General features: G+C 38.1%; 1 protein-coding gene across 6 annotated transcripts; it reads right to left on the reverse strand.

Moving 5' to 3' along the window:
- Nucleotides 1-879: 879 nt before the first annotated feature.
- Nucleotides 880-112,749, reverse strand: TSPAN12 (tetraspanin 12). 6 transcript variants are annotated; one of them, XM_070616397.1, is made up of 12 exons: nucleotides 112,621-112,744; nucleotides 95,607-95,729; nucleotides 93,518-93,601; nucleotides 93,061-93,191; nucleotides 67,283-67,453; nucleotides 66,195-66,330; nucleotides 52,606-52,688; nucleotides 51,371-51,506; nucleotides 29,607-29,681; nucleotides 24,545-24,652; nucleotides 20,444-20,587; nucleotides 880-2,480 (listed from the first exon to the last, which is right to left on the reverse strand). In XM_070616397.1, exons 6-12 carry the CDS (start codon nucleotides 66,258-66,260, stop codon nucleotides 2,175-2,177), a joined length of 918 nt encoding a protein of 305 aa, XP_070472498.1. In that variant the 5' UTR covers nucleotides 66,261-66,330; nucleotides 67,283-67,453; nucleotides 93,061-93,191; nucleotides 93,518-93,601; nucleotides 95,607-95,729; nucleotides 112,621-112,744; the 3' UTR covers nucleotides 880-2,174. The 6 variants fall into 6 exon arrangements, with proteins under 6 accessions (XP_070472498.1, XP_070472499.1, XP_070472500.1 ...); XM_070616398.1 differs by lacking the exon at nucleotides 93,518-93,601 and having other exon boundaries at nucleotides 112,621-112,724; XM_070616399.1 differs by lacking the exons at nucleotides 93,061-93,191; nucleotides 93,518-93,601; nucleotides 95,607-95,729 and having other exon boundaries at nucleotides 112,621-112,749.
- Nucleotides 112,750-116,386: the final 3,637 nt, after the last annotated feature.

Here is a 116,386-nt window from a genome sequence, read left to right on the forward strand (position 1 = left end):
TCAGCTCTACCATATTAAATACACTTTTTTTAAACTCCCTTGCAGTTTTATTATTCCAGGTGCACTGCTACCATAAGAGGCCTCTGTAGACCACTGCTATAAATGTCACTTGTTCCCATTAAGTGTATAAGTTTATAAGATGACTGTCTAAATTTATGTTGACTATTCTAAAGAGTATTAAGTCAGGGAATATATCAAAATATCTGAAGTCTGTAAATATAGATATCAACTTTAATTTATAATTTGAAGATTTTTTTAACTGATATATATTTGTTCCACACAATATATATTTGTTCTTTCTATGACTGTGAGACACATCAAAAGAGAAACAGCCAAGTTTGACCATTATCCACATAATTCATATAATCCTCAAAGCTGTCTCAATTACTTGAGCATTTTAGGTGAAATTATGGGAAGTTGGGGTGTTGAGGAAATTATACAAAAGGGATGCTTTTGGCTCTGATTGAGCAAGTGATTTTCTGACTGACTTGGTTCTGACTGAGCAGTTTTCATTTAAGTCTATGCAAGATATGGAATGTGGCTGCTGATTTCAAATATTGTATTCCTTGACTCATTTTCTTTTGAAAATTATTTTTTTAATGGGATATGAAAACATTAAGATAAATTAACATGAATGGGCATATTTTTATATTTTATCAAACAACTATATTATTTATCATTTAGCTCAAAAACAAACTTGAAAAGTAAGTAGGCATTTTTTTCTCCTCTCTCAGTGAAGATAAACGCTCTTAAAGATAAGTTCCAGAGTTTGAAATTTACTATTATTACTTTATTTAATCATTTCTTCTCATATTTTTTCTTGTTAATCTTCTCAAGTGGTAAAAGTGCTTATAATGTACAAGAATTAGACATAGACAAATTATTACTCTCTAGAAAATATTTATTGACACATTTCAATTTCCATTTTCTGAGAAATAAACATAATACACAAAATACAGTAAAATGCACTTTTCCCATTTCAAATAAATATATTTTACTCTTGTAAAAAATTTAATAATCTGTGTAATTCACCATAGTATCTTAATCAGTGAAATAAAGCAAAGAAAATCTCTAAACTGTCACTTATTTTAATGATTCTCACAAGGTTTTGCTGGAGAAAAGGGACCTTATTACCTGTAGAATTATATTCAGACTTGGAAACTGTTGTTTCTTTTTTGGAGAAGGGAAAGATAAGCTCCTTTAAAAAAGTGTTTAGTGTCAAAAAGAGTCTTAGTTTGGGAGAAAGATAGCATCCAAGTCTTTGCCGAATGAATGAGGTTATGTGTAAGCTTTCTTGTTAAAACTGCCTAGAGACCAGACTACATTCTGACTTACTATGATTCCTGTGTATTACACTGGTAATTTTTCAAAATTAGTGGTTAAGTACTTAAATTAACAGTTGCATATGTAATATAAACCCAGGACAGAATTTTAAAGCTCTATTAAGAGGAAAGGTTAAAAATAATGGTGCTATACAGGATAAATTTATCCTTTTCACAATTGTTATTCTTAACATTATAAGAACTGAAATCTACTGAATTATACAGACTTAACACAGACTCTTATATACACATAGATCCCTGATCAGTTAAAGACAATGTGTTAGTTTGCTCTTCTAAGTAGTAGCAATATTTTAATAACCAGCAAAAATCACATTTAGGTAGTCACCAATCTTCAGAGTTTTCTTATGTATAATCTATCCACCCTCAAAAGAATATCTCACCAAGGAATAAAAGTCATTAGTACTGTCTAACTTCCTATGTTAGCCGTTAATTGGTACTTCATATACTAGCAAGCTTATGGAAGTAAATCAGACTTTACTGTAGCTCCAATCCCACCATAGCATGGCGTGTTTTCATGGATGCAGAAATGCTGGTCAAACTGCCAAGGCATAAACCCCAGAGCATAACTGTGTTTAGCAAAAAATCTTACATAGGCTATAAAGTGGGTATTGGATCTTTCCTCAGCATTATAAAGGGCATCAACTATTGTCTAGGTGGTGTCTTATAACACAGAACTTTTCCCTCTTCATTTTAAAGGATATAAAATTATATGCTTAGGCATCCTTTTATGGCAACATTTTTACTTTTACACATTTCTGAAACAGATAAGTATGTGCTCAAAAATTCACAAGTCCAATAAAATAAATTTGTAGCCTCCTTCTTTGACATTCTCTATAATTCCTCCATCTCAAAGTGTGTGTTAAAGCTGTTTGCCATGGATGTGTGTTCAAAGATCCTCGACAGGCTTGGTTTCAACAGTTCTACTGAGTGACATGACAAGTGCTGAGTGGTGTCGTTCTTCAAGGACATCATCTGGTCTGTTCCAGGTTCCCTTCTATCATAATAGAGAGCCCAGAGCAGAGTAATGGTGAGAATCATGGCCAGGATTTGTGTCACTCCAATGGAGATTCCCAGAAACCTTAGCACCTGCAGTTGTTTGGTTCCTCTCAAAAAGGAATACATTTTCTTCCCGCAACCCTGTAAAAAAATAACACAGTCAATATTACTTTGGATGTGTTACAAATGGTCAAAATAAGGAAAACAAAGGTCTGTACCAGTTAATGGAACTAAACTTTGTGAATCATAAGGTTTAAGACAGTGACTCTCAACAGGGAACGCCCATGAGAAGCTGGAGGAGAGACAGACGTGTGTACTTTTTGAAAAGCCTGCCCAAGGTGATTCTGATGGACGTGCCCCTTTTTCTGTCTTTCTCACAACCTGAAATTAAGAACCACTGACAGAAAAACATAACATTTAGAGCAAGGGTTGGCAAACATTTTTTGTAAACGGACAGATAGTATATCTTTTAGGCTTTGTGAGCCATATAGTTGTATTGCAACTACTCATCTCTGCCACTGTAACACGAAAGCAGCCATAGACAGTGTGTAAATGAATGGATGTGTCTATGTTCCAATGAAACTTCATGTACAAAAAAAAGGCAGTAGGCCAGATTTGGGGCACAGACCATACAGATTGCTGACCCCTGATACAGACTGATCCAAAATATTTAAAAATAATGTTTTATTATAATATTATTATTTGTATTCACTGTTAGATTATAGGTCATTTGGTCAAAGACTTTTCCCCAAGGACCAGGAATGTTTCCCTAGTCTGCTGCTGAAACATGCTGGTGGGTGGAACTCAACCTGTTCCCTTCCCCCTACCCCCCACATGCACACACACCTGTGTCCACTGCTTATACCAGAAATACACATGGGCTGACTTCCCCCATTACAGCAACTTCTAGTTCTACCAGGTAAGGGTTTGAAGGGTATCTTTAGCTCCTCTACAGGCCGGAGATATCTAATCTAAAAAGATTATTTAAGTTTTTGTTTCTGTCTAGTTTTAAGTACAAAAGGCTAAGGAGTGCCTATGGTAGATATAGAAGAGAATTTTGAAAGAAGAGAGAGGAGGAAAAAACGTAAAAGAAAGAGAAGCCATGACCAAGGAAAATGGGGGGTGGGGTGGGGTGGCACTGGGGAAAGGGGGAAAAGGAGGTAGAAAGTAACTAACAATTGTCATGTCATCTCTCAGGTGACCAAAGCATAGGCTAGCTGCCATGTCTCTAGTGAATGCACAGCACAGAAACAATAATTCATTCTTCTGAAGGGAGGCTGATTTTAAATTAAGGAGAAAACCTAGAAGGAAGTTTACAACTATAACAAATTTCATGAATTTTGAAGATTCTGAGATTTCACTCTACTTGGAAGCTAACGATTAGCCTGCCACAGTTTCATGGATGCTGGCAGAAGACAGAGACAAAGGGTTTTATTACTTATAGCAATAGAAATAGCCAGAGTTGTGTCCATTCCTCGAGTCCCAAGCGCAAGAAATGACAAAGGCCAGATGACACCTGCCCACACCACGGGATGCATTCTGGGAGGGGAATCCCAAGTTTAGCGAACCCTAATCTTTTCTAACGGGCAGTAAGCATACCTATCTTTTGCAATGGAGATATTATCTTTATTATACTATCTTATACTTTATTATACTATATTATACTTTATTATACTATATTATACTTTATTATATCTATATTATACCAGACAGTAAACAAACCTGTTGTGAAGGCGGACACTATCTCTATCTTCAAGGCTGTTTTCTATGCAAACATCCTTGAAAATATAGTCCAGAACAAACGCACCAGTGCCTCTGCTGTCAAGACAGGCAGAAGTGCATAAGACCCAGAGGAAATTATCTCCTAACAAGAACTTGACTTTTCAAAGCCTTTATTTTGAGTTTGAGGTAAAAGTGACTCAGGGCTTACCCTATTAAGGCAGTCACTTGAATAAAAAGAAATTAACTATTTAAATAACCTCCTCCTTGTTTCTTCTCCAGATTCTACAAAGAACACAACTAGATCAAGGAAAGCAAGATGACTGAATCAGTTGTTAATTTATACATTATATTTGAGAGGAGGAATGAATAATACATAATTCCTAGATTTCCAAAGATATTGATCAGTAACTGTACCCTAGTAAGGCATTATCCTCAACAAATAAAAATTAAAAATTATATAAAACTAGCCATAGACAATTTGAATAACTACCTTTTTCTGGTACACCATGTGATGCAAATTAACAGCAAAAGGTCAGCAAATGTTCATCAATTTCACCAAAAGTGAATTAAAATATTTATAACTTAATACTACTTAACATTGGTTTAATAAAATCTATGGCCATCTTACCTATTTAACACACACACAAATACACACACACACACACACACACAGTAGGAAATCAAAATAGACATCACAAAGACAATTTACCAAAGTTCAGATACTTTTCAAAGAGTTCCACTCAGGTAGTCTATCAGAGCCCATTTACTATTACGTTTACACATAATTCTATGCATTTTGGATGTTGAGAAAATTAAATGAACAAACACATTTAAACACTTAGAATAGGATCTAATACATGGTAAGCACTCAGCAGGTGTCAGCTCTTATCCGGTCTGTCAGCCCTCAGAAGATTAGAAAGCTCACATTAAAATAGATGGAAAATCTATGAAAAGCAAGTATTAATGGACAAGTATGAGGTACAGCACTTTTTTTTAAGATTGGAACCTGAGCTAACATCTGTTGCCAATCTTCTTTTTTTTTTTCTTTTTCTCCCCAAAGCCCCCCAGCACATAGTTGCATATTCCAGCTGCAGGTCCTTCTGATTGACAACACTTTTTAAGAGTATGAAAACACCAAAAACACAGTACTGTGTCGCCTCTGAGTGTTGTCGAAACACCCCTTGCCCACAAGGGCCAAGGTGGTTGTGACTGCTTTTCCAGGACAGTGAGGTAACAATCCAAAATGATTATATGACCCTGGGACGTTAGATCACGAGCCTCCTCATTAAGCAGAGAAATATTAAACATAGTTTGAAAAGAGACACATCAAAAATAGTTAAATTGAGAAGGTTTAGCTTCAGACATTTGGAAAATTAATTTATATGGACATATCATTTAACATCATTGCCAAGTAATGTAACACAAGGTCATCATATCTATCTGTAAAGAAATTGATATAAAATGGCTTTGCATTATGTTAGTTGATTCCTTATCTAGGTTTTCAGTAATTATAAACATGTATCTTTAATAAATAAAGAATTAGCATGGGCCTATCAATATTTTGGGAATAATAACTGCAGTAAATTTCAGAATTAAATGTAAATCATTCAAGAAATACATATGCTCATGATTCAACACTGTGAAATGCTATTTGCCAATTATCATTTCATTTTTACATTTTTAGTACTCTTTGGTGCTTAAATTTTACCTTTTTGGTTCTTCCTATTGGTATAAGATCTCCCATCCCTTTAGACTACTTCATTCTAAACTGAAAAACTGCAGGAAAGGTAATATTTCTTTTTTAAATCTGTGAATAAGAGACTGATAACTAAGCTACAGTCTATTGTGTTTCATATTTTCACACTGGAATCACATCTATAAAAAAGGTACAGTAAATTATATCATCTAGGTTGGTGTGGGAATGTAATATATTAGTTAACATTAAATTTTCTAGAGTGGGAGAAGACCTTGGAAGTCAATGAGTTCAACTTTTTATCTTTTAAAAATACGGCTAAAGCCCTTCTAGAGTGACATCAATAAAATTGGCAGAGAACGGACCTCTGAATAATCTCTCCTCCATATAAACAATGAAATACTAGCAAAAATTGTCAGAATCAACTTTCTTAGAACTCTGAAAATTAACCAAAGGCTTGCAGCAACCTGAGGAGAATGTATCCAAGACAGGCACCTGAATTGCAGTAAGAACAGCAAGCTTTGTGGAATTTTAATTTACCCTATTCCCATCCTTTCTCCCCAGCTCTGCAGTCAGCCTGGAAAACCAACAGCGCACAATCATGGTGAAAACCAGCAGCCTGGCTACCAGAGGCAACAGAATAGGGTTGGATCTGCTTCAAAACCCCATTCCCAGAGAATTGTCATTATTTGTCCTATTTGCTGGTTCCCCAGAAGACCTCTTGAAAGGCTGTTTTTATTTGACCTGACTAGAAGCTCAACCACGGAAATAGCATTTTCCCCCTAGCCTGGAGGTGTTTGTCGAAAGCAGTCAGAGGTAACTCTTGAACACTGAGGCTGCCTAAAGTAGTAGATAACAGTGGCACACACTGGGCTAGTCAAAAAGCTTAAAAAGGAGAAGCAGGAGGATGTGAAGTCCATAGTGGGTTAGGCAAAGCTCTAACATATTTGTGGGGATCTAGAAAGTTATATACATAAGTAGGGCGGTGCTCCTGCCCAGGGCTATGCACCTAAGAAAGCTCTCAGATCTCACCTCTGCCTAACCTTGAGGCTCTGCACACCCTTGGCAAAGGCTGGGAGACTTATTGGTTCCAGGCACTTAAGGAAATCTCTGTTCACTCATTAGCTAACTGAGCAGAGACTTTAGTGGCCACATAAACATAAAGAATACAGACTTTACAGAATTAGTTCAGAAAAGTCACTAATGAAAAAACAACAACAAACTGAAGGGAGGGGGGAGATTCTGATTTCCAGAGGTGCCAGTTATATTACTTAAAATGTCCAGTTCCCAACAAAAAAAACTATAAGGTGTGGAAAGAAATGAGAAAGTGTGGCTCAAATACACACCAAAAGAGCCATCAAAGAAAATTCACTTCTAATGAGAGAGACTCCTTGCCTCACCAGACAGCCTTGTCCACACAGCCTTGGAACTTGTCTTCTTAATGAGATGCATTGGTCCTAGTTCTGCTCTCAGACAATCTGTTTTCCATAAGGTAGAGAGTCATACTGGAAGAGTCATTGTTTTCCCTCTAACCATTCTCTTCTCCAGACTAAATATTCCCAATTCCCTTAAGTTTTCCAAATATATACACTTCATCATCCTGATGATCTCTTTCTGAATTGTGCTGATTTTGTCAATGTTTCTTTGAAAATATCACTGATTTTTAACTTTAAAAAACTAGAAAATGCAATAAACTATTAAGACAACCAAGGCTGTTGTGAATAGGTTTGGATCCCATGAAGAAAGTTTTCAGGTCCTCCAGGGAAAAGGACATGGGATTGGATCATATGGCACATAGTCAGGACCTGGCCTCCTTCTGGATCACTGGGCCCTGAAGATTATCTCCATGTCATAGAGGGCAAGGGTGGTTTATTCAAAGAAAAGGTCCTAGGTAGACTCCTCAATTTTTATAACAATATGTCAGTCTTATCACTTCCCCATTTAGTATACAAAGCACATAGATAACCCCTCAAACAAGACAGAATTTTAGTACTTAAGTTTGTCATCGAAATTTGTTAAATTATATTTTTATGCTTCTCTATCAAGAACCTCTCAAAAAGAGGTGTTATCTGCAGATTATTTAAAACAAATGAAATCAACTGACATCTCTAGGTACTTTCAATGTCCAAGCATCAAATCAGACACCAAAATCTGCCACGTTGGAATATATGAGCCTGTGCCCTTGCTATTATTCTCCACTGAGGAGTATTTTAATGACATGGATTGAAGAACACCATAAGAAATTGCTCTATAAAGTTTGTGAAAAATAGTATTGAAGATATTTTCCTAGGTACCTTAGAGTAGTAGATATAAAATCCCACTTGAAACAAATACTTTAGAATTTTGCTCCCTTTGAAACACTAGAATATTTGATGTCCTAACATTAAAGTCATGGAGATGATTATGTCTCCTTTTCACCTGGGCTGTGAGAAAGCTCAGAGGCAAATATGAAACTCGACAACAGCAACCCTGCTTGCCTTCATGTTAAGTATATCTACTTAGCTCTGACTTTCCAATTCTATTTATATTTTATTATTAATTCATTGCATATTTTTGTTGTATGCTGCATTAAATCCTTTATTTAATAAAAACGATACAGGGTGTAACTATATAAATAAAAGCACAAATCCCTCTATACTGTACACAATTTAGTATTTCTCTCAAGACTCAGAAGGCATTGTAGAAACCTGGAGCACATTAGATGTCATGCTGAGCATCAGTGACTTCTTTACACAATTACTTAAAGTTAAGGATTAACTTTCCAAAAGAATATTCCTCTTCTTGAGAAGACAGTCAATATTTTTCCAGATTTCTGTATATAAAATAACCGTTCTCCTCAGCCACTCTCTAAATTCTGCATCAGAACAGCTCCAGGGTTTACAATCCATTCGGCTCATCCTCACTGAAGTAATTCAGTCTGAACACAAGTTGTGAGTTTATTCTGAGCCAGTCAAATAATCATGCATAATGTTTACACTTCTCAGGGTAAACTTGGACACTTTTGTTGAAAAGCAAGACACCAAGTCTAGAGAAGAAAAAAATATAGATGTGTTTCTATATAATCTATTGTCCTATTCATAGACATTTAGTTGCATAAACAAACATTTCTGTTGAGTGAGTCAAAAGAGGAAATAGAAATTTTAGAGTTCAAAACTGCATTCTATTTCACAAAGGGTGTTTTATTCAGAATAGGAAAGAACCGAATTGCATTTATTTGCTTGTCTCAAAATAAAATGCCCTGAGTTGATTTACCTGGAATACATTTTCTTTCTTAAATAAAGCTATGCTAGCCCTACATGAATAACGTCAGATAATTCAAAGGTATGAGTAAGACATATTGGCTGACCTACTTTATTTGCTGCAATATTAAAATTCTGGTCAACTATTAACTGTAAATAACGATACTACCTTTTTATCAGAGAAAAATCATTAATCCCTACATTTCCTGGAATCTATTTGAAGTCATGTCAGGATGGCTCATTTCACTTGAGGAAATTATACACTTGAAATTATTCTCTGATCTATCTTGAAAATGAGTTTCTAAAATTGGAAGAACCCCCATGGCTTTTCAGTACTCAATATTCACAGGCCACATCAAAAAATTAGGCAGACTTTGAACGTGCTCATGAAGATAAAGTATAAATAAAATCTAGGTGCCAATACACGCCAGTATTGATATTTTTGTAATCGATCTTTGGTAATAAACATGACTCCCCACTTTTAAATGACTGTTAATTATCAGGTTCAAATATATAATCTTCAGCCTACTTCTTTTACAGGTGAAAAATTGAATGACAGCAGTTCATGAGTTCAAGAGCTTTAAGTGGGTTAGATGAAAAGTTCTCCACTGATAATCATAAGCTCTGCAGGGAAATAAATGCCTCCTTAAAAAAAATTAAACAGCAAGTAATAAAATTCACCACAGGACTTTCTGTTCTCTGAAGAGTAAGGTTAACCAAACCCCTGCTGAGGAAACCCAGCAGAAAAAGTCTGCTAATTTCTTAAGAATGGCAGGCCCTCATATCTCAGGTGATCCTCAGAATATCCCCATTAGGCAGGCAGAGTCATCAAGTTTAAAAGACTACATTTACTGAACATTTTTCATTCTTACCAAAAAAATGCAGTTATAAAGATACTACAGTCAGGAAACCCAGAAGGTGCCGCTCTCCCTAGGGAGGCCCGTTCCAGCAGCCGGCCTTCCCTGCCTGACGGAGCAGAACATTGACAAACTGCTCATTCAATCGCTGTCTCTCATCGGGCCCTTCTGTCCACCTAAATGTTCATCTCTATGAAATGGGAAGGTGTTAAAACAAGCAAAGTGGGAAACCACACGAAGTCCCCGCAAACCTTGCCCTGAAAATCTACCTTCAGCCAGCACAAATATATGCAACCAGAAAATGCACTTTCCTGTTGTTACTAGAAAAACTAGAGGTGATGTGGCTAGTTAAAAATCTAATTATAAATCGCTAATTTCTCTATTTACTGTAATAGCTATGCTAATGAATTATTGTTATTATTGCCATAGCTACCATCATGCAATGAAGATTTGTGTTTATGTCCCAAGTGGGTTGCTACAGGTTTCTCAGTAAGTAGCTCAATTTATCTCGGTAATACCATAATGAGGTAGATACTATTATTATCTCATTTAATAGATAAGGAAATTGAAGTTTAGAAGTGAAAAAAATCTACAAACACTCAGCTTGCTCCTCACCACATATTCCACATCTCAAAATTTTAGTATCTAAAAGTATGGGTTTTGGAATCAAAGAGAGCTGAGTTCAGTCACTGGCTAGCTCTGTGAAACTGGGCCCCATTGCTTAGCCTCTTTGTGCCTTGCTCTTCCCATCTGTAAAATGGAGATAAGAATCCTGTACCTTCATAGAAATGTCTTAGGGCTTACATGAGGGAATGCATGTAAAACACCTGCTGAGAGAGCTGTGTAAATGTGTATCCTATGTGAAAAATCTAATGTGTACTTTTCAGTCCCTAATTTACTTTAACTCTCAGTTATTACTGCTGGTAAACACTGCAAACAGCACTGTTCTAAGGGTTTCAACTATGCTAATTCACTCTCCAAACAACCCTGAGATGGGTACTCTGGTTATCCTCATTTTAAAGGTAAGAAAAATGAAGCACAGAGAGGTTAAAAATTTGCTCCTGCTCACACAGCTAGTAAGGAGCAGAGTGAAGATTTAACCCAAAGAGTCTGGCTTCAGAGCCTAGCCTTAACCTCTGAACCATGCTTCCTCACTAAGAAAAACTCACTTCGAAAAACCTCTCCTTTCTTGACTTCCAAGACACTGCTTTCCATTTCTTCTCTGCCTTCAATAGGTGTCTCCTCCTCTGCCCTTAAGTGTTGCCATTCCCTTCTGTCCTCCACATACACTACCCCATCTCTTTGTGTGGGCTTACCTCCTCCCACGCATTCAGTGCCTCACAGACACTGAGAACACCTGTAAACTGTTAGTCCCCACACCTGCCCCTTCTGTTCTCCACTTCTTCATTGTAATTAACGTCTTCTATGGGAACACAGCCTCCTAGCCAGAGACCACATTTCCCAGCCTCCCTTGCGGCTTAGCACAGCCATGTAAGCCCACGCCAAAGGAATATGAGCAGAAGTGGCGAGTATAGAGCTTAACCCACTGGATGTTCTCCCTCCCACTTCCTCCTCCCCACTGACTGGAACTGGAGAAAAACAAGGGCAACTCTAGAAGACAGGTATTAAAAGAGATGAAGTTGTCTCACCATGCTGGGCTCCTGGATGAACCCGTGCAGCAGAGCTGCCTGGCAGCCTGGACCACCTCAGTGGTGGAGATGAAAGAAACAGACTCCCACCTTATTCAAGCCATTGTATCTGGAGTTAGCTCTTCCCCTAGTTAGTACACACAAAATTCATATCTCTGGCTGAGTTCTGCCCCCTGATCTTCATATTCCTACTGGGTTTCTGCACATGGAGTACCTGACAGGAACCTGAAACCCAGCATTTCCAAAATGGAACTCATCAAGCCCAACCACTCCCCTCAATCAATGGCGTCTTCATCCATCCAAGGGCCAAGTCCAACGTCCTTGTCGCTTCCCTATCACTCATTCCCCATAGCCAATCCATCGTGCTGTTCATTCTCCCTCAATACCCTTCACAGGCATCCTCTCCTCTCCATCTTCACCAGCACAACCTGAATTCCAGCCTTACAAATCACTCACGTGAATTACCTGCAACAATTTCCTACCTGATTTCCCTGCCTTAAGAGCCAACCCTCACCTCAAATCATTCTCCACAAGGCCGACATAATGTATTGAGGCACATATCTAAAATTGTTCCTTTGTGAGGTACTTTCTTAGGTCCAAATATTCCAATGGCTTTCATATCAGTAAATTCTAAAGGCAAAATGTGCAAGTCTCCACTCATTAAGCACAAGAGGAAAAATCGTTTGAAAAGTAAATAGGTAACAGGAACCTCACAACTGAACTGTGTCAGAAAGAGAGTGAAAGAAAAGAAGAACGCATTTGTATACCTGAAGTAAAACTGACCGAATAGTTCAAGTTCCGATTAGATCAAGCAAAGCCCGAAGATAAAAAGCCCCACCAAGCCCAAACTGGTCCTACCAGGTTTTGAATGATAAAACAGATATCACCCCAAGTCAGAGTCAACCCGATCCCTGCCGGCAGTTGCTGAGGAGATAATGAAGTCAGCAGAGAGCCAGGAGGGAGTGTCTATGACTTTATAGAAAAGAACCCTGAGAATGGAACTTCTTGGGGGATATTCCATCTAAATAACCATGGAGCTTGAAAGCTGTCTGCCGTTTACTATCTGGGCAAGACATCCTATGTGTGTTTATCTGAGAATGGAGCTTCATTAATAATAAATCAGAGTCCCACAACTCCTCCATCCTCAGCCTTCCTTTCATAATACAGTAGTCCCCCCTTTTCCGTGGGGGATACATTCCAAGACTCCCAGTGGATGCCTGAAGCCGCAGATAGTACCAAACTCTTCATACACTATACAAACATACCTATGATAAAGGCTAGTTTATAAATTAGGCACAGTAAGAAATTAACAACAGTAACTGATAATGGATAGACCAATTATAATTATATCATAACAAGATACTGATAACCAAGATGGCTCCTAAGTGACTAACGGGCGGGCAGCAATATACTACATGGATACCCTAGGCAAAGCGATGATTCACCACCCGGGTGGGATGGAGCGGGAGATTTCATCACACTACTCAAAAGGGTACATAATTTAAAACTTATGAATTGTTTATTTCTGGAATTTTCTATTTAATATTTTTTGGACTGAGGTTGACCGTGGGTAACTGAAACTGTGAAAAGCAAAACCATGGATAAGGAGGGCCTACTGTAACACTTCAAATTTGTGAACACGTTTGCCTTTTTATTTGGCAACTATTGGCAGACTTCAGTATAAAATGCATGTGTTAGCAGGACAGACAGGGATCTTCAACATCCAACACCTGCTCGGTCCAGCCCCTCAACATGGTCCTCCTCACACCCCATGTTCCAGCTGCGCTGTCTTGCTTCTGACTTAACTTTGCACTATTACATCTTTGCTTGGAATGCCCGTTTTTGGCCCCATGCCACCCAAATATTTTCTGCACCTGGCTAACACCTGTTTCTCTTTTAAGATTGGAAGCCTAATAAATACTACCGCCTCCATGCGCTCCCATGGCATGCCTCAAACATAAACACAACGACAATTAAGGACTGCCAATTCAAGGTCATCTAATCTCCACCTTTTATTCTAGCCACTGATGTGAGGATCGTTTCTACGCAGACCTGACTAACTTTACATTAGCACCAACCGGCCAGTAGCTGGCCAGGGGCCTAAGCTGTTACCTCTTGCTTCCTCCCTTGGACTTCTCTTTCACCACTTGCCCCTAATTTTGTTTGTTTCCAATATAGCAATTTACTTGGTCCTAAGAAGAATCCCACTAGTAACTTCAGAGTAGGATTACTTGGGAGAAAAATAACCAATCCCACGACTACGTAGAGCTTGCCAGAAGGCCACACTCCATTACCTACCACGTCCTTTTGTATCCACAACACTCTGTCGTGTCTCTACTTCTGGCTCAGAAGTGCTGAGGAAATATTTATGCATTTAGGATGTTGTGTGTGAAAATTACAAAATAAAAGTTCTTTCTATTAGTCAAAACAGACATATAATATTGACTCACCTTTCTACTTGGTCAAAGACATTAACTGGAGAAGAGTGTTAACAAAATATGTTGAGGGCTGAAATACTGCCCATAAAAAAAAAAAAAACTGGACACAGATTATAATACAAACACCATTTTTCAAGGACAGCAGAGTCCAAAGGACATGTGTAGGGACAGGACCTCCATTCAGGGCGAGGGCTGAGAGCGTGAATTCACGACTCTCAGCTCACAGAGCAGATAACACACAACTGAGAGAATAAAAACCTCAAACAACCCATCTCACTTGCTTCACCAGGAGCTGCCCCCGCCTCCAACCTGGGGGAGCACCCCTACATGTCCATTTACCTTCTGCAAGCGCCAGAGACCTATACTTACTTGTCATCGTCTGGGTTCTTTGTCCTGCAAGGCAAGACTCAGAGAGAAAGATCACATCCCTTCACACCCACACCCCTGCCCTTCCCCATCTCCGTGTTTGTAGACGCTTTCTGTTACTTGGAGAAGAAATAAACACTCATCTAAAGAGGCAGGAATGGTTTGGGGCAAAATTATTTGTCACAAAGAAAATTATTACAAATATTTTATATTTAAACCCAACACCACATGAACATATAAAAGCTAAGGTCTAAAGGAAAAATATCCCAAAGACACACAGCTGTGTGGAACCCATCTCTCTGTCCAGCCCTTACATAAATCTCTGTGAACACTGTTTTTCTGATGAAGCAGTAAATACCTTTTAACAGCGGTCTTTCTCCTAACTACAAAACAAAGAAATGTGTCTTCAGGGGTACATTTGACTTGACTCTCTGTCCTCCTTTGCTTTATATTTTGAGCTGGTCCACTTGAAGCAGGGCCTGTTGTGGGCCTGTTTACTTCCATTTACTTTCCTTGAGGTGGCATACAGAGAGGGCAAACGGCCTTTCAGTCTCTTTGAGGAGAGGTTCATGCTTCATTTCTTATCTGAGATAGAAACCACTGCAGCTATTCTCTAAAAGCATGGTTCTACACACTTTTAAGGATGGAACCCCAAGAAAAGTTTAGGCAAACTATGGATCCTAGTCACCGAAAAAATGCGTACAAAATATCAAAAACAATTTCAGCCGTATCACTCCTCCCCTGTAGCCCACCCAAGAAGAGAACAAGTCCATGGGCAGGAGGTTGGGAGTCCTTGCACTACAAAGACTTTTTCTCTGCCAGCTTTCCTTTCTTTTTTTGGAGGAAGATTAGCCCTGAGCTAACATCTGTTGCAACCCTCCAATCCTCCTCTTTTTTTGCCGAGGAAGACTGGCCCTGAGATAACATCCGTGCCCATCTTCCTCCATTTTATATGTGGGGACCTGCCACAGCACGGCCTGACAAGTGGTGCATAGGTCCACACCCGGGATCCAAACCGGCAAACCTCGGGCTGCCAAAGCAGAATGTGTGAACTTAACTGCTGTGCCACCATGCTGGCCCCTCTGCCAGCTTTCCTTCTGCTTTTTTCTCTCTGTTTTTCTTCTCCAGATCAAGTGTAGACACAGAACTTTAGTAACTAATATGGGGGGAAACCCAGCAGGTGAGAGAAGGAGGAGATGCACCCTAGTCCTATATTTCACCAACTGATGTTTTGCTGAGGCCAAGTCTCACACCTAGGATTTACACAGCGTGCTTACACAAACAATCCCAAAGAACAGGGAGGTAAGCAGTCAGTAATCATTGGTCCAGGCCACCTGCAGGTGGGCCTTTGCATTTGTAGCTCCTCGGCCAAAAAAGCCCTCTTCAACAGATCTTCACATGGCTGGATTGATCTCAGTCCAGATGTCACCTTCTAAGTGACTCTACTCCTAACCATCCTATCTTAAGTAGATCCTTGACCAATAAAGCCATTTTCCAGTATATTACCTATTCAGAGTCTTTAAAGTGCTTACCATCACCTGAAATTATTTTTTATTGCTGTTTTTCCCTTGTTAAACGTCTATATCCCTAACTAGAGTATAAGTTACACAAGAGGAGATATTTTTCTTTGTAACATTCTCCACGATATCCTCAGCATTTACAACAGCACCCAGAACCCAGTAGGGACTCATAGAATGTTTTGAATGAATGAATGTGATGGAACCAAATTGACGATCAGAGATATTTTCATCTGTGATTTAATCAGAGATATTTTCATCTGTGACTTTTTTTTAAAGATTTTATTTTTTTTCCTTTTTCTCCCCAAAGCCCCCTGGAACATAGTTGTATATTCTTCGTTGTGGGTCCTTCTAGTTGTGGCATGTGGGACGCTGCCTCAGCGTGGTTTGATGAGCAGTGCCGTATCTGCGCCCAGGATTCGAAACAACGAAACACTGGGCCGCCTGCAGCGGAGCGCGGGAACTTAACCACTCGGCCATGGGGCCAGCCCCAATTCATCTGTGACTTTTAAATCCATACTTTTATACAAGTGTGTAGCTCACTATGTATATTTGAGGAGTTGTGTGCCAAATCCAACAATACCTCTGATGGGAATGTTTCTAAAATGTGCAATTGTTGCTATATTTCTCTTCAGCATTTTTCACAGGTTTCAAATGCATCATAAAATATTATTGGGTCAGGGATCATGCAGGCCACCAGATGGTTGAGAATGATTTATTTCCTTGATTTCAGACTACTGAAGAAAGACTGCAGGAAGAAAGTCAGTTCTTATCTCTGAGCTTACAGAATATGAAAGATAAAAGGGACCTTGAAGATCATCTAGTCCAGATTCACTCAATTTAAAAACCCATTCTGCCCACCAATGACATAGTTATCCGACCTTGACTTTAATATTTTTAGTGATGAAACACATATTTTACAAGAGAGCCTGTATCATAATTGGACGGATTTTGATGAGCAAGGTCTTCCTTCTATTGATTCAAAATTTTCTTCCTGTAACTTCTGGCCCTTGGAGCAACAATGAGTAAGTCCAGTTCCTGTTCTCAGCGATGAACTTTGAAATATTTGAAGTCATCTAAAATATCTCCCCTTGGTAACTGCTACATGAGAATAAATATCCCAAATACCTCCAGTCGCCCCTCACTTGTTCCTCCTTCTAGATCCCTTATCTTCCAGGTGGGTGATCCCTGGGCACACTGCTGTTAGGAAACATATGCTCTGCAGGGCAGAGTGGAATTAAATCTTATTTTTAATGATGGATTTAATTGTACTTGTGCCATAAACTACTAAGTGATCCACTTTTGTAAGTCAACTATGCGTATAATTATGCACTATATCATTACCAGTATCAGCATCTGTTATTAACAGTAAAATGCAAAAGCAGATTACTCTGATATAAAGAACCTGCATTTCTGCTGGAAGTCTGTCTAAAGAACGGCTCATAATTGACAATGCCAGCTTGCTATACAAAGTCTTTTGATGAAAATATGAAAAAACTTTAAAAATAATCTGGGCCATCAATTTGCACATGCATAATAGTGTGGCTTCCTTCGATCTTAAAATTCATGGGACAAGCAATTATAGACATCCTGAAAGTAAAGCATCCCATTATAAATACTACTAGAGGACATAATCTAAGACAAACTAGTAAAAATGAATTGTATTTTTACAACAAGAAATTTTATTAAATGTTTAATTGAATGCTTTTCAACTAAATAAAGTTGAAGTGAATTTGTCCATATTCAGACTTCGTGGAAAGATCTAGTAAATTGACTCATGTCTTGCCATTCTCATGATCAATATTGGTTAGAATGCTGTTATTAATATTAATCACCAAAGAAGGTAAAAATTATTATACATGGTGTGTAGCCCAATAATTTCCCATATTGACTTGCCACTCTTAACTAACAAATGGATTAAGTTCACACTAGGAAAGTTGATAGGTTTCAATTCACTTGTCTACACTTTATATTATAATCATCTGTTTTTTTAAGACCTAGTGGTGAGTTAGAATGTATATGAATATCCACAATTATGTCTGCATTTAATATTATCTTAGAAATATTATGCACTGTTTTCTATTTTATGGAATGAACAGGACTTTGTTGAACTTGTTAGTTGACCAGCCCTGCTGCAGACATCAGCCAATATTCAGCTTTCACCCAGAAACAAAGATGTAGCATGATCACTGAGAAACTCAGACACCTTGACCCAATAAGTCTTTGTTCAATAGACAATACCTTGGATATTCCTTTTCATTCAAAGCCAGAATCTTATTAATCATATGCTTAAAATGTTATCATCCAAACACAATGCTTCTCAGTACTGTGAGGCACAACTACAAGTATTTTGATTCTTTTTTAAAATAAACAACCTGAGTTATTCAATTGTGTCAACAATACTTGTAATGAGTCAAACTGTGTCCCCTCAAATGCATACGCTGAGGTCCTAATCCCCAGGACCTCAAAATGTGGTCTTATTTGGAAACAGAGTTGTGGCAGACCTAATTCATTAAGAAGAGGTTGTACTGTAGAAGGCTGGGTACATCGTGCAACATGACCAGTGTTCTTACGAAAAGGGGAAATTGGGAGATAGATGGAAGCAGACAGAATGCCACGTGAAAACGAAGGCAGAGGTCGGGGTGAGGCTTCTACAAGCCAATGAGCACCGATGACTGCCAGCAACCACGAGAAGCTGTGGGAGAGCATAGAACAGATTCTCCCATACACCTCTCAGAAGGAACCAACCTTGATCTCAGATCCACAGCTTCAGAACTGTGAGACAATAATTATCTGTCGTTTAAGCCACCTACTTTGTGGTAGTTTCTTACAGCAGCCCTAGGAAACTAATACAATACTTTATCTCTTAAAAAAGACTTGCCACTCTTCTTTGTGGCAGGCCTTCAGAGCCCAAAGTGCTTTATTTCGGATATCCTTAAATGTGACATAGTCTTGTCCTCTGAGATGAATTTTTCTTTTTCATGTGTGAGGAAGATTGGCCCTGAGCTAACATCTGTTGCCAGTCTTCCTCTTTTTGCTTGAGGAAGCTTGTCAAAGAGCTAACATCTGTGGCAATCCTCTTCTATTTTATGTGGAATGCTGCCACAGCATGGGTTGATGAGCAGTGCTAGGTCCACACCCAGGATCCAAACCTGCAAACCCCAGGCCGCCAAAGGGGAGCATGCGAACTTAACCACTACACCACCAGGCTAGACACTGAGATGAATTTTTTTAACAGCCAAAACGTCACTCAGATCTAAGACGTGAATACAATGAATCATTTGTGTAGGTAATCCAGCATCTTTTTCAAATTAGTTAATTTACATTATAAATTAATAAAACTGATTTTTGTGCACCTCTATAACTGATTTTGGCAGACAGCCTAAAAGATGTTTTCAAAAAGAATAGCATTTCTAGAGAAAGATGTATGAGCTCCTAATGGAACCATCTTGAAATTTATATCTTGAAATATATAAAAATGCATGTTTTCTCGATGTGTTTTGTTTCCAAGTGTCTTTCTTTATGGCCATACTATATATGTGTATGTGTGTGTATGTTATATTATGAATAGCGTAAGTTGTTACTTTATGTTAAGCCAGAGGTTTGCAACAGCACTTTATGGTACCCGAGTACTTGACGGGGGATGTATTTGGGAAATGATCCCAGGCCCTCAGCCTGAGCAGCTTCCCTTCCATCTGATTTACATCTTGAGCTTCCATTCTAGATTAAGACTTCCTGTAATGATGGAAATGTCTTATGTCTGCGTTGTCCAATACGGGAGCTCTTAGTTCCAAGCGGCTGTTGAGCATTTAAAAAATGGCTGGTGCAACTGAGGAAATGAAATTTTTATTTTATTTAATTTTAATTTAAATAGCCACATGCTGCTATTGGCTATTGTACTGGATGATGTCGTTCTAGATTTTAATTTGAAAATAGGATTCCACTGCTAACAAAGTTTGAAAATCAGTACTAACAATGAAGCAAGAGGAAAACTTCTGCTAACAAAGGAGTAACATGATTCTGATAAATTCTCCCGGAAAACACAAAGGCGCAACTTTCTTGGGCACATGAGGATTGATTTGAATTCCAGTGAGCACCTAACTTCATGAAATCAGCTAACTAAAACTAACATCACTGATCATTAGCCAGCAGGGGGAACTGAAGAGTAGAGGACAGCATTTTCTCTGAAGAGTGGGATTTTCTTTTTTTCCTATACATATTTTACTCTATCTGGAGGCCCTGAAATAACACATTCTGCTCAGGAACTCCCAACCTTGTCTTCCCAAATATCCAGAGTTAGGTATACATTCCACACGTGTCCGTTTTTAAAGGATTCCTTGGATGTGGCAACACCTTGGTTCTAGATAATACAGTTTAAATTTAAAATCCAATTAATTCTAAAACCTAGTCTTTCTCAATTTCCTTTGTCAAAATTTGATTAAGGTTCAGATTATTATATTTATTTTTAGCTTAACCTATTTCTTCATATATCAGAGGAAAATTTTAAGGGTCTTTATATTTAGACAGAAGAGGAAAATTTCATCAGCATGTTGTTGATTCTTTACTTAAAAGTCATTATAACAAAACTTTTATCCATGATAAGTTAGCCACATATGGCCTTACCTCTTGATAAAGGTCACTGAGATCTTCCTGGTGGGCCTGTTTGGAACATCCTGGGAATTCCCTGACACAGCAGGAATCTGGGGGCCAGTCCATCTCTGTCATTTCCAACCAGTCAGTGAAATATACCACTCCACAGCACTTAAACTGCAAAAGAACGACTCATCAGGCTCAGAAACTACAAAAATATTTTCTTAACTTACAGGAGATTAAACGTTAGATTTCTTAAATTTTTGTACCCAGAGCTAAACTCACTTCTGTCATCACCTAATGATATATGTACATTCTATGTTGATGACAGAAATGTAGTAAAGGACTCCATAATGGAACAATTCTGAATAAAAATGTCCATAACACATAAAAACAGATCAGGCATGACTGGGTCCCACTCTCCAGCCGTAAGATCCTCTACAAGTGATCATATGGCAGCAGGATTAGTAAACAAACTCACAAAACAAACAAATGAAATCTTATATTTATCATTAAAGCTTTAGTCACTAAAGAAGAGTTGATCAACCTATTTGTATATTGCCTAGTTACCAATTAACTGCTTAACAAATTCAAATTATAAAAGTTTCCATAATCGCTATAGAAAGATTTGTTCACCAAAAGCCAACATCACAAAGATTACTCAACTTGAACCCATTAACCAGTAAGTTTCCAAAAATGTTTGAAATATAAACATAGGTTTGCCAACAAATTTTTATTCAACTGAGTGAAAGTCTTGAAATAAACTATCACATTCTATCACCATAATCTCAGAAGAAAGGATGTGCCTTTAACTTGAATAAAGTTGGATTTAAAAAAAAACAATATGGCTTTTTTTTCTTTTTTGTCTTATTTCAACAAGGATTAGCAAAAACTTTCTCTGGACAGGTTTAGAAACACTGCTTAAGGACATATGCAGACTAGATTCAGAAAATTAATCATGAAAATTTTCTACCCTTGGGGAGAAGGCAGTTACTCTCCCATACAGTCAAAAACAAGGACTATGGGGAGTCACTGAGCAGAACTTGGCTAAGAATGCCTGGCTCTGCAAATTATGTACCCAACAGATCAACCTGTGTCCAGATAAACACTGTATCATAAAATACCACAACCTACCATTTAAAAATTCAACTAAAATCAGCTTTGAAGAGTACTGAACTTCTCATGTAGAGTAAAACAAGGAAAATACTAAAAACAATTTTATATTTTTTCATTTGCTTAAATATCTAACTTCAAAAGAGAAAAAAGTCATCTTAAGGGTACTATAAAAGACAAGTTATTGATGTCATGAGTAATACTAAAATTTCCTGAAAAACTTTTTTTATATTTTTAGTATTTGCCTTTTATAAACTTGTTCTAAAAGCCATGAATATACCATAAACAATTAATTATAGATTAATTACAATTAATTAATTAATTACAATTAAATACCATCACAATTAAGTCAGATAATTTGACATCATGTTTTCCATGTCATTGAATATTCATAAAAAACATACGTAGTAAAAAAGACTCTACTTTCTAAAAATCATGAACTACTACATTTCCAAGTCCATCTTTTTAAATCCTCGTACTCAGGGAAAACCTCCTTCTCTCATTTCCTAATGACATGTGTTTTTCTATGTTGATGACAGAAAGACAGTTCTTGGAACACTCTTACCCCATCCACAATAGAGCATCCCATTTATCCGGCCTTGTCAGGAAATGGGGTGCTTCACAGAAATGACTTTTCCAAATAACTTAAGCATATCATGTTCAGTGCCAAACATTTTTTTATTTTAATAAGTCTCTGAGATATTTTCTCTTTTCACATAGTTGTTTTTCTTCGTCAACAGAAGATACCAAGTTGGTTCTGAAATTCTTCCTGAAAACTCCCTTAAGCAAACTCATTCTTACGCCACACCTCACCGTGGTCTACATCTCTTTGTAGTTTCCCTGCCGCCTTTAAAATTGCCTTGTGAGATGGGGCCACTCTTGCTAACACTGTGGCAAACTAGAAATACCACCGCCATTTTACACATGAAGAAACTGAGGCTCTGATGGGTCAAGTAACTTGCCAAGATCACAGGCCAGTGCACGGCAGAGCATATGGTACTCCAGCCACTATGTTAAAATAAATAAATAAATAAATTTTTTCAAGTCAGTTTTTTTTAAAGGTATTAAATAAACATCACTAGGGCTCAAGCGAGAGTCCACTAAAGTGAGGTACACGTAGAGAACTGCACTGAACGGGCAGCCAGGAAAATTGGGGCCAGACAAGGTCACTTTCAGCTCTACCATTGATTTTGAGAGAGGGGTGTTATAGGCTAAATTGTGTCACCCCCCACCCCTAAAATTCATGTTGAAGTTCTAACCCCTAGAATGTGACCATATTTGCAGATAGGGTCTTTACAGAGGTAAATAGATTAAAATAAGTTCATAAGAGTCCTTATTTTATGCCACATACAGCCTAATGCCGTATAACTGATGTCATAAGAAGAGGAAATTTAAACACAGACACAAACAAAGGGAAGATGACGTGACAACACAGAGAAGACGGCCATTCACAAGCCCATGACAGAGGCCTCAGAAGAAAGCAACCCTGCTGGCATCTTGATCTTAGATTTCCAGCCTCCAGAACTGTGAGACAATAAATTTCTGTTGTTTAAGGCACCCAGGCCATGGTATTTTATTATGCACGCAACCCTAGCAAACTAATAAAAGGGGTTTTTAAAAACTCTTTCAGGTCCCCAGAGGTCTCCACCACCTCCTTTTGGGGGAAATAGGCCTATGATATGGAGGACAGAACTTACTGTGCAATCTACAAATGCATGTGCCATTATTTGCAATGCTTGTACATAGTCTAGGTGGAGCCCCTCTTGGACCATTAGAAAACAACTCACTTTGTTTTTTAGCCTGGATTATCATGGTCTACATCACAAATCCCAGAAAATAAAGAGCTCTGGGCAGCTTCTCCCCGGGACAGTAGCTGAACACAGCTTTTATAAATTCCCTAATGCTTCACTTATTTTCCCTTCATGTTGTTTTTAGTACAAATGAACAGTAAACAAACAAAGTCAGGAAGCATTTCAATAAACAGGAAATCTGTGTTACAATGATAATTTTCACCATCCCAACAACTGTAACAAAAAGAACCAGATTTGGAGATTATCCTGGACTTGAACCGTTGCCCATTTGTATCCAAGGCAAACTAACTGAGCACAGAGCTGGATATTGATGGTGTAAGACACTGATCCTCACATGCTTTGTGGCCCAGCTCTAAATGAAATTAAAGGAAATGGATACCCTTGGTCATATGGGGATGTAACCCCAATCACATGTAAACTGCTTGAGAGAAGAGCTTGGTTTGAAGCAAGATCAATGGTTAACCTCCAGTAACCAGATTTTAAATATCTAAAGATAATCGCTGTTTGAGAAGATGATTGGATATCGTGCTATATTGAAGTTAGGTAAGAAAAGCTAAAAGCACTTCTATTTTGTAACATTATTGTTAATAAGCAGAAGCTAAATGAGACCAAACTTATGATCCCATTTAATCTTCTCAACAACCTGATGACCTAAGTACTTTTATTATTCCCATTTTACAGGTGAGGAGACTGAGGCTTAAGGAAATTAAATAAATTATAGCAGCTCATGTAATATTAAGCAGCAGAGCCAGAATTTGAACCAAGGTCTTTCTGCCTAGAAAGCTCATGCTTTTAATGATAGATTGACTCTTAATTTCCAAATGAGAACCATTATTTTAACATTTTAACTGATGCTTAAAATACAGATAGCTCTAAAAGTCATGAAAAATTATCTATTCAAATAGAACTTCGATATTTATCAAGGAATTCTCATAAAAGGGAAACTTCACAGTAGCTTAGCTAAATGGCTTTTAAGAAATTTTAAAACATATGTGAATCGTGAAATGAAGGGGAAATGGTAGACATGGGAAGAAAAGCAGGACACGGAGTGACTTAAGGCAATTCTCAATAAACAATTACACCAGTGGTAACTGAATCATAAGCTTAACTTTCAGCACAGAGAAGATGACCAAAGCCAAAACTTTGAACACTTGTTTTGAAAGTGTGCCATTTATTCCATACCCTCTTTCTCAGAAAATGCAGCACTTACTTCTCTCTGAAAAAAATTCCAAGCATGAGTAAGCCACCGGTACCTAGGTAAGCCATAGTTTGTCATTCTGGCTTTCAAAGTGACCATGTCTGACCACTGTACTGGAACCTGGAGATAAAAAATAAAGTATCAACAGCTGGAATACACAAACACACACAGTCAGACACAAATACGTTCACATGTTCACAAACACAATCACTCATAGACCCATACACATACTCACACAGACTCGGAATGTATTGCAATCGACAAATACTATTTTAAATTTATATTTGTGGCCTAAATTAAGCTCAAGGTTACTAAACACTTAATGAACAATCTCTATGTGTATATTTTCATACTAAATGAGGGGGTACTTCATATCAAGCAAAAAATGCAAAATCATTTAATGTCAATATCAGGCTCAAAAAAATCACAAAACAAGTGGTTTACGTCTCTCTCTCTCTCTCGCTCGCTCGCTCTCTCTCTCTCTCTTAGATACACCTGAACTGCTCTTCGTACCAAATGATCCTGCAGAGAAATGCCCCTTGATTTGATGTCATAATGCTATGAAGTTGTTCTTTGAAGTGACTGCAGATTATGGTACTAAAATAAAGGGAAAAGAATTAAGAAGGGAAAGAGTTCAGCTCAAATCAAGCCTCACTCTAGAACAAATTTGTAAATACCTTTTCAAAATTGGATTTTGGAGACATGCTAGAATTTTAGAGAGAATAGTTCTCTAATAAAAGCGTTTTTTCTGCTTCTATTCTCAAGTCACCTAGCATCATCTCCCTTAATGAACAGTTTAGTCATGACAGCGCCTCAGGTACACAACGCAACGGTTGGCCAGAAATCCTGTCAGCATTATCACGCGGTGTTTTATCTACAGTGCCACGGGAGAACTTGAGGCATACAAATCCTAGTCCCACCACTTATGTGGTATTACCTTTGGAATACGTAAGTGGGAAACTGGACAGACATCCACATTTGATCTATGAAGTAACACAGACCAGACTCAGTTGAGCAAGCTTGATGCTGACTCAAGATTAGAATTATTTTGAAATCTTATTTATTTATTTTTTTGTGTGAGAAAGACTGGCCCTGAGCTAACATCTGTTGCCAATCTTCCTCTATTTTATGTGGGATCCTGCCACCGCATGGTTTGATGAGCAGTGCTAGGTCTGTGCCCAGGATCCGAACCTGCGAATGCCAGGCTGCCGAAGCAGAGCATGTGAACTTAACCACAATATTGCCAGGCTGGCCCCTGAAATCTTATTTTTAGAACTAGTAATAGCAATAGAAGTAGTTTAAAAGTTCCTGACCACAGAAATTCTTCATTTTTTTCCTTTGTTAATTTTCTTTTTTGTTACTTGGAAATGCACAATATAAAAGAAAGCACCCCAACACTTGGGCACACAACTTTTTTTCCAAATAATGAGCTGATTGGGTATAGTTTGTGTTCATATGATTTCAACAAAGTTCAGGGAACTAATTGAAGTTCAAGCTACTCACCATAAATTATTAGCTCATACCCTTTTGAGCATAAAATAAATGGAAGTGAAATAAATTCTCTAGAAATATATAGTCTGAAACAATATTATTGACAGATTGCATCTAGAGAAGGACTAACAAATAGGAGGTGAACATGTATAAACAACAGAAACAGCAAAGAAATAGACTGTCAGTGTCAAATCTCTTGATTTGGTTATTAGAACAGTCTTATTTTTAATTTTATTTTCCAAAATAAACAAAAATTGTTTCTCCCTTATGGCCACAATCAATGTGAGACCAAATATGGCAAGAAATAGAGGAGATCACTGAGGTTCTGGCACAAAATACTGCGATCTGGCGATAAAGAAAAACACACATTTACTGGCTCCTTGCATGGAACAGCTAAGAGCACAAAGCCCATTCTATGTGAAGGCCGGGGTCTGCAAAATTTGGCAGATAATAAACTTTAATGGCACTTTTCATTCACACTGCTATTAGTGCAAGAGCAATAAAAAAACTTCTGACAAACTTTTTTTCTAAAGGACTACTTTCCGCATTTCACTTTTAAACAGTCCTTGTTCTATCCTGGCGACTTAATGGAGAAGATTTACACAAGCAAAACAGTGATGTCTGCCCTCAACTGAAATGTCAGTGTGCACCCATCTAGTACCACTGGGATACTAAGAAGATATTTGCAGTTCACACCTTAACAGAACAGAAGAAAGTGTCTAAACAAGTATAAATTCCATTCCATTTGCTCAAGTTTCTTCCAATTATATTAGAATCCACGCATTCCCTTTCAAATACCTTAAGTTAATTCATTTTGAACTTGCTATAACCTAGGAGATTTATCAAATATTGGTATGACAGAGCACTATACAAACCATTGAAAAAATCTACAGAGGGGCTGGCCCCATGGCCTGGTGGTTAAGTTCAGCATGCTCCACTCTAGTGGCCCGGGTTCGGTTCCCAGTGCAGACCTATACCACTCATCAGCAGCCACCCTGTGGTGGTGACCCACATACAAAACAGAGCAAGACTGGCACAAATGTTAGCTCAGAGAAAATCTTCCTCAGCAAAAAAAAAAAGAAAGAAAGAAAGAAAGAAAACAAAAAAATGCTTCTTAAAAAAAAAATCTACAGAAATTAAACTCATATCTAAAAAACCTTTAATTATCAAAAAGAGGAATATCAAAAGCTGAGGGGAGGGGATCAAGAATTAATTACACAATCTACTATCTAATGCTTCAATGTCAAGGAGATATGCGTATTTTTTGAAAACAGAAAAAATTAAGAGAGACTATCTCTTTATAAATAAAACAGAAACTGAGTCCCAGGAACCAATTACTTTTTCTCTCCCCTTAATAAACAAAATTTCTAAGGATGGAGTGAAAATATGATTCTCAAAGACAGCAAGAGAATTTCTATTTTATTGGGAAATTTAGTTTTAAAGAAAATTCTATTTTTTTTTTTTTTTTGAGGAAGACTAGCCCTGAGCTAACTACTGTCAGTTCTCCACTTTTTGCTGAGGAAGCCTGGCACCTAGCTAACATCATGCCCATCTTCCTCTACTTTATATGTGGGACGCCTACCACAGCATGGTGTGCCAAGCGGTGCCATGTCCACACCCGGGATCTGAACCAGTGAACCCCGGGCCGCCAAGAAGCGGAACCTGTGAACTTAACCGCTGCGCCACTGGGCCGGCCCCAGAAATTCTTAACTTTATATTAAACTAGTTAAAACCTGCTCTGACTTTTCAATTTTTAATAGAGAAAAAAATAATCATAAAGTCTGTCTTCTTCCTGAGAGTTGTCATGCATTGGAAGCATGAGTGTTTTCAGAAGCATTCAGATGCGTGGCAGTCCCAAAGTGCCGTTTCCATGCAAATTGCAGTCAGCAGAGTACTCACTAGTCTGCAATTACCACTTCATATTCAAGGCAGTCTCACAGTACAGTGGCAGATTCACCACAGAATCTGTAATAACTGCATCGGTACCAGAAACGACTTCAATTTTCTTACAAAACTGCCGAAATGCCTCTCTGAGACAAATACAAAATAATCTTCTTCTCTTCTGAAGAGCTTTTAAATTTTAAAATGTTGAAGACTCACCTGAGAAATATGTCACAAGTACAAATGCTCAGGCCCCACCCCTCTCCCTCTGTCTCTCCCTCTATTCTGATTTAGTAGATCTGGCCTAGAACCCTACCATGTATTTTTTGTGTGGTTTTCTTTGGTGAGGAAGATTGTCACTGAGCTAACATCTGTAGCAACCTTCCTCTATTTTGTATGCAGGATGCTGCCACAGCGTGGCTTGACAAGCAGTGCATAGGTCCACGTCCAGGATCTGAACCCGTGAACTCCAGGTCCCTGAAATGGAGCATGCGAACTTAACAGCTATGCCACCAGGTTGACCCCTAAAATGTGCGTTTTTAATATTCACCCTGGGTGACTCCTGCTGTAGACAATCCAAGGACTACATGTTGAAACACACCATCTTCCTGAAACAGAGTCATTTTGTGACACTTACGGTGGAAAAATCTGCCTGGCACCATGAAAATGGCCAGCAATCACAGACACATGACTGTGCTTGACCTCATTAGTGATAAATGCACCAATTTGCACCAGTGAAGTTAGTAAGCATTAAATGAGTAATAATGCCCAGTGCGAGCAAAGGTGAAGCACAAGTGGTAAACCGATCCTGACCGGTCTTATCTTAAGACTGAGAAACTCTGATCCTTATTCGTTCCAACATAGCTATAAAAGTTGTTCCAGCAGTTTCAATTGATAAAATGAATGAGGAAAATGCTGAAGAGCTGTTTTCATGAAGCCAAGTCTCAAACTCTGAGAGTATTTCTAGACTGAGGTAAACACACGGCAACTCTTCAAATACACTTCTTAAACTGAAAGACAGGGGCCGGCCCCATGACCGAGCGGTTAAATTCGCGCGCTCTGCTTTGGTGGCCCAGGGTTTCGCTGGTTTGGGATCCTGGGTGCGGACATGGCACCACTCATCAAGCCATGCTGAGGTGGCGTCCCACATGCCACAACTAGAAGGACCCACAACTAAAAATATACAGCTAGGTACCAGGGGGCTTTGGGGAGAAAAGGGAAAAATAAAAATCTTAAAAAAAAGTGGAAGGTGGTTCAGCAGGTCACAAACAGGAGATGCTCACTTCCCAGTCCTCAGTGGACAGCTGCCGGGAGCAGTTTAGAAGGCTATCATGTCGATTTTCAAGCTTTCTCAGATCCTGTTGCAAATGCGAATCTTTTTTATTATATACTCCGAAGTTGGTAAAATTATTTTAGAGCATATATTATTTTCAGTCTATTATATTTCTGTTTAAGCAATCTGTGGAATTAAAGATATATAGTATACCAAATGAAATATTACAAATTATGGTTTGGAATTATGCTTTAGACGGAAAAAAAATATTACTTTTCAGAAGTATTGGGATTATTCTCTATTATCATACAGTATAAACATTCAAATTAACACTCATGTGCCTAAATCCAAATAGTATCCAAAGTATCTGATTTAAAGGCTGGACTGGATATTGTTTCAGATTGGGATTATATCCCATTTTGAACTCACCATTACTTCCTGCTCATACGTCCAAACACCACAAGCCAGCTCTACACAGAAAATGACAAGCAAACTTCCAAAGTACTGTAGAAGAACAGAAAATGAATGCTGTTAGGATAGAGTCAAAGTAAAATATGCTCATCAGAGACAAGCCAAATACCATTCAGTGTTGTTTATCTGATGGACAAGAAAACAGAGGCACATAATCAAGAAGCTCCCTCGGGAGGAGAGGGGAAGAATTGGAGTAAATTTAGAGACAGCTGCAGACAACATTCAATACTCACCTAAGTGGGCCATTTGGATAGTGCTCTATTTATTGAGTACTTTCATAATTAACTCATTCAAGAACCTTGGGAAATGGATAGAACTACTTCATTTTACAAATGAGAAAATTAATGCAAAAAATACACAAAGTGATTTGCTCAAGAATGTGCATGGTAAATTCTGGAGAGCCGGACCATTGTGGCCATGTGCCAGGTGTTATATCTTGACACCTCCAGTTGTGGGGGTAGCTTTACAGAAACAAGTAGTAAAAGTTTGGGAAAGAACGAGCTCTCTCAAAGTTTTCTTCACTAATTCCAGCAGAAAAACACAGCACCACTGCTTTCATGGATCTTCCACTCTGTTTATGGTGCCAGGTCAGAGTTGGTGTATTGGGTAGTGATTATTGATTATCGATTATTCTTTTCACTGGAATGACTGCTCCAGTAAGGCAGGAAATTTCTTGTGTTCCTTATCACAGAGTAGTTGCTCAATAAATACATGCTACATAAAAGAATAAATGAAAACAAAGCAGAGTGATATGACAGTAAGAGACCGGGAGCTGCCTTGGACTGAGGAAAGGCTTCTTATGAAGGTGATCTTTAAGATGAGTCAGTAGTGACAAGGAGAAGGCAATGCTGATAAGACTTGTGGAAAAGCAATCCAGGAAGAGGAAATGTCAAGTGCAAGGCCACTTGTCTGGGTGAGCTAGTTAAGAACTCAGTGGAGCACAGAACTAACCGCAGCACAGAAGCAGGTGGGATGCTTACAGGGAGCACAAGCAGAGGATGCTGAGAGGTGCAGAGAGCCAGAGCTTCCTGGGCCATAGAGAGGGTTTTGGGTTTTATTCCAAGTGTAATCGAAATCCATTAGCAGGTGACATGTTGTGACATGCATTATAAAAACATAATTCTGGGTGTTTTGTGAAAAATGATTTGTAGGGAAGCAAGTGTATGATCAGAGGAACTAAATAAAAGATTGCTGAACTAGGACGTTAGCAAGGAAAGGGGAAAAAGCAGACCAATTTACAGTTGTGAGCCATCAAGACTTGAACGTTGAGTTTCTTTGCTCTTAATTTTTGTCAGAAAAGGGGAAGGGGAAATACAAGATATAGAAAATTGAGCTGATTTTCTACTACTTCCATGATATTTCCCTTATGATTTAAAAATATAAATCACGGGACCAGCCCCATGGCTGAGTGGTTGAGTTCGCGCACTCTGCTTTGGTGGCCCAGGGTTTTGCCGCTTCAGATCCTGGGCATGGACCTAGCACCACTCATCAAGCCACGCTGAGGTGGCATCCCACAAAGCAGAGCCAGAAGGATCTACAATTAGAACATACAACTATGTACTGAGGGGCTTTGGAGTGAAGAAGAAAAACAAAAAAGAAGATTGGCAACAGATGTTAGCTCAGGTGCCAATCTTTAAAAAAAATATATACATATATCAATCACCACCATTAGTTTTCATTTGTCTCTTTCATATAAAAAACAAACAATACATAGCTGCATAATCTCTTAGACAATAACATGGCGTAAAAATAATAATTGGTTCAAAAGATCAAGTAATATTTTCTTAAGGGGATCCCATTGTTCAAGCACTTTTATTTTCAGTATAAGTAGTTCTCTTGGTCAGCTTCACTCTACTCAGATATTATGTGCAAGTGTTGCCTTACTTTAAAGATTTTAGCCTTGACATGATGATTAGAAGAGATTTTGTGAACACGGGACTCCATGTCAGTTTTTATCCAAACACTCTTTAATGTTTAAGATGATTTTTAGACATGAACGATACTATATTTTCACCTTACATGACAAAGAAACCAAATGTTCAATAATTATATGCTCAATCAATTTCCTTTTCCTTAATAAGATCCTACAAAAGAATGAGACTCCAGAGAAAAATTACACTATGGGATATTTTTGCTTTCTCAGATCCCTAACCTAAATTCTTTGCAAAATTGATGTCTACTTACAATGAAAACCAAAACAGCCCCTGAAAGGTCAAGATTCCGCCAAGACAAAACATGGACATGAACAAGAATTATGTGTGCTGTTGCTGGAAAGAAAATAGGAGATACCCTGACTTTGCCCTGGGGATAAATAACCATGCAGATTTCTGGATTGATTTCATACCCTTTTAAATCCCACTTGAGTCATCTCTCTTGTTTCTTTGCCTCCTGGAGTCACCGACCAGTTTATGGTCTGTGCTGCACCAGCAGAAAGGCCCCCAACACAGGGCCACGGGCAAGTGCCCGGATATATGCAATACACGCAATACCTGAGTATGTCTGCCAGACCTATGGAGCCAAACCACAGAGCAATAACTACAGGCATGACATCACCTCTGACCTTGTAAGTGAGCTCCACAATGGGCTAGCATTTCCATAACTTAAGCATCCCCAGGAATGCATATATACAGCACATACAGCTGAAACAATCTCTCATTACAAACTCAAAACTGCAATTACCAATATGGGAAGGAGGGGGTCCCTATGCGCTGGACACTCTCTTAACTCTGGAAAAACTCTAAAATGATTGTATCTTTCAGATTTCCAAAGGTCTCATTTGATGCTAGTTCTCTCATATAAAACAATTCCTCTGTCTTTATTCCACTTACATTCAGGAGCACAGATTTACTTGACTTTCAGATTGAAAATCCAAGTTTCATCAGCATTATAAAACACTGCTGGAACAAACTAAATCTAAAACTTAATTCAAATAAAATTTTTTTTACAAATGATGCTGGAGTTCATGGTCAGCTGTCGTTGCTTTGTTGTCATTGCATGAGCCTGACAAACTCAGTCTTCGAATTCCAAGGAAAACTTTAAATGTCAAATCCACCCTCAATACAACATACATAGATCAACCCCATTTACCCCTATGTTTTCTTTTTCAGTGAGCTCTGAGTCCTGGATAAAGTTATCCTCATATTGATTATTGCAGAGTCACTCTGCCACTACTTAGTCTAAGGGCTAGATCTGAGTGAGGCATCTATAAAACATGGTGTCAATCCATAGTTTCAAAAGAACAAAACTAGCAAACAATTAAGCAACAGCTCCCACTGAACTTGGTTATGGTATGAAGCGTACCTACATATCCCATTTCACTACAGAACTGTCTGTTGTCTTTAACATTACTGGAAACATTTATATATCTCCCCTAATGGTGTCAGCATGTGTCTCTCATGCTCTGACTTTCCCAGTGCACGCGGTTTGATGAGATGGTCTGTCCCAATCTTGTTTGCAGAGCAACTTGCCGCTCTCTTTTCCTCAAGTGCTGTCCTTCCAAAACGGTGGAAAGAGCTCTGAATGTGGAGTTGGAAGATTACAGTTCAAACCCCGCTCTGAAACACACTCTGTGATCTTTGGCAAATCCTTAAACTGCCCTGGCTTAAGTCTGCTCATCTGTATAATGAAGATAAAAATAAAGCCTCCTTTCCTGTTATCGTCAAGGTTGATTTGATACAACCTTTGAAAACTTTTAAGTTTTAAATTTGTCAAGTATTATACAAATGCCATTCTGAAGTAGTTGGTGAAATACATCCAGCATCGACTTGTCCTTTCTCCCTGTACATAGCCTTCATTACCTGCAACGGGCCACAGTTTCTTCTTCATCATTGTTTTACAGTATTTCATCTCTTTACCCCTTTTACTTTTCTCCTTCCCTCTGTGTATCAAAGCTTCCTTCTCTGCTGTACATCAGGCCCCAGAGGCTTCAACTTTTAAACCAGTTGGTGGCCTCACCTACAAGTCACAATGCTCGCTTAACTGCCAGACCATTGGTTCTGGCTGGCAGGGATCTTGTCCTTAAACAGTATTTTATCCCCAGTGCCTAAGCAGTACCTGTCACACAGCAAGTATTCAATAAATGTCAGTGGAAATAATGATCAGCTTCCCAACCAAAGACCAATTTCAGATTTCCTAGAGATTCTCTGACTAATTTAACCCTGAGTTTCTTGTTAATGTTGGACTCCCCTTGACTTCTGCTGACACATTTCTATTTTAAATATTGCCTCTCTGTATTACCATTGTCTTTCTGGTGGATTATTCTATGATAATCCAGTGTGCCTTTAAACATTTAAGACAATTTACCCTGCTAAAGAAAAGGAACAATATGCAGACTCTCCCCATCTTTCTGAGCTACTAACTACTAAACATTTTAAATAAACAAAGAATGGTAAAGAGTATGTTTATACAAGGAAATTAGAATGAAATTATTTGCATAACAAACTATTTTATTTGCTTTAAAAATTATTCAGTGCAGAGTTCCCTAAAATAGCTAAGCTCCTCTAATGCAATTAAACTAAAATTGGTGTCTATGAATACATTTTATCCCTAAACGTATGTTCATGAAAAAATTGCATCAAGTAAAGCAAGGTGGTGATAGGATACACCTCCAAATGATGCAATTAATTAGTGATTTTTTTCAGAAAATCTCTCAAGCTAAGAATAATTACCTTTCACTTCAAGAATGAGTGCCCTCAGTGGGTTAGATAAAAGCAGATTAGATAAAACCTTGTAAGTGAAATTGCTTTGCTGACTGGTTTTCTTTGAAACCATACAGATGGGAAGAACCCAGGCTTTGAAATAAAACGGACCTGGCTTCAGATTCTGGCTCCTTTACATACCAGTTGGATGACCTTGGGCAAACCAGTAAGGCTCAGTTTCCTCATTCACAAAATGAGAATGCTAAAATTACCTTGCAGCGTTTTGCTAAGGATTCAATCACGTAAAGGGCTGTCACAGAGTAAGCACTACCTACATGGTAGCCATTATTAACCACACCATAGTATCTACTAGAATATAAACTCCGTGAGGACCAGAGGTATCATTCAATTCTAAACACTTAACATGCTGCCTGGGATAGAGCACTTACTCACTGCATATTTCTTGACTACCTGTAACTAGGATTGGAGGAGGACAGCGAGTAAAACTGTTCGCCTCATCCTAAAACTATCAGGGTCGCTCTCAGTCAAGGACATCTAATCTCACAAGCTATTTGATTAAATCTTTAGTAAAATCCCTGTCCAGTGAGAATATAGCTGGTATTTTTCAAAACATCTTTATTAGGAAACTGAAGCAGGAAGTGTGGGGAGGGTGGGGAATCTAACTTCTTTTTAAAAAATGCTGAAATCAATTCGTCTGTTATTCCAGACAAAGGTTGGCCACAGAATGGCAAGAATGGCATAGGTTCCTAGTCCCTTTGTCCACTGGAAGTATTCGAGGAGGAAGGGAAGGGCGTGAAATCTCACCTTCCTATTTAAGTCCTTGGTGACTTGTAGACAAATGCATCCCTCAATAGAAATAAAGGGGATTCATTCCCCCTATTAAAGGTTATTTCATCTCATTGTATGTACACAGACAAAACAGTAAAATCTCAAGGAGGTTCTTTCTTAAAGAAACACTATAAAAATGATCTGGCTCCCTGACACCCACACCCCCAAGATTTCCCCCTAAAGAAAGCAGATTAAACACATTCATTTATCCCTTCTCCCTTTTGAAACTTCACTAAAACAACAACAAAGAGATAGTTTAAAAGGCATAAATAAACCCAGAGATAAAGAAAAAGGAAAAGGAGACAACAGTAAATATATTTTGGAAGTTGCAAAGAAGATGAGTGGCAAATTTCCTAGCAGTCCCCCAAAAGCTGAAGGGTTGACAGTGGTGGGGAAAGCCGGAAACACCCTGCCTCACACTGCAGAGGCCCCAAAATACTCAGGTATTGGCAGCCCTGGAAACTTCTGGAAGTGTATGAAGATAGGGATAAAAATAGGACAAGTTGCTGAAAACTCGTTCAGGAAGAAGTTAGAGCCCTCAGCTCACCTTCCCCACACTGTGTAGCTGGATGACTACCCATGCCCACTAATATAGAAGTTGGCAGGCTTATTCTGTGGGGAAAGTAAAACAGAGTCTCGGGCCTGGGGACACTTGGTACAGTGGAGGATAAAGTACAGTACTGGAAATAGAGAAGTGAAGTTCAAATTTACATACCTTTTCCATAAAGGTTCAAAACTCAATTCAAATCAAAATTGCATTGGATTTCTCCGTAGAATACTGGAAGCTAGAGGACAGTGGAAGAGTGTCTTCAAAATTCTGAGGGAAAAGTGATTGCCAACCTACAATTCTATAGCCATCAAAATTAACATGTAAGGGTATATAAAGCCATTTTTACGCATGCAAGCTTTTTAAAAAAGGTATCACCTCTGTACACTTTTGCAGGAAACTACTGGAAGATGTACTCCCTAGAATGAGAGACTAAACAGAGAAGGACAATGACTCGGACTGCAGGAAACAAGGGAGACAAAGGAAATCCCAGAATGGTAGTAAAGGGATATCCCATGACGGCAACAGCTTCAGCAGGTCTAGACTAGAGCGGGGCTAGAATGCTCTAAGAGAATTCTTTTAAAAAAAAATCATCAGTAGGATGCCCAAAATATTTAAATACATAAAGAGAAAACTTACACTGGGGGGAGTTAGAGTTGAATTAGACAGAAATACACAGAAAACGGAGTATTAATTTCAAGAAAAACAAAGTACTATTCCAGAAAGAAGTAAATCCAGCATTTATGTGGCCCAGCTGCGAACAGCATTTACCTCGTGACGATCAGGTAAACACTGACCTAACCAACATTATGATACATCCGCAATGAGTGCCATAGGAAGCATGCATGGGTGGGGGGGCCTGAGGCAGGGAAGGGTGCCAGTTCTGCATCTTCCATAAGGAGTCAATGGATAGTGCTTAAAACGGAAAACTGAAAGAATGAGAAGAGTTACAAAAACATGAGATTTAGAGATGTGGAAGTAAATTCCAACGGAATCTGCTAAAACAAAATTGAAAGCGGCTGCCTCTTAGGAATGGAAAACAGTAGGGATAAAGAACTACTATTTTTCATAATAAGCCTTTTAGAATGAAATTACCTCTGTGAATCACGTTAATAAAAGTAAAAACAAAATTAAAACAAACAATAGCCCCCCTGAAGCCTTGATACCAAGGAGAAAAAGGTTGATAGCTGAAGGATTTTACATAGGTTTAATGTGGAAATAGTTACTCAAAAAAGGCTGAAAATTGTAAGTAGACCAATTATACTTCTTGGTTATTGGGACAAAACGGGTGGGTGACTTTATCCTGAGATACCATCATTCTTCTGCTAAATGTTCCTTCAGTAGTTCAAAATAGGAGTGCTATAAAAGATACAAAAAATGTATATACTTAAATGTGATTTATAGACCCCACCCAGAGGTCTCTTTCACTAGACTCTGTTTGGAAATTTGGATCTCTCCTGCAACTTTGCTTATTAAAACCACACATACAGTCTGCTCAAATCAGTATGAGATGGATTATTTTCCATAATAGTTCATTTTAGTCACAAAATTATAAAGCTTAGAATTCCAAGTTATGGGCAATTTCATTCAATGAGAAGGCCTGGATTTACTTTATTTGCAGAAGTGATATACATATATATATATATGTGTGTATGTATATATAATCAAGTATTGTGAGTATATAAAATTAAAATTATATAAAAACTATGGAAAAAATCAAATATACTTATATGTATATATGTATATACACAAACATGTGTTTAAGAGTGAATACACACACAGGTGTGAATGCACAAAACATTTATTTTGCCAGAGATTTACATACATTATATCATTTACTTCTCAAAAATATTACAAAAAATATCATTATCTCTATTTTTTAAAAATAGAAAATGGAGCTAGCTACATTCATCCATGATTGAGAGGCAATGAACACTAACTCTTTCAAAGCACAGGTTCTGGAGCCAAGCTGGATTCAGACCCCAGCTCTACCATGTAATAGTTGGGCAAATCACTTAACCTTTCTGTGTTTCAGTGCCCTCATCTGGAAAATGGGCACAACAATAGTGCCAGCCTCATAGCATAGTTGGGCGAATTGAATGAGTCAATACACGTAAAGCACATGTAATAGCGGCTGCCACATAGTACGTATTACATTAGGGATGTTGTTAGTGGTGTTAGCAATGCCTCATGATCCATCCACTATAGATCTCCAGCTTCTGAACACCATGCACACAAGTACATGTTCACACAAGTACATATAAAACCTTTCTTGTCTTTGAACTAAGGAGGAATGACCAAAAACCCCTATCTTCCCATTTTTTACGTTTTCCAGCAGAAGAAAAGAAGACCACCAATAATATCAAAATTTTAAGGATGGCAAAAAATTCCTTTTTCCTTCCACTTAACATGGCTAGTTAAAGGCACACATGCTGCTTTAATTGCTATGGCAAAATCCTTGACAAATTATATCAACAATTCCATCTCCTCCATACTTGGTTGAACTTATATTAAGTCAGCCAGATCGGCTTCTTTTAAAACATTAAAATTAATTTTTGTTCTTATTCACATTTTACAATTTTTATAATGAAGTATGGTGCTGTATAGCCAATGAGCGCTTAACAGTTCATTAAAGGGAACTTTTAGAAAAGCACTAATAAATGAAAGTGATTTATTTTTTTACATATTTATTTCTTTACTGTTAATCACAGATATTAAAATTTCTAAGAAAGTAATATTAGCTTTTGTATAAAATATTCAAATAATTTTCACTTTGGGCAGAATAGATTTATGTTTAATTTTTGATTTCTAACTTTTATTACTGTAATAAAAACAAAAAGCAATCGGCCCTAACAAAGCCAATCAATTTATTGAGTGCTTACCTTTACTGAGAATATTAAACTTTACAAGCAGTTGAGAAATACAGGAAAAGAGAACTTTTATAGAACATATATTCTATTAATATTAAACCTATCTTCATTCTATCCAGCTTTATAGAGAAAAGACTCTGAGATAGATACTATCTAAAGGAAACAAAAATTCCATATCCAGCCTACCACAAATAGACAAAGCAGTTATTTTCCAATCTGTTTTTCTATATAAACGCCAAGTGGAAAAGAATTTTTACATTAAAACAAAATTGTAATGTCTTCCTTGAACACTTTTATACAAGTCTCTCTGTGCAAGCAAGCAGATAATCAATCTAGTATCACAGAACCTCCTCAGGAAGAATATATTCCACTGAGAGAAAAGGAAAAATTATAAACACTGTAAAAGTTATTTTAACCTGCTACTCTCTTAACTTATAACTAAAAACTCAGATTGTTTTTTCCTAAGTAACATTCAACATAAATTGAAACCACAAAAGTCAGATTTGCTTAGGAAAATTAATACAACCTGAGATTCGCCTCCCCAAAATAAAAACCGATTCAAAATATAACATACTTTACTGGACATTTTAATATTTTAAACATGGTGCCTTTTGACTCCTATCTACATGCTACATAACCAACACTTTCAATAAACAAGAAGTTTGATTAAAGGCCTGCGTTCACTAAATGATAAATGATAAACTCCAGTCCCCACCCTGTCAAATACTAAACTCTGCAAGTTTTCAGTGCTAAGTATCTCTATGGCAGTTGTTTATTTTTCCTTTCCCGGTGATTGGAGGTTTAAAAATATTATATTACTTATAGTTAGTAAATAAGAGAATTCCAGTGCCAAATATTTGTACAAGATAATGGAACAGCCGACATTCTGTTAAGAATCCACTGGGACTGAACTACTAACAGTCCAAGAGCACTTGCTGCTTAAAACACACATCCCCAGAAAGCCTGTGCTGTAACCTGGTCTCAGAGCGAAGTCATAGCAGACATAGGCTTGGTACTTTCCGGAGGCCAATTATTCACCATGTTCTATGTCTGTCTATAAATTTTTCAATGAAAAGGCATTAAATTAAATTAATTACCATTAAATATCCTTTCTTTTAAGAATCATAAATGGAATGAGCTCAGTCTAACTTAGAAAAAGCTAGAACTATAAACCAGTCTTTGAAGAAACAAAGTGTGTAACTCCTGAGCCCATGCAGAAATTCAAGCTAAAGGAAGAAAGTATTGGTATGCTGTGGTCCTTTGTTCATGCGCCCATTTGAACAAATATACAAGAATATTTCAAATAATGTATCTTAATTTACTCCCCTTTTGAATTTTATTTACACTGTAATTGCTGAGCTAACTTCTTTATCAAAGATGTAGGTGAATTACTAAGTGTCAAATTAGTAAGTGTTTGCTTCATGTGCTGTTCCAACTATTACACAGAATTGTGTTACACCAGCATCTGAGGGATTTAGTCAAGGGCTATGAGTTCCCAGGGTCAATGATCTATATCATGAGAGGTAAAGCATTAAGGGCACGGCAATAAAGTAGCTGGACAAGCTAGACAGGCCACCATGTATATAGTTTCTGTTGCTTTGCAAGCTAGGTCAGCTAAAGTCTGCATGCTCAGCCACATCTCAAAAGATTTACAGGGTGTTACTGGTCTCTGAAGGGGCTGTCTCTACATATCATTGGGCCATTCTTCAGAATTCGAGACAGGAGCCCCCATCACCAGAACCTGCACGGAAAGTACAAAGAAGGAGCCTTAGAAATATCCTAAGAAACACAGCCAAAATAACACCAGACTCAATTCTCCAGATTGAAGCCCTCACTCAGACCCAACCAAATGTGGCCAGATCCCTTCCAAAGACAAGAAGGGCATGAGTTCATTATTGCAGGCACCTTTATGACAAGACCCTTTATAAGACAACAGGTTAGGAAATTGAATACTTTTAAAGATGATGTTTTATTAGGTAGAAAGGGAACTCCTACTTCAATATCTGCCAATAACTTTTGAACCTATCTATAACTCTGTCTGTGAAAGTTGTTTCTTCTAAATCACGTTCTTTTCACTGTTTTATCTTTTTTTAGACAAGATAGACACTTTAACTTATTTTTGTATATTCTCCAGAATAACCACAAACATATCTCTTTTAAGAGTACTAAACGAAAATTTTCCTTTAAGTTTTACAAATCCACTGACACAAATATTACAAGTGGAGAGGTTTGTTTGTTTTCTCTTTTTTTGATAAGTCTATTCAAGCAAAAACACTTCCTTCCTGAACCAAAAATATATTTTCTTCCTTAAAAAAAGAAAGTATAAGAACATAACCCGATTCACAGTCATGCTTAATGTTCAGGGAAAGAAAACCACGTGTGATTCATGATAAAATCGTTAAATTCTCACCAAAGTTGCCCAAACATCAGTAATACGGTCTAATTGACAGAAGGAACATTTTGAATTAAACAGCATGAATCATAGAACAATTTTAAAGAAATGCACTTTTGTTATAATAAATATTTGAGCTATAAACAATATTGAAAAGCCAAGATCCTTGAAGACCTCCTTTTATAAACAGATCAACCATGGTTTGAAAGGAGCATATCCATTATCTGTAGGTAAAGGCTTCTAACAGGCTTGAAAAGTTTGTTCTCAAACAAGTTAAGCAGTTCTACCACAGTCCTCTGATAGCAGTCAATTGTTTATGGAACTTTTTTCCCCGGAGGCTGGAAAATGGCTGCAGCATTCCAAAGACCTCCTGTTCTAACCATCCACAACAGTCCTGGACGCTGGCTTGTCTCCCTAAGGGCATCTTAGCCTGGCACCCTGTGCCTGTTTAGCTTGACAACTATAATTTTGCTACTAAACCTGAACTAAACATCCAGATTAGCAGAATTTGTTTATAATGTACATCCGGAAAAAAAATTCTAAAACATTAGATAGACTTCTCCCACCTGAAGACTTTTATTCCTGCATCCGTAAAGGCACATCATTAGAATAAAAGTAGTGTGTCTTCCATTCTCTCTTCCACCATTGAAAAGGTTCTCTAAATGTGAAGCCCCCTTAGCCCAGAGTGGCAAGACCAGTAGCTATTTTCTCCCAGGTAAATGAGCAAAAAGGCCCAGAAGAAAGCAAGAAGAGACACTGCTACCAGGGTGATGCAGCAGAAGAGAGATCAGATCACATCACTCTTCAGCTCATGAAACTTCAAGCTGCAAAGTACATAGGCACGATATTCAAGACTCTTCATAATCTGGTCCTAGGTCACCCTGGCAACTCTCAGCCCTGCATACCTGGTACACATCTACCCTATAGTTCCAGAGAGTTCTTTTAAAGTACCTTTAATAACGCAAAGAGAGAACTTTAAAATTAAAATATTTTAATTACAAAAGGCAATCCTCTCATGATCTCATTAAAAGTTATCAGTCCATGTCTTCAACTCAGCTGTGCAAACCCAGCACAGAACTTGAAATTTCAAAATATCTTAAATGTTTGTTTCATAGGAGAGACACTGCAAAAATTCATATTTTTACTTGATAGAAACAATTCTTACATTGGCAACTATCAACTAACAAAATTCCTATCTTCTTTAAGACAATGTTTTTAAAATGTCTTCATGGTTGCAATCATTTTGAGGAAATTTGTAGCTTCCAAATTCTAAAGTTTTAAAGCTAAAATAATGGTAATGTAAGGAAACTCAGGAATGACTACTTATTTTCGAATAATTCAAATGTATTGCTTAGCAGGAATACTAAATGATACGAGCACAGTGTTTACACATTTTAAATAAAATTTAAATTAGTGTTTCTGTCATGTGAGCTGAGAAGATTCATCCTAATCTGAGCATATAACCAGGTCCTGTTATCACCCTTTATCTGAAAAAGGGGAAAGACGTATGAATGATGATTCTGAAACAATAAGTTTTTTAAATTTATGAAATTTCATGAAAAAAGCATAACTTCAATTCATAAGCTATTATTTAGTCATCAAGTTCATTAGACATTGCAAATAAAGTAAATATTGAACATCATTTTTCTACAAAGTTTATCTGAAAGCTACTTTCCCCATCGGCTTAAACGACTTAATTCTGTCATCATTTACATGTGTTATTTGCATCTTATTTTCACTCTCTGTAAACTTAGGGACACTGTTTCCTGAGTCATCTAGACAGCTATATGATTTTTTTATTTGTCTTTAATTTTTTATTATATAGTATTTCACACAAACAAAATATATACACACACACACATTATAAGGTGTACAGAATAATAAAATAAACAGCCTCCTCTTCACCATCCACCTTAAGAAACAGTACGTTACCAATTAGATAGTTATATGAGTTTAAATGCATACTTACCATTTTATGTTTGCCAAAGGAAGTCCAATAGACTGACAGGGTGGGAGCAGAGGAGAAAGCAAAAACACTTCACAGTTACTGAATTTACCTCAAGGTAGCATTTGCCGAACTGGTGGCCAGTATTCACAGCTGGAGCAAGCCTTTCAAAAGCATATGCTGCCAGAGAAACACCTGGCTTTGAACTCAGCACAGAGTAAGGACATTCATCAAATCAATGGATATAGAGTTATATGGCTTATTTTTAACGACAGTTATCTCAAATGTCTATATTAAGAAACAGAACATAATAAAGTTTACAATGCTTACTAATCACAGAGGACACCTAAATTATGCAAAGAACAAAAATACAAATACTTGGCCCATTGATACTTCAAACTCTGAAGTAAGCGAAAAGTCCAATGAGTGCTCAAAATCCTGTCACAGAGACCCAACACTAAGGCCATGAATCTCACACAACTGTCCTGGTCCCTAGTCCCCAATGTGACATTTACTTTTAAAGACATCTGCTCACATGCTTTTACAGGGAACAGGTAGAGGCAGTCAAACCAACATCACTTAAGAAACAGAAGCGGTCACGGAGTTCTGTCCTGGGCTCCCGTGCACACAAAAACTAGATGTGCAAACCGAGCCTCTGGCTCCAGAAATGCCTAAATCATCTTCAGTTCGCTTGAGGTTTTTGTGAATTTAACAAGTAAATGTAAAAACAACAGCTTTTAAAAAATTCTCATTAATATGTCAAAATAAATGCATGTATTGAAGGGATATGTTTCTACTGTATGAAAAATGCATAAATGTTGAATAATAAACCATTTCCTGATGTCAATCAAGTAATACAAACATTACTATCAGGTGCAATTCTTTATCCATTATTCTATCTCAGCAAGGTCTACTGAATTCAGCCGCCATTCTCCAGTTCCAAAGTCTTAGTTCAGACCCCACCCAAGGCTTCTGAGGACTGTAGGTAACCATTAACAGGGCTTCCTAGTGCCACCAGCCCTAAATGTTCTCATTTCATCCCATGCTAGAAACACCCATTGGCTCTCGACAGCAAGAGGGATAACATCAGACTCTCCTACAAAGACCTTCCCAATTGGACGACTCCATGCTCTTCTCATTGCCATAGCCACCCTGAATTTCTAAGTTTTGCTAAACTGCCATGTTCCTTCACTCCTCCATGTCTTTGCATACACGCTTCATGTTGCTCTAAGGCCCGTCCCTCCCTTCTTCCACCAGAAAACTCTCACATTTTCAATATCTAGATCAAAGGAAGACTCTCCTATGAAACCTGTCAGAAGTCTCCAACCGCTCCTTATTCTGCGTTGCCACAGTAATTTATTTATAACTTTAATACTGTATTTTGCTTTGCTATTTTCTTTGTATTGTCCCCTTTCATCTTTGCATTTCAAGTGTCTGTCACAGACTGGGTACTCAATATATGTTTAAGGAGGAACAAGGAAAGAAAAGGAGAACAGGAAGGAAGGAAAGGAGAAACAGTTTGATTCTTTGACAGGATAAGAGAGAACTATGGCAGAATTTTGAGTTCCTTTTATAATAAGGACATTAAAAGATTATATTTCTAAAAGTTAAATGACTACTGAATGCCTTGGAATTATAAAGGAAGCACATTTAAGTCTTATAGAAATAATGCCAGTAATTAATTAAGTGTACTGCAATAGTGGTGTGGCGGAGTGAAACAGCATGGGCTTTGAGCAAATACAGTCAGATTTGAATGTTAATGACAGCAAGTAGCAGCTGCGTATCTTTGGGACCCCTGCTTCTCCCCATCTGTAAATAAGTCTAACCATATAAAGTTGCTGTATTTTCTAAGAAATCAGAGTAAAACACTGGGAAGATGCTGAACATGCGTCAATGATATGATGGATTTTGATTTAGAAATAAAGTTGTTAGGCTATCTCAATCAAAACTATAAACAGAAAATAGTAAAGATATATAACTTCATAGTTTAATTTTAACTTATTGGCTTATGGCTAGCTAATAATGATAAAATTTATAACTACTTAAAAGAAGGCCTTAAACAGAGTCTGAAGAAAATTAATTACTACTTAAAGATAGTCCAGTTTTACACTATGATTTTAAACAACAAAAAACCGAGGATGATCAATAATTCCTTCATGGCCATTAAAAATTTACTTGATTTCCATTAAGAGAATCATTTCAAATCTGGTTCCATCACTGTATATTTTAAGAAAGCTTTAAAAAAGTGCTTCCGTACAATCATAAGCCATATGAAAATTCTCTGGAATAATAAAATTGAAAAAAAAGAAAACTTCCCTTTTAAACCCAAGGCTCTGGTCTCAAACATGGGAGGGGTAGCCAACCTAATTTCTGACCAGCACTTGACTAGCTATGCTTTGCTGGCAGTTGAGCATATATTAGCATCACACTGACAAACGACCTTCTCCTGATGGTGACATTCCGCTTTTGTCGATATTGTAAACATGTCTGTTCAATCTGTTTACGTTCCCCCTGAGCTGGCACCACTTTCTTAATGCCTATGTTAATAGCAAGGTAGAATTGCAATAACAAATGAATTTCATTTAGTCTACAGCTAAAAGCCTTGGGAAGTACCCATCTAAGGCTTAAAACCAATTTCCATTTAGCTTCAATTTCTCTGTTAAGGAGAGAAGGAATTTCTACTACTGAAATTACTTTGAAAGTCATGGCATATTCGAGTTTATTTTCCTAGTCATTTTTGGCATGTTTTCTCAATATAATCAGAACTTAATTATTCTTGATGTCCGCATATAAATATATAGAAGTTTCTGTTCTATGACAGTTCCATATTTATTAAGAACAAATCTAGTTGGAGTAGGGTTGCCAGATTCAGCAAATAAAAATACAGAATGCCCATTTAACTTTGAGCTTCAAATAAACAATGTATAATGTTTTAGTACATGTATATCCTAAATACTGCATGGAACATACTAAAATATTATTCATTGTTTATCTGAAATCCAAATTTAATTGGATGTCCTGTATTTTATTTGGGAAACTTAAATTAGGGTGTTTTAACAACTTGCATCAATAAGTCAATAGAAGGGTCAAATTCATGACCAAGGTTCACCAGAAATGTTTTCCTATGGATGGCCTCTTAGCCTGCAGAGTTGGTTTCTTGGGGGGTTGGGGTTGGGGTGGAAGGGCAAGTTGGTTATAAAGACCTGTTTTGAGGCTTTTTCACTTTTATTTTTTTTTTTTTTTGAGAAAGATTAGCCCTGAACTGAGCTAACATCTGCTGCCAATCCTCCTCTTTTTGCTGAGGAAGACTGGCCCTGAGCTAACATCCGTGCCCACCTTCCTCCACTTTATACGTGGGACGTCTGCCACAGCATGGCTTGACAAGCAGTGCGTAGGTCCACACCCAGGATCCGAACTGGCGAACCCAGGGCTGCCGAAGCAGAACATGCGAACTTAACTGCTGTGCTACCGGGCTGGCCCCCTTTCTCACTTTTTCTTGATCAGTCTGATGAATAAGGCCATTTTGACTGTTGCTTGAGCAGCACCATAGCCCAGCTGCCAGTTCGTCTTTTAGTAATCATTCAAGAGATATGGCAGCTCTAAGATACTGGTTGTCTTAAAAAAAAAAAAGCTTCTGGTTTACAGGTATTAAAAGTGAAAAAAGACTTTGAATCCAGGGAACTCGAGAAGTCGGACTGAATACATTGAGCTTGTTTAAATATTTACATCCAAAATAAAAGTAAGGAACTTCTTTAAAAAGAAATTTTTAATTAGGATAAAAAGCTAAAGGACACAAAGGAAGAAACCATGAGAGTTGCCTTGTAAATATTTGCCAGAGACCTAATATCATGTCGTATTTTGCATTAGTTCCCACCCCCACTCCCCAACTCAACAAGCCATTCCCTTGTAGTCTAAACCTATTCAACAGCCAGGATCCTCCTTTAAAATCTCACTATCTCATTATCAGCACATCTGCTGGCCGGTACTACTCACACTGTTCTAGTTTCCCGTCCATTATTCAACTTAATAAAATTGATTAAAGCAATAGACAAGGTGAATGTTCATATTATCAAGTTGTTTGTAGTCTGGTAGTTTGGGCTAGTCATGAAAAAACGAAATTTAATAAATACCATATGACCCAGTTATCTCTCTACTGGGTATTTATCCAAAGAACTGGAAATAAACCATTCAAAGAGACTTATGCACTCCTATGTTCATTGCAGCATTATTCACAACAGCCAGATGTGGAACCAACCCAAGTGCCCATCGACTGATGAATGGATAAAGAAGGAGTGGTGTATAGAGACAATGGAATACTACTCGGCCATAAAAAAAAACCAAAATCGTCCCATTTGCAACAACATGGATGGACATCAAGGGTATTATGTTAAGCAAAATAAGCCAGACAGAAAAACACTGTACGATTTCACCCATATGTGGAAAATAAACAAACACATGGACAAAGAGAAAAGATTAGTGGTTATAAGAGGGGAAGGGGGTTGGGGGTGGGCATAAGGGGTAAAGGGGCACATATATATGGTGACTGACAAATAATAATGTACAACTGAAATTTCACAATGTGATAAACTATTATGACTTCAATAAAATTTGTTAAAAACCCAAAACCCTCAATTCTAGAGTGGTCATGACCCAATTAAAAAAAACAAAAAGGAAATTTATAACAAGAGAAATGCACTGGAGTTCAAAGCTTGAGAAGCCTCTATTAGAGACATCAGTAAAGGCCCAATGAGAGTGGGCTTGGCAGTAGGAAATGCTGAGGTCTGAATTAAAGCTCTATCTGTTAGTGCTGAGTGACTTTGGACATCTTACTGAACCTCTCTGAACCTCACTTATAATTATCTATCTTGGATGATTATTGTCAGGTTTAACATGAAAGATCATAGGAAAAATTTTTTATACAATGTGAGATATGTTTATAAGCATTTAGGAAAAGGCAGCAATTATAGAGTAAAATAGTGAAGTTGCTACAAATAATCTTGTTGGAACTAGATTGCCATGGTCTGAATACCAGATTCTCCATTTACTAGCTATGAAAACTTAGGCAAATCACTTAGCCAATCTGTGCCTCATTTCCTCATCTATTATGGGAATTATAATACTCTTGATCTCAGAATTGTGGAGAGGACAAAATTAATTCTTGTAAAAATCTTCATTAAAAAAATTCATGTAAATCTCTACAGCATAAGTACCTGAGAAATGTTAACCAGTTTGATTATCATCATCACCTTTGTCATTATTATGATTTCAGGAGGTAGTATTTCAGACAAGCCTTAACAGGTTGGTAGTATCAAAACAAAAGTATTAAGAAGAAATTCCCAGCTACGGGGACAGCAAGAGTAAGAGCAGGGAAAAACAGAGCAACAAAAGCTTGTCCAAGGGTCAGAAAATACACTTTGACCAGAGAATAATGAAGCATGTTAGAAAGCTAAAAATGATAGATGAAGCCTTGATTGTAGAAAAGCTTGATGCAAGATTGAGGCTTCTCTAAATACTTCACTACCCAACCAGGGGTCTTTCGAGTTTTCAGAACAGAGGAGTCATGTGATCATCGTTGCAGTCTATTAACATAGCAGCATTGGTTTTGCATAAGTTAGAAGGAGACAACAGAGGCAGGAAGTTTAGTTAAGGGGCTCTGCACTGTTTCCGCAAGAAGTCAGGAAAGCCTGAACCTGAGCATTCCAAATAAGAGTCGAAAAGAGAGGACCGGCTCCTGAGAACATACAGGACTTTGCAACTGTTTGGAGAAGGCCATGGAAAGCAAGCCAGAGACGCAGATCAGGTGCAGCTTGGTTATGACTGACAGGTAATTGGGAGTTGAGACCCACAGATCATTCTTTAGCAAGGGAAAAGCTGTCAAAGGCTGCTTTGTGAAAAAGACCACATCCAACAAGCAAAGGTGGGGAGCGGCAGGAATAAAGCCGCTGCATCAATCTATGCTCATCATTTTCCTAGAGGAGGTGCTGACCCCTTAGGGCTGAGTTTGGAGCTCCTCCTCTCTGACCTCAGAGCATCCAGTGTAAACTATATTAGAGGTCTTATGAGGGAGTAATGGAATTATCTGTCTATCATACACACTGGTCTGATGGCAAAAACCGGTAGTGCCTATATCCTCAATAGTATTTGAAGAATGAATGAATGAACAAGTTAGCTGCCCTTAGAACCTCAGTCCTCCAAGTCACCTTTGCATCATAAGGCTCTTTCCAGCCTCACAGACTAGCGTCTCACGCACTAGTTTCTATGACTCATCCTGCCTCGAGTAGAAACCAAACTACTTTGTTCTTTGTCAATCTACTTTACCAGCATTCAAGTAGCCTAATGGGATGCATAAATGGTTTTCAAAATATGTTTCTAAAAGTCTTTGAGGTTCCATGAAATATGCTCTCCCACCCTACCCCATCCCACAGTCCAGGGACCATCCAGAGTCATACAAGCTGGGAGGGTTAGCGGGGAGAGAACAGCAGCCATACTTAAATTGGTTGTATAAATGGGACATCACTGTAAGACTGCGATTTTAGAAAAGGATTCTGAGATTTTTTTTTAAGTTTAAAATACTTTATCCACCCTTTCAATTATAAGTTTCACATAAAGTAAATCCTTGGGGCCAGCCCTGTGACGCAGCCGTTAAGTATGCACGTTCCACTTCGGCAGGCCAGGGTTCGCCAGTTCGGATCCCGGTGCCGACATGGCACAGCATGGCAAGCCATGCTGTGGTAGGAGTCCCATATATAAAGTAGAGGAAGATGGGCACAGATGTTAGCTCAGGGCCAGTCTTCCTCAGCAAAAAGAGGAGGATTGGCAGCAGTTAGCTCACGGCTAATCTTCCTCAAAAAACAAAAAAAAGCAAATCCTTTAGTTTATCTTTAAATTATTGTCCAAATATCTTAAATTGCAAAATAAGAGCCCAATCCCTTCCATCATTCTCCTTCTCGCTGTATATATACCAAAATGGAGAGAAGCAAGACAGTGGGCCTGTTCCCCTTCTCTGAGTGTGGTTTATTTTCTGTTTTCCAGCCGTGGTCCTTCTGAAGAGTTATCTTCCAAGAAGCCAAGTAATACATTAACACAGGATGTTCCAGTGCAAGTCTTCCTCACAAACAAAAAGAAAGAAAGAAACTGAGAAGACTTCTCAGCTTCACGCTAAGACTGTTTTAGTTGGCTTGGGATGGGAGCCAATCAATCACTGGTGTGCAGGAGCTGGCTCCTGAGAGCCAGTTTGAGCTCATCTCTCCCAACTCTGCAATCAATGATGCCACGTTGGTAGCCCGACACTGACCACGCTGGGAGTATTTACCCCACAGAAATCTTCAAATGCTACAAATCGGGGCTTTTTTCCTTGCAGATATCCAGCGTATCAGCACACTGTTAAAATTTTGTTTTCGAGTTCCCTACAAGAAATTAATGCACAGCTAGCGTTGAGAACCACTGCAAAGAAAGAACATACTCAATGAATTAATTTTTTAGGAGTCTGATATGTCTGCAATTACGTGTTAGCAGCCTTACTACCTGGTACCATTAACATGCAATATTTTATACACTCAATGTGCTGCAAAAAGTCTATATATAAGCTGTATTTTTAATTGGCTCAAATTTTCAATGTTAAAGAGAGCTTACTAATTTTTTAATTAAAAGTCTAATCATAGATTTTGGAATCGAAGAATTTGAGTGCTAAAGGGAATTTAAGAAGTAATCTAGTCCAACTCTTTCAGAATGAAAAGAAAAACCCACTAAGTTATAGAAAGTGAGACTTATATCCATTAAACTATGTAAAACAGTGCCAGGATCGTAAGGCCTGTCTGCTACCTCACCAACTGAATTTCTATATGGTGGGTTTGTTTAAAAAACGAAGAGCCAGCCTGATGGCATAGTGGTTAAGTTCATGCGCTCTGCTTCAGGGCCCAGGGTTTGCCGGTTTGGATCCCAGGTGCAGATGTATACCCCGCCTATGAAGCCATGCTGTGGCAGGCGTCCTACACATAAAATAGAGGAAGATGGGCACAGATGTTAGTTCAGGGCTGATCTCCCTCAGCAAAAAGAGGAGGATTGGCAGCGGATGTCAGCTCAGGGCTAATCTTCCTCATAAAAAAAAAAAAGAAGAAGAGAGAAAAAGAAACAGTTCCACTATGACCTTTTAGTTCTTGTCCCGAAGAACCTAAGTAGTAATAAGGTCCCTGACCCTAGAAAAACTCGAACTTTCAAATAAAAGTGTCAACACACAGCCTAAGGGAAATAATTAAATAGCATACCTATTTGCATACCTCATGTTTGAGTACAGCAAATACTTGTATTGAAATCATCTCTCATGGAAAGAACGCTTCCCTTCTCACAGGATGTTGAACAATTAGCACAGATTAGAGCACTGCTCTCACAGTTCCCTACGCACGTAACCTTGTGCACTGATGAAAAAATAATACACTACTGGTTGGTCACTTAACCATAATAAAGAGGAGATATAAACACATACCCACGCGAGAAGCAACAGGTTTCTTTTCACTGTTCCACAGTATCCTAACATGCCCACTATGATAAGGAAACAGCAAACGGCGATCATGACCGGATGAACCACAGGAAAGTAAGTCAGGATGACAGCCTCCTCCACCCTGAAAGAAGAACGACAGTGTCATATTATAAACAAAATACAGTCGAGATGCACCCAAGACATAGGAAGACACAATCGTGATTTGAGTTAACGATCCTTTAAATCATCATGCCTCAAAACTGATGACTGTATTCCTATTCTCAAAAGCACCAATGGGCTTGCTTGTTTTATTTTGTTTAGTTTTTTATACAAGTGGTAGCATTCCTACCTCAACTCATTTAAAATATATTTTAAGAGAGGAGTCCTCAATAAGAAGTCGATCTACAATTAGCTCCGAAGCCTTAGCCTGAGGAAACCCCACGGGACCCTTCGCTATCTTCCAGCTGAGAAGAATCTCCCTCTTCTCGGATCCGGGACTCCAAGTGCAGCTCTTTCTTTCTCCCTCACTACTGACCCTTCCCCAAAATGTGAAAGACTGCTATGTAATGGGAAATTGGTCTGTATTAAAAGAAAGAGGAAGGGAGAGAGATGATTTTCGTTAGAAAACTATGAAAAAATCGTTAACTAGAACTATAATAGTAAGGATAATAATAATTATATCAAAAATTACCATTGCTAAGCTCCATTGCGTTAAGGATTTTACAAAAACGTATCTCAGTTAATCCTTACGACATTTCAGAGTGATACACATATATTACAATCCCCATTGAGAGATGAAGAAACTCAGGGTGGGAGAAGTTAAGTAATTTGCCCCTTGCGATGTCAGTGGTTCAACTTTTGAAATTTGAGAAGAAAATGGCGTTGCTGGGTTTGGTTTTCACTAACTCAGGAATACAAAGGTAAGAAGGTTGGCAGTGATTTTCTTAGAGAAAAGTAGCTATGCTGTCCTTTCTATGTAAATATGACATAACTGACATACTGTCAGGAGGACAGGCGACTGGTATTACCATACCCAGAAATGTTCTCTAAGACCAGTGGCACACCTTAATGAGAATGCTAGAAAATGCAAGTGTCTGCAACAGAGGCTGCCATGGGCAGGAAACACTTTCCAAATGATCACGGAAGAGCACCACCGTCTAATCAGCTGAGAGCAATGGTAACAGAAACTAGCATCTGAGGAAACCCGGTGAAAGAAATCAATCATTAACTGTAACGCCTACCTTGTTTCTGCAGTTAAAGTCAGAACATTATTTAGGTAGTCCCTCATCCAAGCAGAAACTGCCAACACACTGATGGACATTAACTGGGAGAAAAACAAATACAAATTGGTTACCAAGGATTTACGCAACATTCTCTGTAGGATTAACAATAAAAAAGTATGGATTTTCATTACATAATCATGACGCTTTCTCCTAAGTACCATTTACCTCCTGTTGCAATTTACTATTACTATAAATATCTGCCATTCCGTTGTGTAATCATGTCATAGCCACTAAATAAAACGTCACCTGATAGGATACGGATAGCTAAACTATTAAATAGCTAATCCCAGGTTCAGGACAGGAATTGGACAAGATGAGGAGGCAACAGAACAACTAAATTATCAAACATATAAGATGAGCCCAAAACATGCTGTCATACTTAAAAGCAAGGAAGCTATCAAGTACTACTGACGTTGTCAACAAAAGTCAGAGGAGCCAACTTGAAAAGTCTTCCATTGGCTAATGAATGTTAGTTAGACAATTTAAGCATCAAAATAATAGTAATAATAATAATGCAATGGTTTGAAACATATTAAATATGCTAAAATCTATGAACTTATAATAATACCTAAACAAAACTCACTGGTCACCTTTGTAGGATGTTGGATAGTCAACTCACTCTTCAGAAAACTGATAAGAATCCACTATTCATTCTACCTTTCCTATACAAACCAAAGAGAGAACCAAAGACTTAATGAAAGTTTTTACAGAAGAAGTGCCGCTAATGTGTGCAGAAAGTATGATAGAATATGACTATTTAAGAACCCTTTCTGAAATAATAGACCTCTAGGCAAAGATCCCCAGTGGCTGCCAAAATTAGCAGGTCAGTGGTGCTCAGTCCTGTCTGTAGACCAGAATCACCTAGGACTCAAAAAATTACTCAGGCCAGGTCCACCCTGGATCAATTCTCGGGAGCAGGGCCTGGGCATCAGAAATGTGTGAAGGTTCCTCAGATGTTCTAATGAGTAGTTGGGGCTGAGAACTACCGCATTACATGGATGGCTGATGGGGACTTTAGAACGGAGAAGACCAGGCTGATGGAAAATACCAGACCTCGCTGATCAATTTCAGTATCACAAAAAGAGAAAATCAGATACAATGTGTCCCCCAGTGTGACACAATCGGAAGTGCACAGAGATACCCTTGAAGTATTTTCACAAAAAGTCAAATCTGAATCTAATCAAGCCTCCAGCTCTATCAGTTTATAGGAAATATAGAAAATAGATTTAAACTTGTTAAATGCCCCCAAAGGGACGCAATCAGCAAAATCGAGAATATGAGAAAGTTTACAGGACAAATGATCTCGTTTCTTCAACTAAAAAGACTGGCAAGTGGGGAAAAAAAGAAGGAAGGAGAAACTGTTACAAATTTTTAAAGATTTAAGAGATTACCCAATGCAAAATGTGTACCTGATTTGGATCCTGATTCAAAAAAATCAGTCACAAAGGGACAATTTATGAGATAACTGGGGATCTTTTAACATAACTGGATATTTGAAAATATTAAGAAATTATTGTTTATTATTTTAGATATGACAGTGATATCACGGTTAATTTTTAAAGGATCCTTATCGTTTAGAGATATATGCTGAAGTAATCATGAATAAAATATAAGGTGACTGGGATTTGGCTTAATCAATAGTCATGATACGTGCGGTTAGGTGGGAAGTGGAGCCTACACTGATAATTGTTGAAACTGGGTAATGGGTAACTGGGGATTAATTATACTGTGCTTCCTACTTTCGTATATGTTTTAAATTTTCCATAATTCAAAACCATTTTTAAAAAAAGAAACTAGGGGCCAGCCCTGTGGCATAGTGGTTAAGTTCCTGCACTCCACTTCGATGGCCCGGGGTTCACAGGTTCGGATCCTGGGCACAGACCTAGCACCATTCATCAAGCCATGCTATGGTGGCATCCCAGATATAATAGAGGAAGATTGGCAACAGATATTAACTCAGGGCCAATCTTCCTCAAAGAAAGAAAGAGAGAAAGAGAGGAAGAAAGAGAGAGAGAAAGGGAGGGAGGAAGGAAGGAAGGAAGAAAGAAAGTAACTAGAACATGTTCAAAAAGAGTCTATCAGGGAAGCTTTTCTAAAAGCTGAAAGTTAACCTAAGTTCTGACAGTTTTTCTTATTTTGATGGAACTCTTTCTCAAATGTGCCTTATACTTATCTTCTTAAGCACAACATAGTGAAATTCAACTAACTTGATTTTTAGTAATTTCTGTCATCTTAATGAACATCAGTTCTCATTGCGTCTTACAGATTTAGCTGTAAACGTTGATATAATGAATAAAGGTAGGAATGAATCTGTTCTGACTCAAGCAATGGCCATGAAACATGCTTTCTGGATAACAGCTCCACAGTAAGCCGATCACCTAGAGCTCTACGACCGCTTGTAACATGAAGTATGGCTGCCTGCTTGGAAAACAAGCCAATTCACTTGTCCACCATTAGATTGCAAATATATGCTTAACACCTACTATCTGCCTTGTACTGTCTGTATGAGACTCAGAGACTCAACAATGAATAAAAGAAGCAAAATCCCAGCCTTGGTGGAGCTTCTTGAGGGACACAGGGAATAAATACATAAAGCAGATAATTACAGACTATAAAAAAGTACCATCAAGCACGGAAAAGTGAAGTAACCTCTTCAAAGTCTCACAGATCCTAAGTGGCAGAGCTGGGATTCAAACCCAGGCCCTCGGGCTTTGGAGAGCAAGGTTTAGTCACTAACTGCCTTCCACGTTTAGAAACAAGCATGATAAGTTCCAGAGATGGTGAGGAGTCTAGCCTGCATAGCGTTCAGCGTTCCTTTAAAAAAAAGGAGGCAGTGCCAGGTGGTCTGTAGCAGTCAGGCTCAGTCTGAATATCTGAACCATATTCTTTGGTGAATGGGGGTTCAGGGGTCAATGGCCTAAGTCAGGTTAAGAACCCTGGGACAACAGTTCAGAGAAGAATTCGGCCAGTTATTATCCTCATTTCTGCTGGGAATGAAGAACAGATTGTAAATCTAATAAAAGTTACCCAGTGGGTCGGCCACAGTGTATTAGCCATGCTTCGAGCTTCTGTAAACTTGAGGCTTTAACATCTTTTCTACAGGCATATGCTGGAAACACCTTGGTCTAGAGAAACTAATAATATGCCTGAGTCACCCTGCCTTGGCTTCCTGCCTTCCTGGTTGTCCGCCTTCCACCCACCCTGAAGAGGAGTCCTTCTCCCTGGGACGGGACACACTTCTGATTTTCAAATACAAACCAACCAATCCAAAGCCCACACCCTCAACCAACTTCTTTATGGAGCTCTCTTATTCCAGGCCACTCTATATTGGCCCTAATCAACCCAAGGTTCAGGTGCCAGACAACTAGGGACAGCCCCTGTACTCCAGAGCCTGCTGAAAGTACTCAAACTAGCCAATCCTACACTTAGTGACCCTGGCTTGCCCATTCCTTCTCAAGGAAACCACAATGAAAACACTTGCCCAGTCCCCATCTCTCTCTCGGCCTTGTAACCAGTGATTCCTCTCTTGCCCGCCCCCTGTGATGAGCATAACACACTATCTTCTCAATGGCAGTCGTCTCTCATTCTTTTGACCTAAATAATGACACCTAGATAATAATAGAAGCTATTAAAACACAGGGCTAGCAGAAGACCATGGACTACTTGATTAAATCTGAGGCTATATATTCTCTACTTGGCTATACGTGTCTTTAAATACCTTGTAAGTTTCATGAGGGACAGGAAAGTCCATTAACGTGCTATTTTATTTAATTACCTCATTATTTTGCAGCTATCAATAATTCTCTTCTCTCTTTATCACTCTTCAAAGTAATAGCTGATCTTGGTTTCTCCACCCTCTAATTTCTTACAGGCTGTTTAGCCAATTTTCAATATCATAGCTCTGAGAGGTATCAATATTATCAGATCCTTCATTTTGTATATTGTACTGTGTATTGACCAGCTGCTCTCTGCCAGGTGCTATGGTATGTGCTGGAGATACACTGATGGGCAGTAACAGACACCATCTCTCTTTTATGGTAAAATTAACTAAGTGGACACACGCTAATCAACTCATCAGAGATTCAAATGTATAACTGCAAACTGTAATAAGTATTGAAAAGAAATAATACAAATTGTTATGAGAACTCTTTTTGGGGCACCTGACCTATTCCACGGGGCCAAAGGGACTTCTATAAGAGAGCTGAGAACTGAAGGGTAATTATCAAATTAATTAGGGAGAGGGAAGTTGAAAAGAACATTCCAGTGAGAAAGAACAGCAAAGGTCCCAGGGTGGAAGGCAGCATGATATGTTCAAGGGAAATTGGCTGGTGGTGAGAATGGAAAGTCAGGCAGGGGACAGATCACACAGAGTCTTCAAGGTCATTTTAAGGCTTAGGGTCTTGACCATGATGATAACGGGAAGCCATTGGATTAAGAAGCCTTGTTTTGAATTCCAGCTCTGCTCCTTTTTGGCTATATGACTTTGGGCACGTCATTTAATCTTTCCTAAGCCTCAGTTGCCTCACATATAAAATGTTATAATAGTAAGTCCTACTTTGTAGAGGCTTTACATGACAAAAATACGCAGTAAGAGTCTTATTTATGTTACCTATATCATCTCTAGTCACTTCTGACCTCAGGGCTTCCTTTTCATCTTTCTCAGTCAGTTCAACAGACTAGACAACTCCTAAATCATCTCAGAAATGGAATCTTCAGACATCAAAGGTCTACCAAATGGATGAGGGAGGAAGCTCTGTGATGTGGCTACCTATTGGACTTCCACGGCCATTCTCAATTTGAACCTCTCTAAAACTGAATTCATCTCCACTCCTCTGGAAGCCTGTGTGTCCCTTGCAGTTTTTCCTATCTTGGTAAATGGAATAATCAAGGCTTCAATCACATAAACTGGCAACTTGGCAGGCAGCCTGAGCCTCTCCCTCTTCCTCTGTCCTACATCTAATTACTTTCAAGTCCTACAGATTGTTCCTGCAACACATCTGGTGAATTCCTCCCCCTTTCCTGCCACTTCGGGCTGGTTCAGGCCCTCACTCTCTTGCCAGGCAATTATAGCCACCTTATCACAGAACTCTCCAGCTCACAGACTCCACCTCAAAGTCACCCTTCACTTAGCTTGATAAATCACAGATCAAGTTCTTCTGCTTAGAAAGCTCTAATAGCTGCCCCTTATGGCTCCTCCCCAGCTCTCACTTCCATTTCCCCTGACTCTCTCCTAGAGAATAGAGTTTAAACTCTTTAGTAGGACACACCAGGCCCTCTTCAGTCACCCATTAACTTGTCTCTTCAACCTGCTTCCTGCCAGCTCCTTCACATACACATTCTGTACTCAGACGACAAAAATCCGCTTGGACTTCTCCAAAATGCACCATGAGATCTCCCGAAGCCTTTGTCTTTACCCATGCCGTTCCCTCTCCCTAGAATGCTATCCTGCTCCAGCCTTTCTATCCTCATGAACAGAGCAACCTTATCCTTAAAGACCAGCTCAAATACCAGCCAGAGTGTAAAGATTTTCTCCCAACTCCCTCCTCACCCACAGCCAATGCTCTTATGCAGACCTCACAGAGCAGCCGTCTACTGTTTCCTATTTGACCCCCCCATCTCACTCCACTGGAGGGTACAGACACTATTTAGAACCCCACCACACAGCAGAGTACCAGGCCCAGTAATGAGGCCTAGTATTTATTAGATGAATGAATGAGGAAATAATTAAACTAAAGGGAGATGATTTCAACTTGCTAGATAAGCTAACCATCAGAGATCTTTACCAAAAATTAGGTGATGCTTTAACTAAGCTTTCTATACTGGAAGTTTTCCACTAGAGAGATGCTTACTGAATCACAAAATCTAAGATTTATATATCGGGTCAGAAGCTGGCTTAAGTGTTCTAAAAAGTCCTTTAAACTACACATTTTGCTCCACTTGGCCCTACTGGTTTACTGGTTTTTTCACAGGAGTTACCCAAGCATCATAGCTGTCCACAGAACGTTAGTCAAAATAAAGAATATCAGTACAAAGCTTTCTCTTACAGTAAACAAGCAACTCTGGGAATAAACATCTTTTTAGTATGACATGAATTCCAGCTGCATTAAATGTGTGAGAACAGTTGCATTCTCAAAGTGCCATTTTACTCACTGAGATTGAGAAAATAATAACAGAATCAACAAATATGCTGCATGCTATAGCAAGAAACTAAGCTAAAATGAGGCAAGGTCACCTCAATAACTGAACCTGATGTCAGTAAATCTAGAAGCACAAATGCAAGCCAATTCAAGACTCCTTACTAATAATGGTATTTTCTGCTAACTTTCCAAATTAAAATAAAATAATTCTTCAACTGTCAGTCATGACGATTAAATCATTAGCAACATTGTAGTTATCATATGTAACTAGGAGTATAGCTCCTTACATTTTCTCCAATATTGTAAAATATTATTTGTACTTCAAGGAAATATTTAGAAAATAACACAAGTATTACTTTATAGAAATATATTTAACGTACAACTTAGCAGGACAGTTGTCAGATTCTGTCTTGCAAAACACTTAGAAAATGCAAGCTCTCCACAAATATTTATAAATATGAAATTTACAGTGCTGGAGATATATTCTGGTTTTGCTTGCGTCCAATTAAGTAAAAATAAGTATTAAATCAAGTTGCTTTCTAAATCAGAATTTTATGAGTAGGCACATTCCCTAAATTTATTATGAAATGCATACCTATAGTATCCATCAAAGAGCAAGGTCACAGTCAAAAGCAGACTTTTAAATCCTTCAACTCTCTGCCATACACGCCATACATGATATACAGTCTCATAGAAGGTGACAGTGACACAAGCATTCCTGTTCAAGGCTGACAGATGTCTAAAACCACACACCTGAACTTTCCTTTGTATGTCAAATCTGTTAGTAAAGAGCAGAATGCAGAGATCACAATGTTAGTTACAGTTCTGTCTGTACAGACAACCAGGACAAGTAATTCAAACTCTCAGAACCTCTGTTTTCTCATCTTAGAAATGGAGAAATTTGGGGCTGGCCTGGTGGTGCAGCAGTTAAGTTCACACATCTACTTCGGCAGCCCAGGGTTCACCGGTTCGGATCCCGGGTACGGACACGGCACCGCTTGTCAAGCCACGCTTTGGCAGGCATCTCACATATAAAGTAGAGGAAGATGGGCACAGATGTTAGCTCAGGGCCAGTCTTCCTCAGCAAAAAGAGGAGGATTGGCAGCAGATATTAGCTCAGGGCTAATCTTCCTCAAAAACAAAAGAAAAAAATTGGAGAAATTGGACTAGGTGCTTTTAAAATTCCCTTTATTCTTAAAAAACAAAAAAGGATTCAAATTGTGATTATTTATTGAAAGTAAAGGTAAATCAATTCTTGATTGTTTGGAGGCTGGCAGCCCAGGGTCAGTACTTCTCAGTAACATGTGTATTTCATGTTCCCATGCCTGCTCCCCTCTGCCTTTTGGTCAGTTCATGCCTCACCAGCTTCCCTTCTACCAAGGGACGAGCAGCAGAAAAGAGAGCAGACAGCTAACACTATTCACGAATGCTGTGAAAGAACAGGCAACGTAAGAGATGGCTGAAATGAGTTCCGGAGATGACTCATGGGCATCATTTACGCATGAACATCTATTAATTAGAGCTGAATAAATCAATAGCACCCTGGAGCTGTTCTGACTAATGGTTTTTATAGATCATCACGCTGCCCTGTAGACAGGGAGACCATACATCCTGCTCTGACCGGAGAATCTGCTTTGAGCCTGCGTTGTTGTGGTATAATTATTAGTAGACATCCTCTGCACTTCACTCCCACAAGTGTCCTGATTTCCATGACAAATTATCTGGTCACCTTGTAAGCACTGCAGGTAAAAGGAGGGTAAAATGGGTCCCTCGACAGAGCAGTTTCTGTGCAGTCCGGCAGCAAACTCCAATTCCACTTCCCCAGCGCCCCAGCTTGCGACTGCTCTGAGTGGGGAAGTATGAGTGAGGAATCTGCTGCTCCAGTCTGCAGCAGGGTTGTGCTCCAAAGAACTCTCCATGCCTTTCTCCTCAAAAAGCATTCTTTACGAAGCATGCAGTGGCCCCTTTGCACAGCTGACCCACACTATATTAAAAAAGTGAATCAGCTTTGCCCAGAGACTAAAGTTTACTTTAAAAAAGCACTAACATTCAGGGGCTGGCCTGGTGGCACAGTGGTTAAGTTTGCACACTCTGCTTCAGCAGCCTGAAGTTCTCGGGTTCAGATCCTGGGCACAGACCTACACACTGCTCATCAAGCCATGCTGTGACAGCATCCCACATACAAAAAAGAGGAAGATTGGCACAGATGTAGCTCAGGGACAATCTTCCTCAAGCAAAAAGAGGAAGACAGGCACAGATGTTAGCTCAGGGACAACCTTCCTCACCAAAAAAAAAAAAAAGTACTAACATTTGTTGGAGCATTCTCTATGATTCCACAGGAAAAGTTAAGGAAAACTTGAATGTCTTTCATGGTATAAAGTTGGGGGGCATCAATTTAAAAAGTAGTATTTTAATATGACATTATAAATGCCATGTGAATGCAAATATCCACTTGTCAAGAATCTTCTTAGAGTATGCTGGGTCAAACACCTAAAGTTCACTACAGACGGCCAGAGAAAAAGAAACACTGAGCCTTCTGTTTGTTTTGTCTACCTTGCATATATCCCCAAAGCACAAACTAAATTTCCTGTCCACTTTTTAGGTTTTCTTTTCATATTTAATAATATGTTTAATATTTAATAATAAGTTTCTTTGAATAATATTTAATAATAGTTTTCTTTTCATATTTAATCAGGGCAGTCCCTCTCTATTGCTGCTGTCTTTAGCAATGGTAAGTGAGAAACAATGGCTCCTATCTGTTGGTGAGAAGTAGGAGTTTAAAACACAGACAGAATATTATATTTTCAGAAAATAATAAACAAACATTTTGATGAATGTTAAGTGTTCGACAATAACAGGAATGTCCAAAAAGAACCATATTTATCCATACTTCCAATAGCAGAAAATTACTGTCTAAAGAAGGCAAAAGTCTGAAATGGAGGAAGGTTTCATTTATTTAGATAGTATGCTATTTAAATAGTAAAAGTGTGATAAATTTGAAATAAAAATAACCCATTTCCTCACTCCATCATGGCCCAAATGTGAATCATGGTCTCCGAAGAGGTCTCAGGGCAGTTTACTCACATGCACGGTGTTCCATTACCAACCATGTCACTCATGACAAACCTAGAAGGCCCAGTGCTGCCTGCCAACCCAGTACAGCTCCCGGGGATCAGGGTTCTTCACAACATGGACGAGCCACTCAGATGGCAAACCTAGGTGACTGGACCCATAGCAAAGAAGAGAATGCAGTGCATTTGTGATCTTGAATGTGCTGTGGATTGTTTCCTCTTACACATGTCTATGTCTCACATTTAAAAAAAAAAAAAAGCAAGATGTATTTTTTCAATTAAAAAAAATATCCCCCAGTTTGATTTTCAACTCCCAGAACAGCAAAACATAAATCCATAGGTCTTCAGTGCTTTCCCAATTAAGATTTTTTTTTCCTTTCCCTAAAATCCTTGTGGAGCAGAGAAGAGGAGAGGGGACCCGTATGGTAGAAATAGACAGGACAAAGTTCTCTTTAAAATGTCAAGTGAAGAGTAAACGGCTACAGCTCTTGATCTCAGAGATTAGGAGGGCAGGTTTCTCAGTCCTGCAAAACCAGAGACAGGAACAATCTGCCTCTCCACGCTAAGGATGTGAAGTCTGGTTTAAGTGAGGTCCATATGCCACACTGGTTCATTCTGCTCCTAATTTCAACGAGAACTAAAACCAAGGGCTGAAGCCTTGCTCCTCAAGGTGAAGCATGCCGACCAGCAGCAGCAGCATCACAGAGGAGCTTTTCAGAAATGCAGATGCCCAGGCCCAACCCCAGACATACTGAATCAGAACCTGCATTGTAATGAGATGCCCAGGTGACTCCTTTGCACATGGAGGTTTGAAAAGCACCGCTCCAGAGGACTTGGAATGAGCAGGTGAACAGCTAATCCCTTTCTACTGAGGATGTTTACTTCTCCACAAATAAATTCACCACCCTTTCCAGTAGCACAACTTCCACCATACCTGGAGGAAAAAAATTAGACTTTGAATCCCTGTTCTAGTCCTTGCTAGCAAGTTACTGAACTTCTCTGAGTAACTTCTCTTTACCTAAAAAACAAGCGCTATTTTCCAGGGCTCTTAGGAGAATGAGATGAGAGAGTAGTGTAAGAATGCCCAGGCATGCGCCTAGCACAAGGCTGAAAACTGCTTCTGACTCACAAGGAAATATAGGATCTGCAAACATTGCTTTAACACTGAAAAAACAACATCAATTTTCCCAAAGTTAGCATGTACATTTCATACAAATCCAACAAAAATCCCGATGGATATCTGTAATTGTATAAAATAATGTTAAAGTCCATACAGAAAAAGAAACTTTAACCAAGACAAGAAAGGTAGGTACATTAAAAGAACAGAAGAATGTAAAATAATATATAAAATTCTAGAGAAAAATTCTATTAAAAACAACATATAAAAATGTGTTTATTACATAGCAACTGATAAATAAAATCAACAGACAAGAGGGCAAACCTAAATGGTAAATATGAAATATTTAATGAATATGAACTATGCAAAGAAATGATATATATGAAAATATGTAAAGTGACGCTCATGTCCAATGGTAGTGGAGGAAGTAAAAAGTAAAGTAACAGTGACATAATGCTTTAAACCCTTCAGACTGGCAAAAGTTAAAAAGTGCCATAACGCCAACAACATGGCAGCAAATATTTGTGTACAGGTGATGGGGGTGTACTGGTGCTTTTATTTCTAGAGGACAAATTCCCAGGACAGGATTGCTGGGTCAAAGAAACGTAGCAGTGGCAGTGGTAGGAGCAGTATTAATCACAAAAACAATTACTACTATAAGGATTCCTTTGATTCAGCAATCCACCTCCTGGTAATCTACATGAGCGTAATTATTGTAGTACTAGTAGTAACAGCTGCAAGTACTACTATGTGCTACTATTGCTTCTACTACTACTCCATACACAGCATTTCTTTTTTTTAAAGATTAGCACCTGAGCTAACATCTGTTCCCAATCTTCTTTTTTTTCCTTCTTCTCCCCAAAGCCCTCCAGTACATAGTTGTATATTCTAGTTGTGAGTGCCTCTGGCTGTGCTATGTGGGACGCCACCTCAGCATGGCCTGATGAGCGGTGCCATGTCCACACCCAGGATCTGAACTGGCAAAACCCTGGGTCACTGAAGCGAAGCGCAGGAACCTAACCACTTGGCCACGGGGCAGGCCCCTAGACAGCACTTCTTAAGTGCCACTGTTCAAGCGCTTTACAGACATCTAATCCTCACAACAACTCTAAAAAACAGGAGCTATCACTCTGATTTTACAGACTAGGAAACTGGGGCACTACATGTGCCTGGCAAACATAAGAAGAACTCTATAAATGTTAGCTGTTTTCTTGTTGTCCTTGTTACATACTCTCTGACACAGCAATCCCACTCCTGTGACTCTAACCCAGTGACAAAAACAATTTAACAAAAAATATTGTGAGTGTACATATGAACGCACATAAATGGGTATACACGCACAGGTATGGGTAAATAGATCTTTGTACGAAATAAAAATACAGAGGGATGCTACTTAGACAGCTAACATGGATTATTCTGTTGGAGGGGATGCGATACTGGGAAAAGAGGAGGGCTGGAGAGACGGAGAAGCAATCTCAATATACAAACAAATGAGAACACACACACAGAAAGTAAGTTGAAGTACAGGGTGACAACAAAGAAAGAACACTTTACATTCTTTGGGGACACAAAGAGCCCTGAAAGAGTTTGAGGAATAGGTGTTCTTAAGCAAATTTCATTACTCGAAAGAGCAATATTTTTGTTAAAATATTTGGATTCCCCCCCCACACATAATACAGATTATTAAGACATTCTCCAAAGCATTATTCTCTGTTGAACAACAAAAAATCCTAGTAATTCCAAGGTTCAAAACTCAGTAATCATCCATGTAAAGGCACTATTTAGAGGTGACAAAGCTTGAGTTCTGCTCCTGGCACTGTCATCATTGGGCTATTTGACCTCTGGCAAGTCACTAACCTACACTTAGTTTTCTCCTCCACAAAGTAAGGGAAGTTCAACCAAGTCATCTTTAAATCCCCTTTCAGTTATAAAAATGTTATGATTCTACAATTTAAAAACATGAAGTAGAAAAGTGAAACCTAAGTAAATAGGAGTGATAATTATTACACATTTTAAAGAAACCAAGTCTGAAATCTTAATACTTTCTAGCTAAGCAGGTAATTTAATGAGCCACTTAAAAATGTTCATTTTTAGAATTAAAAACGGCAATAAGACCAATTAGTGATTTCACATTTCCAAGTGGTGAACTGAACTACTCAATGCTTTAATTTTCATCTTGAGAAAAAAATGTTGCCAATTTCAATATCTTTCAGATTGCTCACTGAAGTAAAGCTTAATCTGTCACCTTAAAATGGAGGCATCCATAAGGAGTAACTCAACCAAAATATCATCCTCCAGAGACCGTATGTAATGAAAAAGAGCTGTGAAAAAGCCTAGGCAATGCCAGCCAGTCAGCCAAATAAATTTATTATGCATTGAAATTTCTAACAGAATATTTTAAATGTAAATTATTAGAACACAAAATTGCAAAACAAAATTGTCGGCTTAAGCATGACAGCTTCCTGAAGCGACATTCAAAATTTTAATTTTTACATTTTCCTCATAAGTTTCATAAAGAATAACGTGATTATTAATAACACTTAATGAAAATTTATGCCTGAGTGCAAAGCATAAAAAGTCACTAGCTCATAGGGCATAAAGATTTCCATGAGCTTGTTAAATTTTATGTATTTTATTTCCTTAAATGGTTATGGGATTTTCCAAAAGCATACACAAAATTCCTTAAAACCTTGCCAACTTAGAAATACTTACATGAAAACCACCTTTTTAGACTGTATGGAATCTCCTGGAAAAATCTACCCAGTCTTTTGATAGGCTATCTGGGTATGAATTCCTACAAAAACATAATAAGACTGCTTGCCCCTACCAGGTTTTATAGACTAGGATGATGTAAGGAAACAATTTATGGCTCACATGGTTATCTGAAATTCCTCAAAACAAGCAGTTCCCTGACTAGTATGTCATAATTTTCTTATCTACAAGCACCAGCACGTGCATTTATTTATATCCCTAGATTAACTTCAAGTCTAATTTTACTGCCACTAGTATCCAGGGGTGGATTTCTTTTTTCTAATTACAAATGGAACTTGAGCTAGATCAAAGACATTTTAAGGTCAAAATTTACTTCTCTGAAAAATAGAGGGTGTGATCCTACGTAATTAATTAATGCTTAGCCATGCCCTTTGGCGTATTATGTGGCGGCCGTAGCAAACCGAGGCCAGCCGTCCCCACCTGTTGGTGCAGTGCAACTGTTTGACTTACCCAAAAGAGCAGATTGAGCGCGTAGAGCAGGCAGCGCAGGCACTTCACAGAATCTTCTCTGGCCATTGTGAGCCCCGGGAGGGAGAAGCTCCATCCTTTTACCACATCCTACCCCCAAGGGCAAAGCAGCAGCGATCTACAAGGGGCAGGGGACAGAAGGGGACTTATGACCGCGCTCCCCACCCCTAGCCCATCCCTCCAGTGCCAGCTCTCAGCTGGATCCAGAGTCTGGTCCAAAGCCGAGTTCATTCGAGACATCGCTTCATCGAAATCATTTGTTAAGGTTATAATAGTAACCTAAACTCCCAGAAGTTCCAAACCGGCTTCGGATAACACCTGCTGGGAAGAGAAAAGATTGACTCCCCTGATGAATGAAGGCGCACAGTAAACTCCGGTTCTCAGGGGACACGCGGCGGTGTCCTCTGCATTCTGATGAGACGCTCTTTAAACCTCCCTCAGTCCACGCTTCTCCTTGGGGACAGCTCTGCTCGGAACTGTCCCGAAGGTTAGAAACCCCACTACCAGCCCCCCACCCCGGACGTCACAGGCGCCGCCGGCGAGTCCGAGGATGCGAGTGTCGCTCCCATTAGGACAGTTCCCGGGCCCCCCAACTCCGCAACCCCAACCCCATCCCGCAGCTCGGGTTGAGCGCGGGGCACTGGAGGGGGCGCAGCGCTGAGCTGGGATTCCGCCCGGCGACTAGGGTTTCTTTGGGAGAACGTGAGAAATGATGTTTCGGCCCCGGAATGATGGATTAGCCTGGGGCGGGGGGGTGGGGAGGGGCGCAGGGGAATTAGGGCCGGTGCAGCTGTGCAGACGCCGGGTTAGTCATTCGCGTCCCCCTCCCCCGGCCCCGGCCGCCGCCGCGACCTCGCGCTCCGCGCTGCCCGAGGAGCACAAAGCCGAGCGCGGTCACCGGCCCCGCCGCCGCGCCGCGCCGCGCGCCCCCGGCAGGGCGCGGGGGGAAGCGCCGGCGGCGGCAGCTCCGAAGCCAGCCTCGGAGCAGCTCAGCACACAGCGCCCAGGGCAGCCGCCGGCGGGCTGGCGGGACAGCGGGCAGGAAAGGCGACAGACGCGCGGCCACTCACCGTCGGCGCTGGGCTCCGCGCCCCAATCCCGCCGGGGGACAGTCGGCGACGCACGGCGGGGGCTCATCGGGGCAGGGACGTTCCTCCCTGAGAGCCGAAGGGCTGCATAGACTCAAACTGGAGACGCTTCCTTCTCTTCCTCCGCCCCCCCGCCGCCGCCGTCGCCGCCTCCTGGGAAAAAGAAAAAATAAAAAAAGAGTCCTGGGCAGCAGTTGCTGGAAAGTCTCTGCTAAGCCACCTCCCAGCGCCGCTGTCCCTCCCAAGTCCTCGCCAAGTCCGGACGAGGCAGCGGCAGCAGCCAGGGCCAGCTGCACAAACTCTCAGCGCATGCTCCGGCCGCTGGCTGCCGGGTTGGAGCCTAACGGGTGTTTCTTGTCCCCTCACCCGGCGTGAATCCCCAAAGGGACGCCTCACCTCTACAAGGTCCCGAAAGGCATGAAGCCTAGGAACTTTGGAAAAGTCCGCGCAGTAAACCCTGTAAAATGGTGGTGTCGAAGGAGGGGAGGCTGGGTTATAGCCATGGGGAAACAGGCTTTTATTATATGAAAATATTTGTGTTTGAGAAGGGGGGCGAAGGAGTGGCCCAACCCAATTCCTGCAATGAGAAACCAGTTTTCACAACCTTTCTGGAGCCACCTCCTGTGATTTGTCGCTAACATAGTGCCCTGTGAACCTTCTTATTGCTTTGTTGCCCTCCCTGATTTTTAAAAGAACAGTTGTTACCCACTTTCCATAGTGCACTAATAGCATTTAGGTAAACACCAGAGTAAACGTGTCCAGATCTGACATCCAGAATAGGAAGAACATTTTTAACTCTTTTACAAGCAACCCAGAGTTTCCAAAATTTTCTCCTAATAGAATTAGTTTGTGTTTTAGCTGAGTGATTTATCTTGAACTGTGTACATATTAATGAGTTTTGATTTTTTTTTTGAAACTAGAAGTATTAAAGTAATAATAGGAGACTATCCTTCCAAAAGTACCTTCCCTTGGAAGTAAAATTTTACACTTAAAAATCACTCATTCATTTTTTCCATATGAAATTTTGATGTTTTATGCCTCATGACAGTCCACATTTCTATGATTACTTTTGTGTGCCTTGTATGGCAGATAAAACTTCACTAAAAAATATGAATTACCTGAAATACAAGCAACATCTTTGAGAAAATCTAATAATGGGAGTTCTCCTTAAATTTCCTTTGAGGGAAAAAGAAAATTGGGAGTCCTGTGTCCATCATCACCTGTCTAGGGTCAGTTGCTGCATGACCAGAGTGACAATGAGACACACACACTCATGTGGGTAGAAGTAAAATGAAGACCGAAAAAGAACCTGAGTGTTCTGGATTAGGGTAGAAAAATTCTTGGTAAGTCTCTAAGCCATACATAAGGCAGCAAGCCCGAAAGAGCGCAAGGGTTGCCATCCACACAAAATACCAGGAAAAATGTTCGGTCATCCATCAGATGACTCTATCTCTGGCAACAAAGTATCTTCTGGAACATGGAGAAGCGCAAAGAAACCCAGTTTTATCTTCAATCAGTTTCTGCTCAAATGACACCGGTTCTAGGCAGAGGATTGCCAAAGCAACCAGCCATCAGATTGCCATTGGTGCCCGAAGTTCCTCTGAGTTATGGAAACATCCCCCCACATGGAGCTGCGTCTATGACTGCCATTAAAACTGACAAAAATGGTGCAAATAAATCCCATATCTCTGAACAGAGATCCTCTTCTACTTCTAGAACGCAGTTACCTGTCTTTTAATCATAAACCTTTAAGGACCCTAGAATAATAAAATTTTAGAGGAACCTGCTTTAGAAGCATGTACACCCTCCTTCCTTTTAGTAAATAAGGAATATGGAACCTAGAGAAGTTAAAGGAGTTGCTCAAAGTTACATATCTAGTTAAATCAGATTCTGAACTAAAATCCAGAATCATGCTCTCTAACTAGTATTCTAGTTCAGTGATTCTCAAAATTGTTATATATTAGAATCACTGCGGGAGTTTTGAAAAAACCCTAATGCTCAGGCAGTACCCCACCAATTAAGTTGGAATCTACAGATATGGTCTGGACATCCAGACTTTTCAAAGTTTGCAAAGTAATTCTAATCTGCAGCACAGTTTGCAAACCTCTGCAACCAGCACTTGAGAGACGCCTGAAAACGAGAAAACGAGTCTCTTCAGGTTTCGCTGGGTCAAATTCCTCATCTGTGAGGTGAAAAATTGGGATTAATATCCCCATTTTACAAGTTAAGACAAAAGCAGAGCTGCAGTTACTGCTGTCACGGTCCTGATAAATGGTCACCAGAGCCTGTGAATCGGCATTTCAGTGGAGGAGCCCTCGCCGTATTTGAGGCATTGCAGTTCTAGACAGTTGTGCTGCTTACACCTGACCCTGCTTCGCTTTAACTTCTACCTTCAACTCGAGTCCTGCCTTTTGGAGTCCACAGCATGAACGATCCTTCTCCCATCTCATGGCGCTTCAACTCCTTGAGGGCAGCTGCTCTTCCCTCCCTCTCCAATTCTTCTCTTCTCCAGGATTACAGAAGCCTGGCAAGACTTGACATCACAGCTGTCATTCTATGGGCTCTATATTTTTCTCTGTGAGAATAACTGTTTTGTGCACCAAGGTAAGATAGAAAAATCCCAAAATGGACATGACAGTTTGAGTGTAGAATAACACATTAAGAAGATTGTATGGTCTATTTATTGCCCATGAAATAGGAACCCAATTCTATGGCCATAGATGCTTCGTTAAGTACCTTTTGAGTGTGTGGCAACTACCATGTCACTTGGAGAAAAGGCAAAACTAATCTTTTCAGTTTAGAAAATAGTAACAGCCACTGTTTACAAGAAATCTCATGTGTCGCTCCCAGAGTCAGGAGTAAACTCCAGCTGGCTATGCAACAAGGTAATACATGTTCCTCAAACCGCAAACCAACTCATTTGTCCATATCTTATTCCACTCATTCTGCTTAAGTTGTGCAGAGAGAAGGAGCTGCATAGGTGTTTGGTAGGAGGAATGAGTTTCTTTTGCTTCTTAGTATAATACCCCTACAATACACTTAAGACAGTTCTTCACAGTCAACACAGGAAAGAGATCTACTATATTTTGAGCAAGTCACGTGTGCCTGACATAATAGGAGCTTCTCATAATGTATGTTATTAGTTCCTCATAACTACACAGCGTGTTACTGAGACTCAGACAGTTCATTCCTCCAGGGCCATACTGGTGGTAAGTAAAGCAACTGAGATTCTAAGATTTGTCTGACTCTTTCCACTGTTAATCTGCCTTACAATGATATTTCACAGCTGGGTGGGGATTCATTGATGAGCCTCAAGAGGAAAAATATTCTAGGCATTTTTTATTAGTTCTTGAGAATAGGAAGCTGAATTTCAAATATGTATACTCAAACTATGTCTGGTAAATCTACTTCACCTTTTATTTCTGAAAGAGTATGCCCAACAGGACCTGAGAAAAGCCCTTTATCATCAAATTAGGTAGATTTCTCTCAAATACAAGCTTAAGGTTGGTAAATAAAATATAGAATTCCCAGTTAGATTTGAATTTCAGATAAACAGCCAACAATTTTTTTGGTATTACAAGGATGCCCCAAATATTGCATGGGACAAATATCACATTGGGCATCCATATACTCAAAAATTATTTATTGTTTATCTGAAATTCAAGTTGAACTGCACATCCTATGGTTTTATTTTCTATTTCTGGCAACCCTATGCAAATAGGAAATTCAACTTCAAGTGCCACAACAATAAGGATATAACTAAATATGTTATTTCACATAACAATATAGCCCAAAATAGCAGCTCATCCACTGAGCAATGACTTCAAGGAATCAGTTATTTTTCTACCTTACTTTTCTGATATACACAATGTGTCAGCTAATGTCCTTGGGCCACCTCCTCTCATGATCACAGGATGGCTGTGCAAATCCAGGCATTGCATACAATTACTAGTTCCTCTACAGGAGGAAGAAACTATTCCTCCTATGGACCTCTCTTAGGATGAAGGAAACCTCTCCCAGAAGTTTTGCAGCAGGTTATTCTTCACAATTAATTAGCTAGAATCCCATCACATTCTCATGGATGCGCCAATTATTGTGCAAGGAGTGTGGGTCTGCTGTGACTGGTTTAAAACAGTCAGGATGCGTTCCCTGTGCCTGGAGCAGCTCTTCTCTGAAGCACATGGCCAAACAGAGGAGGATAAAGACTGAACACAGTCAGATCTTGTTTGAACTGAGGGGTGGAGAAAGGAGCGGATGCTTTGCTCATCTCTCCTAGTCGCTGCTAAAACAACCCAGCTTTCAGCCAACTATTTCTGTAGCGCTACTCAGCGAAGCCCCTTAAACTGAGAGAACCACTGAAGCAAGAACCTACTGGCAACAGCAAAAGACCCTAAGAAAACTCAAATCACATCATTTCCCTCCCATGACATAAGCTTCTATCCTGCACCCACAGTTGCGTTTGTATACCGTACTATCGATTAAAACACTGCCCAAATCGGAACCCTCAGAAAAACCCCCAGAAGACTTTCCTCTTAAAGTTTATCCAAACCCAGCCTCTGTACAAAGTTCAGAGACTTGGACTCATTTCACCAGCTGACATCGGTACAAATAATCCAGTCCTATTCAATAAATATTTATTGAATGGTTACTACAAACTCAGAACTGTGCTGGGAGATACCAAAAGTTCAAACATAATTTCGACTCTCAAAGAATTTATAACTCTATTAGCATATTTCCTCTTCACAAAGTGAGACTTATAAAACTTATGAAGTCTTTCCCTTTGTAAGAAGTCTTAATTTACAGTTCTTTGAGACAAACTGTAAAGAAAAGGAAGGAATACAGGCTCCATTTACAAACAGCTGCCAAACTCTACTTTTCTTAGAAAGATCCCTCAGGAATTATTCCATTATACCACCACATCAGCTTCCTGTCATGCTTACAATACAACAACTGGGAGAAAGATAAACACGTAGTTACCATGAATATGAGACATGTGTCTTCATCTGCTGCTCCATCAATTCACTTGCTGTGTTTTAAAACTTTCAGATTACTCCAACATTGAATTAATAAAACATTTCTTTATTTACAGTAGATAAAGATATTTAATTTTTAGAATTATTTTCAGTTAGCTAATCCAAACTCACAAGTATCCTCATCCTACCAGGTATAAACCACCCATTTTTTGTAGCATGAACTGTGATTTTGTGATTATAATTCAGCCTTTACAAAAGTTTTATCATGGAAACTCAGACTTTCTATTCCTATACTATTACTCGTATGCATGTGTATTAGCCATAGCCATGTATGGCGAACTAGAGATGTGAATTTTCCTTTCATATTTCATAGTGTGAATACATAAGTGATTGATGGATAAGGAAGAAAGCTAGTGTCCTTGCTTTCTTTTAGTGATAGTCTCACGTTCTTTTTCATTGCAAAGAACTAACAATTGCCATTATGTTTTACAATCTTTGTATTGTAAGTATTCTTTCTCAGAAAGAAGTATTAAGTGATTACTATTCACAGTAATAAAGGAAGAGATATTATGTCAGGGACATAAGATATCCATATACAACTCATACAGTTAATTTTAATAACTTACAAACATTTGTATTATTTTACTACCTTTTTTAGCTTTATCAGTAATGTTACTCACTGTGGCTGACTAGAGAACAGGACTCGGGATATAATATGTTTGGTTTAGAGAACATATAAATATATTTTTCAAAATGACTAGTAGGAATTAAATGGTGTGTGTTTTATATTGACAGTGTTTTACGAGTCATCGTCCCCTTAGCACTGGATCACAGAGAGAAATGTTTCCAAGTCTGCCAATGCGGAGATGAGCTGGTTCTTACTTCAAGGGGAAGGTGGCCTAAAATGTGGCAGCAGCCAGCTTGGGGTACAAGGCTGACCATATGTTAACTTATTTACTAGGTCCCAACAGCTATTCCTTACATCGGACACAAAAACCAAGAATATAGCAGTAGAAAATTTACGCTACATAGATGTACTCTCTTTCTTGATCTTTTCTTTATTTTACTGTCCCCAACTTGCACATATACTGATGACATTATAAGTCATTTCCCATCTTGCCTCCCTTCCACAACCTTCACTGTCTTCAGGCCAGTATTGCCAACTATCCCATGAACTTATCACGTTTGCGATACATCCAAAGTTTCACAGACGTGCCTCGTTCAGTTATGGGAGCAGGCGGGGATGGCCAGAACCTAAAAACTAGACCAATCCATTAGGGTGTGACTGGAACGCGAGTGAAGACCCATCAAAAGGCACTGTAAATTCAGGCAGTGGAGCGGAACCAAGTATGAGGGGAATGTGTTGGCAAGCCCGAGGTGGAAAGCTCAGCAGGAAGACAGATGGCAGCATCAGAGAGGCCCAGCAAATGGTAGCAGGCAGGTGCCCTGGCAGATGGACAGAACTCAGTGGCACAGGAGTTGGGCAGCAAAAACATAAAAAGGTTCACAAACGTGAAGAAACACCCCCTTAGTGTCAAGGTGATTTGGTCACTCTCTGCCAAGGCCCAGTTGGTGAGGTTGGCCCAGGGAGACAAACACAGGTCTCCAGAAAAGCAAGATTCAAGAACAAGAACCACAGTCCCAGAGAAATTCTTCTAGTCCCTAGTTTTAAGAGTCATAATGTTTAGGTTAGAAAAGTTTATGGTTTCCAGATTAAGGGAGATCTTAAATGCTGGGCTGAGGAATTTGAGCTTCATTCAGAGGCGATGGCAGCCACTGAAGGGTTTGATGTGAGCAGAAGAATAACATAAGAAGCAACAGTAGGGGTTTGGAAGTCAGACCTGGATTTGAACGCTGGCTTCATCACTTACCAGTAATGTGATAATGAGCAAGTGACCTCACCTCCATAAGCCTCAGTTTCCTTATCTGTATACTTACCTCCTAAAGTGGTCATGAGTATTATGCAATATGGTGAGTGGTCTAAATTTAGCTGGGGTCACACTGTCCTTTGAGGTTTAAATAGAATAGGCTGAGCCTCTTTTCCGCAAGCAGTGGGTGAACTTGTTTTCCCCTTGTAATCTCTCTGGAGATTCTTGGGATGGGAAAGAAGGGGAAACACTGCCTCCAGAGTTCTGAATCAATTTGTGGAGCATCTGACCATCTTGTGCATGCTGTTCTTTTCTCTAAAGAGATTCCTTCCCTCTCAACATATCGCCCAGCGTAAGCCCACATTGGTAGCCGCCTTTGACTGAAGTCTCAGAAAATCTGAAGGCATTTCTATAGCAGCCCCACATACAACTCAAAAACAAATATTAGAACTCCTGTGGCTGCCCTAGTACTACTTCTTACTTTCTTTCTTTTTTTTTTTTTTTGGAAGATTGGCCCTGAGCTAACATCTGATGCCAAGCTTCCTCTTTTTTTTTTTCTTTTCTCGCCAAAGCCCCAGCACATAGTTGGATATCCTAGTTGTAAGTCCTTCCAGTTCTTCTACATGGGATGCCTCCACAGCATGGCTTGATGAACGGTGCTAGGTCCGCACCCAGGATCCAAACCAGCAAACCGCAGGCTGCAGAAGTGGAGCACGCAAACTTAACCACTACGTGGATGGGCTAGCCTCCTACTTATTTCTTCCTGGTTGTCTTTCTCTCAAGTTTCCATGTTGACTGAGTTCCTTCCTCTCACTTCTTCTCTTTCACTGTCTACACTCTACACTCAAATTCCTGGTAACTTCTCATGCAGACAACATAGCTATTTTTTTTGTTTTATAGTCTTCTTTCACACTATGCCCTAGAGATCTCAGCTTTCACACAATTCTCTCTCTAAGAGAAATCTTGGTGCAAGGCAACCGAGAAGAGATCTTTGGATCTAAAGAAGATGCAGCCTAGACCATAGACTAGTTTCCAGAAGAGAACCTGAGATTAAGACAGCTGGGAGGAGTCATGCTGGGATCAGAACAAATATCAAATACTGTCCTCAAACACTATTCCTTCCAAGGAGCCACATTTTGATTGGATCAGTTTGTGGAGGAATATATACCCAAGGGCATTGTTGAGAACTACACAAGAATCGGCAGGTAATTAGCTGAGTTCACCAGCAGGCTGTGGTCAAGGAAAGAGTGGAAGAGGGCCCTTGCAGTACCACTGTTACCCTAGTATGGCTGTGGCATACCCAAAACTGTACCTCCCCGAGGAACGACACCAGAGGCTTAACACCATGGGGAGAAATAGAGTCACTACAATAATCCAGCCAACCACTAAACAAATAAACACGCAAATAGCAATAACAAGCCCCAGAGGGGCAGGGGGTACCAGTACCTAGAGTTGCTACAATGTGTTACCTAAAATGTCTCGTTTGCAACAAAAAGTTTTGAGGAGTGAAAAGAAAAAAAGCAGACCACAGAAACTGACTGTGACAGTGACCTGATGTTGGATCCAACAGAAAAAGATTTCAACGTAGCCATCGTATATATGTTCACAACACAAAAGGAAGTGTGACTAAAGAAGTAGAGAAAGGTGTGAGAGCAATGTCACAGCCTATAGATAATATCAGTAGACAGATACAAATTATAAAAAAAGAATCAATGGTTCTACATGTTCTAGACCAAACAGTACATTTTATATTTATACATATAAATACATTTTATAAAATAACAAAAATATGTGTGTGTAAATGTATACATATACATATACATATATAATGTATCGTTGGGCTTATGGCATATAGAAATGTAATATCATTGTAATATATTGGCCAATTTGCTTGGAATTTTCTTGATGTTGTGCCCCCCACACACACGTTAGTTTTCATTGGTTGGTTTGTTATTTTTGCTGGTCACAGTGTGCTTGCTCTTCCCTTCCCTATACCCTGCTCTTTCCTGGCAAAAGCAAAGGAAAAACTCTTTTCTGGGCAGAAAATCAGGAGACCAAGATGATAGAACAGAACTCAAAATCAGAGGAAATATGCTCTAATGAGAATCTAGACAAATCCAGGAACTTTATTGTAAGGATTTTACGATGTTTGTTTTTGCACAAGGATCTAATGTAAGGATTATGTGTGTGCGTGTGCATGTGTGTGTTTTTTCACTCATCTATGTTCTGGGTAAAGTTGTAAGATCAGTGGCCTCTGATCATGAAAGTATTACTGAACTAACCTTTTGGAAAAAAAAAGAAAATTTAAGGGGAATTTTACTTTTAGTAGATCATAATATTTCCAAGTCTAAATTTGCATCTGAGCTACTTCAAACCTATATAGTGAGTGAAATGACCAATGAACTGGGAAGTAGAAATCTGAAGTTCTAATCCAGATTTTCCTGAGCTAGAAAACCTAGAGTTGTTTAATGGCTCTTCATCTGGAGAGACAAGAAAGGGGTTTTTTTTATCCCTAACATTCTATTAACTTCCTTAACTTTAACATTATAGTTCCAGTTTTGAGCAATTCAATCTCACATTTAAAATTCTGTCCTGGGGCCAGCCCAATGGCCTAGTGGTTAAGTTCAGCACCCTCCACTTTGGCAGCCCAGATTTGGTTCCCAGGCATGGACTTACACCACTCATCAGCCACCATGCCTTGGTTGCAACTCACATGCAAAATAGAGGAAGATTGGTACAGATGTTAGTTCAGGGTGAATCTTCCTCAAGGAAAAAGAGGAAGATTGGCAACACATGTTAGCTCAGGGCCAATCTTCCTCAGCAAAAAAAAAAAAAAAAAAAAAAATCTCTGTCCTATCTAGTTTGACAAAAATCACTACCCATAATAAGTTTTTCAGAGGTGAAATATTCAGCACCTAACATCCTTTTCTTATATCTAAACACTAAGTGCTGATATGGGGAATATCTTTCAATTCTATTGATAACAATTGTTCAGTGTTTTGATATTGTTATGACAAATAGCATCTCAATTATTAAGGTTAAAGTTAGGTTTACAATATCAGTTTACATGTTATCTATGGTTTAAAAAGCAAAAGACAATCTCCTGTTTCTAAGAGAGCTTTAGAAATGGTCCTTGTTTTACATAAATCAAATACTCATGTCTCCTCCAGGTGTGTCTTGGCATGACCAGTGTTAAATTTGCTTTCTTTCTTATTCTTCTTTTATCTTTCAAGTTTGAAGATGGTTGTGATTAAAACATGCAATTATATTATGCATTCATGTTCATACTTAGTCTTGCAATTGTTGTACATTGGACATTCATAGAAGTCATAACTGTACTTCATTAACCTGTGCTAACTGATAGCTCCTAATCTCCTCTGTTCATTCAGATTCAAGACCATAAATCAGGATGCATTTAACCAATGATTCTTTCATTTACAAGATAAAAATAATATTGCATGATTTTTATGACTTGACAGTCATCACAAAATAATTAGTACACTAGTAATCAACAATAGCTCAGTACAAGCACATTTGAGATTCTCAATTGAATAGAAAGAAGGAAAGTTGTGATTTTCAAAAGATATGTTTTCTGCTAAAACTAACGGTAGTGCCAAATGTCTTAGAAATTTTTGCAAAGCAGATAGTAAAACTGAAATGAATTGGACGAGAAATATCAAACTCATTTCAATATCTGGCTCATTCTCAAGTCACAGTCCCCACTTTGCACTGTGCATTCTCAACATGAATACTGAACAAGAAGCACTTAACACGCCCTGATGAATGCAACAATTAGAACACAAAAGAAATCATTAATGCATCAGAACAGAAGAGGATGGTCTGTTAGTGTCTAATTAGGCTTTTGCTGTAATTATCCTCCATTTGAGAAATTTACTTAATGTAAAAATGATAAAACAAATCATGAGTATTCACTTAGTTTAATTAGTTAGCAGCACTAAGGCACATTTACTTTAATCTGTACCCTTTTTATATACTTTGTTCTAATAATTTTAACTATAGAAAAGCTGAGTAATTCACCACTTAAACCTTTTACAATACCAACATCATAAAATCTTTCTTATACACCCTTATCTCCTATCCCCACAAAGCTCCCTCAGACAAATTTCCAACATTGTGCTTGGTTATTTGTGCTGAAGGATTAAAAGAAGATGGATAGGATCGAAGACATAACGTGTGACTGGAGTTAGGGCAGAAAGGGAATGACGGAGGAAATGCACCAAGGGAGGGGCAGGGAGGAGAGGAAGAGATATTGAGAGAGGAAGGAAGAGAAGAGAAGGAGAAGGGAGGAGACAGGAGGGTATGAGCAGGGGAGTGGAGGAGGGGAGGGAGGGAAAGAGATCAAAGTACAGAAGAAGAAAGGAGGAATCAGAAAAGGAAGAGTTAAAGAGATGGCTGAACTAGAGAGAAGCAGGACACGGAGATTGTCTTGCACACATATCACTCACTGGGGATGGAAGCCTGATGCTTAAAAGTTCTCTCTCTCTCTTTCTCTCTCTATCTATTCACCTATCTATCTATGTGCCTGGTAGCAGATTTTTTTTTTTTTTTCAATCATCCTTTTTCTGGGGAAAAAGTATATGCGAAGAGGACTAAATTCTGCCCATAATTCTCTAAAATAGAAAATTTCCAAAGTTCCCTAATAATTTTTTCTCCCCTCCTTCCATAACCAAGGAAACTCTGGGCCACCCAATTGGACTGACAGTCAGTTTCTCAGGATCACAAGTTCTTGCTGCCCCTGGAAATTGCCCCTTATTCAACAGAGGGCTCGTAGGAGGGGAGGAACAAACCACCTGGGCACTGGAAAGCAAGTTAACGTGCACACTCTACTTTGGATGGTCAGGTCATCCACTCCATTTAGACATGCTGGCAGAATTGAGTTGTATCCAGGTCAGTTTTTACCCATTTGCATCAATGGCAAAAACAAAACAAAAAACAATCTTTCCTATTAGTAATTTTTTTGTAATTTATGATTGGCAAAGCTTATTTGCTATTCTGATTACCTTTTTAAAAATCATGCTTGGAAATGCTGTGCTAAATGAGTTCTTTCAAAATCTTTATGTAGAAAGGTTCTGAGATATTTCAAATGCACGTATACGCTAAAATGTACTTTCAATACATGAATGAAATCTTGATTTGGACCTATAAAACCCATTTGATAATAATTCAATTTTGATTAAAGATCTGAAGTATAAAAAAAGTTTCAAAATAAGTAGTTCTAAAATCCTTTCTATCACCAAAATTAATGTTTAGTAAAATAAGTACTTGATGAACATGAAATCATGCTCAGATTCACTGATTCAACTAAAACATAAAAAAAGTAAGCTGCGCACCATTGATTTAAGCTTTCAAGAGGGTGGGAACATTTGGGAACTGTTATCTAACTTCATCAGAGTTTATATCCATCTGGCAAGCATTGATATGGCCATACTAGTCCTTAAAATATTAAACGCTTCTAAACGACTTGGTAAATAGCTGCTGCTCTGAGCTTTTCACTCCCCAGCCACATGGTTTACTCTCCCACAATCTTTGCACTACCTAGAAAATAAAGCATTAGGATTGAGGCAACACGTGTCCTCCAGGATCTGTTCCAAGGCTTTGGAACATCCATTCTAATTTGTCGTTGTCTGGACCATAATGGTATTAAGTATTTTAAGTACCATCTCTGAATGGAATACATGTTGCCAGTTTTCATCAACATGAGAGAATATGTTTGCAGGGGAAAGCGATGATATAACAGCTATAGTCTTTTGTTTGTTTCTTTTTAAACTGCAAAGCTGTTATACCCTTCTTCCCTTCAACAGGGTCCAGCCTTTCTCACCCAGTCTCCGGATATCATTAGAACTTTGTTCTATACACACAGGTGCCAATATAGTGACTCAACTTCCATTGCCATTGTTGATCCATTTCACTAGCCTGTTACTCCTGGTGATGTAGGCAAATCACAGCATGACTGCATTGTCATTATGCTTCTGTCTTCCTAAGGTCTTTTCCACTCCTCCTCTGGTTGAATAGGAAGGATGTGCATGAGGGGGAGTGAGCCGATCTCCTCTAGCAGTATAACAGTTCTTTCAGTACGTTCATGGTCAGTGGTTTGAGACCCCAGTATTTTCCTGTACAAATTTTTCCTGTGGGTTCTTGATTGAGCTTCCTGGGGCAAGCTTCCTTTGGAGCTGGGTTGAAGGTACCACAATTAACAGAAGTCAACTCTCCTTACTAATAATTACATTCATGGGTCTAAAATGAAACATTTTTACTGTCCCCTTTTCAAATTGAGTTCCATGGGACCAGAACCAGTGTTGAGAGAAATCCTTCTCTGCTCCAGAGGCTCATCCCAAAAGCCTGTTTCAGTTCTAGCTTGTCCAGACATCACATCTCTTCCAGGAAGTAAATAATGCCTTCAGGGGACATCTAAGTGTGAGATGATGTTCAGGAGGTGAAAAGCCATTTTGATCTCCACCGCATACACACCATGGGGTGGGCTACAAGAATGTACCTCCTTTCCCAATCTACCTTACTACATTTAGCATCTTCTTTTTAGTTATTATCTTTAACTGTTCCAACATACTCAAAAACATATCCAAAATAATTGTGTGAGTCTCTATTTTACATGAAAAAGTACACAGGTGCTGAATAAAATAGCACCATCTCTTTCTGAATTTTATGAGAAAAAAAAATTTGTTGATGAAAACTTCCTCATTTGAAATTCATTATTTTATTTTCTCCCTCTTCTCTGAGTTAAAAGGGCTTTGGATGAGAAATGATTGAACACTGATGTGTCACATGAAACTTTCCCTTTTCCATTCAACACTAATAAAAATATTTGCCTTCTACTTAACTAACAGGTCTTTTCTTTAAAACTTGCTGAACTTGTTTTTTAACTTAGTAACTTCAGTGCAGACCATAACAGGGATGCTTTAGATTTTCATCTCTTTCATTCCTTAGGAAAAAAAGAAAGAAAGAAAGCTGAGCTTACAGGCTGAATAAGGAGAATGAAGAAAAGTTTCTTAGGTCCTAAAATAATCATTTTAAAACTCTCATTGGCTTATAAATTATTGCTTTCCATTAAATACCAACCAAAAAATCACAGACAGAATATATGTAAATTGACAGTAAAATTTTATTTTATTTAATAACAATACAGAAAGCTCACACAGAAATGATCACTCACCATTAACAGGTATTTAGTGCTTTAGAACTTTAACAGTAATATTTGCTCGTTGGGCTAACTCAGACTGAACACGTGGCATATCCAAGTTTTTTTATACCCTAAAAACATCTCAATTCTACCTGGAAATGCCCTTCTGTAAATCTACCTATGCAACTAAAAAAAAGCATTGGTAAGATATAAAGGTATATATAATCAGCAAAGGAATATTTTAAACCGTTTCATCTACTCAACAAAATTATTCCACTGAAGCTAAATAAATAGTCATCAAATTACTACCCAGAAGAATCAGCAGCTGCTTCTATTTAAGGCTTTCATATATGTCTTTACTGTCCCCTCCCTACTCCGCCAAATTAACCAGGAAAGAGACAGCGGGATTAATTTCAAGAGCTCTTTCTCCCTTCAGGGCACTCGGAGCTGACGGAATGGGGAGCAGCTGCATTTCCTGAGCCATTCTGGCCCTCCTAGCTATTTTTCTTCCTTTCCTGTTCCTCCACAGTGTCTCCCTTCCCCTATACAGTCTTAATTAGTTCTCAAGCATTAAATTACATCTATATCTTGACGATTCCTATAAGCACATCTCTAGCCCAGATTCCCTCTACTGGGAACTCCAGATTCTAGTATCCCACCAGCTACAGGGTATTTCAAGCTTTAAGTATGCAAAATGTTGCTCTCAGCAATGGATGCCACACCACTTCTCAATAAGTAGTAAGTAGAATCACCATTCATTCATTTTCCAACCAGAAACCTAGATTTTTATCCTTGATTCATCTTTTTATCTTATCCCTACACTATATTGTCTCTAATGGAAAATTCCATCAATTCGTCTGCAAAATATACCTGTTATCCATGTGTCATTCTGTCTCCCTTGCCGATAACCTAGTCAAGAAAATGGCAATCTCTCAACTAGACTACTTCCTCAGCCTTTGCCTCATTGATATTTGCTCCCCTGGATCCATTCTCCATAAAAAAGTAATAGGAATTATTGTCCTGTTACTATGGATAAGGAAACTGAGGTTTCTGATAGTAAATAAATTTGCCCAAAGTTACATGGCAATAAAGGAGAGAGCTAGAATTTTAAGCCAGGTGAACCAGCTCAGAGGTTCAACAATTTATCCCATTCCTTATAACTACAAAGTGGATCTGGCTAATTCAAATTTTGAGTTCTTTTTACTAAACTATATTGCAACTCTATATTTATAGGATTAGTGACCAGAGGAATACTTTTCATATCTCCAAAATTAAAATGGATCAGAAAACTCACACATTCACATGTGTGTATATAAATATTGTAGAAAATATCAAAATGTTAAGAGATTACAGTTGAGGGAGTAAGAGAGAGGTGAAATTATGAGTAATTTTATTTTCTTCTCCTCTATTTCTTCATTTTTTTCCAAATTTTTTTCCAAATTTTTTTCAAATTTTTTCCAAATTTTTTTCCAAATTTTTTCCAAATTTTCTACTAAAAACATATACCAATTATAATCAGAAAATCACAATAAATTTTTAATTGATCTGAATATAATTAAAATATGTATTTAAGTAAACTAAGTTAAACCGAAACATTTGACCTTTTATATTAGTTTTATGACCAAATTTTCATTACTTTCATAATTTTAATAGTTTAATTGATTTTTATTAATTTTATAGATTGTGTTATAGAGATTTGTAAAAAGGTTCTTTGCAACTGACATTAGAAATTATAATCTTCTAAGACTTTGCTTCCTCTCTCTATTTTCCTGACCAAAGCTATCATCAGAAGTCTTTTTATGTTAATTCCTCAGCCACCCTAAAAAATATTTTTATACTTAAACTACATTTTCATGTATGCTTGAAATTAATCATAAGGCATAGCACAGCATTTACACATGAGTGACAAATGCTTTTCAGAGGCATTTGATTTTTTCATAATTGTGAATAGTGCCTAGAGTTCCATCTACAGCCACGAAAGGCTCCAAAATTGAAACACCATGCATCCAGCTTCAATTGATGACTCGATGGCATTTTCAACACAGGAGCCCTAAAACTGAACTCTTTGACAGCCCCAGGCCGACTTGGGTGCCCATCATTGATGCTCTCATAACACCTTTTGTAACCTCTTTTAACATGTAAATTGTGTATTATAATTATTTGTCAGTCTATATTCTCCACTAGACCATAACCTCCTTAAAAGCAGTCTCTATCCTTCATCTCCTCAGTGTCTGAAAACATTCTACAGGCTTCTGTAAACATATTTTCAAATTAAAAAATTAACTCCTCTAAAATAATATGATAAAAAGTAATGGTTTTACCAAATCAAATCTATATCATGATAAATAGTGTAACTAACTCTTGAAGTCAATTTAAAGGTAGCCAACCAACATATATTTTAATGTCTAAAAGATTCAGTTTCCTCTAGATCAGATTGGGAAGAGTTCAATGCAACAGTTTATCAACTGGAAAATTTTAACTTTTGGCCTACCAAACAGGAGATATTAACAAAGTGTATTTGGGATGATGGTAAAGTGTTTGATTTCAATATTCTTTACTTCATGGAATCAGTCGTCAGTTTTCTTCTGTTATTCGTTAGAGCCCATCTCTGTTATTCCACTTAAAAAATGTCTTCAGATGTACAAAGCCTTCACTGAAAAATAGTGAATTTCAGTAAGGCTGTTAATGGAGGAGATCTTTTCCATTTTATACAGCTCTCTAGACTAAAAAAAAAAAAAACACTTCACTTTTTTTTGCACCCAAATATTGTCATATTGTTAACATCTTTTCTCTCTTTATCTCTCTAAATTCTAGATCATCCTACTTGATTCTTTTAACATTGTCTAGTGTTGGAGACTGATACAGAATGTCACTTCAGAATTTCATCAACCACAACAGTATGTAGAAGACAATCTTTTTTGCAGTTTCCACAAGAGTTTCAAAGTCTGATATTTTGCATCTAATAATCACAGGCGGGAAAAAAGTATCCACTGGATATATGAACAAAACTAACACGAAGGCTTGTGGCTGGTAAATGAAGGAGACCTTAAGGAATTAAGCAGGCAGCCCTAAATCTATGTGGACAATTGTTGGGCCTAGAGACTTTTCTCACTCCCGTGAGGTAGAGGATATGTGATCTCTAGGAGATTGTAAGAGGCCAGAACTTCAACCCCGTGAAGTCTGAAGTTAGAGTTCTTGCAGGGTATCATTTACACGATGCACATCATCGCCTAACGTTGCAGAAGGGTTCTTGGAGCCTCAGTTTGGCAGCCAGCCATGAGTCACTGCAGCAGCATATTGTCAAGGCAGCTGGTCCTTCATACAAACACATGCTCAACCCACTGCAGAAATTAACCCTTTCTCGCCCAACAACACGCACCTTTGTTTTTACACGACCCATAAGAATCACATCTTATTCATTGAGAGCCAGTCGTGTACCAACTCTTTTTATATAACATCTCTAAGCTTTACAAACAACCTCATAAGGTAGATATTATCATCCCACATTTACAGATGAGAAAACCAAGAGGTTGAATATCTTGCCCAAGATCTCAGAACTAGTATAAGTTGAAATGTTTCAAACCAAGATCTGTCTGGTTCCCAAACCCTCTTGCCATTGGTATCTGTTCATTCATCACAATGGGACCTAGAGAAAGGATAAAAGCTCTTTTGAAGTGCAAACTCATGAAAAATCATTAGGAAGTTTGGTGAACTCTATTATTAAAGTTACAAACCTGTCTTCATTATTGTCAGAGCTGACTTGCTTGAGAACCATAAAAACCTATCATTACTTAAAGCGTGTGCTTTATTCTCAATGATATGTTGCATTTTAAATGTTCAGTACTTTAAGGAAATAATTTATTTTAATAAAGCACTAAAAAAGTTGTAGAAGTTCCAAAAGAGGAAGGGGCTTGCCAATCATGTGGTCAGAATGCAATCTGTTAAAGGTCGTTTGCCTATCTCCAAAGGCCTATCCTAGGCTAGCATTCTCTAGCAAATATACCACAGCCTAATCTACACACTGGCCTCAACTTTTGATATCAGAAGTTTGATTTGTATCTGACACTAAAAGTGATTCCTGTTCAATGAGAGTTTCCGTTCCTCCATACTGGTTTTTATGTGGAGAAAAATCATTAATAGATTATTAGTTTTTAAAATATTCAATTTATTATAGTTATAAGTAAAAGAAAATTAGTTCTTCTTTACAGTTTCAGTTCATTATATGAACCCTATTATCACATGTACAAAGCTAGCAAATTTTCACAGTCACTTTAAAAGTGACCCTTAATTACTATCTGGAGCCAGTTATAAACTTTGTTAATTAAATTCCTTTAACGTTTTAAACTGCATTAATACATTGAATATACTCAATTTCTTTCTATGTATACATAAATTATATAACAAACTTTCTAAAGTATTTAATATTACTTGTAAAATTAATATATGAAACTTTAAAAATAGTTGTTTTCTTAAATCTTCAAATACTATATATAAGATTAATTATATTCCGTCTAGACACACAATTCTAAATCAATTCTCAATCAGACATTTTTAAATGGTGTTACAAGGCTGACCTGTTATTCTAAAGGGTTAAAGTCTTTTATACCTTTAGATACTTAATATAGCAAGTATGCACACATTAATTAATGTAAAAATATTAATATTACATTTTGGTTCTCTTAAATATTTCTACAATTAATTCTAAATCTTCCCAGATATGAAAAATTCTTTTCCACAAAGGAAATACACCATCTCACAAAATGTTAGGAACTAATCCCCGTATAATTTTTGGAGCTACCTTCTTAGCTTCCCAAGACCTGAGGCTAGTCCTGAGGTAAGATTGGATTCTGTCTGTGACAAGGATGGAACATACTGAAGCCTGTAGGTTATAGTAGACTATAACAAGGGCTTCAAAAGTGAAAGAAGAAAACTTCATGGGGCTCATGTCCATTAGACATGAATCACATCATTACCTAGTTTTCAAGTCGGGTTAGACTCTCAGCCAGGTGGCCATGCCTCTTAATTGGATTTTGCTTTTCTTCATTCTTAAGACAAATAAATGTATTCACATCTAGGTGTAATGGCATTTGAATGGAAAGTAATCCTGCATTTTCTCACATTAATCAAGCCACTCAAATTTCCTAGTATAAAAACCACACTGGATTGAATTCTAAAACATCTTGGAGCTTTGACAATCTTACCCACAACTTCCAAGGTCGTCCAATTGAGAGACTCATCTCTTGAGGGCAGATGCACATTAACCAGGCTCACAAAAGTACAGTATCAAAACAAAATGCCCATGTATTAATTTACAAGGAGAAATAGAACTGGAAGCTGGGCACTTAAAATCTTCTGGTGCATGCATTATTTTCCTAGAAACAAGCCTCATAAAGAGGCAAGTTACTATCTAAAGGCTACTTGGTGAGTATGGAATCAGGACAAGACAAATTAAATATATGATTTGGATAATTAATGAGATCACACAAGACAATCTGATATATCTGCCAGGGTATAGGGGAGCCTAATAGATGGTATCCCTGCCTACCCAGAAGTTTGGCACCAAGTGAAAGGCAAATATAGATGGAGCTCAAAATGTCAGCCTTATAAGAGATGAAGGCTAAATTAGAGACACAGGTTTAACTATGCAGCTAAGCACACTTGATAATATTTCTCCATCGAACAAAACCAACTGACATTGTTGCTGGTACAGCTGCTGAATCCCACTTACCCCCACAGCCCAGCCCCTGACTACAGGGAGGGAGAGAGACCAAACGCATGCATCCTGTGGGAAGGCTGACTTCCAAAGAGGGCAGGGAGAGACAGAGAGAGAGAGAGGACGGAAAAGAGTGACATCTTTCTTTTCCAAATTTCACCTATTAGATAAAATATTTCTCCTCCTGTGGAAAGGAGTAAACAAGAGAAAGAAGGGCCAAGAGTTTTTCTCTTAGGGAATCCTTCCACATAACAAATGGGCGATAAGTGCCCCCCAAGCCTTGGCAACATTCATCTCCACAAAAGGGATTGATCTGATTTGCCGAAGGGCCAGGAAAGGGTTGCGTGCCTGGATCAGGACTGCTTCTACTCGCGGTGGAATCAGGATGGGTACTGCCAGTGTATGCCTCTGTGATGCTCATCTTTGCTTTCTTCTATTGCAAATCTATCACTTTCTCCTTTTCAGTGTGTGTGTGTGTTTTAAGTTCTGTTAATATTTGAAGTCAGGTTCATGTCAAGTTTCAAGGACTTGAAGCTGTTCTGCTTTTCTAAACAGGCTTCACATGCCTCTGCCCTAATCCATTATAATATCTCAATCTTGATTCCCTTATTTCCAAATTCATGAAGGTTGATCCAGTCCCTCCACAATCATAATAGAAGTACTGACTAGACTCTGTGGAGCTAAAACTCCCCTTTGAGACTGAGAGATTCTTTTCTGTTTACATTCTCCTGGGAACCTTCATTTAATAGCAGTAAGTGCTTTCTTTTTACGGGTAAGTCTGGCGTCCTACTCAGTTTTTCAAAACTGAAAAATAATTGTTTCAGAGTAAATACATTGGTGCTGAATCTATTATTTTTAAGCAAGGGAAGATTAATATAAAAGTCCAAAAATTGTTTATTTCTGGGAGAAGAGGAGGGGAAATGCAATCAGGAAAAGGCACAGGGGACTTTCTAAGTACAGTTAAATGTCATATTCCTTAATCTGAGTGGTAGGTGCACAGCTGTTTCTTATTATTATGTATACGTTAGTTATATGTCTTAATATCTTTATGTATGAATGATACATTTCAAAAGAAAAATATTTTTTCTCTGATTAAAAATGTCAAGTGTAATGATTCCATTTATGAAAAACTTCATGCATGTGTATGTATGTATAAAAATAGAGATGTGTGGGGCTGGCCCCGTGGCCTAGTGGTTAAGTTCGCGCGCTCCGCTGCAGGCGGCCCAGTGTTTTGTTGGTTCGAATCCTGGGTGCGGACATGGTACTGCTCATCGAGCCACACTGAGGCAGTGTCCCACATGCCACAACTAGAAGGACCCACAACAAAGAATATACAACTATGTACCAGGGGGCTTTGGGGAGAAAAAGGAAAAAAAAATTAAATTAAATTTAAAAATCTAAAAAAAAAAAAAATAGAGATGTGTGAAATGACAACCATCAATGTTAGTGAACAATCTCTCAGCATGGTGAGATTTCAGACGACTTTTGGTTTGTTTGTGTTTTTTTTTTTTTCTGCATTGCTCCTATATTGTTAATATAATTAGAAAAACCAATAAAGCTATTTTCACTGTGAAGTAAAAAGAAACATAACTCCCACACAAAAAAAGTTATTAAACGGGATTGTATATGTAGCTTTATTTTTTCAAATTTCTTATTATTAAATTGTATTCCTAGACAATCATTTTTATTTAGTTAAAGAAAAGATAATACCTGGTATATTGTATGCTGCATGGGTTCAAATCTCACTCCTAGTACCAAAATCTGAGTTATTTTTCTATTGCTGTTGTAACAAATCACCTCAAACTGACATAAAATGGCACAAATTTATTATCTTACGATTCTGGAACTCAGAAGTCCAACGTGGGTCTCAGTGGGTTGAAATCCAAATTTTTGCAGGGCTGTATTCCTTTCTTGAGGTGCTGGGGATGGTGTATTTTTTTGTCTTTTTCAGCTTCTAAAGGCCATCTGTACTTGTTGGCTTATGGCCCTCTTCTTCCATCTCTCTAACCCTTTTCCCTCTGATTCTGTCCTCAGCCTGAAAGGGTCTTGTAAGGACTCATGTAAAGGTTGGTCTCGCCTGGATAATCCATGATACTCTCCTCATCTCAAAGTCCTTAAGGGTAATCATATCTTCAAAGTTGCTTTATCTGTGTAAGGTAACATGTTCACAAGCTCCAGGAGTTGGAACAGGGGCATCTTTGGGTGGCCATCGTTTTGCCTACCATATTTGGCTTGTAGATGCAGAAAAATAACTCTGATAATTCTATATTTATCCATATATAATTTTCCTCTAATTTTCAAAAATTATATGGAAATTTATTTTAATCTTTGGGAAACACGTTGTCGAATATGAACATAATTTTAATTTATTCAAAATAACTTCTAAAGAAAAACTGAAAAACATTGTTTATGATAAGGACCTAGTTGAAAATAGGTACTTTTTTAAATTGTCAAATAAAAATGCTGCCATGTAAGTACTGAAAGCCCAAACTTTACAGATAATTTAGGAATTAAAAAAATAAGGTTTCTTCGACAAACTTTTAAAAAGCCAGTAAAATTAGACTGCCACAACGCAAAGGTAGAATTATTGTGCATATTGTGTATGTCCCTCAACTAGGGTCAGCTTTCCAAAGAAGTGACAAGAATGCCAGTGGGAGTCAGTTGCTGCAGACTCTTCAGGGCCACTTCTTATGCCCCATCTAGTACCTGTGTTGAAAACTCCCCCATAGGGATTCATTGCTGTGAGTTCAAAACCTCTATTAAAATGCCAGCTCTCAGAATATAAGCTAAATATTAGCAAAGACCTTGGCCTGGATTTGTTAAAAACTCAGATAAAACTTGACATTTGAGGAGGGATGTGCACCAGAAGAAATCTACCAGAAGTTAGAAGTCTGTCATTAAGATGGAAAATACAACAATCTAACTTTTCCTCTTTTCTGTTTTTTAATGCACCATCCTCTACCAATAATAAGACAAGTCATATCAACCAGCCAGAGGAAGATAAAATGTAAGGCTATAGAGGCGTTTCTATTAAATTTAAAAAATTTAATGTCCTGGCCAGAGAGTAGAGTGACAACAGATTTTTGATGAAATAATAGGAAGGCTAGATGTAATTTTCAAGAAATGGAAATGGAGATATGCAGCCTATCATAAATCATTGATCATGTTTATGCCTAATGTCGTATAACATTTTCCCTGCTGTGCCCATTGTTTATTCATATTAATCAAAAATAACGTGAAATTAATGCCAAATGCCCTGTGAAAATACTGCAAAGCAAGGATATTACTTACAAGATTACTTCTGCTTCTGCTCAAAAGAGTTTGAAAGCTTTATATCACTCGGTGGCGTATTTCATTTTAAGCAGCCCAGTCTTCTTTCATCTCTGTGCTATGTATAGCATGCTGAACTATGTTCACGAGATCAAAGGGAAACTCACTGTACTTTATTTACAAAGGCAAATTTAATGGGTAACCAAGGTACTTATTTTACTAAACTGACTAGTCCCTTTGAACTACTATCTTCACTGATCCACAGACCATGCTCAAATGTGAAGAAGGCTTCCTTGAATCTGGAAAATGTTCTTAGCCTAATTGGTGGACTTTCTTTGAACTGCATGCCATGGATTTTACTATGCTGTAAGTGCACAACAGAGGTTTCTTCAGGACACATGAGTGCTAAAATCCTTTGGAAAACAAAAAAACAAACAAACAAAAAATATGCCAACACAGCAAAATTGAAAATATTTTATCTCAATATCAACGGATAAGAAAAACTCATCCCAAAGCACATGATTATGATACTGTAGTTTTTACAGTAGTTGACACACTTATCTGTGTTTATCTAGCTATGGAGTAACTTATAATGCTCATTTCTACATTGATTTAATGAAAAATCTGCCTGTTCTGTGTGTTACATTAATATAAACTTGAAAGTGAATATATGTGAAGAGAGATGATGCAATGGAAAGAATACAGATTTAGGAGTTTTGCATTTCAATACACCATATAGGAACAGGGTATTTTGCCTAGTTGTTACCGTCTCTGAATCTCAGCTTCCTCATCTTCAAAATAGGAAATTATCTTTTGTGATAGACATCGATGCTGTTCACCAGTTTCTAGCGCTCGTGCTTTGGGGCATATGAGGAAATCCATTCTTCCCCATTGAGGTCACTCATGGTGCTGTAACTTTCTTTGGCCAATGAAATGTGAGTGGAGTAATGTCATTTCTGGGAAGAGGCATTAATTGATGAAACGTTAAAGAAGTACCTGTCTTTTCTGGAACAGTCTTGGAAGCACATGTTGATATGATGTGGAGTTGCAAGTCTGAGCCACCACATGGAGAAGAGCCGCCTTCGAGAATTATGTGGATCGAAAATCTTGCTGTTTTAAGCCACTGAGAGCTGTTATCACAGGGTAACTTACCCTATCCTGACTAAACATCCTTGTGGGATTAATGAAAGAATTAAGTGAAATAATATAAACAAACCACGGAGCTGGGTGCTTAGCACATAATAGTTGATTAATAAATGTTAGTTCTTTTTCTCATCTTTTTTTTTTTAAATGAGTCTGCTGTTATAAGCTTACAGTAAGATAAAGTTAATAAAGTTTTCTCCACACCCCTTCCAATCCTTTCCTATCACCTTTGTACTTCTCCAGCCTCTTTCCCTGGCTCACGACAACCAGCTATTAGAGAGAGGTAAAAAAGTACTTCATAACCATTTCCTCACTCCTCATAGTGGCAGCCCCAAGAAAGAGAATTTCAAGATTGGTTAAAATCACTTGGAATTGGTATTTTTGTCCCCAGAAGCTGCAAAGCCAGTCCTCTCTGGATTATCTTTCTTTGAAGCTATGGCCTTCGCCTGCCTCCCAAGAACCATGGAAGTTCCGAAGAGTATTTTCCACTACGTTTACTTCAGGGTCATAGCTTCCCTTGGTCTAATTGGTCTGAGAATTAGCTATATTTCTGTTTAAATTATCTTGGTCTTAAATTGGTTTTCTCAAATTTAATGCCACACCTAGAAAATGGAAAGATACAGAAATAGAACAAAACAATTTTTTTCTAGTTCAGTGGATGCAAGAAATGGCCCCAAACATACTTAATATCATTAATGACTAACATAGACCACTGACTTTGCTAACTACTTTGCAAGCAACCCTTTATGTAATCTCCTTCACAGTTCTACGAAGTAGGCACTGAAATCACAATTGCTGAAGCTGAGTTTAGAGAAACTGACTCACCAACACCTCCATCTAGTAATGAGTGGAGCAAAAACAGGTACCCAAGGAGTTTGACCGCAAAGTCCACAGTCTTAACCAATTCCCAGTACCTTTACCACATGATTACAGTCTCACAATAAGCCATTCTATAAGTTATGAAGTCATGTGATTATAAACATATATAAGCAGATCATTGTAAATTGGTTTCTTACATACCAAGCTCCATTTTCAATCCCCATTGGCTAACTAGACCACATCCCACATTCCACCACAATAAATGGAATTCCTACATCTATATACAGGAATATCACGCATAGAGAATATTTGTATCTGTAAATTTCCTGGAAATCAGAGGGAGGAAGAAGAAGGGAACACTTTTATTTTCTCTTTGTCATCCAGGGCTCAAGTAGCAACTATTTGTTTATTATGCTTTTGGGTTATTGACAGAAAACATTTACAGGGATTTTTTTATTTTTTTTGAGGAAGATTGGCCCTGAGCTAACATCCGTGCCCATCTATATGTGGGACACCTGCCACAGCATGGCTTGACAAGCGATGTGTAGGTCCACACCCGGGATCCGAATCAGCGAACCCTAGACCACCAAAGCAGAACGTGCAAACTTAACTGCTGTGCCACCAGGCCAGCCCCTACAAGGAGATATTTTGCACCCCGTAATTTTTGAATTCTTGAATGTGATTGCATAGAAGATACTATACCAGGAAAATTTATGAAACGCAGAGGTCTGATCCTTGCCTCCTCAAACTCAGTTTCAGAAGAGAAAATAGTTGAAATGTGTACCAGATTTTTGTTGTTGTTGTGTAGCTCTGCTCACCTGGTGTGATGGGGAAGAGAAGAATCCAATTCTAGGTTTCTTTGCAGAAGGCATCAATTTCATTCCATATTTATGTTAAATTAAAACTACTACAGAAAATTCTCTCTGGTTCCTTCTATTCTCATTCTTTTCTGAAGAGGAAAGGAAAGACATTCATTACTTCCTAACCTCAACCTTAATTTTTTAGTGTAAAGAGCCTGCTTAGAATACTTCATAAGTTCTGAGGTAGAAAGGAAATGTTACATATGTTGAACTGAGAGAGCAGAGGGATAAGATCAAAGAGAAGCTGAATAGTTATAAATGTGGTTTCCCAGATTAGCAACAATATTGCTTTAAACGGCAATTAGTTTCATTATTTTGTCACATCATGTTTATTTTGAACTCAATTTGCTCATATATGTTTCTAGTATTTGTCAATATATGGATGAGGAATGAAGGATTCTCAAATTGTACATACATGTATTCATGGGAATTTTCTAAATCAAGAAATTTCTTGTAAGTCTGTCATTCACTTGACTCCACTGTAAAACAGTTTCGAATTCTACAGAGAGAAACATAATTACTGTGAGAAAAGTATTTGGGGCTAAAATATGCTATATAGTTACATATAATTTAACATAAATGAATAAATGTTCATACAGATATAGGTATACGTGCAGCGTCAAAAAGAACTTGAGAGAACATCTAGTTTATACCATGCCTCAAGGTAGGGGAGTCCTTAAATTATCAAAGGTGGACAGTTACTAAGAACTTGCTTGATTAACTGTGAATTTGCTGCAGGGAGAAGAGCTGAAAATGGAGTGATAAGTCAGCTGATATTTCCTCAGACAGCAACTTTAAATTTTAATTTCATTAAATGTCTATAAATTACAACAGTAACACTTGCTAATTATAGCAACTGACCCAAGCACAAGTTCTACAAAGACCAAGGAAGATACGCTACCCCCTGTTTTAAATACCCTTCTGCCCACGTGACAGAGAAAACCCGCCTTTCCACATGGTGATACAAACCAATGCACATACACACACTCACATACACACACTCACATACACACACTCACATACACACACTCACACACATGCTCTCCCTCCTCTTTCCCTTTCTCTTTCTCTCTCTCATATACACACACGCACAGATTTTGTTTATTATTTTACAAAATTGGAGTAATATTATGTAACATTAATATGCAATCTGGCTTTTTTCCTTTAAAATACATCCTATACATCCTTCTGAGTCAATAAATATAAATAGAATTCATGCTTTTGAATAGCTGCATTGTGTCGGAGTATTAAAATTTATTTACTCATTCTTCTATTAACAACATTCAAAATTTTGTAGTTTTTGACCATTAAAAATGTTCCAGTAAATATTTGCAAACTGATTATCTTTATATTTATTTATTTCTATACAATAAATTCCTCAAGGTGATTTCAGCCTAGTAACTATTTTGTGCAACAAATACTCTCAATATTAGTCTCAGCTCCGTGGAATCCATGTCTCTCCCACTAATTCACCTCTAACTGGTTTGTTCATAACTATGTTGCTTAATGACCAACTTGTCTAAAACAAAGTCAGATTGGAACTCATAGTATATCACATAAGCTCATCATTTCGCATCACTTACTTAAATATTTGTTCAATATTAATTTTGTGGAAGACTATAATTTTTAACTAAAGATAATTAAATACCAACTTTAGGTTCGAAAGAAAGATTTATTATAGATCCTGACTATCATAAAGTGTCCTAATTTTTTGTAACTGTCTTGCATCCCTAAATTCCTTTCCCATCATTCTTTTAATTGTATTTTACTTCCACTTGACAGAATTTCTCCAAAATATAATCAACTTATCGGGGGGTATTTTAAGGGTTTTTAAGATTGGATAATAAAATAAATTACTTGTTCCTGAACATGTTATGTGTCTGCAGAATTAGAGCATGGAAAATCAAAATAGAAAGAAGAAGACAGAAAAATATTTAAAGTCACTAACAAGTGCCACTTACTAATGTGGAAAATGAAGTAGAGTGAAGTATAAGATGGTGCAGTGGCGTTTCTTCCTTGGGGCTTGCTGTACATATGTATATGTATATGTGCATTTTGACTTAAAAAAATATTGAAATCGTTCTGCACAAAGCACTATGCTACATGATGTGGAGTACGACATAGCTTAGAAAACATAGACACAGTCCCATATTTGTGTTACACACGTATAGGTTAACCTCTCTTCCATTGCCTCACATAGGACTGAATTAGTCTTGGTCAAAACTGCTCTTAGGAAAAATTTATACTATCTTTCTTTTATTTTATGTGTCTCTGATCATTTTGTCATTAAATTCAATTTCCCCTAACTAAAGTTATTCTGATTCTTATCATATTGTTTACTTGTTTTTTAAAGAGCAGACATGGAATTATTTTAATAGTTTATATACCTGTTATGTAATCTGAGGACAACTACGTCCCCAGTGGAAGTAGGATCATGCTCTGGGCCCAAGCTACAGCGGCGAAGAATTTCTAGATGACAAAGATATCAGACAAAAAATACTTACCTATACTTGATCATAGGTAATATATTGTTTTGTCAGGAAAATATCTTCAAAAGAACTATGTTGTAATGCTTTGATAGGAGTGAATTGTTATACCATTCCCATTTCTATGAATTCATTTTCGCCCTAAATGGAGATTTAAGAATACAGTAAGAATAAATTAAATGTTTACAGCAGTTTTACGTAATTGACCAAAATTGGAAACAAGCTACATGACCTTCATCTGATAAATGGATCAACAAATTAGCACATCTATCAATGGAATACTACTCAGTTATTCAAAGGAATACACTTCTGACACGTACAAAAAAGTTGATGAGTTTCAAAGGCATTATGCTAAGTAACAAGAGTCTGACTCCAAAAGTTACATAGTGTCTGATTCTATGTGTATGCCATTCTGAAAATGCCCAGACTGTAGGGACAGAAAACAAATCAGTCAGGGGTTTTGTATGTCAGGGATTGAGTATGGGGAGAGATGATAATGACAAATGGGACATAAGTGAATTTGGGAGAATGATGGAACTGTACTATATCTTGATTGTGGTGTATTTTTCAAAGTACAGAAGAATGACTTGCATTGTATATAAATTACACCTCAATAAAAAAAAATATCATCACCAACAAAAATATTTTCAAGTTCCTACAAAACATACCATAGTTAAGTGGAAAATACTAACGCTACCAAAACCTGATGTATTAATTTTTATGGATTTCCCTGAGGTGAAAAACATAACTATAGTTTGACACAGAACCTTTTTTGGCATTTAATTCACAAATGTCTACATAAACATGACAAAAAGCCCATATGTTTGCCTCTTTAAAAAAATGTAGGTTTTGTATGGCATAGCAGAAAGTGGATGGCTTGGCAGCTGTTAGCATTTGTTCATTTCATTATCTGATGCACATGGGAAATAAATCTATTCTTTTTTCAGAGGTAGCAAAAAGTTCCAGTTTTATTAAATAATTAGCTTAAATAATATTTCTCAAACTGGAAAGACCAAACAAAGTTGTGTCATGGTTTAAGTAAGGGAATTAATTAAAAACTGTATTTAAACTAAGCATACATGACAATTTTAATGACGTGAAAATTGAATCTTTCCAGAGAAACTAATATAAAATACAAATAATTGCTATAAGATACAAAGGATATATACAAAAAAGACACTTGTTTCATAAATCTGTTAGGAAAATAGAAGTCTCACTTTAGAAAGAAGAGATAACACGGAATGAGCCCATCAAGAATAGGCATTCATTAGATTTCTGGAATTTTTTACCCTTTTCTCTCCTTCTTAAACTGATTGTGTGATCCATTGCCAGCCAGGGCCTCAATCCACACAAAGATAGGTAATACCAAATTCTAATCTGCATAAAGCTTTTCTGGCAAAGCATCCTTAAAAATACTTTCATGACGTCTCACAGCGATATTATTAAAAAGAATACCTAGGCATGCATTAATCTTTTTTCTTTTCTGAGTGTGTTCTTAAGAAACGTATCAATGAATTAACTTAGTTAAATAAAATATTACTAGCATATAGATTTATTTATTATTTATTTCCACTCGTGACTTTCAAAAATTTTACGATCTATTTCAAATGAATATAGATCAAGATAAATGATTATGAATCTGTTTTTCCGTTAACAAATTGATTCCAAAGGGACTACACCAAAATCTAGCATAGGTGATAAAATGAAAGTTCTTACATATATTGAGCTTATTCATGAGTCTTTCAGTTTCTTTAAAAATAAATAAATAAAAAATGTTAATTTTCATTTTATGACTTTTTAAGCCATTTAATTATCTTTGTTTAGTAACAATCTTTTAATTGAGAAAAGAGAGCATGGTAGATAAAATATTAGGGATTAATTCTTAGGAGACAGTGGAGAATGTGTTATATAGATATTCTGTTCTCTGAACTGCTTTAACATCGTAGTGAAAATAGGATATATGTAAGTGACTCATTAACGCCATGCTAATCACAGAGAAGAGGGTTAGTCTCTTATTCAGTGGTGACTGAATTTGGACCTGAGTGACTCATGTCTCACTTAAGCAGTTAGAATCTGCGGAATGTCTCAGTCTCTCACTGCTTGCAAGTCCCAATGCAACACTGAAAGTCTGAAGGCCTTCACCTCAACATGGGAGGTGAGGGGATGATGCCCGTTTATCAGATCTGGGCCTCTGACTTAAACCCCACTCAACTTTAGTAGAAGGTAATGGTCTCAGATCCTTGCAAGAGGTGGAAAATACTGACATGGGCCCACAAAATTCAGTATAAGAAAGCACTATGGACTTCTGAGTGGCATGGCTCCCTACTGGAGAGAGGTATGAAAGTCATAATTAAATGTCATGGTGGCATTTACTTTTCTTCCCAGAAATACCATATACACAAGCACATTGGAAATAGGGAAAATGGGAAGTCTGATGGAAAAGTGAAGCTGCATTAGGAAACAAAACTAGAAAGACACATTCTCATTAGAGGAAAGACCAAAGAATGAGAGATTATGCTTCTAGTTCAGCTGGACAAAGTTATCCCCAACCCAACAAGTGTTCTGCCGGGAAAACCTAAAGCCTCTGGGGTTTGAGCTGTGTACTCTCAGGAGGGAAGAAGAGGATCGTTTGTAACACTATATCTGTCCCTCACCAAAGGTTCCAAAAGCTGTGATGGTCTGGAGTGGGACCTTGAGCACAATACAGCGGTCAGTTCTCCACCTCTGCCCAAGGCTGAGAAAAGAACTAGAACTCTATCTAAAGCCATTCCAACAGTTCTTAATTCTCAAGGTAGAAAATCATCTTCCTGAAAGTGTTTTTTAATAACAATTAAGGCTGAGGCAAAAGATTGTATTTTTGAGGGTGTGATGAGTAAAATTGAACTGAACTATGGAGCATATCTCAGCGAAATTTTCCAAAAGGGGATATTGTGGAACTTTCCAGGGAGGATTAGAAATTTGAGTGTAAAGAAAGGCTCTCGTCAGGGAGAGTAAAGAGTTCATCTTGGTTCACAAGCCTACTCTTGTGGAAAAGCAAAAATTAGGGGGAATAGGTTTAGTTAGTATCCCTAATGGTGCAGATCAATTAGTCTCACCATCTTGATGAAGGTTCGATTGCATAAGAGGATTGAAGGAAGAAGAAATTTCCAATTGCAAAGTCTGTGTTCATAAAATTCGTTAGAGATAGAATTTGGGGAAGCTTCTATATTCGCTATCAAAAGCCCAAAGGAAACTTGATGGAGGTTGACTTTGTGTTTGGGACTAATGGAAAGCGCAAACTCTGGAGCAGCCCTTGATATTTACCCTTTTGAACCACATACGTTGGTCACAGAAGATGGGTGTAGATGCAGATGACTTGTCCAGTTTATCCTGACAAAGATTCTCTCCATGACCGAACTTTAGTCAGGCTCTCCTGTCCTCTTTCTCAACTAAGCCTCAACTTTTGGGCTTCCATGTTCCTCTCTGCATTGTCTAATTTTAGCAAGAATCCTGTTAAGTTGTTTTAGCCAAAATCCCCCATCCTTGATATGTGATCGCCCTCAATATCTAATCAGATTCCTCATCCTCCACCATCCCCCAAGTGATGCCTGATCACCCTGGCCTGCCTTCACCAACAATCCTATTAGGTCAGTTTAACCAGAATCTTCCCGTACTCCTGATACTTTCTTAGTAATTTTACATCCACCAACCCCAGCCTGCTCCTTGGATAAAAATTCCCATTTTCCTTATTATATTCAGCATTGAGCCCAGTTCTATACTGAGGTGTCTTTCTCCTATTGCAATAGGTTGTTTTTTTTTTAATAAAATCTGTTTTTACTGCTTTAACTCCTGTCCAGCTCTGGTTTTTCTTTGACAATGCTACCCAGATAATGAGAAGGCTGCTCTACACTAGCCGTTGCTGTTGGAGAATGGACCTTGCAAATAACTCTGGGCTGGACCTGATCACGTACTCCTCCGAATAGTTGGTTCTCCAGCAGGGCTCAACCAATGCTAAGTCAGTGCTGTGTTTCCCCTGTAGCATTTTATAGCATGGACCATCTTTATGTATTTGAGATCCAAGTAGTCATAAATATAGCCATTGGAAGCTGGGCTCTTTAGCTATAGGTACGTCTCTTATCAAACTTACCCAGCTCAGACTGCGGCAATATTCAAGTTGCATTTTGCCAGGATATCTAGGCCTTCACTAACCATATTTTAAACGATAGAATTTTTTTCATAAAGGCTAAAACTGTGAGGATTAAAGAACAGCCATCAACTCTGTGGCTTTGGCCAAGGGAAATGATTATTAATCTTTCTTATTGCCATGTTTTTAGCTGTGCCAATAAAGTGCACGTGTAAGACAGAGAAAAACAGAGACAGATAGACGGGGAAGAGAGGGAGGGAGGAATTAGGGTGGGTGAGCATATCTGTATAATGTTTGGCTATTTACATGTTGATGTGTCTGTGTGTCTGACATCTATGTGTGGAGGGAGACATGAAACTGTATGGTTGAGGTGAACAATAACATTTATGAAAAGTAATATTTCCCAAACTATAATTGTACCTCCCTAACTTAGAGGTCATGTCTTTGAAAATTTCTGTGTAGGAGAATTTGTAGTTGAGAAAAATAAAACAGGGTAACTAAAGTCAGAAATAACCAATTAAAACTGTTATACTCTTTTATTCTTTTAGATTTTATTTTTCCTTTTCCTCCCCAAAGCCCCTCCGGTACACAGTTGTATATTCTAGTTGTTGGTCCTTCTACTTGTGGCATGTGGGATGCTTCCTCAACATGGACTGATGAGTGGTGCCATGTCCGTGCCCAGGATCCGAACCCACAAAACCCCGGGCCCCCGAAGCACAGCACACAAACTTTACCACTCTGCCGGCCCCCAAAGCTGTTATACTTTTATGTTCACTACACAAAGCAGAATAGAAACTATTATCATTCAGGATGAGATCAATGACGATTAATGAAAGCAAGCAATAATTTGTTTTATATATTGTTTCTGATGTACTATATAAATTACTAGCAAGGCTCCCTCCCTTCACTATAGCTTCAACACGATATATGCACAGCTGTTGGATTAAATTGAGGATTATCAACAAGCTAACGTACTGTTTATAGAGTCATAGTGCACGGTCTAGGCTCAGATCAGCAATGCAGTCAGAATGCAATCAAAGAGATCATTTTAAAATAGTTTAAGCTCTTTGTAAGTATTTCCTAAAGTTCATGAAGGAAGCATATATCTACTGCAATGCTTAAAATTCTCCTTCCCTCTCTCACCAGCTTCTCTCTCATATAGTAACTTCTGTGCCTGTCCCTCCAAAATTCTTCTGTAAAACTTCATGAAAGTTTAGACCTCAAACCACTCCAGCACTCAAATTCTTCTCTCTCTGTGCACATTCCTTCTTCTAATAGTGCATGATGATAGCCCCAAAGATAAGTCGAACATGACAGGACCTTTTTTGTAGAGAAGTAAAAACTGACTAGACGAAGCCAGATTTATTTTAGTAGACAAGGCAGAAGAGAAAGCCCAGTGTCATTCATCGTTTAATGCATTTGCCATCTCACACTGAGAAGACATTTGTGTTTCTTTATCTAAATGCTTAAGGCCTTTCTGGTTTGACGGCTTGGAGATGCTGACATCTGCATGCCAATCCCTTCGTCTCTGCTTCCGTGTCCCCATATCCTTAGTTTGTCTCCATCAGCTTTTTTTTTGTATGTAACCTGGATCACTCATGCCTCTTCTAAGGACTAAGTTTTCTTCCTTTTAACATTCTTTATCTTTTCTGAGTCTTGACTGCAAAAGAAAGTGTTCTTTTTCTACTATTTGAAGTGTTCTTTTCTTCTTTATCAACAAGAGTGAAAAATCACATATGCTAGAAGGTCAAATTAGGTAATTGACAGAAATGTATACATAAATAAATTAACAAATTCTCAAGTTTTATCAAGGGGGAATTTTTTATTGAGAAATGACTACTATATTTCCAAGTCTGCCTTAGCTTATACAAGTAAGCTCTAGAAGATTATGTTTTGTTCAAGGCATTATTGCATTACTTGAACTTGGTTTGCACAATTTGCTATGTGTTTCTTCTGCTCAATGGTTGCAAATGCCCCCTTTCAGCTTACTGCAACAGCTGCTTCAACATCCTGTTCACAGTGGTGTTGGGTTGCTTCACGAATCACTGAAATACCAGAAGGCTGGCTGTGGTCCAGGATCTCGGTAGTGGTGATATTATCTGGTCATTTTAGATAAAGTTTGGCTTCAATTGATGGTGATGAAATATATTAAGGATAAGATACAGTAACTATGACAGATGAGATCTCACAAATATGCAACAGGCCACAATCTGCCCCTGTTCTCTAAACCTTTAGTTTTGTTACTAATCTGAAGCCAATGTAGTAGACCACTCTGCCTTCCAGCCCAGTGGATTTTGAGAGACTACTTCAGTTAGTGCATTATTTCACAATGCAGTCTGCCTAGGCACGTATGTGGTGATAGCCTTAATTCCGCTTTGGCTGATACAAAGGTTCAATGCATGCAATGTATCTGTGTATCCAATCTATACTACATTAACCCCTTAAAAGTGGTTGTTTGATGCTAAATTAAGTAGCCTGAACCAGTTTTTGCATAATTATTGCCATGCTTTGTGTCACATGCCCCTGGAAACCTGGCCAAAACATATTGGATCATGCATAGATCAATGCTTGACCCAAAGAGGACCTGGCCCAGTAATTTCTAAGAACTCTGCCAGTTGGAGAAACTGTTTTGGATGAGGACTAACACTGATCATATGACTCTTCTTGGGAATGTGAATGCAACAAAGGGGCTACAATTAGTAAGAGCAATAGAAGCAGACACCGGTGCCATAGAAGTAATGGAGACAAAGCACGGGGGAGAACAGGACTACAGAGCCCAAGTTCAGACAAAGACCGCCATTTACTAAGGCTACAAGGAGGAAGGAAGCAGGAAGCAGCCACAAATTCAACTTCCTTGATTGGCCGTCCTAGCCATTATGGCTTATGCCTAGCGATTATGGTTTATGTCCACCAAAAAGATGATGGATTTTATGTCATAAAGCACATTGAGCATGGCAACATCTGTGATGTTGACTTATGAATGTTTTTTCCAAATAACGAAAAAGTTGGCAAAACTTCTAAAGCTTTTAAAAATGAAGTATTTACTTCTATTTGTAAATTTTTGTGGTTAATATACATAACATAAAATTTACCATTTTGACCATTTTTAACTATACAATTTAGTAACACTAAGTACGTTTAAAACATTGTGCAAACTAAAGAGGAGCAGAGTAGGGGGGTAAGATTGGTTTGAATAACCTCCTTTCTTTGGTAGTACTATCAGGGCTTTCGCTATTAGGCAAAATGTCAAACTGCCATCTTTAAAAAAAATACTTATGGTAATTAAGCCACTTATTTATGATTTGGCCTGTATCCTGTTTTTATCAAACTGAAAATTAAATTAGAATTTGAGACTATGACTATGCTGGAAAATATAGCTCTTGATCAGAGCAGTTTAATTCATATATATTTTAACTACATACATAGTTACTCAGGAAAAAAATATTAACTCAAGTTTTTTGTATTTTTCCAACAGCTGTTTCATTTTTTAAAATCAAGCGCTTTTTAATTGTTTGATTGGAGGCACCTTTTCAAACAATCACAATTAGAGAATTTGAGATTTAGGAACACAATTTTAATTTTAAAATGATGCTTTTATGAATCATAGTGCTAGGGAGCACTTTTTTACTCTTTTGAGAGAATAAGTCCTGCATCTGTAAAACAGAATTGCTATCATTCATACGTATTCAAATTTCCACGTCTATTCAAATCTCTTAGATGCGTGGTGGCGGACACTGAAGCATGTACAGTTTTGAGGCCCCCCCTTTAAGAAAAATAATACAAATGTAATATTCAATGTGAAAGTCAATATTCATTCAGAATAAAAAAGAACCACAAGTTTACTTTTTTAAAAAAGCAACAAATATCACAAATATTACAAAATCCAGAAAAAAGGGCTATTTTTTATTGATTAGTCTGACCCGTTTCTGAATTATTCCTTTTTCACTGTATTTTTGGCTATATACACTTTTGGTTTGCTTTTCATACGATGATAATTTTGTAATATCGTACTTATAGAAAAGATAGAAAGATAATTCACTTTTTTCTCAAATGGTTGATCAGAATTTGTTTTTTCTATTAGCTCTATAGACAGGAATCTTGTAGCTTCACAAAGCTTTATTGCTAATAACACGTAAATGTTTAGGATTTTTATAGAATTTGAGAAAAATTCTATCAAGCTTCTGATTTCATAAACGAGTCATTTGATTTCAAGAAAGGTCATGTTTTCTTGTGTAGTTCCTAATCTTTTTTTTTTTTTTTTTGAGGAATATTGGTCCTAAGCTAACATCTGTTGCCAATCTTCCTCTATTTTTTTTCTCCCCAAAGCCCCAGTATACAGTTGTATATCCTAGTTGTAAGTCCTTCTTGTTATTCTATGTGGGATGCTGCCATAGCACGGCCTGATGAGCGGTATGTAGGTCCCCACTCAGGAGCCAGTCTGGCGAACCCCCACCGCTGAAGGGGAGCACACGAACTTAACCACTTGGCCATGGGGCTGACCCCAGTTCCTAATCTTAAATGCTCTTTATGTTGACAATCCTCGTTAACCAGGTTGTCACTGATCTTCATATAAGTTGTGTTTTTCTTTATTCCTCAAATCAATTTTTAAGTTCCTATTTAAAAATTTGCTCATTCTCATTATTTTCTTTTTCAATGTTGCTGCATTTGCATGTTTCATATTTTCTTGGATATCCCGATTCTTTTCCTTGTCTTCATGATTTAGACCATCAGAACTTTTACTATGAGATAACAAAAGACTTTTTGAGATTTTTAAACTTCTTTCATTCTTCTTTGCTTTGGTTTAATTTTTTTTCTTCAACTAGAATACTTCCTGACAATCATATTTGAATTTTGGTGGGATCAATAACTCTGAAAAAAAGAAACAAAATTAATCTAAAATTACTGGAAATGCATATTTTTAAACTGCCACTACATTGTACTGAGCTACATAACTGTGTAATCAAATTACTTTAATGCTACACGCACTGACTTATGGATGCATATGGGTAGGAGTTTTGTCACTGGAACTAGTATTTCATCAGGTCATTTCACTGAGTCAGTAGCAGTTTGCATTCTGTTTAGGTTGTGACAGCCAGCCTTCTTCAGTTTATGATACAGCAGACATGCTAAGATATAATCTGACATGTTGGAAAGCACAAAATGTGCGCCTTTACAGACAGTTACACTAACCGCTTAGCCCTTCAATCTGTGGAGTCTGACACTAATTTTGGGTAGTTAGCGTAAGAATACTGAATTGTAGAGCATCCAGTTGATGTGAGAGAATTGCAGAATTGCCTGGTGTCAGGAAGACCTCAGAGTAGGAATGATCCCGTCTCCCAAGGGCTAGACACACAGAATTACTTTATAATATTTTATTAAAACAAAAAAGCCTTTGAATAAAAAATAGATCTAAGATGAAAATAGGCTCAACAATCGTGGACAGTAAAGGAGAAGCTAGGAGGAAGAAACGAAAGTAAGACACAGTTTTACCTTTCATACCTGGTCCTCAGCCTCACGCCCCGTCTGCTGTTCTCAGGATCTGATGATCCACCCAATTCTTCACCAAATTGTCATGGAAAATAAGATGACTGAGTCAGAGGCCTGGCCTGTGGCTCAGTGGCTAAGTTTGTGCACTCCGCTTCGGCGGCCCAGGGTTTCACCAGTTCAGATCCTGGGCACGGACACGGCACCGCTCATCAGGCCATGTTGAGGCGGCATCCCACATGCCACAACTAGGAGGACCCACAACTAAAAATACACAACTATCGACTGGGGGGATTTGTGGATAAAAAGCAAAAAGTAAAAAGATTGCAAGTTGTTAGCTCAGGTGCCAATCATAAAAAAAAAAAAAAAGACATTCAGATTTCACAGCGGGACTTTGTCAATTACAAGGATACAAGAATGAGAGAGAAACATATGAGTTCAATGTGACTCCCTACCAAACCTTAGCTCCTTAACTGGACTCGCTAGGTGTGCAATTTATAGTCAAAAAGAAGTTAAGGGATTTTCTTTAGGTACATTAAGCCATAAAGCAAACCGATTCTGGCACGTAGTGCTAACTTATGATACGTTAGCAAACTTGGAGAGTTATGTAAAAGAGTACTGGTAGTGCATTTTAAAAGGGACTACAGTATGTCTGCTCAAGGAAAGTAAAACACAAGGATTTTATCAGTTCAGTGAGCTTGTAACTACACACGTGACTAGGTAGTTTGGACTATTGTGGAGACTGATTTTTTTCTTCCTGAGAAAAGAGGAGAGGTTGAGTCATAGAATGAACAAGATTTTATGCAAAAGAGAGCTACATTTTTTTTTTTCTGAGGAAGACTGGCCCTGAGCTAACATCTGTGTGCATCTTCCTCTACTTTTATACTTGGGATGCCTGCCACAGCATAGCTTGACAAGCGGTGCATATGTTCGCACCTGGGATCTGAACAGGCGGACCCCAGGCCTCTGAAGCAGAACGTGCAAACTTGCTTGGTTATGGGTTTATAATAAGACCATTGGGCTAGCAGAAGACTAAATGATGTCACTTTGATTGATCAAGTTTAAGGATATTTCATTGGTTGATATAGCCTCCTTTTTTCCACCCTGTTGCATCCATACCAGGTTCCTTGCTGTTCTTATATGCACCAGACATGCTCCTCCCTCAGGGCTTTGTACTATCAGTTCCCTCTCCCTGGATCATTCTTCCTTGCGGTATCTGCCTATATTAGTCAGCTTGGGATGCTATAACAAAGTACCATAGACTGGGTGGATAAACAACATTTGGAGGCTAAGTCCAAGATCGGGTGCCAGCAAATTTGGTGTCTCGTGAGAGCTCTCTTCCTGATATTCAGACCGCCACCTTCTCACACAGAGGAGAGCAAGGGCTCTCCTCTTCTTCTTATAAGAGATTAATCCCAGCATAGGGCCCCACGCTCATGACCTCATCTAAACCTAACTACCTCCTAAAAGCCCCACCTCCAAATACCATCGTATTGACGATTAGGACTTCAACACCTGAATTTGGGGGGAATACAAATATTCAGTCCATATCACAATTTCTAAGCAGGTTCTAATTGCTCCAAGTGAGCCTCTTGCCTGCTTCTTCATCACTTCCTCTTCTTGTCCCCCTTTTTATATGATCTTACCCTTGTTTATCTCTTCCTAACTCTAGAAGGCAAATGGGTAAAGACCAGCAGGAAGCAGATTGAAAGCTTAGAGCTAGTGGAAGAAAAGGGGAAAGTACCTCAGTTCCTTTCTCCCTTGGTATCTTCAATTTTTAATTCTGTGAGTTTCAAGAACACTTTACTCGAAATTACCAGAAGTAAACTCATATGGCTTGCCCAATGAGCTGTGTCAGGAATTTTTAATGGGAAGTGCTATCTCTTGTGAATTTCACCGGGTCATTGATATATAGTTTAATAATATCTTCTAAGGATTCCAACTTTAAAGCAGGGAACTGCTTCTTAAAGAAATTTGTTTTGCTGTACTTTAATGTGTATTAATAGATTTTTATTGAAATTATAGTAAATAAAGTTAATTATAAGGATGAAATAATTTACACCAGGTATTGTACACTTATTATAAAATATACATTTAGAATGATTTTATGCCATCAGTTACTGTTTAGTCAGGTTTTAAAATTTGATATCTGCTCAGTAAGTCTAGAAACCTAAATCCAACATAATTCATTTACATAACCTACCTTTCATTGCAATTCTTGTTTTAAAGAATAAAGCAAACCCAAAACTGCGTTTTGTTCTAAATGTAGAGTATGAATTATGACATTCTCTGTATAAATATCTCTGTTTATAGAATTCTGTGTCATTAATCATGATGCTCTTTGGTTAAATCAGTTATAGAATTATCATTTTACCACATTCTTCTATCAGTACCTTGGCTTATAGAGCTATGTGCCATTAATCATCCCACTGTTAGGTAAAATTTGCTTCTTATCAAGGAAGACTCATACTTGAATCAAAGAGAGTACCAAAAAACTTCCGCTTGACAAAAGCAGAAAATAACCTCTTCAATGTAAGGCTTGTTCTTTACAGCAAACGGGGAGTAGAGAGTGACGATCCATAACCCAAACAAATAATAGTTTTAAGAAAAACAAGCACAGGAGTACAGCTTGGAAAAACAAAAAGTTCCATCATTATGATTAACCAGACAATGTACATTTCAACGAGGTTAACATTCTTTCTCCTATTTCTATGCGTATTTTATCCAACAGAAGGGAATTGTATAAAGCTCTAGTTGCCGATGAACAGGCTTACACTGACACGTATAATGCTGTTCAGCTTGGAAAGGGAAAAGGATACTCTTAAGTTCACCAGCTGATGACTCACTGTGAGTCAAAACTGTTACTAACTCCTGGGTGATTTACTTGAGAAGTGTATTTCTAGTAGGACTTGCATTTCTTGGGCTCTAGCCTAGCTGGATTGTGAAGACTGAGGTTAGTTCATACAGTGCTCCGTGGCTTCCGCCTTGCTCTCTTGGATTGCTTGTGCTGAGGGAAGCCAGCCACTAGGCAGCATGGATACTCAAGCAGCCCTCTGGAAAGATCTATGTGGAGAGAAACTGAGGCTTGCTGCTAAAAGCTGGCACCAATTTAAAATCCATGTGAAAGAGCCACCTTGGAAGCAGACCCTCCAGCCCCAGCCAAGCCTTCAGATGACTGTAGCCCTGGTAGACATCTTGACTGCAATCGCATGAAAGACCTTGAGCCAGAATTGCTGCCCAGCCAAGCAGCTCCCAAATTCCTGACATAGAAACTGTGAGAGAGAAGAAATGTTTATTGGTGTTTTAAGTCACTAAGCTTTAATTTGTTGTGAAACAATAGATAAATAATGCATATTGCATTCACTATTAAGACAGTAAAGAGGTAGGCAGAGCAATAACAGTAAATCTGGAACATTCAATATTCAAAGCACAAGTGCTACTATGACAGTGACCCAGATCCATGGCACAGGGTCAGAGTACATTAGCCTCAAGAAACTCTGAGAAAGAAATGCCTAAATACGTCTTATGCAAAATGTTGTGCTTTGACCGAAGTACCAGAAGGAGGGACAATACAGATGAGAGGTTAGTAGCCTCATTTATGGAGAGAGAAGAAATCGATGACACTGAATTAGTTGTAACCATAAGAACTTTTCTAATATGTGTCTAGTATAAATACAAATCCAAATTATTCCTCTTGCTTTTGCAGATGGAAATTTAATGTGATTTCCGTGAGTCATGTTCCTATTTGTACTGACCTCTAGTCTTGAATTTGGGCTTTTTATTTCCCAAAAGGTTATTTTTAGCCATTGTAAAATAGGAACTATTTTAAAGTTATGATTTCTTGATCTATAAATTTAAAAAATTTACAATAATTCTAAAAGTGTCTTCAATTATTTTTATTCCTGCTGTGTTTATAAAATATAAATATTTACAAAAACAATAATTTCATTTTGCATTTTAAATTTAAAGAAAATTACATTTAACATTCTTCAAAGGCTGTTACTTTCTGAACTTGCTAAATAGATTGCAGACTTCAGAAAATCAACTGGGTTTTTAGATACTCTTTCTTTTCTTCCTCCTTCAAACTTGACCTTACGAAAGCCTACTCCTCACTTAGCTGTTAAGAGATAACAAATAAACCAGTTCATGAAATACACTCATTTCTGACAACTCTCAAGGAATAGCCATTTTTATAAAGAATAATACATTCAGTGGTGGCTTGTTGTGAAGAAACTACTTTTAGAAGGAGAGCCAACCTGCAAGAACTCAGTCCTGGGCATGAGGGTCAGCATGGAATTAGTATGTGGCTAGAAGAAGACATGTAGACCAATTGGGCTTTGGAGTAACGAACGAGTGACACAGCGTGGTATTAATTCAAGTCAAACGGATTTTCATTCTTGTCTACCTCCACAGACTGGCACTTCAGGAAATTATATTCTTTGTACACCTAAAAATACTGTGGAATATAAACTAACTTTCTTTATTGTTTTTCTTTCTTTCTTTCTTTCTTTCTTTCTTTCTTTCTTTCTTTCTGTTACCTCTCTTCACCTTAACATGAAAATTTGCTGTTTGGTTTCTGTCAAGAAATATTTAAAAGACTTCTAAGACATATTTGGAGTTTCCTGGTACCATTAATTGAGTGCTTCCCACATGGTAGGTATTGCCCTAAGCCCTTCATCTAATGTAGCCAAGCATGTACTGTTACTCTCAGTTAACAGCTAGGGAAGATAGGTGCTTGGAAGAGAGAGCAGACAAATAACTTGCCAATGCCTCTCTGACAGCATGAGGGAGAACTGAGATTGGCCCCCAGGTCTGCCCAGCTCCACCGTCTGTGATTTAATTACTACACTATGTATTGGGGGAAAATATAGCTAACATTACTATAGTGCTTACAAATGTCAGGCCTTCTTCTGAGAACTTCTAAGAACAAAATTTATCTCTAATATTGCCATAACATTAAAATCAGTAAACTATGTCTAATCAACAACTTTGAATAAGAATCAGTCTTTGGAGACATTTCAATATTTTAATAATCCAAAAGCAGCCTTTCAAAATTACATTATATTTTAACTCATTTAAAACAATTGCAAAGATGAGCTTTCAAAACTTGTAGTTTTTACTGCACACACAAATAAAATGTTGTCAAAATTAATCTTTTTAATTTTCACTTGTCTAAGGGTAACCACTTTTAAAGATCTTTGTTCTAACAGGAATAGGTAATGAGAACATAAATTAATTCAAACAAATTTTTGAGAAAATGGAAATTAAATGGTTAATAGCTGATGATGTTTTTGTAGACTGTAAGGAGACAAAAAGGAAATTATGACTAATTCAGCTGTGAATGAAATGAACTAAAGACAAGGTGTGCATTTGTCCAAATCTGGGCTAAAAGTCAAGTTTGAAGATACACGGAAATTCCATTTTCCTGTTGATGAACCAAGTAATTAATAATCTTGATCTTCAAATAGATAGGTTTCCACTCATAATTTATTTCTTCAGTTGAAAATATATGCATAGCTTAAAGTAAATTTTTTCCTAAGAATAACACCTTAATGGAAAAGCACTACTTATTCAGCATTTATCATCATCAAATTGCATTTATTGACATAGCTATCTCTAAGAGCTTACAATGACGATGGATAACACTCATGCTTACTACTGAGAAAAGAATGTATGATTGCCTAATTCTAAAAACCAACTTGGGTATGAGTATGCGTTTTTAACGTAGACAGGAAAAGGAAGATGGGGGAGAAAAGAGAGACAGTTTCTATTAGAAGTAAGTTTCTATAAGTGGTGAGATCTTAAGAGAAATTAAAGGATTTTCTTAAATAATTCAATGAAGCTTGATTTTAAAGGTCTGAGCTTTAAAGGAATGAGAGGAAGGAGACATTTGAACAAATAACTCAAAACACATAGGTCACCACCAACTCTTTTTCTATTAGATTATACTACATGGTTTTAAAGTAGAAAGTATTGCGAACAGGAGAGAGAAAGAAAACAATTCCTCCCAAGCAGAAAAGTTAGTTGGGAGCACTTATAAGGGAAAATAATGTCTTATATTTGATATGTCAGCAGAAAAATATCCAAAATGCTAAATCAAAAACCAGAGCTAGGAAGCCAGAGAGATTATACATGACTGTTGGAATTTGACACTAAGAAAGGCTCACAGTCAGTGTTCTCCATAAGGTAGAAGAGAAAGCCAAAGTTAAGTAGTAATTGTTGTAACTAATGACTGGGGAGGAAACAATTTTTTCAATATTCTATATGTCTTTAAATTATGCTCTAAATCTTTTTTCCTTGGCAAATCATAGGAAACACTAAAAATAGGAAACAATCATGTGATTAGAACTAAATCTCAACACATTTGTCATATCATAAATGAGATAGAATGCATTAACCTGTTAGATTGGCTGTAAAATAATAACCAACCAAATGCACGAGACATTTAAAATAACATGACTCAAGGAAGACTGCAAGTAAAAAAGCAAACAGATGCTAATGATATGGAAAAGAAGTGAGGCATGCAATATGAATATCAGGCAATTAGTAAGTCAAAGACAAAGACATTAAAGAAAAAAATGAATACTTTAAAATAATACAGAATGCAGTCTACAATAAATATCTCTCGAGGATCTTTATGCACCAAATCACAGCTTCAAAATTTAAAAAGCAAAGCTGTAGGAAATACAAGTACACATAGAAAAACAATAACAACAATACCTAGCTGAGCACATGCTAGATTAAGTAGATAGAAGAATAAGTAAGCATATGAAGGCCCTAAGCAACAATATTGTACAACTTATAGGTGGATATTGAATTTAATATTCTCAAAACAAAAACAATTTTTCAAAAGTTTCTTTAAGCATTTACAAAAATTCACCATACATTAAACCACAAAAATTCAATAAAAAATACAGAAACAACACAGAACACATTATCTGATCAAAAGGTAGTAAAATTAGAAGTCAGCAAAAATAGAAAACAACCACCACATAACATCCTCACAACCAGCTCAAAATTCAAAACTCTCTAGTTAAACAATTTTGGGAGTGAAAGGATATCAAAACCAAAATCTTATAATATTTGCAACATACAGTAATGACAATGAAAAAATAAAGCAATCCTTAAAAGGAAATGTTAGCCTTATGCACAGACAGTACTACACAGAATGAATGAAAATAAACGTGTTAATCTCAAGAGTTTGAAAAGGCACAATCAAATAAAATGGAAAAGAAAGAATTTTTTCAGTAAGAATTTTTTGGTTGAAACCTATAGATAGTAGGTCTGATAAATTTAGGCAGTTAATGAATTTATCAGAGGAACCTTAGGTAGCTCACCAACCCTCTGGCAGGACCCATGAATCAGGCATAGAAGCTTCACAGCTAAGAACAACATAAAAAAATCACAGCACTGAATTGAACATACAGTCACGACTGCGAAGTGTGGAAACTGCAGCTCTGTACATCGCAGGCACTGGATGTGGACACCACTACCCTCATCAGAATGGATTCCTCATGGTGCCGGCTTCAACATTAGTTTCTGTTTCCTGATTCTGTCCGTTGTGAGTCCATCTGATTGGCAGAGCTGAGATCACATGTTGTAAGGAAATCTGGGAAAGCAATCATCCCTCTGGCTTTTATTCCCGTAAGATAAAGAATTCCCCCAACATGGGCAGTGCATTCGAGGACAGATCAAAAATATGACAAACATCACCACAGTCCACTGCATTAGCTGCCCAACATTACACACTCTTTTTCCAAATCTGAACTTCTAAAAACGACATCGATAATAACAAACTAACATAATGCAACAATTAGACTTTCCCCTCATATAAGTGAAAACAGGTTCACCCTCGAATTAAAGAGAGACCATGTAAAATCTTTTAAACTACTACATCTAAACCAGCAGAGCCAGAGGGTTGGAAATCAAATATTTGGGAAGTGGGTCACTCCCACTTGAATTGCATTCCAGGACTCATATATTCTGCGCATTGGAGAAGCAGCACCAGATGAAGGTCCCTGGTCTAGTGCACACAGAATATCCTATAAGACAGTATATCAAATCTGAATCTTCAATTGGCCATTCTCCCAATCCTTAGGGACAGATTCTTTTACAATTGTTGTATGGTAAGACTTGTGAATCCTATGAACATTATTTCGTTGCTTGACTTATTTCACTTTAGAATGAATTATTGAATCAGATGCAATGACTATAATTAGGTATTTAGTCAATCTGTAGTTGGTGGTATTGGCAGAAGTATGGTGGCAGGGAAAATGAATCAAAACTGACTTTATTCCCTAAGGAAAAAATCATTGCCCCTTCTAATTTGGAAGATTTCCAACATATTCACTCTATCACAAGCTGACTGGGCTTCACAGGCTAAAAGCTGGTTGCTGCCGCTGTCAAATTTGGCACATAGTAGTGGCAGTACCAACTCAATCTTGTTGAGGAAAAGTTCTTATTGTTGAGTCCAAGCAAAATCTCTGTCCGTGCCACAATGCCCGATGAGCAAGCCTTGGGACTGAATATAAAACGTAACTGATTGACATCCACAGAATTGGGCATCTTGCTCATCTGGTTATGGAGAGCTTCTTTTGCTGTGGACGTCTTTTTGCGAATATTCATATGAGACACAAATATTCTCACATTTTAGATCTATTATCCCAATCCCCTTGTTACCAATCTTTCAATCTGACTTTTTCCAAGTCCCATATCATTTGGTGAAACAATGAACCGTATCCATGAATTGGTATATCTAGTTCCCTACCTCCAGTTATCCCACTCCACAATTTTTATAATTAGCGTTGCTTCCATTCTGTTCAGTCTCCACAACCACAGCCCATGCTAATGTTTCACCTTCCATCTGACTTTACCACAGGAGAAAGTCTCAGTAATCATGATGATACTCCATGACAGGTGTTATCACCACCCGTCTTACCACCCTCTGACCAGCTAATAACCAATTACAAAGTTCTACTTTAAGGACAGGCTCTTCAGGGTTACTTCTGGTACTAATTGTCTTAGCCTGGGTTTCCCAGAAAGCAGAGCCTATGGCGTAGATGGAATTATACTATTAGGTAAAAAAATCCAAGGGAACGGAAGTAAGAGAAAAAAGGTGTGAGGGAAGGAGGGAGAGCCAATAGGAGGATGAGTTTTTGACTTGGTCACTGTGTGTTCTCAAGAAGTCTATAAATTGCATTTCCAAATAATCACTTGGTGGTTTGGGAGATGGAAAAATCCACTGGTTGCCATCCTTCAGTGGTCAAAGATTTTCCCTGTGGGGTGTTAAGTGCTCTGCAGGGTGCGCTTGCATAGGCATGATCACAGAACAGAAGCAGGAAATAAGAGGCATGAAGCATGGGCTGGAGGTAAGAATTACACGATATAGGCAAAACAGAAGAAGCACGCACATTGTGTGTAAAGGATGCAAGGCACCGATTTTGTTGTACCTTAGGGAGGTCAGTCAGAGCTCAGGCAGCTTGGAACAAGAAACAAGTGATGCCAGAGGCTCTGAAGTAGTTCATAAACTGTGTCTGATACACAAAAACTCTAAAATATCTGTAACGTCTTGATGTTCAAATCTTGGTAACATTATTCCATCAATACAGTGAGCCAGCATAATATCTAGTAAGACTTGAATTGAGATAATCAATGTCCCTACGAATTACATGTGGCATGGAGCCGAAGCAAGATAGTGAAGGTGCACTGCTATCCCTTCTAGAAGAACCCTAACTTCTAACGTTCTTGCTTGAGATATAGAAAAAAGCATTTCACAGATCAATAGCTGCACGCCAGGTACTGGGAGACGACTGACTTTCTCCAGTAGATAGACCACACCTGAAACAACAGTAGCAACTTGTTACCACCTTGTAATTAAACTTAGGCAATTCTGCTTTCACTCTTCCAAATGAATTTGTCTTAGGCTAAATAGCAAAGTGAAAAGAATGACAATCACTAAGCCTCCCACTGTTCCATAATAAATAATTCTGGAAGTATTACTCTGTGCCAGGTTATTTTTTGAGTAGTTGGGATAGGCAGTGAACAAAATAGGCAAAATTCCTACCTTCGTGGAATTTATATTCTTGTGAGAATAAAGAAAAAAATCAAAATAAATAAATGAAATATATATACATAAATTTCATATATATTCATATATATAGATATATATGAAAGAAAGAATTTGCTCAGGGGAGGGGTTGGGGAGGAGGTTGAAATTTTAAATAGGGTGGCTACAGAAAATCTCACTGAGAAGCATGTAATCTGACTGACATCCACAGAGTTGGAGGTGAGGAAGCAAGTTATGCATATATCTGGAGAAACAACAGGCAGAAATAGTAGACTCATGATAGGTGTGTTTAAGGAACAGTAAAGAGGACTTCGTGATTATAGTATAATGTGTGAGGTGAGAAGGCACAAGAAAATGACAATGGAAGGGTAACAGGACAGATCATTTTGGACATTGTGGGCCATTGTAAAGACTTTGGCTTTTATTGTCATTGAAATGCTAAACCATTGGAGGGTTTTAAGCAGAGGAGAAAAATCACTTGCCTTATCTTTTAAAAAGAAAGATAACTCTGCCAGTCATATAGAGAATGGACTGCACAGAGGAAGAGTGGGGGGAAGCAGAGAGGCCTGTCAGCACTCTTACAGTCACACAGAGACGATGGTAAATTTTTCCAGAGTGAACCAGAACAACATCTTTCCATTTTTAATGATAGTATTAATCTGTCTGATATTTCTGAAGTGTAGTATCATTTTTGAGAATCGGATAGTTTGTGGCGGGGAGAGAGAAAGTGGTTTCCATTTGACCCTTCCTATCGTTGTTCCAAAGTGGGGATTCTCCCAGTTGCTCAGTAGATCTGTTTTAATATTACATTAAGGAATAGGGGAAGTTATCACAGATTGAGTTCAGACGAGCCCTGGGCCCACTGTAAGGTGAAGTCAGTTGAAAACTCTACTAATTACATGAATTGTGTAAGTACTTATTTTTAATTTGTGGACCATAGAATTCTCTGTAGCCAGAGATTAACAATTAGTTGAGAGAAGTGTACAATAGTCCCAGAAAAGTTAGGTGTATTCCCTTAAATGCCTCTTTGGGGAAAGTTAGAAAGAAAATTGATGGCAATGACTTATAATGATGCAGGGTCCCTTCTCAAGTGTACCAATCTGTTCTTCATTAAAGGGATTCTAA

This window comes from Equus przewalskii, chromosome 4 (genome assembly GCF_037783145.1).
Source record: "Equus przewalskii isolate Varuska chromosome 4, EquPr2, whole genome shotgun sequence".
Taxonomy (NCBI): Eukaryota; Metazoa; Chordata; class Mammalia; order Perissodactyla; family Equidae; genus Equus; species Equus przewalskii.

Bases quoted from the DNA above. Each gene is read 5' to 3' on its own strand.
- TSPAN12 (XM_070616399.1), bottom strand. From the start codon at position 66,260: ATGGCCAGAGAAGATTCTGTGAAGTGCCTGCGCTGCCTGCTCTACGCG. The intron at 52,689-66,194 runs GTAAGTCAAACA...TTTTTCTCCCAG, and splicing joins CGCTCAATCTGCTCTTTTGG to TTAATGTCCATCAGTGTGTT. The intron at 29,682-51,370 runs GTATGTGTTTAT...GTTCTTCTACAG, and splicing joins ACCTGTTGCTTCTCGCGTGG to TACTTTGGAAGTTTGCTTGT.